Raw genomic sequence first — 121,896 nt, 5'->3', positions numbered from 1 at the left:
CCTTAAAAAATAATGAGTAGCATATACAAGTGTTATCTAATAGGCCAATATTAACATATGTATGATGGAGACATGAAAATGTATATAGCAGGAATGACTTATTTCTAAAAGCAGATCTAACAACTAGGCCTACTATCAATTTTGTTTTCCCCTCGACAAGCCACGCCCCTGTAGAAGACGCACGGCCACCGTGACCAATGACGCTTGAGAGGGGCGTGGTTATGGGCGTGGTTCGGCTAATCACCGCCTATCACGGAACACGCAAGTCAGCTGATTATGTTGCAGGAACGCACGAGATAGAATGAACGTAGAAAATCAATGTTTTGTGTTTTTTAGTATTCTTCTCTGTATCAGTGTTTGTTTAGGCGAGGACTACGATTTAGATGATAAAACTGGTTTAGGACGATCGTTTGATGGCATTGGTGGTTTAAGCGGTGGTGGGGTGAGTGTTTTACTTTAGTGCGCTTCCTTTCTTAGAGCTTCTAAAGTGCCTAGTTAGTGAAACTTAACAAAAAACGCTAACTGTGTTTAACTTACAGGCAACCTCGCGTTTACTTGTCAATTATGCTGAACCATATCGGAGTCAGATACTAGACTACCTATTCAAGGTGTGTTTGCTTAGAAAGGAATCTAATCAGGCTACATTTGATGTAAAATTAAGTCTATATTTACGTTATAGACATGCCAATGTGTATTTAACAGCCTAAATTTGGAGCCTCATTACAAATACTGAAGGTTGAAATTGGAGGCGATGCTCAGACTACAGGTACATACAGAGCAGTTTCAGTTTTAAAACCTCTAATAGTGAAGGTGTGCTTGCAATATCCAAATGATCTATTTAATTTAATGATTTACAGATGGAACCGAGCCCTCACACATGCACTATGAAGACGATGAGAATTATTTTAGAGGATATGAATGGTGGCTTATGAGGGAAGCTAAGAAGAGGAATCCAAACATCACCCTCGTAGGTAAAATATTGTTCAAATAGGGAAACCATGCACAAATACTTCTAGTGCTTATGCACATGCAATCCCAAATTGTATTTTGTTTTGTATTTACCTTTAATATATTTTTTTAATCAATAGGTCTGCCATGGGCCTTTCCAGGATGGGTTGGAAATGGTGAAAACTGGCCTTATGGTTTCCCTGATATCACTGCCTTTTATGTGGTGTCATGGATTATTGGGGCCAAGCAGTACCATGACTTGGATATTGATTATGTCGGGGTAAATGCATCTCATATATTCCATTACATTTTTTAAAAATTCTGTGGCCATATTCCTAATCTAATTTTTTTGTTTGTACAGATATGGAATGAAAGGCATTTTAACAGCAAGTACATAAAGGTAAGTACTGTCAACAATGTCAGAGTCATAATAAACTATTTTCATCCATGCATTTTTTTCTTCTTCTTCTTCTTCTTTTTTTTTTTACATTTAATATTTTTAGCTGCCTGCATTGTGGCTTCCTAAGTTCCGATTCTGTTGCTCCCCTCAGAATAACATGGTTAAGCAATAGGTCGTTTATGCTAATATAATCTTTTCTGCAGATTTGAACAAGGTTTGCTGTTCAAGTTCTGTGGGAAAATGTATATGTAGTTCATCTGAATATAACAGTTGTAGACTCAAACCTACATTGTAATATTACAATATTACAACAATTTGTATTTCAAATAAATGCTATAGTTTTGGATGTTCTATTCATCAAAGAATCACAAAATTATATTAAGCACCACAACTGTTTTCAACATTGATAATAATAAGAGATGTTTCTTAATCCCCAAATCAGCATATTAGAATGATTTCTAAAGGATTATGTGAAAGTGAAGACTGAAATACTAACTGCTGAAAATTCAGTTTTGCCATGACTTTTACATTTTTGCCATAAATTACACTTTTAAATATATTAAAATAAAAGTAATTTTAAATAGTTGTAATGACATCCCACAATATTACTGTTTTGCTGATATTTATCAAATAAAAGCAGCCTTGGTGAGCAGAAGAGACTCAAATTAAATAACCTGACAGACCCTAAACTTTTGAAAGGTGGAATAATGGTGCCTGTTTTATTATTATCTGTTTACATTGGTACACATACTGCATATGACATTTAAATGACATTTCTCTGCCTTGTTTCCTAGCTTTTACGATATACACTGGATAAAAGTGGTTTGGAGAGAGTTAAAATCATTGCCAGTGATAACCTCTGGGAGCCGATTACCTCTGTTATAATTGCTGACACTGAGCTACAAGATGCTGTTGAAGTCTTAGGGTATGATACATTTTTTTAAATGAATGATTACTTATTAAAATATACACATCCTATTTTTAAAGATGAATGAATGAAAATAAAATGCACTAGCAGGACATGTGAATAATGATGATGCAAGATCTTGCTGTTGGAATTGTTTGACTGACAGGGTTCATTACCCTGGAACCAACACTGTTCCCAATGCCCTGAAGACTGGGAAAAAACTGTGGTCCTCTGAAGATTACAGTACCTTTAATGACAACGCTGGCGGAGGCTGCTGGGCCCGAATTCTCAACCAGAACTACGTCAATGGCAAAATGACAGCGTATGACATCTCTCATAAAGACATTTAGCATTTCCCTTTTTATCATACATTCATTTCACAGAGTGCATTTGACAATTGGAAAAGCTATAGTTTGTGTTCTCTTATAGGACCATATCTTGGAACCTCCTTGCTAGTTATTATGAGGACCTTCCCTTTGGAAGGGATGGACTAATGACTGCAACGGCGCCATGGAGTGGAAATTATGTTGTTGAGTCCCCTATCTGGATAACAGGTATTATCCAAACACCTGTGTATTTTTATGCACTCTATATATGCATTAATTTTATATGTGTCATGTAAGATCATATAGAACATGTGTGATGCAACTAACAAAGTATCTGATTCATAAAATCATGATTCAAAAGCCCACACTACCCAGTTTTCTGAGCCTGGCTGGACATACCTGCAGACAGTGGGACACTTCACACATGGTGGGAGTTATGTTGCACTGACTGATAAGAGAGGAAATCTAACAATAATCACTGAAACTATGGTGAGACTTTTAAAAATCGACCTTCTAATCAATTAGCATAACATACCCTACTGTTCAAAAAAAATAAATATATTTTTGAAAAAAAGTCTATATGCTCTCCAAGGCTGCATCTATTTGATTCGAAATACAATAAAATAGTAATATTGTGATATATTACACATTTAAGTAAACCTTTTTCAATTGTAATATATTTTAAAATGTAATTTATTCCTGTGATGGCAAAGCTGAATTTTCAGCATCATTTCTCCAGTCGTCACATGATCCTTCAGAAATCATTCTAATATGCTGATTTGTCGCTCAAGAAACATTTCTTGTTATTATCAATATTTCATATTTTTTGGATGAATAGAAAGTCAAATATAAATCTTTTTAACGATATAAATGTTTTATTGTCACTTTTGATCAATTTAATGCATCCTTTCTGAATATAAGTATTAATAATAATAAAAATCTTACTGACCCCAAACCTGTACATTTGGTCTCTTAATCTTTCTTATGTTTGTATGTAAACATATTACTCTATTTTTTCTGGGGGTTTTTTTAGACACATGACCACTCTGTGTGTATAAGACCTCCTCTGCTTCCCTATAATGTCACGGTCCAGAATGCAACATTCCATCTGAAAGGGACTTTTGTAAGTGCTGTTTGATGTGGTTTAAATGAGTATATAATGGACTAAATTAATTTATGGTAATATATGGAATAACTTTTTTTTTGACAGGCTTCGATCAGTGAGTTGCAGGTGTGGCATTCAAAGTTTGATTTCAAGACAAATAAGACAGTCCTCTTCCAAAATCTCAAGCCTATTAAAGTAAGTACATACACAAAATCAAGAAAATTAAAGAATCGTCTCATGATATAACCTCTTTAAAAACAGTAGGGTATAAGGGTATATTTTTGAGTTTGCCTGGGTTCTTAAAAAATACTTGGTTCAGTTGATTGATTTTTCTAATAATTATTTACTGAAGTGTGTTTCACAAAATGACATCTAATGTAATATTTCTGTGTTAATTGTGAATGATGGAGGTAATTGAGGGGTCTTTCAGCATTGAGTTTGATGTTGACGAGATATACACATTTACTACTGTAACAAATGGTCAGAGAGGGAGTTACCCAGATCCTCCACCCACTGCTCCCTTTCCTAAAAAGTACAAAGATGATTTTGATGTCCGTAAGTAGCTTTTTTTATTTTTATTTATTTTTCGCATACTTTTCACACAACAGTCTGTGTAACTCTAACAACTCGACTTTGGCTTCCTATCTCTCAGGTGGAACTACATATTTCTCAGAGGCTCCAAACCTTGCAGATCAGACAGGGGTCTTCGAATACTTCACGAACCTGACGGATCCTGGACCTCATGTTTTCACTCTGCGACAGGTGGTCACTCAGCGTCCAGTGACCTGGGTTGCAGATGCTGATCAGACAATAAGTGTTATTGGTGATTATAAATGGTAAGAGCAGCAGTGTTAAATATGGTTTGCATTACATTTGTCCGGATTTAATGACTATTATGTACAGGGCCGTCCCAAGCATGGGGAGGGGCCATCGCGAGTTCGAGAAAGCGGGCCAGCTAATGAATCACATTAGGCCCAGTGCGATCACACGGCCCTGATTATGTACACTACCGTTCAGAAAGTATGGGGTCAGTTAGATTTACTTCTATTTAGCAAGGATTCATTAAATTGTGCAAAGAGACCATAAACACATTAAATGGTAATGCCTGCTGAAAATTACATAATAAAATAGAAAACGGTTATTTTAAATGGTAATATTTCAAAATATTACTGTTTTACTGTATTTTTTTATCATATAAATGCAGCCTTGGTGAGCATAAGAGACTTCTTTAAAAAAAAGTTACTGACTCAGCTTTTGAATGCTACTGTACTTGTGTGAATTAAGAAAATAATAAATAGAAAATTGTATTTATATTAGAAATAAATAATAATTTACAGTGCCTAACATAAGTGAACACACCCATGCTAAAGTTGACTAAAAAGAGGAATAAAAATCATTATGCCTTAATTTAAAAAATGAGGAAAAATCCAACCTTTAAGGACACCAATTTTCTTTGTGAATGAATAATTTATCATAAATAAGATAACCTGTATTTTAAGGAAAAACATTTATTTCATGGATCAAGGATACGATGCAACCTGATAAAGTTCCCTTGGCCTTTGGAATTAAAATAGCCCCACATCATCACATTCCCTTCACCATACCTAGAGATTGGCATGGGGCACTTTCCATAAGATCATCTCTCTAGCCTAACTGAAATCACAACATGTGAATCTCTATGTATGGTAAAGGTATGTGATGATGTGGTGCTATTTTAATTCCAAAGGCCAAGGGAACTTTATCAGGATGCATAGTATCCTGGATCCATGTACTGTATAAAGCTATTTAAATTGAGGTGACTTGAACTATTAACAGCTCTATGTATTTTACAATTATCAGGCGTGACCTAATGGTGTCATGCGACGTGTACATGGAGGCTGTGCACACTGGTGGAGTCTTCATTGCTGTCAGAGTGGATAAAGGTGGAGGCGTCATCCGAAGTACAAAGGGAATCTTTTTCTGGGTCTATGCAGATGGCACCTACAAAGTCACCAATGACCTCAGTAAGCATCTGAAAAATAAATTTTTTTTTCTTCCCCTACTGCTGTAAGTTTGACTAGCCCAGGTCATGTATCCAAAACCTTTGATTGACAGGTGGAATGACCGTTCTTGCTGAGGGACTGTCTGGAACTAGAGCGCGTGCATGGTACACACTGACCCTTACAGTCAAGGTTTGTAGAATTATATAGAAATATTCCTACACAGATTTATTGTGAGTTTTTCCTCCATTTTAAGTCTTATCTGTTGTGACTTGATTCTCATTTTACCGCACTTTTGGATTTGCACTTTTTCATAAATAAACGCAGCTGATCGGTTATCTCTTCTTTGTTTTTAGGGAAACTATGCATCAGCAGATATCAATGGCTATGCCCTGTGGAAAAATGCAGTGCTCTGGGAGCCACGACATGGATGGGCGGCCATAGGCACTAGTTCTTTTGAACGGGCACAGTTTGATAATTTTGCTATAGATGCTTTAGTCTGATTTTTTTCGGTTTGCCATTGTCATGACGCTGTAAGCAAGCAGACTGGAAACACATTTTTTTGTATCTGACTAATGTGATTAATTTTTAAGGTTTCAGATATGCTGCCATACCCAATGTGTGTTATAATAATAATAATAATAATAATAATATAATATATAATTTAAACCACTTGTGTGATTCAGAATTTCCGAAAATTAACAATATTGTGTCTACCAAGGATCTTCTCCATCTGCAGGTATATCAGATAATTCGTAATTTAGCTTTGACCAGATAATGACCACAAATGACCAGCATGATCAATCATGCACAATATCAGTGCTTCATTGTGAATATACCATAAATAAAATACAACTTAAGAGCATTTCAGCATACCAACAATACGGTCTGCTTGTATTCTTCAGTGTTCTGCTCTGCTCAATGTTTTCAACCTTGCCATCTTCTGATTCCCACTGGATGTTAAAATTCTTTAATACAAAGTTTGACAAGGAAATAATCAATATTTTTGCTGAATAAAGGGGGGAAAAAAATCTTAGTTGATACAAAACCACAACTGTAAAATATTGATAATCTTCACTCTGTAGAATGTCAGAACAATTGACTTTGACTTACTGTCAGCTCCCTTATGAGATAAATCTCCTCTTCTGAAAGTTTTTCCTGGTCTAAGCAGGATGTTATGCCTTGAGGAAGACGATTTCCTTGCATGCAGTCACATAACCATTCACTTTCAAAACAGATATAAACAAACAAAATAAATAATTATAATATGGACAGTATGACAATCAATTCAGGATCTTTTTTACATCTTAGTCAAAAAATATATAAATGTAAATTAAATTAACGTTAAATGTATACACACAATATGTGTGTGTGTGTGTTTTGTTATATTATGTGTAGAGGCTTTTAAGCGCATACACAATGCGTTTAGTTTTATATTTTAGCTATGAAGACATTGCGAATGCATCCGTTTCCTAGCAACAGGACAACAAAAACACAGAATGGCGGACAAGACTGAGGAGAAACCGCAGAAATCCACACGGGTTTTTATTAACAATGTTGATAATTACACAACGAAAAATTTTGCAAAGGTAAGTTATTTTATTACTTTTTATAATATTGCATAATTGCACCGTAGTTGCAGCGGTACAAATGCATTCTTAAACCTCTAAAAAATCCACATAACGTTAGTCGAAACCGGTAAAGTAAAGTTTTAAGTTAACCTTAGTTACTTACAGTGGAATTAGAAAGATTGGGTAAGTGTTAGCTAGCTTCAGATGAATTACAGCATGTCACTTCAAGACACTGCTTGAAATTAGGGCTATTGTGCCCATACTTTATTATCCTGTATTTAGATTTTAGACTCGTGTGTAGTTGGTGCATCTCTTGTGGACTTTGGTGAGGCTGATGTGGAGGAGGAAGAAGAAGACAGGCTGCAAGATGAGCAACCAAAAATCAAAGATGCAACCTTCCAAATTGTGGGAACAGTTTCCAGCCAAACAGAGGAGAAGTGCAGTTTTATCTCTGAAGAGTACAGCGTAAATAAATCAACTATGTACTACAGCATTATGCAGAAGATATGTCTTTCATAAGTTGTAACTTAACTACTGTCAGTGACAGTCTGTCACTTTACTATTTTTTATAACATCCCTTTTCATCTCTACCCAGCACCTGAAGCGTGAAGAGCTTCTCCATCATCTGATGAAATGTGATGTGATAATTTTTGATATTACTCAACATGCTGATCAGATAGCTGAAGCACAGTGGGCCGTCTCAGGTATCACATTTTTATTAAATCCATGTGCTACTTCCTGCTATGAACCTTTTTCTTGAGCAGATGCTAGTTAAATTATCATCCAATCACAGCTCTTCATAGAGAAATGGACACTTTTTCTGGGCACAAGATGTTTATCCTGGTGTCAACCATCATGACGTGGGCTATGTCTAAACCAGCCGATAAAGTAGGAATACGAACACTGTTATCAATTATCAAGTAGGCTACTTTATTGATCTGCATCTAAACATGATTAAAAGGTTGTATTGATGAATATTTTAATTCCACAATAGGATGACCCAGAGATTCCTTTTACAGACGAGCACTACAGGAAAAGAAAAGCACACCCCAACTTTCATGATCATATCGAATTGGAGAAACTTGTAGTCAAATTAGGCAAAACTGTAAGCAAGAAACCTTGTGGGATAATAATTTTTCCATTGAAAAATTCAATGTTTCATAGTTGAAAATTCATGCAATATCAAACAATTGTACACACTAGTTATGGTAAAATATTTTAACACTTCACGTGAGCATGACTTTAAAAATGTGAAGTTCATATTTATTTATGAATGATTTTCAGAAAAGCTCCCTGTTCTCTACATATGTTGTTGCATCAGGGCTACAATATGGAATGGGAGAACACATATTTCACTTGTTTTTTAAGGTAAATCATAGTGGACAGACATTTAAAAAATATTACTTTTGTAACTTTTTACTAATTGAAATATTGAAGTGAAATAGTTTGTTGTGTTGTGTTGCTCTATGTAGATGTCATGGGTGGGTGAAGTCTCTGAGGTGCCCATCTTTGGTGATGGCTCCAATATTATCCCCACTATTCACATCAATGATCTGGCAGGGTTAGTATAATTGTGGAGCTTTTTATGACATAATCCATGCAAAAGCTAATTTACCGGGTATTTACATCCGTTTGATTCATATTCACAAAGAATCATCCAAAATGTCATTGACCACAAGCCAAAGTCACAATACATTGTCGCTGTTGATGACTCCAAATACACAATGGAGGATATCATAAAGGTGAGATTTTACACATTCAGTATATATATATATATATATATATATATATATATATATATATATATATAAATAATTTTATTTTTTTTAAGTTAATGGTTCTCATGCAAGGAAATCTTGTTCCTCAAGGCAATAACACTTGTGCTTGGGCCAGGAAAAACTCAGAATGTTTCAAAAGAGGAGATTTATCTCATACGGGAGCTGACAGTAAGAATCAATGTCAATATTGTTCTGACATTCTACAGAGAAGATTATCAATATTGTACATTTTTGGTTTTGTATCAACTATGATATCTTTTTACTTTCTTCAGCAAACAGATATTGATTCTTTGCTTGTCAACCTTCGTATTGAAGCACTGTATCTGAAAGAGAATTTTAACATCAAGTGGGTGTCAGAATATGGCATGGTTGAAAACATTGAGCAGATCACTGAAGAATACAAGCAGACCAGGGGATTGTTGGTACGTTGCAATTCTCTAGTTATACGTTTATTTTTGGTACTTCTTTTATGTTGGGCTTTTTGGCTCAATCTTAAGTTTCACAGTACAAGCACCGACCTGTGTATGTGTGTGTCCCAGCCCCTTCGTATCTGCATCCTGGGACCACCTGCTGTTGGGAAGAGCACTATAGCAGAGAGGATATGCAAGCATTACAGACTTCATCACGTTAAACTTAAGGAGACAATCACTGAAACATTAAACAACCTGGTGAGTGATTTACTGTACAACACCCAGAATTTATTATGAACCAGCAAAGCATGTTCAAATAATTCAGATTTGATTTAAAAAAATAAAAAAATAATGTTGATATAAACAGCTCCCTGCAGTGAACTTTTCTGTTTTTCTACATTGAAAAAATAAATGTAAATTTTATAGATTTTATACTGATGCTTAGTATAATTAATCAGGAGTTGTGTATTCAAACGGAGGACATGGAAAATGACGAGGGTGAAGCTCAGGAGTTTCTGGACACTCTGAAGGAAAACATGAATGAGAATGAAGGTTGTATATTTGTAATTCTTTTTGGTGCTTTATATTGAAATTATATATATAAATTCATATATTGTTGTTGTTGTTGTTTAGGACGACTGGATGATCAATATGTGATTCGTATAATGAGGGACAAACTCAGGACTAAACGCTGTATGAACCAGGGTTTTGTTTTGGACGGTTTCCCTAAGACATATGAGCTGGCGAAGCAGTTATTTACTGGTGAGAAATTTTTTCGGTGATATATGAACAAATTAAATCATGATTCTGATTAATAATACATGAGTTTTGATTTGCTTCATGGTTATTTAAATATTCAACAGGTGATGAAGAGCCTGAAGACTTGCAATCTAAACACGAGAAAAAGATCATCCCAGGTGTGTAATTTATTAATATAATGTATAATGCAGATTAGAAATACCTTTTTTTCCCCAGACTTCTCCATCATAATTATTAGCCTTAAGATTTGAGTCTTGCATGACTGATTTGAACTCATTTAACTACAGTACTGTTCAAAAGTTTAATGTTTTTGAAAGAAATCTCATGCCCGCCAAGGCTAAATACAGTGAAACAGTAAAAATACAGTAAAATCAGTAATATTGTGAAATATTATATATTTTTAAATAACTATTTCTATTTTAATATATTTTCAAATGTAATTTATTCCTGTGAGCGCAAAAATGAATTTTCCACATCTGTTACTCTTCAGTGTCACATGATTCTTCAGAAATCATTCTAATATAGTTATTTGAAACTTTTCTTATTATTATCAATGTTGAAAACGGTTTTGCTGCTTATTATTTTTGTGAAAACTGTGATGCATATGTTTATCAGGGGTCTTTAGAAAGTTTAAAAGGATAGCATTTATTTGAAACAAAATATTTTGCAGCATGATAAATGTCTTTAACACATAAATTGAATGTATCCTTGGTTAATAAAAACCTTACTTTTTTAGCTCAGCTTTATATTATAGTGGTAACTTTTGTGAACACGTTCAATAATAGGTGTTGTATTTGTAGACGGAATACCCACAACTCATTTAAAAGAAATATTGTAACAAGTGGCTTTGAAATTCACTATGATCCTAGAGAAACAATCATTTGTCTGTTCTCCAGAGTTTGTGTTCTCTGTTGACGCCACTGATGATTTCCTGAAAACCCGCGTTCTGAATCTGCCCGAGACTGTTGTAGAGGGAACTTCCTACACCCCTGAAAAGTTCCCATGCCACTTGGCCCGTTTCAGAGAGAGAAACGTAGAGGATCAGACAGTGCTGAACTTCTTTGAGGACCTAGAGATTTACCCTGAGCACTTAGGTAACATTAAAGGAGTGAACCAAATCCTGTTTTAATGAAGTGCAGTAGTACTGCATCTGTTGAGCTAGCTAATACACACCAAGCATAAAGGTACGGCCACATTTACAGCTGTTCTGCGTAAATCCAGTCATTTCAATAAGAATCCACGCGAATTTTGCATGAGTGCGAAAGATTTCCAGAAACAGATTTCGCAATGGGTTCAAGAGAAAGCTGCTTGGTTTGGAAGTGACTTCGGTGTGAGAAGCACTCATAGGAAGTGTTCACACTTTGGTTTGATTAAAATGAACTCAGGTGCAATTGCTCTGTAAGTGCGGTTCATTTGAATAAGTGTGAATGTTCCCATCCAAACCTTGGTGTGCACCAAACAAGCGGGCCGAGGTCCGAGACCCACCTTTTCAGGCAGATATTTTGTCTCGTTTATAAGCTGTCATTGAGTTCTCAGCTGGTAAAATTCCCACCATGTGTGCACACAAACAAAACAAAAATACACACTCACTGGCCAATTTATTAGGTACACCGGTCCAACTGCATGTTAACACAAATATCTAATCAGCCAATCACATGCCAGCAACTCAATGCATTTAGGGATGTAGACATAGTCAAAACGATCTGCTGAAGAGTGGGAAAGAAAGGTGATTTAAGTGACTGAACGTGGCATGCTTGCTGGTGCCAGATTAACTAGTTTCTGTATTTTAGAAACTGCTGATCTACTGGAAATTTCAAGCAGAATCATCTCTAGGGTTTACAGAGAATGGTCAGAAAAAGAGAAAATATCCAGTGAGATAACGCAGATGGGCTACAGCAGCAGAAGTCAATTAAAGGAATGGTTAACTTAAAAAAGAAAATTGTCACCATTTGCTCACCCTCAAGTTGTTTCCAACCTGTAGGAACTTCTATCTTCTGCTGAACACAAAAGAAGTTATTTTGAAGAATGTCGGTAAACAGACAGTTGATGGACCCCATTGATTTCCATAGTAGAAAAAAAAAAATATGGAAGTCAATGGTTTACTGTTACCGACATTCTTCAAATTATCTTCCTTTGTGTTCAGCAAAAGAAAGAAAATTCATACAGGTTTGAAACAACTTGAGGGTGAGTAAATGATGACACAAATCTTTTCATTTTTAAGTGAACTATTCCTTTAAGTTGCCACTCCTGTAAGCTAAGAAAAGGAAATTGAGGTTACAATTTGCACAGGCTAACTAAAATTGGACAATAGAAGATTGGAAAAAAACATTACCTGGTACCTGACGAGTACTTCCAGCAGGATAACGCGCCATATCACAAAACTCAAATCATCTCAAACTTTTTTTTTTTTTAACATGACAAAAGTTCACCTACTCAAATGGCCTCCACACTGGGAATGCTAAACGAACCAGGACTTGATGTATCCTTTTCTTTTTTTGGTCCGTACCATAAAAACCTAGACAACCGAACTAAAAGTGTGAACACACCCTTACATCGCTACACTATTGACAATAAAATACCTTTTTGCCTACAAAATTTCACAAATGTGGCCTTACCTTTAGGAGTGGTATTGTGATGTTTTGACTGGCATCTCGCATACCTTGCTTGAAAATTGTGCTTGTGTTATATTTCTTTACAATAAATATGACTTGATTTAACTAATGTGATTAAATTAACAGTCTAGACACCTAACAGTCTAAATTTATTTACTTTTATTGCAGAGATTACAAGCAATGATGACAATGAGTACTTGCTGGTCACTGAGATGATTTGCAAAAAAGTGGGCAAACCGAAGAACTACATGCCAATCTCAGAGGAGGTGGAGGAAGAAGAGCGACGGCAAGCTGAACAGCAGCTAAAGAAACAGGCGGCACAGAGGGCAGAGGCAGAGCAGCGGGAGGAAGAAGAGGAGCAACAGAGAGATCATCGTTGGGGGGAGTGGGTAAGCACATGACGTTATATTTTTTTAAAGGAATTTAAGACCAAGGGCAACATTTATTAACAGCTTGCGCCAGCGCAGACCGCTAAATTTATGAGTGAAGAGTATTCAAAAGGTAAATGCAACGTAATTTACTAAGTCAACTTAGTGGTATTTGTGGCATTATTTACCGCCCACAAAAGGAACATCTTAACCGTTTTTGTGCCTGACATTACATTGAATTTGCACATCGTCAGTAAATTACATGCAGAACTTTAATCTCCCATCTTTGTTTTTATTATATTTGTCCACTTTAAAGATCTGGTCCTTCATTTTTAAAATCTTTGACTTGCACTAATTTTTGCCATTTCAAATTATTTTGTTATCATTTAATGTTTTGCTATTGCAGAAAAATATGTTAGACTTGCAGCTCATCAATGAGATTTTGGTGTGTGTTTTAAGAATCAGAATCTTGAGGAGGTGAGGAGACAAGAACATGACTTGTTGGAATCTCAGTCAGGACCTTTAAGGAACTACCTGATGAGGGATGTGATGCCCACTCTCACCCAAGGCCTCATCGAATGCTGTACAATACGTCCTGATGACCCCATAGACTTCCTGGTAGGTTGGTCCTCCTAATAACAACTACACCTTATAGTTCAATTGAAGGTGTGTTTTGGAAAAATGTTTGTAAAATTCTCTCATTTTTTTCATTTGTATCTTTCAGGCTGAGTACCTTCTCAAAAATAATCCTGAAGTGTAATAAACATGGACATTTGTGTGCCCTGGGTTTCATCAGCAAGTATAACTTCTGTTGGTTTGGTTTGTAAAATTCTCTCATTTTTTTCATTTGTATCTTTCAGGCTGAGTACCTTCTCAAAAATAATCCTGAAGTGTAATAAACATGGACATTTGTGTGCCCTGGGTTTCATCAGCAAGTATAACTTCTGTTGGTTTGATTTGTTCTAGAGAGTTTTATTTCAGTCTTAATGTTAATTTAAAATCTGAATCTTTAATATACAGTCCATGATTATGAATAATAATTATGCAGTAATGCTGCAATTAATAAATACAATGCAAAATCAAATGGAAAAACTAATTTCTTCCACTGTTTATCTACTTGTGCATTTAAAATGCGAAAAACATCATAATAAAATAAAAGCTTGGTAGAATTAAGCTGCTAATTGGAAGTTCATTTGTGCAAAGTATGTCCATCATGTCATGATTGCTCTGATTGGTCCTCTGCTTTCAAAGGATAATGTTACAAATGGTAGGTAATTAACAGACCCTTTTACATAGCACATAATTCATTTCATTAGTAAAATAAACAAAATACCTGCACTTTAGTTGCCTTAATATGATCATAAATTAACATACTCCTTAGCTCTAGTTTCTCCTTTCTCGATCAGAATAATATAATACTAAATAATATAATGATACTTGAGATGCAAGAGTCCAGTTTACTACAATAGGCAATTTTATTTTCCAAGCCATGAAGAATAATATGATAATCGGCAGCAGAAGTTGCAGATAAACAATAAACCAGGTTGGAATTTACAACAAGTCAAGCGGAACGACAATAGATGTGCAGCTGCTAAGGACAAGATCGTGTATGACAAAGCACAGGTGCATGAGGTTAGGCAGAAATATTGGCTGTCTGTAATATGGATGGGCCCCGGAGTGAAAACTGTTTATGACAAAACAAACTTTTAAGACATCAGCCCTTTGGTTCTGTAAGAGTGTCAGTATCAAATTCAGCTATTCAAATAGGCGAACATCAGTGATCAGAGATATGAAAATTTAGCATAACCTTCTCTGACCCTAAATTTAAATATTGCGTTATAAAAAGATTATTATATGTAATATGCAGTAGATTACATTGTTCATGGCATGTTTCAAGGCCAAAATGAATTGTAGATAATATTTATGACAACATTTTATTGTACAGTTCATTGGCTTAGTTTACCTGAAATGGTTTCTCAATAAAAAATAATCTATATACTTTGCAGTTAAAAAGTTTAGTGTCTGTAATTTTTTTTTTAAATATGAAATGTTTTTGAAATAAGTCACCAAAGCTGCATTTATTTTATTAAAAAAATACAATAAAATCAACAGTATTGTGAAATTATTACAATTTAAAGTAACTGTTTTGTATTTTAATATATTTTATAAAATGTAATGTATTCCTGTAATGGCAAAGCTGTCTTCAGTGTCACATGATCCTTCAGAAATCATTCTAATATGCTAATTTCTAATAATTATCAACATTTAAATCTGTTGTGCTTTTATTTTTGTGAAAACCATGATGCTTTTTTTCAGGATTATTTGAGAAGTTTCAAAATAATAATTATTTTGTAATAATGTGAGTCTTTACTGTTACTTTTGATTAATTTAATGCATCCTTGCTGAATAAAAGTATTAATTTCTATGACAAATTAAGCAAATAAAATCTTGCTGACCCCCAAATTTTGACCAGTAGCACATACTTTTTAAAGCCACAATGTTTTCAAGACTGGCAGGTTACTGAATGCATCACTAGATGGCACTCCTACCCAAGCAATAGAAGACATTTACAGTCTTTTCCTTTAAGAACCCCTCCACAACCACTGAAATTGAGCAAATTCTGTACAAACATTTATGCACAGTATGTTGAACAGTTAGACCTAAATAATATACTACTATTGCAAACTTGGTACAAATATCAACATGGATTTTCTTCGTTTTTTTGTTTTGTTTTTTTTTGTGCAGTGTTCAACTATATTTGCATCTTTGGATCAATACGCATTTCTATTAATAATATAATAAAATAACCAATACAGCAGCATGTATGAGTTGCTCTTTTTTCTAGACATGTTTATTTCAGTCTTAATATATAATTAAAATATAAACCTTTATTCAGTCTAATATTGTCTATGATTAGAATTATGCAGCAATGCTACAATGAATAAAACAATGCAAATTAAATGCTTTTTCTTACCTTACATATTAAAATTATGTTGAAAAATGAATAGTTTTTTTGTATTTATTATATGTATATAATTACTTGTAAACAGTGTTGTTTTAAAAGTAATGCATTACAATATTACCTAAAAAGTAACATTACATTACTTTTCATGGAAAGTAGTGCTACGTTACTTTTTCTCACATAGGCTGGGTTTGCTTGTGTGTTTTTAATAACAAATAATACAGTATATATCCCTGAACTGATCCTTCGATTATCCTGACAACAACTTGTGTTACTTATTTTTAAAAAGTAAAACTCAAACATTTTGTTGTAAATTTAAAAGTAATTCGTTTCTTTACTAGTTCGTTGAAAAAAGTAATCTGATTACGTAACTTGTGTTACTTGTAACGAGTTACCCCCAACATTGCTTATATATACTTATAGTATAACTAACATGAGCTAAATGTGTTAAATTTAAGTACAGAAGTCTGTACAATTGTGTTTACCCTCATCACTACATTGGAGGTCTGAATATTTGTGGCTGCAAACAGTCAACCAAAACCCTGTCTGCATTTGGAGGGGGGAAAAGTGTTTTGTTGCTTAGGAACAGTTGTGTCTGTATCGCAGTGGGGGTCTCCTTGTGAATATCATTATGTTCCCTTCAATCGACGAAAATGACACATTTTTCTTGTCTGCCAATATTTATCATTGGCTGCACTCACTTGCGGGCCTGAAAAATGAATTTTTATTGATTACAGAGCAGAGTCTGGGATTATAACTAACTTTGTATCAAAATAATATTCTAGATATCTACAATGAAAGTTCTTGTCATGCTGATAAACTGAAACCATAAGCAAAAGTAAGCATTTTCCCTGCAACAATACAGGAGTGATAGGAATTAAAGATCATTTTGAATTTATGAGATGTAATTGTATATGTTCTGTTGCTCGCAAATAAAGCAGACGGAGCAGGTGAGGCCAGAGGACGTGGCGAGGAGCGGAAAGGTACCCGGCGAGTGTGCGCTCTGCGACTGATTGTGCGCAGGATCATGTTGACAGGAGGAAGGAGGAGATGCAGCCACACATGCAGCAGGGATGCTGGGTGCCTAGGCCGGAAATTCATCAAAATGGGGGAACACCTCCAAGAAATGTGCGTCAGACGGTGTGTGCTCCTCTCGCATCGTCCCTTTGGAAAGTCAGTGAAATTTTCCAGTGATTGATGATGGCTTGGAAGGGGGTCAGTAAGAACAATGTGCATTATTAATGAAGTTGGACTGGAAGTCAAGATACGATAATTATGAATGTACCTCTCCATGTCTTTTCAGCTTTCGATTGTGTTGTATAACTAATCATGAGCAAGTATATCACAAGTAATATATACATTATATATATATATATATATATATATATATATATATATATATATATGTATTATGTATATGTATATATATATATATATATATACATATTCAGCCAAGTTGAAACAAACCAAATTGAAACAAAACAATACTCTTTTTTTTATTTTACATTTTTGCATTTTTTATGAATTTTTTAATTAAAAAAAAAAGATTTTACTGAAAAAGCTGTTACAAAGATTTAATATATTATAAAATATATTACAGCTTTTTCAGCTAAATTAATGTATATAAAAATATAATATATAATATATTTGGGGTAGGTTCTAATTGTGACAACTTATCCCACATAGTGACAACATGCCCTGATTTTGGCCAACATGTGTTAAAAGAATTGCGATTTCAGTGTTTGTTTGATAAAGAATTTAGTGTTTGTTCCTGTACAGAAATTGACATTTAAAACTAAACATACACTGAGAAATATTCACTAAAGTCAAAAAGTGTGACAACTAGCCCCGGTCTCCCTCTAAATAAAACTATATATATACAGCATTGCTGGCTTCTCTCCTATTACATTATATTATCATAGAAGCCACCAATATCCTCCTTTGAATTACAAGCAGTTGCTCACTAACAACTGCCCAATTTCTTGGGCTTGAACTGAAAAATGTTTGACATTTTATCTTTGAGTACAGCCGTACACGCTGCATCATTCCCAGCGTCTGTGCATCTGTTCCCAACATCCTTGCGATCAGGTTTCAAAGTCTGTTTGTTCCAGAGCCGGGGTGGGTTGAAGCTGGCTGGGCGATGTTCGACAGCGGAGTTGGTGAGATGGAAGCCTTTGTTAAAAACATCAGGTAGAGCGTGGGGGGGCTGTTGGCACAGCGGTGCTTGCCCCCATGCTGTTCTGTCAATCTGCCCCTGCCCCGTGCCGAGAGGAGGAGGGGGGCAGACACCAGGGGGGGGCAATCCTCCATGAGACCCAAATCACACCAGACGAGGAAAGATGGTCCCTGGCTAAATACAGTTATCATCTGTCAATCAAGAAATCTTTGAGTAATTTGGGATTTGCCAAGAAAAGCATTCAAATGAGAATGAGTGAGAATACTGTAGCTTTTGATATGCAATGCGTCATATCTCTGACTTTCTTATTTTAGAAAGGCCTTTATTTTATTATTTTTTTATGAAAAATATCTTGAGTTTATAATTTTTTTTTTACTTCGAAGTTTTTCTTTTGAAGAATTAATAGGTAAACAGCATAATTGGTAATAAACGAAGGGCATGTGTTGGAGAAATTAAATCTAATTGATTACACGCAAAAAAAAAAACAAGCCTATTTTTAAACACTGTAATTACATACTGTGGAAATGTTAACGGAAATTGAAATCAAATTTACAAACTCAATCTCACCGTTCAAACTCTCATTTATTGCATTTCACAAAGGTTGTTTTTCATTTACCAAACATATTCTTAATTACTTTGAATTTCAAGACACGGCAGATGGTATTTAGTGCGACTTCCACAAAAGCCGCCTATATTTTCAGATATAACACCTTACATGTGCATCCACAACGTAAACCGTACAAAACGGCGATTCGTCCCTTGTTGTCGAGTAGTGCATGTAAACTAAGACCCACGCAGAGGTAAATCCCAGCTTCTTAAATTTAACATATGTTCTCCTTCCCACACATTGTGAGGAGCTCGTCGATGTCGTCTTGTCATCCAGACGACGATACGCTACATTAGCAGATGCGGGCAGGGAAAGGGCCTCATACGCGAGTGTGAATATTAGGAGAGATGGAACCCGAGCAAACAGGATTTAGAGCACACCTCTGTATCAACACAGATTTAGTCAGCGTCACCCTCCGGGGACACGAGGAGAGATGGAGGGAGAGGCTTCTCTTCGTTTCGAGATGATTCACGTTGGGAGTGGGCTTGCAAAATTGCTTTATGGAAAGTGGAGGAAGCCTCGGCGGGAACATTAGGCAGGAAACAGCAGGAGGGCCACTGTTTCATTAGGGAGAGAGGCTTCGGCTTTATTACAGGGATTTGGAGTTTTATGGTTATCGTTATTTGCCATAGAATTATTGTGCTTATATGTCTTCTACTCAGCTGTTTGGGTGGGGAGTGAATAAGTGGTCTCGGCGCACTCGGCCGGGTGTGGAGGAGCAAGCAGCTTGGCGGCCGTCGCGTTCCCCACGCACAGATCGGAGATCCTGCTCAGCAGAGTCTTCTGCGTTTCCACCAGGAAAACCTCCTATGAGCAACAGAAAGGGAGAGAGCTGTAGCTTATTCATATTTAATTCGATACGGCCCTGTTTCTTCATCAATGCTACATCTGACATGACTTTGCCATTAGCTTGTGTGGAATTGACATGCGAGTCGAAAAACAATCCCTACTCTCGCTGACATGTTCAATTTGGTGGTGACGAGCTACAAAAAAAAATGGGAAGTTGGCTTGTGAGGCTTCAGGTGCGGTCACATTCACCGGCGAAAATTTGCGGGCAAAATCTAGTCATTGCAATAGGAATTTGAGCAATCGGGAGTTTTGTGTATGTGCAAAACAGTTTGCCACTCAGAATTTGTTAATATAATCATGTGACACTTTAGACTGGAGTAATGGCTGCTGAAAATTCAGCTTTGCATTCACAGGAATAAGTTACATTTTTAAATACATAGAAAATATATACACACCCACCCATCCAACACGTTCAGTTTGGTGGCGACAGCAAATCACAGTTGGCTTAAGAGGTACGGCTTCAAGCGCTGCCACATTTAACGCTGCTCGTCAAAATTCCACAGAAGCAATCCAGTCATTGCAATAGGAATCTGGAGTTTCGTGCGAGAGTGTAAACGATGTTCAAGTTAGTCATGCAAATTTAACAAAAATTTGCTTGGTTTGAAAAAGCCAGGGCTTTATACATGTCTACACTATTGACAATGGACCTTTTTTGCACATGAAAATTCGTTAATATGGCCGCACTTTTCCTCTTCATAAATGATCACTGGGGGACGATAGGGCCACACCGGTGTGATTCCTAAAGGCAACGAAGATGGGCCCTGCCTGGAAGCGACGGTGTCTTGTGGTGCCAACCTTTCCGACCCCAGCGGAGTGCGGTGCTGTGGTGTACCGTGCAGGATGCCCACCCTCCCTACCGGGCAGGCCGTCTGCAGCAGAGCAGTTAATAAAGAGATTGATTATCAGCCTGTCAGGAAGTGACAGTTGGACAGAGCCACTCCCCATGAATGACAGAGGGCACGCACCGCTCGCAGCAGCCAAGAGCGCCAGAACCAGCACCGCGCCACCAGCACCTCCGCACCGTGCCAACCTTGCTACGGGGAGGAAGAGCCCCGCCGCGAACACAGCCATCGCCTTCTGGAGCAGCAGCTCCACGGCTGCTGACTTCACTTCCTGTGCCAGAGTCAGAGTTCACCGCCGCTGCCTGCAGCATAATGACTGCCGGGCTACAAAAACCACACGTGAACACTTTTTTTTTTTAATGAGATGCAACATTCATACTAGAGTAAAAGAAAAAAAAGGTTACACTTTATTTTAAGGTGACAGTTACATTGTACTTACTTAAATAAGAACCGAGTAATATTAATTGACTACATGTGCTTTCTATAGAGCTACGGTTAGGGGTTGGTTTAGGGTTAGTTACTTGGAATTGGGCATCATTTACTGTTATTACTATAGCAATGTTACCAAACGTTTAAATTTTAATTTAAATTTAAGTAACATTAAAGCTGCTTAGGAAACCTTTCTATGCCTTCCTTGTTTATTCATTTATAACTTTTCACATTACTTCTATGTACTGATTAAATTGATTCCAGTTTCAGATTTTCAAATCCATCATTAAATTATTATTTTTTTCCAAGTTGATGTACTTAAAGATTTTCTGATATATTATTAAGATTATAATGCTTTTCACTGACACTGTTGTCACCTAGGTTTATTTTCATAATAATAATCATAATAATCTCTTTTTATTTTCTAGAAATCCACAATAGCTATGTTTCCATCCAAAGTAAACTTTTGCGCAAAATGGGAATATCACATAAAACGTTTGCGAATAAAGCACAGTTTCCATCCAGTGAGTCGAAGAGAACAAAATTGTCACTTCCTGATAAACTGCCGCTAAATATCACTGAGAAAAGTAGGAGAAGCCACTGTATATAATAATTTTCGAATATAATAAATTTGTGACACTGAATACTAGATTAATGATGCTGAAAATTCAGCTTTGTCATCACAAGAATAAGTTCTATTTTTAAATATATAAAAATACAATTTTAAATTATTATTCCACCATATTTACAGTTTTTACTTTATTTTGGATCAAATAAATGCAACCTTGGTGAGACTTTTTTCAAAAACATTAAAAAAAATCTTACCAACCTGAAATTTTTTAACCATAGTGTACATAATAGTTTAAAAAGAGCAGCTAAAATCTGTAGTGGGGGGGAAACTTTTGCATGCATAATGAATTATTCAGTCCGAATAAATGTATCCATGCCAAGAGTTGTCAGTCCAAAAAGATTGTCATGTCACTTTTTTCAAGTGGAATTTTAATTGAAATTTTGTATAGTGGCAGTGCTAATAAAGTCACTTTGGAAAAAAAAACACATTCAATAAGAATAAATAAAGGTTCTTGGATGGGTGATCTTAAACATATTCTCATTTAATTATCTCTATAGTTCTGTTTGTTCTTTTTTTAGATAATTATGCATCAATGTATGGTGACCTCCACGGGTAAACATAACTGTTGACCCACTCAGCCTGTTGGACTAGCTTGAACACGGGACCATATGTTTCAATGTTCATGGATTAGCAACAGTGCATTAGAGAGGCAGAAGTGGCTTCCTTCTAATTAATGATTTAGCACCTCACAGGTACACACACACACACATTCACACATTTCTACGCCTCATCCGGCCCTGCTTTGTCAGTCCCCCCGAATGAAGGGCTGTCTGAGCGCTGTGGCAATCTCTCGCCTGACTTTGTTTGAAGTCACTCTTGTCTGTCTCTTCACCGGTGCGCCTGTCTGTTGGCCGCGTCCCCCTTTTTTAATGAAACAGAAGCGTTAATAGAATCACTGGGAAAAGCAGGTGATAAAAGTCGATCCGTCGAGCGCGCCTGTATCCTGAGTTGCGAGCACACTGTTCAAACAGAGCATTGTTCAAAGACAATGCATGCAAAAGACACACGCGCTGCCGAAGGAATAAAAAAAAAAGAGAGAGGGAGAGAAAGGGAAATGGGAAAAAGCTGCTCCCTGTCTTCAGCGAGATCAAAACAACTCCAAGGTAAAATATACAATGAAGGGCCCCCTGATCTGACCAGCATCTCAGATGAGAGGAGGATGCAGTCTTTCTGACATGTTACAGAGGGAGAGAGAGACGGGAAGCAAAATAAAGAGGCCTCACAAAAAGTTTGAGATGTTCAGGCCTTATGAATGCATTCATAGAACACTGTACATGCATTACAAATGTCAAATTAACGCCCGCTTGAGCCGAAATGATATTCCGAGCATATGAAATGACCCTCAAAGAGATGAAAAACATCCGGAATGCGAGGTAAACGCGCTCACCTCGGTTCATTTCAGCCCTAATAAAGATATCGCATCCCTGCCTGACAATACGAATGACTTTTGGTCACATTCTGAGACGCGTTTTTTGAAACGTCACCCCGGGATATTTGCGATCGAGTGCTTTTTTCATACGTCGACGGAGCGAGCTGGATTTTCTCATTGCAGGAAAAACAGAAGTCTCTTTCACACTTCATTGGCCATCGCAGAGATCAATACAGGCGCCGGTAAGAGGAATATCAGCCAGGGATGATGCAGAAGTATCTGTAGAAACGGCACCGGGGAGAACAAAACGAAAAAGAGGAGGCGTAGAGCTGCGTTAGAAGGCGACACAGATGGACAAGAGCCTTTATGGTGGCGGCTCTTGCTGGCATGGTGCCACCAGCCCCAGACTCCCTTTGTTTGCCAGGCTACTAAACTAATAGAGATAAAAGCAGGTTCCCGCTGGCCAGGAATTATAAAGTCATTAACGAATACAAATAAGGCTGAGAATGAAGGGGCAAGGAGAGGAGGCTTTCTCTGACCAGCTGAGACTGAGAGGAGGGACGCAGTTTGGGGAATCTGTCCGAGGTTGTACGTCTCTGAGTGTGTAAACAACCCTGACTTCCTCTTCTACTATTCGCTTGTCTCTAAAAACATGGGTTGTCCTGTGGAGTGACATGATACACCTAAGTTCAAACAGCATTTTTGCTGATTATCGTACATATGTTTTTACAGTGAACCATATGAATTGAGAGAATGTATGGAATATTTCTGCTAACTTTATGTAAATGTTTTAAAAAATATATTTTACAATTTGTTGATTAAAAAGTAAAAAATACATAAAATAATCTTGACAGATTCACATACACTTATGCGAAATGTAAACAAAAATGATCTAAAATGTAATTATTGTACATATACTGTGTGTGTGTGTGTGTGTGTGTGTGTGTGTGTGTGTGTGTGTGTGTGTGTGTGTGTGTGTGTGTGTGTGTGTGTGTGTGTGTGTGTGTCTGTGTGTGTGTGTGTGTGTGTGTGTGTGTGTGTGTGTGTGTGTGTGTGTGTGTGTGTGTGTGTGTGTGTGTGTGTGTGTGTGTGTGTGTGTGTGTGTGTGTTTATAATGAATCATATGAACAGAGATTGTATGGAATATTTTTTATAATATAATTTTATATATTTTTTTATAATATAATGTGTGTATGTATGTATGTATATATATATATATATATATATATATATATATATATATATATATATATATATATATATATATATATACACCTATTTACAAGAATACACTGAAAAATAAAAGTAATTAAAATTGCTTAGATATTTTTTTTATAATACATACAAAAATCTCATGGACATTCCTATATACATTTAAGCAAAATGTAAACAAAAAAATATCTAGTAGCAATCATAGCAATTTCTGGTTTATATCAGACAAATTAGTATATATCAGCATATCATTCAAAGCCAGTATGTTGTTTCATTGTCTGGTCACACAGGCATTCATTTCTATTTTTTTTCTCCTAAAATCTTTTAATTTCCTTTTTCCTTTTATCTGCACAATAGATCCTCAGCATGTCTTCCCTTCCCTCGTGTAATCTCAATATTATTTAAGGTAGCCGTTGCACAATGGTTGTGAAAATGGGAGTCATTTAAGCCCTTCTCCCCAAGCAGTGGTCTTGGCAACTAAACTAGCTCATTTGTTCACTCTGCATTCCCTTGGACAGCCTTATAAATGGAGGCACTATCCAATTATTACAGGGGATAAAACTAGAGCTCCAGCAAACCATAGCAGAATCTATTACCAGCGAGAGTTTGTGTGTGTGTGTGTGTGTGTGTGTGTGTGTGTGTGTGTGTGTGTGTGTGTGTGTGTGTGTGTATATGTGTGTGTGTGTGTGTGTGTGTGAAAGAGAAAGGCTGTGCCCATATGCCTCAAAAACTACTACACACAGGACAGGTGACACATCACCGATGGCAACATGTTCGCTTATGATGTATTGCAATAAATCATTATGACGCTTAATCTTTAGTTTACCTTAAATGTTGTGGTTTATTTGGGCTTATATTAAGTTCATGCAAAATTGGCTTAAAATTATACAGTATTTGACATCTACACGGCCTAAAAGTTGCCTTAGTGTATGCAGTATGCACACATACGAAGGGACTTTTTGTGATTGGATATGGAATCAGTGCATATTTGTATGAAGCTGGCTTTAAGTTGATATTCAATGATGAAAAAAGGGTTACTTTGAAAACTCTCTGATAATTGGCTTCTTAAAAGCATCTCATTTTTAACAATGTCACTGTGTCTGGTGGATGACAATTAATCTGTTTTCCAGTGTTTTCTTGGCATCTGTGCCAATTACTTTATATGCTAATATATGTAAATTACTCAGCATTTGAGATGGCAGTAAAAACTATGCTTGTATTGTATATATTTTTTAATTCATGCAATACAATTGAAGTCTATTTTCAAAGGTACCATTTTAAATCTTAAATAAATCGTTTTATTTAAATATATATATTGAGGATGGGAAAGTAACACTTACATGCATTAGTAAAACTAATATAGCAGCAACTAAGCTCTTAAAAATAATAGTTTAATAATTCTCAAATAATCATTTCAGACAACACAATCGGCTAATGCTTTGCAACAGAAATAAGCTTTGACACAATCGGACTTGCTTGCATCATTTCTTTGTTTACCACTATGACAATGAGAATTAGTCACTCCACGTATGAACGCCAAACACATTTATTTCTCACTCGAACAGTCAAACTGCATTTTCACACTCACCATACATCCTATTTAAGTGCGTCCTGGATTCTGTATTTGTCATTGTGTCGGGACGTTAATATTTCTTTTCTGTTTCTTTTCTTCTTTTTTTTTTCATTTCTGTTAAGGGGAAAGAGGATAATGACTTCACCGCTAAGTAAATGTTAATGAATGCACTTCGCCATCTGACTAGGTCTTTTCTCTTAACATAAATAGCTATAATTACCAACATATTCTCTCTCTCTCTCTCTCTCTCTCTCTCTCTCTCACCCTCACACACACACACACACAATGACCTGCATCAAAAGTGCGCTCTCCGCTGTCCTGCGTTAAGTTAATCTACTTCTCATCTCTGAAGGTAGATGTCACTCTTGCACACTAAATGGATCTGTAAACTTCAGCCTGAGAGATGATGGATGTTTAATGTTGGGTAAATTAGTAGGAGATAAAACAAAAACAACAAAAAACGATTGTGATCTCAGAAATATATTAGAAAGATGGACAGGGCCACATGTTTACTAATGTGAGCAATATTTTAAAATAAACTGTTTTAATTCACAATTTATACAAGTTAATTTTTATATTTTAAAAGAATAAAAAAATAGACACCGGGCTTTTATGTAATATTTTCCTTGCAAATTAAGGTTCAAATTTCACTATTAATTTTTTTAAATCTGTGTTCTCTTTCCTAGTAAATTACCTGCAAATAATTATTAATTAAATACATCTTAAAATAATTTTATAAAAGCTCCAAAAAAATGCAATAATTTTGCTTATTAATATCTTCCACAAATATATCAATTCCTTTTAGACAAAAAGAAATCAAGAAATCACTCACTGTCAGTCATAAGGACCTAGTTGGTTTTCTCACACACTTTTAAAATAACACTTTTCATAAATCCCGATGTGCTGTTCCAAAACCTACTGCTGCAATAATAAAAACAAAAATCATAAATATTTTGTTCTGTGCAAGACTGATTGAATTTATCGTTCTTGTTTTACATTTGTGTGAAACTGCAAAAATAATTATTCTATTTAGCTTAACAACGCATTTTCATAATTACCACATATTACTCACGAGGAGTACAATGAATGCGCAATCTGATGATTTTAATAAGTACACTCATACAGGAAGTGTATCAGACAAAAGTGACATTGTGTCAAATTAAAGTTACAGCACTAAAGACGAGTGGCTCAGTCCTGAACATCATCATAAACATATTCAAACACACACACACCAACAGTGAATCAAATGAATATATATCTCCTTGTGTCAGTTCCGTGAAGGATGGCAGCCAGGTTTGCGATCCGCAGCTCTCCCGGCTGATTCAAAAATGTATCTTTCAGGCGTTTATTATCAATTTGACTTTATCTTCTCTTTACCAGAGGTGTGAAATCTCAACCTCATACGTGTAATTAAGGTGGGCCGCGGTGCTTAAGAGAGGCTTGATTTGAAGCGATTACCAGAGGCGAGAGCTGAAAAGTACACCGCTGTGACCTCAGGGGCAGTCTGGAGAACTGCTGGCTGAAGCCACAGCTAATTTAATTGATCTCCTCAGCTTTACATTTAAATATCATCACAGTGGCGATGAGCTCCAGATAGGCTGTGTTCTCGCGTGTGGCTGAAGAGAGATTATTCGCCGAGCAGATCTGACCCGATGGCTTCCCTCCCCGCTAAACTCTTCTGTTTGTTCAGCCTAAGAGCGCGCGAGACATCGATCCGCCCGTTTTGAAAAGATGCAGCTTGGGTGATGATGGTATTTTCAACTGTTGTTGCTACACAAATATGATTGTTTCTCTAAAAGAGGGATTGCGGATAGAGAACAAGTCAAGTCATGTTTATTTATATAGAGCTTTACATTAATAAACAAGACAATATCAGTATCAATGATGCAAACTTCATCAAATATGAGACTAATTCACATTCTTCTGTAAAGCAGCTCTAAAAAGACAATAGTGGCATTATTCAGCTCAAGTCAGTTTCAGTGTTGATTTAGTTCAGTTCAATTATGAAACGAGTTCAGTTCAGCTATAACACCAAAAACTATTTCTGAGAACGTCTTGCTAACACTCCAATTAAGTTACGTTCATGTCCAGTTTTTGATATGTGACCCTGGATCACAAAACCAGTCACAATTAGCATTGGTATTTAGCCAACAATACATTGAATGGGTCGAAATTATCGATTTTTCTTTTATGGCAAAAAACATTAGCATATTAAGTAAAGATCATGTTCTATGAAGATATTTTGTAAATTCCCTACCGTAAATATATAAAACATTTATTTTTGTGAGTGAATGCAGCACAATCGCGAACATAAATGGACAACTTTAAAGGCGATTTTCTCAATGTTTTCAATTTTTCTGCACTCTCTAATTCCAGATTATCAATAGTTGTATATCGGCCAAATATTGTCCTATCCTAACAAACCATACATCAATGGAAAGCTTATGTATTAAGCTTTCAGATGATGTATACATCTCAATTTAAAAAAAAAAACAAATTGATCCATGTGACTGGTTTTGTGGTCCAGGGTCACATATGGTTTCCAAAGCATTTTTTCCTTTGTTATGCAAACGTTAAGGAAACATTCCGTTGTATCAATCTGCAAACATTAAGGGAATGTTCTTTTGAATGTTCTCTGAACATTCTGAAACAAGTAAAATGTTACTGAATGTTACAGCTCTACAAGGCAATAGTGTCTTTATTCGGCTCGAGTCAACGTGGATTCAATTCAGTTCAATAACAGTTTCCATGTTGCAAAATTCGTCAATTATGAAACATTCAATTCAGCTTCAGTATAAAGCAGCTTCACGGCTCTAAAGAAAGGGGATTGTAAGCAGCAAACTTCCGTATTCTGTAAAACAGGTTTGCATCGGTTTTTCGCCTTTAAATATAAATCTGTTTTACTTAAGATGCCTTCGAAGGAGTTACCCTAAGCATAACTGATGTCCATCGCATATGCTGATTGAATGCTTGATTGAAGTTTCAGTGGCTACAGTGGATCGGCAAGGTGAATTAGATTTATACCTGGAAGTCCTGCCACTGTCTGACTGACCTCCAGTCAGCAATCCATGCATGCTGTTTTCCATTTTCCTGTTGAACCAGTGCAAGCCTATACATATCCATTCAGTAAGCACACAGTTAGCTGTCATTTAAACACTGGCTGATGGAGATGGCACAACAGTTCCCTTAGAAGTCCTCACAGTGTATCTAATTCTTCTTCTCATTAATATTTGGATATTAAAATTGAATGAGACGCCAGTAAAAAAAATAACTAGCTAGGTTAGCTAATTGCTTTAAAAGTAAATCGCCGTCAGCTCATACTGCTGTTAACCCTTTCTCCGACAAGTGGATGCGGCGAGACTTGTTTTCCTGTTTGTTCATGTGACGTTCGACATAAAGCCTATAGTGTCATTCTCCAGCTCAATTCAGTTCAAGCTTTGTTCTCATCTGTCAGTGTAGTCAAAACTATGATTTTTAGTGTCTTTTAAACCCCAAGTAAGTCGAAGGCGACAGTGACAAAGAACCCACACTTCATCAGGTGAACTGCATAAAGTGAAGCCGTGCTGTTGCATTTAAATATAAAAACAGAAATGAAACTCTGCCTCTAATTCAAAACACATTTCCCTTTGCTCAACTATGACAATAACATCCAATCATTCAACAGGGGAAGCATTGAAATTCAAATTAGAAGAAAGAGAGAGAATTTCACAAAAGTACCAAGACATAGAAGAGGAGGAAGGTGTGAGGAAAACAGACACTGCACTAGTGCTGGGCGTCCTCTTTGCCGGTCTTGCCTGTGCTGATTTTAATGAGTCATTTCGATGCACGCTATGAAGATTAGGTGCCGGTGACGGTACTGCGCCATCTGTAAGGTAGCCGAGCGGTCACAGTAATCCATCTCACACTCGCTGTCGAGAGCAGAGAGACGGCGGGACAAGGTCACAACAGGTGGAACCGTTAACGCAGTGACAGAACGTGGACCCGAAACCTTTTCCGAGAAGCCGCTTCTCAAAACCTCCTGGAGATTTGTTTTTATTTACCGCGAAGTGACTTTGTTTGATATCAAAGACGAACTTTTCAGGATCATTGTGTATCAATTTAGAGTCTGGGTGACCGGTTAAGATGAGATGTTATGAAAAGCTACAGCTCAAATTCCTTTCAAATCGCTAAACTAAGCCTCAAATGTATATATGGAGTGTTTCAGTCGCTAAGTGGTGTCAAGGATCTTTGAGCAAGCTGTAAATCAAGGGTGCACCTTGGCTATTTACAGCAAATTATACAGCATGAATGATTCAGTGATTAGAAACATTCTGGCATTCATTACTTTCGCAAGGTCTGAAGGACTTAAACACTGCTAGCTCTTCACACTGTACAAATGCCCAAAACCTTGAGAGAGAGAGAGACGGAGTGAATCACAGAAACAAATGTATTTAAAATATGTGCCTGAAGGGGTATTAATAACACTTGATAATTCAGATCATCCTTATTAGAAAGCGCTCAAGTTTTTGTTATTAAGACGGTGCTAGGCTTGCTTTTAGACTGGCTGTTGCTTAATGTGGATGCGTCAAAGAAAAAGTCACTTTTACCCGCCTGTGTCTGTGCACTCCAAATGGAAGGTTATTATTAGTTTATTTTTTTGTACAGATGTGATTAAAAACATGAGGAAGAAGATAAGACAACAGCGGTAAGAGACGCAACCCTGACTGTCTACGTAAATGCATACAAATTGCTGCTGATGAGGTCTTTACTGGGACAGTGTTTATCTCGTAATACCTCTAGTTTTAAAACAGCACACTGTCCCCGCTCTTCAGGTGTTCATTTGAATAGACCGAGCTGAATGAGTCTTTCTGTAATTGATCCCTGGGGGACGGGAATGTCTAGGCCCACCGAATCCGCATTTCCCCCAATTAAGGATGCCATCGCGCTCCAAAAACAGAATCGGAGCGCACATCACAGACAGAACCCCTGTGCTACTGACACGACCTCACAAACACTAGCTGCCTTTGCAGGGTCCCTACACAGTGTTCACTTTATATTTCGTTTAATATATATATCAAATATTAAAGTATTATATATTTTATTGCATTATTAGTATTATATATAAATATGAGTTATGCTTATATATATTTCTTACATATAAAAGTACATGACAATAGCACATACATACCAATGCAGCATTTATTTAATGAAAAATACAGTAATATTGCGAAATATTATTACAATTTAAAATAACTATATTTTAATATGCAATTTACTCCTGTGAGGGGAATGCTGAATTTTCAGCATCATTCAGTCAGTGTCACATGATCCTTCAGAAATCATTCTAATACAATATGTTGATTTGCTGGTCAAGAAACATTTTTAACTATCATCATTAATATTTTTTTTGTGGAAGTTGTGATTCAGGATTATTTGATGAAAAGAAAGTTCAAAAGAACATATTTAAAAAAATAATAATAATTTATAAGTTGTTACTGTCACTTTTGATCAATTTAATGATTCCTTGCTGAATAAATTTATACATTTCTTTAAAAAAAATTACTGACCCCAAACTTTTGAACAAATATAAGGCCTATATATTACTTGAAAATTATTATATGTTATTAGTATTATACAGTATATATTACAGTTTTTGTGTAATGTGCACAGTTGGTGCATTTCTCAAATCATCCTTAATATTTGCAAAGAAGTATGTGCATTATCAAAACAATTCGTACACACATAACCTATGGCAACAGTTTGGATGACAGTTACTGTATTGAAATGTACAAAGCTGTGCTTCTTCTGTATGCCATATATCCATTTCAAAAGTACAAATTTACACACTACTGTACGTGAGTTATTGATTGAAAGAGACTGGAAAGGATTCACAGTTACACTTTTACTAGTGGTCTGACAACAAAAACAACATTACAATATTATTGTGATATAGAAAAGAAAAAGAAATAGGGGCACAAAGGTGAAAATACAACATTAGAAACGCAAACACAGGAAAGACCCCTCAGGCAGAACTTTGCTTTTGCATGCAGCACTGTATATATCTTTCCAATTGAAGGTTCATGATATGCAGCTTTGAGCTATTTCAGAGAACTGGTTTCTCATTGTTTGATCTACATTCTCTTCATTAGTGAAAGTCAAGATTCACCTGCACAATTCATCAATTCATGGCACATTTACAAAAAGTCTAATAGAAATGTGTAGAAAATATGCTTGACAGTTTATGGCAACTAGATCAACTATTTTGCATTTAATGAATAGATGTTTTGAGGGGTAAAACTATTGCACAGGGAACTATTTAATGCATTTTGAGAAACATGGCATTAGCAGCTGATAATGTAGGAAACCACAGACATTGTACATAATCAATTGCATGAATGTACCAATGCAATCACAAGTTGTTCAAAAGAATGTGCACAAGTGACTAGATGATGTGAAGGTTGAACAAATAGTTTTGAGAATTTCATTTCTGATCTGAGAAATGCACCAAAGCGACTGAGAAAAACTGTAATAATATTAAATTAGCATTATAAATTATAATAATATATACATTAAGTCTTCAGTCATAATTTAAATTTACAACTTTGTGTGCAGTGATATGTCGATATTGTCTGCAGTGCCATATGGACTAAACACGTACACTCCCTATATTTTGAATTGACTTAATATGGCCAAATACACTGTGAGGACTTCTAAGGGCACTATTGTGCCATCTCCATCTGCCAGAGTTTAAATGACAGCTAACTGTGTGCTTACTGAATGGATATGTATAGGCTTGCACTGGTTCAACAGGAAAATGGAAAACAGCATGCATGGATTGCTGACTGGAGGTCAGTCAGACAGTGGCAGGACTTCCAGGTATAAATCTAATTCACCTTGCCATTCCACTGTAGCCATTGAACAGCTCTTCAATGAAGTCAGAACAGAGACGATCTTTCAAAAGTCCCTTCAAAAAAGTTCTTACACAGGTGGAAAAGGTTTTTTTTCCCTCCAAGACTGAAGCTTTAAAAATAAGACCAGAAGCCCTTGCTGACACTCTTTCCTTTCTGGATAGAGTCTTGCAAATAGACTCCCAATAAAACAAAAACAAAAAAAAAAGCTAAACATATTCAAACAACTGATAGTATATACAAAAAATAAACAACCTGATGTTGTCGGAGCATGTGCAAGGAGTGTTTGGAGGGCATTAATGTCTGTAGGACATGGCAGGGGTACTCGGTTCAGACCCAAAGCTGTGGTGATGGAGTAGTTGTGAGTTAATTACTGATTACCTCTGGGGCCGTTCACCTGTGAGCCGATCATTACCTCAAACTCACGCCAAGCAGGTGCCATCCCTGGTTGTCCGCCACGCTTGTCTGCTGTGGCATGATTCCCTGGCCTGGGCCTAAAACCCTTACGCAGGAACCACAGGGGAACATGGCACAACTCAAACCTTAACATCTAGTGCTATCCGGCCAGAGGTCAACTTCTCCTTTCTCTCCCCTCCCTCTCCATTGGATCTGGATGTCTTTTTTTTTTGGCCTGGCCTGAAGTCACGGGCAGGGAAACAGCTGGCCAACGCCTGCCCGCTTGGACATGGCAGTTCTAGAGCATCGATAGTGGTGCCCACCACACCAGCTGATCCTCTCCCAGGGTCCCTGTCACGATGATGTCTTCATCGCTAACCGGAGCAGACGCCCGCTCCTGGCAGCAACTGGAGGTGACAACAAATCCAATTATCTCCCCTCCATGGAGCCCAGGCAGCCCATGCCGGTGTGACAGAGATGAGGACGGGGACAGGCAGTGCCCTGCCCACCTCATCCCACCCCTCCCCCTGATTTTAGTGGCCAAACACACAGACTACTGCCCCGTCACTCCAGTCACAGGGACAAGAGGACAAAAAGAGGGCCCCTGTGGTCTACACATACAACACACAAATAAACGATATATATATATATATATATATAGATAGATAGATAGATAGATAGATAGATAGATAGATAGATAGATAGATAGATAGATAGATAGATAGATAGATAGATAGATAGATAGATAGATAGATAGATAGATAGATTTTCCTTCGTTTTTGACTCATTGTTTTTTCGTTGTAACTGTATGAAAAAAACAAGTACATTATTTAGACTTCTTGTCTTCTTTTAAACAGAAGTAAGTCCTACTGGTTGAGAACAACATGTAAATGAAGACAGAATTTTAGTTTTGCGTGACCTACCATAAATAATAATTTAATTTAATAATATTTAAATAATTTCATTTCATTTTATTATATTATATTATTTTGAGCACAGCATGATAAATTGGTCGACAATAATCCTGTTGTAATCCTGCTGTCAGTCATGGTGGCTTGTCATTGACACAAATGTCCCACCACATTGAGATATATAATATATATAAAGACATTAGCCAGAAAACTTGATTTGTGATGAGTGTTTTTTGTGACACGCCCTGAGTTCACCTGTATAAACCAATTAAATATCCATATACAAAATGAGCTTTACTGGAAGCATTAGAGGTGTGTTAACTGCATATTAAAGAAAAAAATATTGATTGTTTATCAGTGTTTATAGGTCATCTTCACCTCTGATGATTAGCCAGAGAGGGTAAGATAGAGTGAGAAGGAGGGCACTACAAGACTTTTACACTAGTATGCAGAGCTAGGGCTGCAAAGTACAGTTATAACAAGACTGATTATTTTTCTATATACTAATCATTATTATTAATTTTGATTATCACAATTACCATTAAAATGCTTTTTTGTTAGGCTGTACATTGGGTTTCATTCAGTGATGCAAGTTACATCGTTACACCTGTAAGTGGCAACAAGCGTCCACATAATGAGGCTGTTAACACGGCACCATTTTCAAATACTACAACTACATAAAACGTTTTATGCGTTTTGGCCCTTCATTAACATGACAACGGCGTTTTGGGTGCCTGAAAATGCAAACTTTTGAAAATGGGCTTCAAAGTGCAAGTTTTTGAAAACGATCTCCATGTAAACAACAAAAAAGTGAATCTCTGAAGACGATGACGTCATGAACATGCGTATTATGTGTTCAGTCTAGTGTTTCATCGCCATCTAATGGCCTGGCAGCAGAATACAGCGTTATTAGTCATTTTCGTGGATCCGTGTGAATGGCCATCGTTTTGACAATGGTGTCGTCTGTACGCGGAAAACTGAAAGGAAAAACTTCTTTTTAAGCATATCGTTGTCGTGTAAATGTACCCTATGAGTGAATCATAAACCAATTAGTTCAAAACATTGATCGGTTTAGGAACAAAAAAAAAAACTGATACGAGAAACAATTGATCATCCTTAGATGAGTAATTGAATCAATTACTCAACTGATTTACAACACAGATTCATTCCGGAATTAAACACTTCAGACGCATCTGAGATTGTTCTGGCTTAGGCGAGTCATGATTCATTGAAAAAGACTGATTTCTTTTATGAATTAAACACCATTAATATGTCTGGTCGTGCTGGTCGTGCTTTGGAGAGTTATTAAACCATTCATTCAAATGATTTGTTCTTAAATACTGATTCATTCATGAACTAAACACCACAAATATGTTTTGCTTGTAGACTTAAAAAGGTTGGTCGGTGAGTCATGAACTGTTCATTCAAATGATTTGTTAAAAAACACTGATCCATTCACTAAATGCCAGTGCTGTGTGTTGCTGTGTTTCGCCGGGGCTCGATTAATACTATTTTAATTTGCGGAGCAAAAATTGCATAAGTTACTCAATATTGTAAAAAGTAATAATATTAAATTAATGTTTATTATTATACTGTTTTTAAATGGCAATATCAGCAAGACAACTTGACTTTATACAATACATCACTACAAGACAATAAGACACATTGGCCATGAGGGCAGCGTGAAAAAAAAACTGTTAACCTTGTTAACCTTTAATCTCTCATTATTTAGGACTGGTTGTCAATTGTCTAGACCTAACATTAATTTAAAAGGATTCATGTGTAAAACAAAAAAGTCTGTGATTGGTTACAACATTCAACCGTTGAAGCTGTAAACAGAAAATAGAAAGAGCTGAGTGCTGCACACCAACAAAGACCTAATAGATAATCCATATTCATATGCAGGCCATGGCACTGCTGTCCTGTTTATTTGAAAGGGAAAAGTAGATTCTCCTGGCCAAAGCCCTTCTGATAAAGGCAGTGACTCACAGGTTTCATGATATGCAGATGAGCCTTCAATGTGGATGACTGGTGACACGGGGCGCTTGAGCATGGAGTTGGTGGACATGCCCAGAGGGAGATTCTGAAATTCTGATGGACCAACTCATCCAATGGGCCATTTCTAGTGGAGTAGAGGGAAATGATAGCATCCAGTCCCATCAAAATATGAGCCAATGTGTTCCAGGCAAAGGCTTCTGAGACAGCTAAACAAAGAACCACTGAAGCAAGGGCTTCTCAAACTTTACTGTACGTTTACCCAACCTGTCTATATGGACACATAAAGTGGTGATCTTATACATTAGTATAGGGATTCAAACGGATAGTTCACCCTAAAATTAACGTTTTCCTCTCCGACAGAGCTCTAAAAATTTGTATTCGGTTCTGATATGGCGATATGAAGTTATCTCATTGAGGAAAGACATATGGGTTTGAAACAACATAAAGGTGAATAATTGATGACAGATTTTTATAGCCATAATTTTCACTGGAACACCACAAAAGAATGACCAATTTTTATTTTTAATTTTTTTTTTTTTTGCTAAAAAAAAGTTATACTTTTTATATTTTTATGAACACAACAGAGTACATTAATATTTAGAAAGTAGCCTTTAACAGTAAAGATATTCATAATGTTACAAACGTTTTATACATGAAATAAACATATTTTTTCTTACTTGACTTTCTAGTCAAAAAATAGTTTGCAAAAAAAAAAAATTAAGCAGCACAAATTGGTTTAAACATTGATAATAATAAATGAGCACAAAATCATTCATTACAAATAATTTCTTTAGCACAAAATCAGCATATTAGAATGATTTCTGAAGGATCATGTGACACTGAAGACCGGAGTAATGATGCTGAAAATTTGCCATTACAGATATAAATAATATATAGACATTAATAAATTTAAACAATTATTTTAAGTTACATAATAATGTTTTATAATATTACAGTTTTATTGTATTTTTGATTAATATTTTATTAATAAAAAATAATTACCAACCTCAATGTTAGTGTATATTTATTATACAGACCAAAAGTCCAAAAGTTAGAATATTCACTAATATATAATACATATAATATAATTAGTAATATAAATATATATAAATATTACTAATAAGATTAAGTGTCATGTTCCAAGTCACTTCGTATGCATTTGATATCGTTACATGATTTGTGTCCATTTTGTACTGCCGCCACAAACTCTGCCACCGCAACCTAAAAAAGGCCTTTGCATCTTGTCAGTTTGTTTTTCATATGCTCTAACCACAATCCTCACCCCCCCCCCCCCCCCCCCCCTTTTCACCCTCAAATGGAAAAGAGGATGAAAAAAATCAACAACAACAACAACCTCTACTTCCTGTGAAACCGTTGGTCGCACCTCTGAATGCACTGACGGGGGAGAGTAAAGCCATTAAAATGACACGGAGACAGATCATGTGTGACACTTCAAAGGGTCTGGAAAAAGCTGGAAAACTGAGCAGCGCAACCTCCTCATCCACCCTCCGGCGGGGAAGAGAGGGAAAAAAAACACAAAGCCGACAAGCACGCGCCGCATGGTCAACACAAGCACCCAGAGACTCCCGCGCTCTCCTCTCGGCCTCCCCCCAGACCCAAACACAGACTCGTCCCCCGCTACTACACGTCCAATGATTACACTATTCCCTCTCTCTCGCTCAGAGGAGCTAATTAATGCTTTAATATGCAAATGAGTGCCACAGTAAATTACACAGCTGGCAAATATGCCTGTTTTGCCCCCAAAACTACATCAGGAAATGAGCAAGACTGCGTGTGGATTGTGAATGCAAAGAGACAGAAGGTTTATTTCGAAACAGCGAAGATGAGTTCACCTCAAAGTTTGGGTGGCGAAGGGTAAAAGTTTATCTGCAAGATCTGAACTAGTTCTAACAGCGGACGTGATCTTGGACAGCAGTAATTAAGGACAGTAGAAAGGTCACTTTGAATGCTACATCAATTAGATTCCGTATTTAATTTAACAAAAATGAAAACAAGTCTGTGAGGGAAGCAGATATAGTCTGTTTAGTATGTCATACATCTTACAAAATACTCAAAAAACATTATTAAAACCGCTAAAGATTAGATGTGACCGACAGTACGACAAAGTTTTCACACAATAGTGCAACATACTGTATGCTTCATAACCTCATTTTTGTTCACATCAAGTTATATATAGTGAGTACACAGAGTCTAGTTTCAAAGCAGACTGATTCCTACAACAAGATATTGGTGACAACAAGTGCTATTTTTTCCATGGCATTTAGAGCAGATGCAAAGAAAGAGATGCGAGAGTGTGATTTGGTTTAGCTTTGATAAACACATGACACTTGACTGCTTTGCTATATACGGCTGTTATTTTCATGCCCTACAACCATGTGAAGTTGATGGGAGGAGATACTGTGAAAGTATCACTAAAATATGGAACATGTTACAATCCTCACAAACTCCAATTCTCTAATTAAATTTCAGGCCATAAAGAACTTTAAATGTATCTTTTTTGTTGTTGCAGGCACTGAATCTGGAAGGCAATAGAGAGGTAAAAGCAGAAATAAATATGAAGCTGTGGAGCAGAGTTAGCACTTGCAACGCATAGAAGCTTTGAGTGTTATTCAAAAAAAGACATAGGAGCAGAAGAAAACAATGATGAGACAAGCATTTGTTTGTTGTCCCGTGACTCTTCGGCCCTGCTGTTAATAAGATGCGTTTTTGTCAATTGGATCACAATTAGACGAGGGAGACACATTCCCATTTACAACTGGTGTTTTAATCCGTCTCCTTTTGTCAACTTTCAACCACTTCTGTCCAGATTTCTTCGAGGGGAGTGTCTATGGGCAGGTAAACGCATGTTTTTTTCCAGGTCTTTTGATCTATTGGACAAAATCAGCTTTTACACTACGACCGCGGCCGGAGACAACGAAAAAACATACGGAGAGCAGCAGCTTTCGTTTCTGCTCTGACAGCCGCAAGACCCCACCGAACGCTGTGAGGCGGTTAGAAATCAGGAATGGTGAGAGTACACTGTGCTTGGTAAGCTTCTTCAAACCAAACTTGGGTTTCTAGCTGACAAAGTTTAAAGGGTAACTTTTTTTAGTTAATGATCTGTAAGACTGGGGATTTATTAATTCTGTTCATTGATTCGAGTAAAGTGTTTTAATTCTACAATATATGGTGTAAAAACGTCTGAGTGCTGCCCTCTGCAGTTGAATTTTCCTATTGGATGTTGTGGTACTGCGTGATGCCTACAGAGAGACGCGGGTCTCAGGTGCACGCTTACCCTACGCTGGGCTCTGCCCACTTTTCCAGCATTTTTCAAATATTGGCAGTGGGTGGAGTCAGGCTCTGACCAGGAGTTGAGTTACCCTTTAAATCCCGTCTGGCTAGCACGCTTCCCAAAATGTTAACACATTAGGTCCATAGATGTAGAGTAGGCGGTCTTTTGTGGCTGTTTGAACACATTCGACCACATGAGCGTTTACACTATGAATGCAATCAGGTCACGTCTGTTTCTCCCCCTACAATGACGATTTTGCTTAATTGGATTCAACAATTAAAATCACAGAACATCATAATTTTGACAAACTGTTGAACAGATACTAAATTAACTGCAGTAACTATTTTAATTATGAATCTTTTTCATTAATAACCTTAATTAGAAAAAATGACACATCTTGCATACAACCATATTTCCACATGAACAGAATTAAAAGGAATTAACATTGCAGTTATAGTAGTATATTGTAGCAATGTTCAGGGAAGAAGCAGGCGGGAACCGGCGAACATTCAAATAAACTTTATTAAAATAAAACAAACTAAACTAAAATACCGCCAGCAGCCCCTCGCGGACGACTGCTGGCTTACCTAAAATAAACATAACGGCCAGCAGCCCCTCGCGGACGACTCCTAGCTAAAATAAAACACAAATACAAAAAAAAAAAAACTCAACTAAAATACAGGCCTGTTCCTCTCTCGATCATCAACGTCGTCGCTCCTCCTTTATGCTCCGCTCCTCCGTGAGAGATGCGAGACCGGTGTGCTTCACAGGTGTTGCTCATTAGTAATCGCCCCACCGGCCTCGCGCCGTTCTCTCACGTCCCTCGGCCGTCCTGTTCGCCACATACCCCCATCGCCCCTCACAGGCCGGGAGGTACCCACGAGCCTGTGCCTACTCCCCCCCGGCGGCGGAAGCATGAGGAGCGACAGATCGAGAGAGGGGAGAGAGAAAAAAAAAATTTCCGGTTCCCACAACGCGCTGCCATCTGGTCCTCCACCAGCTGGGCGATCTTCTCCACGGTGCCTGGCCCTGACGCTGGGTAGCCCTCGGTGGACGGCTCGACGGTCCTCCGCCGCCCGGTGGACTCGCGCACCATGCTCAATGGCACCGCGGATTCCCCACAGCGGCGAGGACTCTCTGACAGCGCGTTCCTCCCTCTTCCCGGGTTTCGGCACCAGTGTAGCAATGTTCAGGGAAGAAGGAGGCGGGAACCGGCGAACATTCAAACATACTTTATTAAAATAAAACCAAACAAACTAAAATACCGCCAGCAGCCCCTCGCGGACGACTGCTGGCTTACCCAAAATAAACATAAGGGCCAGCAGCCCCTCGCGGACGACTGCTGGCTAAAATAAAACACAAATACAAAAAAGCAAAACTCAACTAGAATACAGGCCTGTTCCTCTCTCTATCATCAACGTCGTCGCTCCTCCTTTATGCTGCCGCTCCTCCGTGAGAGATGCGAGACCGGTGTGCTTCACAGGTGTTGCTCATTAGCAATCGCACCACCGGCCTCGCGCCGTTCTCTCACGTCCCTCGGCCGTCCTGTTCGCCACATATATATTCAGGCTATTTCTGCAGCATATAATTATTGTAAAATTAAATGTTTTTATTTCATTTATAGAAATAACTACATTAAAAAAATGTTTGTCCCAAACGAGCATTTTTAATACATTTTGTTTTTAATTATGAAATTATTTGGTGCACTTTGGCCCTCTAGTGGTTAAAAACAAAACTGTATGCATTTTACAGAAGAACATTGTTTTGGTAGTGCTTTGCCTCTGCGTGACTGCAAATGAATATGATTTTTTTTTTAAAAGGTTAAAAAAATTATAACCAGTTTACATGGAAATGATCTTAAGCTGACTAGCTAAAGACGTTACTGCAGCTATACCCATTACACAGTACTTCTGTAAGCAATAAGGTACGAGAGGCTGTGCTGTACCGTGAATAAGTCATGGCTGAAGGGGTTGGGGTTGGCCCTATTCACACTAGAGCACATCCTTTTGTTCCTTATTGTTTTTATAAAACGGTTATCACACAATGCAAATTTTAAAGTCAAGAAATATGAATGCAACTTTTACAAAGTAAAATCACTAAAAACTTTCCTTCCCCTGGAAAAAATAGTCCCTGACGGTGAACAGCAGCAGAAGTTACATTATTAGACCATTAGATGGTCTAATAATCTAATGGTCGAGCGAGTCACTCAGTAGCGAAGACTTTTATATTGAAAGGACTGAAACTTTTGAATACGGAAACAAGATGAACTGAACTAACAAATGCTTTGACCAGCGCTGTCAGGCACGGGAAACCCCCTTAACTCTTATAAAAACAAGATATCGCAGCAGACAATCAAACAGATTTTTTTATTATGAACACAGGACTGACATGAAGGAAAATGCTAAATCTGAATGCAAGTAATACACTCGGTCACTCGAGCTCTCTCTCTCACAATACTTTTCTACATAATACAGAAAGCTTCAATGAACAATATTAATTAAGAACAAACATATGTTTTCATTGCTAAGAGTGGTTGCTAAGTGTGTTGTGCAGTGATGCATAGAACCGTTGGGTGAAGCGGTCATAGCCGTGTTTTATAGTGAATAAAACACAGCTATTGACCAATTAGAATCAAGTACTGGAACTAACCGTTTAATAATTGAAATAGAAAATAACTATAATTTGAAGTGTTTCAGGCTTTACTTTGTGGGAAACTAAAAAAAAAAAAAAAAAAACGCAATTTAGCACCAAAGGTTGTAGCCATGCTGTATTCACAAATGTTCAAAAACTGAGCTACAATGCCACGTATGTGTGTGTGTGTGTTTGTGTGTGTGTGTGTGTAAAGCTCATCATAAGCAGCTCATCAGAGGTCCCATGAGCAGGACCTGCTCTCTGTCTGCTCACTCACTCAACTCCAGCCATCATAGAGTCAGACACCATGACCGACCACAAACACTAACCAACTCTTAGTTCCACTTGGAGTCTGTCCCACAAGACCACCTGCCCCTCTACAGCCCTACCTGCATCTCTAATGATCCTTAATGAGAGACATCGCAGCAACCTGAGTCTGCCATGCACAACAACAGTGACTTTAAGCAAACAGAAAAGAAAATGACGTCACTGTTGTACATTATTGTCTTAAAGAGACAGTTTACCCCAAAATAAATGAAAGTCAGTGGGGTCCGATGTTGTTTTGGACCATATTGACTTTCATTACAAAATTTCATTGTACGAAAACAGTTCTTCTAGATAGTTTTGTGTGTGTTCCATAAGGTTTAGTAAATGATGAAAGAATTTTCATTTTTGAGTAAACTGTAGCTTTAAAGGGGTCATAGCATGGCCATTTTCCACAAGTTGGTATGATTCTTTACCGTCTTCATGTAAAGTTTGTAACATACTTTGGCTAAAATTCCTCAATGTTGGTGTAAAACAACACCCTTTTACGATCTTCATGTAAAGATTGTAACATACTTTGGTTAAAATTCCTCAATGGTTGTGTAAAACAACACCCTTTTACGATCTTCATGTAAAGTTTGTAAAATACTTTGGTTAAAATTCCTCAATGGTTGTGTAAAACAACACCCTTTTAAGCCCTCCTCAAAAACAGCTCTGTTGACAGTGACTCTTTTAAATGATAATGAGCAACTGCTCACCCCATCCCTCTCTTCCATTGGGGGTGTCGACACAAGTCACATAAAGTGCTGCATTTGCAACCTGCCTTGGTGGACACTATACAAATGGCTGAGGGCGGAAATATGCTAATACGGGACAGTCCGTCAGTGGTCGTGGGCGGAGCCTGAGCAATATTTCATCATATTGCTCAGAAAATCCAAACGGCTTGATTATTGAGAGTTTTAAGGCTTTTTGAGGATAAAAAAAATATGAGAATAGATTTTTTTAATTATATGGTGGTTGTGTCCACACACTGGAAAGACACATTTATATGCAAACACCATAAAAAAGTGAATTTTGCATTTGATGACACCTTTAAGACAACAACGTATTTAAAAAAAAAAAAAATTCTTCTTAAAATTCCTCATGGATATAAATAGATAATTGTTGGCATATAATAGGAGTATACAGCTCAGGTCTTGTAATAATTTGATGAGAAATCTTGTTACTTCTTACAAAGTTCATGAATGTGTAAAGTATGACCTTAACCAAGATGAATAACTAGAAGCACCTTGATAAAGAGATGGATAACATGGTCTCAACTTTCTGAATTCCTAAGACTCCCACAAAAAATATTATAGATCAGCAAATAATCAAAAATGAACACCAAATAGGCCAATGATCTGAGCGATTTGAGCTTCAACAGACACGCCAAATCAGATATTGTAAACAAAGACCCAAGGACCTACATCCCTCCCTACCACCTTTCTCTCGTTTAAATATGCGCATGTAAAATTGTGCCACACACACACACACTTTTCTTTTGAAGAATGAAATTGTCGCTTTTCTCAGTCCCAGGGAATTTTACGAAACTGAATCAGAACACTTGATCTGACCACCCACTGATTTCTGATGGAAAGATTTGCTTTTTAATACAATCGTCAGTCGTTCTGCCACGTTGTGCCTGGCCCAGACAAATCCCAGCAGTGTGTCTTCTTGTACTGCCACAGTGAAATGTCTCATTCTCCATCGGTTAAATACCACCCTGCTGTAATCTATCATGGTGGAAATGTTAATAACATTGTCCTCTGTTTCAGCTGAGCTTAAATATGACACATTTATACACATTTAAGACAGATGGCATGTTTTCGGGCCGTTTATCGATGAAAATAAATTTCGAGGTGTAACTGATTGACAAGGTAAAAACATCAGAATCCAAACTAATGATTGATATAAAAACAAATCAAGTTATGTTTCTAGCTTTAGAATCTGTTTTAAAGAGAGCAGTCTGTCCTTTCATGATTTTAATTAACGCTTTAATATGCAAATAAGATAGAGGAGATAAAATCATGACAAACAGATGGCAAGTTAACTTTTTCTTTTCCGGCATGTTCTTAAGTTGCAATATCATTTTTTCAGGGCTTTTGCAACGATGTGTGAAGCAGCTCTAAGTGATCAGCAACAACTTGTATCTTTGCCTAACTTGGACAGTAACTTCTGTATTTTCAGTTGAACTTCACTGATACAGAAACAAGCAATGGCAAAAATTTGAAAATTGAGTTTGCTTAAACATCTTTACAGTATTAATTGTGAATGTAAAATCCACAATATGCCCCAAAGTCAATGGATTTTCATCGTTAGAATTGGGCTGGGACTGGGTAGCCACAAATTGTTTTGGATAATTAAAGAAAGTAAAGAAAATTAAGTTTGACTTTAGTTTTTTGGTCATCAATAGATCATACAAAAGTATACAAAATGAATTGCCAATACTGAATGTTCCTATACTTTGTGACCAGTGAACCAATGAATGATTTCATCATTTTATAGGATTTACTGTCAGGTACAAATCTTTTGAATTCATTTAACATCTATAGTTATTAGTGTAAATTAGTATTAGTTAATAGTTAGATGTCTCCAATAAAACCCTAAAATATATACACACTATAAAATTGTTCATGATTGTTACACAAGTTTTTTTTTTCATGATACTCCAGTCCTAAAATCTACATACAATTTAAAAAAATGATCTGTTATTTTCAGTTCAGACCCAAGAACCATCTGTATTGAACATTACTTTTCTACACACTGAAATAGTCAGAATTATTAGACTCACCTTTTCCTCTTTCACGTGTTGGTCCACATCCAGTCTGATGAGTGAACGGTTGATCTTTAAGGCCAATGAGAGAGCCATGAGGCCCCCAGCAAGCACCTGGTTCTGTCGTACGTCCAACCGCTGGATCTGTCGACTTTCTGCAAGGATCTCAGCCAAAGTCACAGCACCTGGCACCATGGGTAGAAAATGCAGGCTTAGTTATAAGGTGAAACAGAAATAAACTCCAGAAAAAAGGAAATCTATAAAGAGAGGATGTGCCAAAGAGGTAGAAATTTAGAAAAGCAATATTACAAACCCTACCCTCACATGTTATTCCTGTGGCAGCTAGGCCAAGTTGCAATAAAGAGCGATTGATCATGAGGGACTCCTTTAGCGTGTGAATGCCTCTGTTCTCAAGGTTGTTTTTGCCAAGGTTTAATATTTCGAGGGTTTTTAAGTGGGGCTGAAAAAAAAAAACAGGATGTATAAGAAAACTGATGAGCTTGTTTTTAAATCACTTTTTCGAATTCAAAAGTGTGCTTTTTTTCTGTGCATTTGAATCCAATTATAGATGGTGAATTTGTGTCACTTTGAGAGGTTTAAGTGTCACACACCGTGCCGTGGCAATATATTGACTCTCAACAGCATATTAGCCGCGTCATTTATGAAGCACGATTAGCAGCCATATAAAGCAGGAGAAAGCGGAGCACATAAGGGAAAAGCCATGTTGCATAACAGAACGTACACCATGCCAGCTCGCTTCGCTCATTATGCTCACTTAGTCTCCTGCTTTAAATGAAAAACCACAGACAGCTAAAAAAAACAAGCACAGAGATCAACTGACAGTTCATTTGCGTCACTGTTACAACACTCAAGCATGTAAACACCCACACATCGACATATACAGTATATGTATACAGACACAACCAACAAGCCCAATCAAATATCAAGAGAAAGAAAAAAAAAAACTAAAGACAATGACATTTCAAATGCAAAACACTTAAGAATTCAAAATAATTTGTGTCAAGTATTGGTTTTATGTTATCGGGTATATTTTTTAACCCATACATACAATACAACTAAACGGGATAGTTCACCCAGAAACAAAAATTCTGCCATCATTTGCCCACCTTCATGTCATTCCAAATCTGACTCTTTTTATTCTTCTGTGAAAGGTAAAAGAAGGTATTTTGAGAAATGTTGCAGTGGTTTATTTTCATTGCAATGGAAGTCAATGGGCTTCAAAACTGTTTGGTTACCAACATTCTTTAAAATATCTTATTTTGTGTTGCGCAAAAAAAAAGAGTCATTCAGGTCTAGAAAGACATGAAAACTATTTTTTGGGAGAACAATATAATAAATTTACATGTATATATGTGTATATATATATATATATATATATATATATATATATATATATACATACATATTTACTGTATATAAAATACACTATTATTAAAATCAAAGGAACAAAAGCAATAATAGAAATAATAATAATTAATAAAAAACAATCAAGTGAGGCTGAAAAATAACAGGATGTTTAAAAAAGCAAACTATATAAAAATGTATTAATTAATAAATACATTAGTAAACATTCAGTTATTTAAAGTCCAATTAACTTTACTACAAATATCGCAAATTATTGTTAACATAATAAACGTTTCAAGTTAACTGAAGTAGCCACATTCTAACAGCCTATGTTTGACAACTTCAGTTATCCGATTTCCAATTGGTCAGACAAGGATCCGCTGTAAAATGTGGATAACATTGTGATTTAATTATGTTCCGCTGACATGAGAGAGTTCTGTGTCTGCCCAAATAACCCATTTATTCGCTCTCTCTCTCTCTTCTTCTGCCTTTAAAGAAACCCCAGGGGAAAAAAAGAAAGAAAGGTTAATAACAACCCTTCCTGTGTCATATTCGACACGACCAGCCATCGGACTAATTATATTCATTATGGCCGCATGGATGTCTACTTATCCTTCTTAATGACAGACCACATGAAAAAGCCCTCTAAACACATATCTATTATTTAATCAAACTGTTCCCATTTGGTACAGGCAAAATGGAATGAGCAGGCTTTATTTTTGGCCTGAATGAATTCTCTGTGAACACGCCAAAGGCCGAGAGAAGAGAAAGCAGGCCTTTAATTTGTAGCTTTTGATTTAAATCGCCATTCAGATGACAAAAAGGTACAGTTTATTCTGACAATCAGAGCTGCTGAAGAGGAATAGATATTATTAAGGATTAGAGATGAGCTTTCCAGTGAGGATGAGACAAGCCATTTCCCTTTGTTCTCTTCTCTTTTCTCTCTGTATGTCAAACTCCGCCGTAGTAGACCACACAAAAAAAGAAGATATATCCAGTAGCTGTCGTGTTGACGGTTTGGGTACTTCCTCTCCAAAGCCCAGCAGAGGCCACATGCAGTGTCACTGTTTGCCTTTAATCAAAGCCACGCTCGGATAAAACAGAAATTAATAAATAGCTGAAAAACCTACTGAGTGAAAATCATTGTATTTAGTATTATGTGCAACCCGCAGTTTATTCTATATAGACCCACTCAAAAAAGAAACTTCCATGTAACAGGAAAGGTGAATTTTTAGGTGAACATCCCACTCTTTTCCATGTAATGAAAGTAAATCAGGAATAGGGCTGTCGAGATTTCCAAAGCCACATGATAGCTTGTTGTAAGGAACAGATTGAAATTTAATCATCAAACAGTGAAAATCTTGACATTCGTTCATGAATGAATCATTCTTTTAAGTCAGGTCTTTTCAATGATTCGACTGATCCAGTTCACATACCCTTTGCTAATGAATCACTGATTTGGTTCACTGGCTCAGTTATCCGCAACACAAAATTGTCAGTGAATACAAATTTCAGTTTGTAAGTCACAAATAGCAACAAAAAGTAACTACAAAACACAAGTCAAAAAACATATATTTTGATGCTATTATGATGCTTTTGAATCTTTTTTTTTTAATCTTGAAACTTCCAGTCACCCTTCATACTACTTTAATATAAAAGAGTGGATTTTAGATTTCTTCCAAATTTCTCTTTTTCTGTTCCATACAGGTTTGGAATGACAAGGGAGTGTGTAATGATGACAGAACTTTCATTCTTGGAGAACCTTTTTTCTTTAAATAAAACTGTGAAAAGCATTTTACTGCTGCACAATCTACCAGATGTGTTACTTATTTTTTTACTTCCTCTGCTTTTTTTAATCACACTTCGTACGTCTAGAAGTGCTGTTTTAATGATTAAAATTGCACATATCTCTATTATCTTGCCCGAGAGAAAATCTCACCAGAAGATTCTGTAGATGGCTCATGCCACGATGAGTGATGTGATTGTTACTCAGTATCAGCGTTCTCAAACCAGTCTTCTGAAAGCTCAAAGCATCACAAATCTCCTCCAAACCTGTGGAACAAAGAGAAATGACTACACAAGAGCTGAAACCAATTGTATAGTTTAACCACAAAAATTGTTTTCAACCGTGCTATTGGAAGTGCACAATACAGCCTCAAACAAAATGTGTGTACCTGAGTCAGACGTGGTATTGTTGCTGAGGTCCAAGGCTCTAAGAGTGTTGTTGTATTTAAGGAGGTCTGCAAGTTGCATGGAGTCCTGGTAGCCGTTGAGCTTGTTTTCAGAGAGGTAAAGCTCCTGCAAAGCGATGTTCCTTTTCAGAGCACCGACTAGGGCAAGAATTAAGAAAAATCTTCAGTACGCATTGGGCTTTGTCCTTCTCCAAGATATGTGTGCCAAAGAACTCTGCCACAGTGCAACAACAAAAAGATGTCATGTAAGACAATCTGGAAGAAAAAAGAGGAACACATTTCTAAGAATGCCCACAGTGGTTCACCCAAATAACAACAAAGGCCTATTGAAAACTTTGAGGTTGTATAGGACTAACTCCATTATCATTTTTATTTACATCGCTGTGATTATCACGGTCATCATTTTAATCGTCAACATCATTACATGTCCCTTTTAGGGTGAAGCTTTCATGGGCTTTTTGTCTGCGGCCTCACAGAGCTGTCTGTCCAAATCAATGCGGCAGATTTGATCAGACCCTTTCGGTTGCATGCGGAATGCCAACATCGTCATCATACACAGTAGGGACCAAACAGGGGGATCGTTGAATTGATCGGAGGGACTCCACTGTGCGAGTCAGCGAGTCCCGCAATCAGGGCCCCACCGATCGATAGCAATGATCAGAAGCTGGGCGTCCCGCTGGGAAGAATGAGGGGGGCGGCCGAGCGGCCCCAAAATATCAAATGGATCCACTTGCCGCTTAAAGAGACAGAGCCATGAAGACATAGGATGTGCCACTCAACTCCTCAGTCTCATTTAAGGACATTTCACTTGGGTTCTGTTAATGGCCTATGTCTACAACATCACTTTCTTTATCTTTCTTTTACCCAGTAATTTTCGGTGGCTGCTGTTTCCTTTCAGACATTAGCGTGACGATTGAGCAACGTTTTTTCTCTTTTTATTTCTAGAATTGGATTAAAACGCTAAATAAATAGCTGTTGAATTTACTTTGAAGAAAAATTGTATAATTTAATTTAAAAATTATTTGCAGTAACTTAAAAACATGAAATAAATGAAAATATTCAAAAAAGTATTTGCAAGTTTTAATGTTTTATTTAAATATTGTATTTATTTTTAAAAAACTACATGTAAATGTATCTTTAACAAGACGTAATTTGAAAAACTAATGTACTCTGGAACAAGACTGAAGACTGATTCAAATTGGTCTTTTGAATTATTCATTAAAAAGATACAATTCTTAAGAGTAATTTGTTCATGAATCAGACTACACTGAACAACACAGTATGTTTCTACATGCCATTCATGTGGAAAACTCAAGAAAGATGTGTTTTGTTGCAATATTTTGCTGTGTAGTCTTTTTTATCTTTTCAAATTAAATTCAGATTGTAAACTCTCACTCAGTACTTCCATAGGTTTTGCATGTTTTAATAATACATGTCCTATTGACAGTGTCCTTCACAGGCTTGAAGGGCCGCCACATGTCTGTGAAAGCTGTGTCTGTAGTCCTGTGTCCTTTTTAGGAGACAAGCTCTATAGTGCCGTGGGAAAGACTCCATCTCACAGTGAGCTGGCCGAAGTGTCCTGAACGGATCGGTGCAGCAATGTGTAAAGTGACAGGAAGAAGATTACGACATCTAATCTAAGCCCAGTCTAGCTGTTAGGGTCACTGGGCCAAAATCTGCCACTCCTCCCCTTGTCCTGCTTCATCTGTTCCTGCTGGCCAGGGGCACTCATGGAGAACGCTCATTTAATTCAAACACATGCTATCTGTACTTTAGTACTGACATATTGCAGTATTCACATTAGAGCAGGTAAAGCAACTCATAGACTGATATTAGCACTTTCTGCATTGTAAAAAAAACTTTAGGAACATTAGATGTTATTTTTAAAGATAACGCGCCCTTTGGGACTGTATGTTGTGCTGTCATATATATATATTTTTTTATATTTTAATATTCTCATAATTTGGCAGCAGGTAAATTAGGCAGCTGTCACTTTAAGACCTGACGCACGGATCCATTACACTGTTACACATGCGCTTTCCTTCTCAACCGGTTACATTCATTTAAATAATAACTGACTGTGTTTACATTAATACTCTCCAAGACCGGCATTTTGACATTATTGTGTGTGTATTTGACTGTTTAAGTGTAATAAGCAGTAAAAAAAAACTAAAATTAGTACCGAGATGCAGCTTTATGTGCACGCACTTTGGGTGTAAGCACAAAATCTGCCGGAATGAGTCCAATTAAGCGTAATTGGCAGGTGTTAATTTCAAGCCCTGGTCACAATAGAACATACTATTGAAACTTTCATTCCATGCCAACTTTAATTGAAAGAAAACACATAAAGAGTCCAATTATGTAGTTAACCCCATAACCCACAATGCACCTGTTAGCATAATTTCCATTTCACAGCACAGGGTCATATTCTCTGGCAGCAAGCACCCAAACTTTCTTCCATTGTTAGCTCACATACACTTCAATTGGATGGTGTGTGCTGGGCATACCAAGTGTGAAGAGAGGTTTGCCGCTCAGGCAGGTGTTTTCAAGGTGTAGCACTGTCAGCCTGCTGGTGAGAAGGGCTTTTGACAAGGCCTGTGCGGCGTAGTCCACCATAGGCATGTTGCAAGCATCAAGCCTCCACAGGCATCCACTCTGAAGAGACCAGACAGCAAACCATCAGAGAGAGAGACAAAAAAACTCAGAGGCCTGGTTTCACCCTCGCTGCGGACTGGCCTCTCTGTCTCACCCTCTCTCATCAAAAACCACCCTGTCTAGAGAAGCAGAAACGTCAAAACCGGAAAACAATTCTGACGGGAGGTTCCCAAAGATCTGCAGGCCATTCCGGAGTTTCATCCTATAGTCCACCACTTCAAAAGTGTCCAGATTTTTTTCTTCTTTCCCTTTCTTGGGAGATTTTGATTGATCTCATATAATACTGCCTGAGAGCGTGTCTTTGGTTTTTACCATTGAAGTCCTCATCACCGTAAGGTGATGCTGTCTTTCATCTAGAGCTGTTGCTAAATGAACACATTTGTCAGGAGTTTTATGAGGACTGTAATGATGTCCATTAAAATCAAAGTGTGAATCAGCAGTGCGAACATTTCCATCTTTGATGCATGCAATTCATTCCATCCAATTCAATCTGAAAACCACTGTGAGGTATTGGTTCACACTTAAAGACACTTAAAACACAAGGTGTGTTTCTGAACTTTAAAAAAATGAAGGCAACGTTTACATAGCGTTTTTATTTATTTAATTAATAAATCTACTTTTAAGATAAAATGTCAATTTTAAAATGTCAAGTTGCCATAACTTATTATCCTCCATAATTTTAAGATTAAATAAATGTACCCTAATGTTTAAAAAATATATATTTTTAAAGGAGTTAGAAATGCAAATGGTTTAAATTGTTCAGTTTATTTTGTTTAAGAACAAATAAGACTCTTTTAAGTGTAAGAATCGTTCACTTGCACGGAATTATTTAATTAATTACAGAATAATTTTTAGATTGTAGTGTAGCCTACTAATGAAATTTTAAAACGTTTTAGCATAACATATTATACCTGAATTACATATTTCACGACCCATTGGTCAGTAGGATTAGAAGTGCAGTAAATCTTACCCGTCGGAGGAGGTGTGACAGTGAAAGCCAACCTGAGAATCCCATGCCTGAGTTTGAGGACACGTTGAGGTGCGTAGCTGATTCGTAGTACAGAAACATATCTAGCAAAGATGACGCTCCCTTATATGAGAGAAAATACATTAATATCAACAAGTGAAAAGATTCCTGATATAAAAAAAATGATATTTTGGACGAAGTTTTTGGGGCGGACAGGTTGTTGGCGGCACGAATTCAGCAGGGCACATCATCGCTTGATCGCGACCATGCACTGATAAACAGCGCCACGTCAAAAGTCATATCTTACCAGCGTGTGACATCCTAATGTAATGTAAGGAGATAAAATGATCATGATCGTCTAGTCATGAATAATAGTCGCGAAATAATGGTACGAAAACACGTCTTCCTGTTGTGCGCAATAACAGCGCTCGACTAGGTCTAACACAAATGACTCACTCGAGCCGCTGGCCTGGCTCTTTCAATGAATCCAAAAAAGACTCATGGGAGTCTGGACTCAATAAGAGATATTGGAATAATTATCAAATCAAATTATTTCTTTCAACGATAAATTGTATGTTAAACAAAATACATTAAAATAATTTATTAATATTAGCCTATTCTATCTATTTATTTATTTAAAGGTGTTGTACGCTGGTGATGCTACCAAACTGCGGTTCGGAAAACGTTTTCAAAATTGAAATTGACAAGTTACCCAACAACTGAACCAAGTATGAAAAAAGCCTTAACTCTTTCCCCAGTGTTTTTGAAAAAAGTTGCCACACGTCAGGATTTTTTCACTAGTTTCATGACCCCCAGAATACTTTGTTGTAGCCTATAAATATCTGAACATGCAACATGTCAAAAGAAAGACCCTGTGCTTAAAAAAAAGTTTTTATCATAGCTCCTGCATTCCTTTTTATTAAACTTACCCATATGGTTTCCTAAAAAAGCAACATTTTGAGCAAAAAGCTGAGAAATTCACGTTTTTATCAAAGTCTATCCGGATCGTATTCAGAACGATGAACAAAACATAGATGGAGTAGGCTAGATCGAGTCCGTTAACATACCCAAAGCATAACAGTGAAAACACGGAAAGCCGGAAATTTCCGTCAATGGCGGGGAAGCGTTGTCTCAAAAATGACGGAAATTTCCGTCAATGGCGGACAAAAGAGTTAAAAGCAAATATGCATACTTACATTTTCCTCCAGCTCGGCCCCCTGCAGACTGATAAAATCAAATTGCACTGATTTCAGGATCTCTTCAAGAGATTCGCAGGAGCAATAATCTAACCGTTCACCTGGAAAAGCAATCAGAATGGAGATACCACTTTTTACACTTAGGTAAAAAGTGGTATCACCCTGGCCTGGACAAAGTGTCAAGCGCATTTGCTGTGACAAATTTCGTACAGCACTGGATACACTAACATACACCTAGAGTACAAAATATCTGCCACTCCAAATAGTGAGATATATTAAACACTAACACACATAACACGATCACGTCTGTTCCCCTCCCTTCAGTGGAGGAGACAATCAAAGAGCTTCTGATTATGCAGGAACAGATGACTTTTAAACAAAGCCCTGAGAAATACTTTGATGGCCACAGCAGTCCGTCTATATTAGACACGCGTTGCAAAGGCCCCCTTCCCCTCATAAACTCTTATCTTCCTGGTTGGGGAGAAGCCAGATCGCTCAGAGCTGCATGTTGGGGAGATAATAATTTATTCATCATTAGCATAATCATTTGTAATTTTTTTTAACAATAATCACTTAACTGTACCATAGGAAGGGGGGATCAGAAATCCCATTTTTCCAATCCCTTCTGCCATGTGCAGATAATGACACTGAGACTTAGAGTTAGATGCCATCAGTGTGCAAATAGGGTGCAGGAAGCCAGAACATGCTGACCCGCACATCAAGCTCACGTCTACTGGTATCAATAACCGCTGTTTCAGTCATCAAAGGGACAGCGCATTTTAATCCCAAACTAATGCCCTTCAGCGTCGTCATGTACATTTCAATTAACAGGCTTGTCAAAGTTCTGATCTTATCAAAGTATAGTAACTAAAAAGTATAGTTGCTGTTCACTTAAACCACACTTCAGGGATAGTGGGAATAGGCTAGCTAAGCAACTTAAAACACACATACAAAGTAGTTTAAAATACACATACTGTAAATACAAAAATCGGAGACGGAACATACATTTTGTTTAGGTTGTCAATATGACAATATTACAGAGCTTTCTGAAATACTATTTCTGTTTAGTCAAACGTGGCATTCAGTGGAAAAATATTTCCTAATAATCACCGCCGTCCATGACAACTCTATATTTCAGACCGCTGAAACTCTAATGGACATTCGTAACTATTTTACATTTTGCTGAATTGTAGGATAAATCGTATGAATTTGTAGGCCACAATTTCATTTGTACGTTTTCATGCAATCTGCGTACGCCCCACTGACGGTTATTGTTTTTAGGGGTGGACCTTAATGTGTATTTTTTTACTTTTTTTTTTTAATCGTATGCTTCCGTACAAATCACATTGTACGAATTCTTACGAAATCTCTACCTAATTAATATAGATACGTTTTCTCATCAGATAGGGTTGAACTATTTTTTTAAATTATTTATTTACTTTTTATTAGAGGAAGCTTTCTGAAATACTTTTACATATTATTTAGGGTCAACCAATGGCATGGGTTTAGGGTGCACTATTATTCGGACTTTGCGATAGTCCCGCCTCAACTTACGTCATTGGTTTGAGACAATGTCACTTTGTCAGGATGCTCATTTATGCTATATATCTTGTTTTGTATCAGTTCCAAAAGTGAAGGTTTTTTGGGTCAGTGTTTTACTGATTCATTGTGTTTACAATTCTGAAAGAACACAAGGAGTTATGGCTACATATTCTAATGGCCCCATAATTTCCATAGATTCCCAGAACAAATAGACTTATAGGCTACGTGATTCTACATTTTAGTGCAGCACAAAAGGGCAAATTACCTGAGTTTTACAACTTAAGAAAAGATAAACAAAACATCTGATTGCTAAAATGCATGTTTGAACCTTCCATTATGTTGTCACGGTTGGTGTGCGTCTCCTCCCAGAGTTGTGTCTATGATTTTGAAAGATTCTCTGTTTGTTTTAGGATTGCGCGGTAGAGCGTTTACAGCGGGTCAGACTGATTCCAAATACGTGCTGATGGAAAGAAGAATAAAGCTGGAATACCTGGACGGATGAACGGATGAAAATCTCAGGTGAAATGATAGCACTGGGGGGATTTTTCTGGTGGTGTTTATAGCTTTAAAAAAACAATAATGCTGTTCAAGAGGGATAGCAAAATAATAAATAGTGAATTATTGAACTTACCTGACAGGTCAAAACACCTGGCTCTGTCGGTAACACAAGTAATTTGCTGCATGAAAAAGAAACAACAGATCAAAATCAAGAGATTTCTGTACTCAGAAAAGATTTTCAGGGTTTCAATATTTGCCATTATTGAATATTTCAAAATTGAAAGCAAGAATTATGAATGTCATGTCACTAAGGCTTATGACAGCGTGTATGCTGTAAAATGTTTGGGTTTAACTTGGAAAATATGTTTCGTGTAGTATCATCTAAATAAAATGGATTAATTAAAATACAAATATTTATTATAACAAAACGGTATCAACCTGACTACATTGACCAAAAGTCAAATTTAGAAAGAACATTAAAAAAAAACATAAAAGTATCAAAATATTTATTGCAATGGTCTCTATGGATACAAAAATTACATGCAGGACTTTTCCTGTAGGCCTATGTGGGGAGGAAACAGGTCCCAGTTGTTATTGTGTATTTGTGTGATAGGCTACCAATGAGCTAATGCTAAAGTATTTTGTGAAGCTTAGCTATACAGACACCATAATACCTCAAACAAAATGTAATCATCAACATTTGAAAGTGACAGCGTACAGTTTATGTAAATTTCAATTTCATTACGTCACAGCACAGATCATTTTAGCTCAATCTGGCAATCTAGCCGCTAGACTGTAGCTAGCAGATGGCAGTTAGCATCTATCAGGCAATGGACTGATGAAGTCCCTCAGTCAACCTGCTGTAAACACAAACAGGACATCATATGGGATTTTGCGTTTAGAGCAAAACAAATTAAGCATCGCCACGTGCGAACGAACACTCTCCCGGTTTAATGTTATTCTGAAAGAAAAGTCTCAACAAGGATGACTTAAGGCCATGGATTTGTACCTCTCTTTCTTTGTTTGATGTTTTCCATCTTAATAAATGTGGAAACTTCTAAAGCCCATAGCTGCTAAGCAAGGTTCTGTGCTGTGTATTGAGGAAAATGAAATGACAAAGTACAAAATGCATTGATGTGTCAGGAGGGAGAGGACAAAATGAAGTGATAAAAAGAGCTCTGCTTCCTCCAGGCAGAACGGGACACAGCTTATAAACTTGACTTCTACAGACGGCATCTCAAGTGCATTTCCAATTCTTCACTCAGACTCCGGGAGACCCACTCCAGCGCTCGGCAGTCTGGGTGGCTTTGTATTAGCAACTGTTTGAGAGCATATATTTCTCCTGTTTTGCTTCATTTAATTAGTTGAAAAAATTAGTTCGAAACATTTTATACTGTAAAAGCTCTCAGGGATTAAAATCAGGCGCACATTTTCCTTTCAGCATCTTTTCTGCAATAAAGGATAAATTATTTAAAATAACACGACCTTTTATCTCACACCCTTTGAAGGCAGCAAATTAAAAATGTAAATTGGGATCTAATTAATATGCAAATATATTCATTCCCAGTTAACAATTAGCAATTAAACCTGCAGTGTCTAGAAAGAGCATAGACCAAATTAATAACTTAATTTATCATTAACAAAATTAAAATGTACACAATTTTTTTATTTTTTAAATTGTTACGCTGTCTCCCTGGCTCTTCATCAGCAGCAGTGCCGGGGAAAAAAACACATTTAATAGAACAATTCGGTGCTTGTCATAGAAAATGATAAATAACTAGCCTAAAAAACAACATGATAGGCTACATGGATGGTGCATCTTCACACAACTGGGAAGGAACTAAACATGCCCATTTTATGCGGTAAAGAAAGAAATCGTTGCGAATCCTCAGTCTAGAGAGTGCAATGGACATTAAAGATTAAAAGTGTGAAAGTTATTTATACTCTACAGTGTTTAGATGTGTGAGATGTGAAATTCTACTCCGTATTGAGGGGGAGGGAGGACAGTTATTTCACTTCAGACACTCTGTGGCTTTCTGATGAATGTTCAACGCTCAGAGCTAAGCAGCTCGACAGAGTTAGGCTGGGAGCAAGGATGTTTTTGGGGAGCTCTGCAGCACTGCATTCGCTCTAATGGGAGGACGGTTCAGTCTGAAATACAAACTTCTCACAAAATCTACGCCTTATCCTGCAGGGAGATGTGAAATGCTGAATCGTTTGATGATGCTTCCTCGGCTTCTGAGGCGAGCACTCATACTGTATGGGGCGCTTCTATAAGTCTTTTCTCTTTGTTATTTTCTGTTACTACAATTGCCACCACCTCCGACAGGATTTGCACTTCAGTGGCGGTGACACTTCAACAAACGTTACTCATTTACAAGCCCTTGGGATAATAACTCATATCAAGAAGTTTCTGTGTTTTCTGAGACGGAGTGGACACGGAAAACTTCGAATGAGAAACTTCAAGACGTGACGCTAAACAAAGAAAACGGGGTATATATGAGGGTGAGGGTGAAAAAAGTATTAAGCATTTAAGGTTGTGTTGAACTAACACAAGGGGGCCTGGGGTCCTTCACACCGGCCTTTTGTTTGTTTACCCCTTCTATGAAGACGTAACCAAAAGCAATACTGTTTTACCCACTTTATAAAAATAAAAAAAATCAAAGAATAGAGAAAGCCCACGGGTACAATAACGGCTTTAAATAGATTTCAGCAGCCATCCTCTTGGGATGATCCTGCCTGGGAAAAAAAAAACACCTAATTTGATAAATATGCTCTTTAAGCAGCACATTTCATTTAGCATTATCTTATTAGAAATTCACACGCAGTTCTCAACTAAATATCCTTCCTTTTAGCTTCTGCTTAAGCATACATATTTCACCCTTTTAGGGGGACCACCTACATTCCTTTCAAATGCAGTGGGGTTCATTAGCGGCGTGGAGATAATGCCGAGAGTGTGTTTAATGTAAGCACTGCTAAGTCCCTCATTTTCCACAAATAATTCTCCTTGATCTAATCGTAAATTTATGCAGAAGAGAAAACTGATGCTCTTAACGTTGCTGGTCAATGTAAAATAAGTGCGGAGCTTAAATTATGCATGCATGCTTGTGTTTGTCTGTGCGTGTGTGTGTGTGCGTGTGTGTGTGTGTGTGTGTGTGTGTGTGTGTGTGTGTGTGTGTGTGTGTGTGTGTGTGTGTGTGTGTGTGTGTGTGTGTGTGTGTGTGTGTGTTTGTCTGTGCGTGTGTGTGTGTGCGTATGTGTGTGTGTGTGTGTGTGTGTGTGTGTGTGTGTGTGTGTGTGTGTGTGTGTGTGTTTGTGCGTGCACTTCTCATTTCCTTTACCTATTTGTTATTGTCTTGTTTTTTTAGTTCAATAAAACGTGGTTGGCTAATTAACCTGCTCCCTAACAGGGATTAAAATGTGTTTATTTTTTTCTTTTCATCCTCTTTCTTTCTTTCATTTCAAAGTTATTTTCACCAAATAATGTTCATTACACATAGCTATTTCAAACCAAATCTTTTGCACAAATAACCTAATATTAGCAGGGAATTAGAGCGTGAGAAGTGCCGTGTGTTTTAATGCACATTATTCCACTGTACCTTTAATTGATCAAGAGCCTTTGTGTTTGGTTTCACCTGGTGCTTTTCACAGCTCTGCTTGTAGGCCAGAATTATATCTGTCAGACTGAGACTGTCAGCTAAAACAGAACAAACGTATTAGAGCCACAACAAGAATAGTCCATTTTTTAATCCTAAATGAAATGAATTAGCTCCATGAAATATAGGAATTAGAAAAGTCATGCATTAAAACATTTTTCTTGTACATTCATTTATTTTCTTTTTCTTTACCTTATGGCTCAGGATAAGAAGCTTACACAAGTAGGATTTAAAAAAAAAATGTATACTTTTATTTATCAATAATTGATCAATTGTGACAGTAAATTGATCAAAAGTGACCGTATAAAGACTTTTTTGAACATTCTATTCATCAAAGAATCCATCCTGAAAAAAAATCCAGTAACTGTTTTCAACACTGATAATAATAATAAGTCTTGAACACCAAATCAGAATATTAGAATGAATACTGAAGGATCATGTGACACTGAAGACTGGAGTAGTGATGCTGAAAATTCAGCTTTGCATCACAGGATTAAATTATATTTTACCTATAATATATTGAACATTTTAGTATATATTTAGCCTTGGTGAGCATAAGAGATTTATTTCAAAAACATACAAAATTATAACCTACAATATTATAACTATATATGTTGCTTTTGTGTCAAATGTATGATGTTACTGTACATGAACAAAGACAAGCACAACTGATCTGAAGAGGCCGTCAGCATAACATCAATGCCATCTCACCCTCTTGAAGTTGAACCCTTTCCACAAAGTCAGACACCATCTCCTCATCTGGGGGAAATGATACACGTTTTTCTCTGCCCTCCTTCACAGACAGAGATGTTGTCTCGTCCTCTGAGTGCCCTGTCATTCTTCTGGATTGAGCGATGTCTCACGAAGTTGTCTAACCAAAATTTCCATCAATATAGCCCTGATGTCATGTACTTCTATGTCACACATCCCATTAGCTCAGACGTCTGTCGTTTGAACTATAAACTCCATCATATAAGATAACATCTCTGGATACATCATGTTTCCCTTTTTGCTGCAGAAACCAAACCATTAAATGTCCTCCAAAATCTGCTTCTGTCAATTCTTGTGTCGTTATTCTGTGGCCTAATAGTCACTTCGCAAAAGAAAACCTAAACTCGCAGCATAGCACTTGTACAAAACAGTTACAGGATACCACATTACACACTCAATTATTCATGAATTATGTGCCTCTCAAAGCTAGTAGAACTATATAAGTCAACATCAAATATGCACAGGGGGAAACAGAGCCTAATATATTTTTTGAGGGTTACTTACTGTTGTACTGTAAATAGGCTACTTTAGATTAAATGTTTAACAGTATGAGATAATACTATGACAAACTGAAAGTTTACTCTACACAAATTGGACTAAAATATATAAAAAGTGCTCTATAAAATGTTTGAATAAAATAATACTAATATACTAAAATAAATATAAATATTGTAAATGTCTTAAAATGTCAATTTAAAATTGTATTAAGTTGACCTTTTTTTTCTCTACCCACCAATAATGTTAGTTTTTGAAATTTTATGAGAAATAATTGCGGTTAAATTCATATTTATTTATGTTCATAAAACAGATTTTGGAGTTCCACCCCTTCCAAAAACATAAACAATGACAATATCATGCAGTAATTTGGTAAAGAAACTAATCTTAAAATGTTCTGCAAGATAGAAAAATATTTTGCAGCATTTTTTTCAAATTGGTCTATTTATTATGATAACAAAACATCGTAATTTGACTAAGTGTTTGTGGAAAAACAAATGAAAAATACATATCCCATAAGGCATTGCAAAACCAGGAACTACGCAGCCTTCTTTCTAACCAATCGCGTTCGCTAGGCTTCACTCTGAAGAATCGTTTTGCGGGAACTTTGGAGAGGAAGAGCTGTTACAACCTGACACTTACGCGCGGAAAGGTTAGTAGAATATTCTCGATCTGCTTCGGTAAAGTGTGATGTCAATATATGTTTACTAGCGGACGATGAGTTCAAATGATCTGCTCTGTTGTGATACAAAGCCGGTATAAGGCAGCTAACTCTGCTAGCATAGCGAGTTGAAATTGTTGAGTCGCAGTTTCCCCCCAAATACAATATAAATAACTTAGCGTCACTTACATTGATAATATTATGTGACATTAACCGCATGTTTATCACTCTTAAATACTTGTATCATTCCTAAACAAAGTAAAGCCATTAAAAGCTATTAATGTCTGTTATTCTTTTAAATATAAAAGTGAAACAAACAGCATCAATGGCAGGACTGCAAATTGAAACAATATTACAAACAATGTCATCGTCTCAGACCTTGCAATAAATGGTAGTGCTTATACAAATACATCTCGCATGTTGAAAGTCTGGCTATTCAATATATCAAAGCTTATAAGTCAATAATTATGAGATAAACACTCATCGTCATGTCAGTCACACCCTAGTCTTGTTTTTACAGGTAACAGTTAGTGTAACTATTAGTAGACATGTATCTCTGAAAGCACATGTGTTCAGTGTAGCTAAAGTTATGTCCATAATCATATGAAGAGACTACATCTGATGGCCAGGCCCATTTTTGATCTTGATGTCCAAATGTCTAAGACCACATTAACAATTTTCGAAGTTATTTTCATTCTACCCTGTTTTTTTTTATTTTTATAAAAAATAGTATTATTATTATTTTGATACTAAAAAAAGTTATATATATATATATATAGATAGATAGATAGATAGATAGATAGATAGATGGATATAGTTTGTAGGACATTAACCAAATGTAAGCAAATATTTGACACTAACAGGGATGCCATAGTCATAGAAAATCTAGACATATCAGTGCATCTTCAAAAGTGTGATTTTCAGGTCTGTAAATAAAATAAAAAATAATTTCACAAAATATTTTATAATAAAAATTTATTTAGACATTCTGAATTAAATTAAAGTAAAGTTTTCAGTTAAACTCTCGTTTTTGTTGGCTTGAGTGCCGATATACAGTATCACTGAATTTTCTACTTTTTTCTATTTGAATAACAACATTCTGTTTTTTATTTCACATCCTGACCAATGTTGTCCTCTTATTAAAGGCTATGAAAATGAATATAGTGATTGTAACCATGTAGGCTGAAGTCTGTGAAATCTAGCAGAGACTCGCTTGCATAAGGATCGTCCACTCCTGACAGCAAAATGTTAATATTTACAGATAGAAAATATAAATGTGAAAAGTAAGTTATGCACTAAGAAAGACACCTAATATCAAATGCATTGAAAAGCACAAGTATCTGTAAGAGCAAGCCACTTTAAACTATACGTGTTAACTATATATTACGAGTTATTTTGAAGCCCTTAATATAAAGCATGTCTCATGTTTAGGACAAATTGGATTATGCACTTTCCCCACAGCAGCTCACTCGGTGTCCTCCACTCTTTTTCAGATGTGCTCATAATATCAGACTACTGTATATATAAACTGTATTGCCTCATCTCATCCTATATCATTTCTAAAAATATATTGATGTATCATACAAACTCCATATACCGCCTAGTCCTAAACCCTATTGGTCCCAAATTCAGTTGTAATGATGCTTGGGTTTCTCGTGTTTGATACATTTAAGAAAATGCCACCTAAGTCCAAGGCAGGTGTGGTGAAGAAAGCGAGAGCTCCACCCAAGAGGAAACTGGCTGAAGAATTCCCACCTGGAGAAGTCCTGACAGATAACGCAAAGAAAAAATGGAAGCTTGGATCTGCTGTTGGGCAGGGAGGTTTTGGCCTGCTGTATCTCGGTAAGATTTTTTTTTTAAAAAGTAGAAAGTTCTAATGCTTTATTTTGATTTATTTATCAGTTGTTCAAATGTAAATTTGTAATATATCCTTTTAGCTAATGAAGACTCTTCAGGATCTGTTGGCACTGATGCACCTTATGTCATTAAAGTGGTAAGGGACAGTGTGTATCTTTTTATTGTTGCTGACGGCAGGTATATGTCCAGAGTTTGAATTTCTTCGAATGCCCGTGATGTTTGGGTGGTCAGAATTTATTTTAATGTTATTTATCAATAGAATAATTTCTGTGGCCTTAACTAGAATACAAAATAGAATACACATAGAAAATAGAATACAATAGAAAATAAACAATTAAATAAAAATTCAATTTTCAACAGTCATTACATTTATTATTAAATAAACACAAAAAGTGCCAGAGACCGTAATATTATAGATAAGCAACCTCCTAGCAACTTTTGAATGAGCATGTGCCAATCACATTTTCTTGAGGAAAATGTACCAATGTTTACATTTTACAAGCATTCCAAATAAGATTTTAATTTTATGATTAAATGATATATAAATGATAAATACATTTTATAAAATGATAATTTTGTGCTTTGTTAAAATGACACGACATGGATATGTGATAATGGAAGTACACTTTCCCTCTACAGGGTTTTTTAAAATGTTTGAGGGTTCTTCTTTTTTTCTTTTCTAAATGTCATTTATTTTTGGTGCTTATTTTTACTGTCTTGCAGGAGCCAAGTGACAATGGCCCTCTCTTCTCTGAACTGAAGTTCTACATGCGAGCTGCCAAACCTGATCTAAGTATGCCCTTGTGACTGCAAACACACTCATATGAATGATGAGCCAGGCTTAAAAAAAAGTCGAAGAGCAACTCTTTTAATTAAAGAAAGTTCTGAGCTCACCATTGAGGGCCTTATGGAGAAAGACAAACCACAACTCTCTGCTTTTGGTGGCTCTTATGGCTGCCCCAAGGCCACAGTATTGCGCTTTATTTAATAACAATCCAAATGTCAGTCTCCCTTGACAATTAACTGCTATATTACTAAGAGATGCTCATGTTTTATTCATTGGAATATTGTAATGTTGGTAAATATTTGTCCCACCAGCAGATTACCTTGCGGCACACTCACAGTTTGGTCCCAGGGGAATACTCTTATATTACTTTGAGCACCAACAAGTTTAAATAATAAGTTTAGAATAATTTGCCTTTATAAATTGATCATGTGATTGCATTTAATTGTTAGTATGATTGTCTTAGTTCAGTTTTAGGACTGATGCCTCACTGTAGTGTTTCTTCTTTTCACTAGGAAGTGGAATAGTTTATGTGTTGTGAATCATGTTTGTGACAGAATGTTTTATATTTTGATTCAGTTGGAGCTTGGATGAAGTCAAGGAAAATTGAGTATTTGGGAGTTCCAAAATATTGGGGCTCTGGTTTTCATGAGAAAGGTGGTAAGAGGTAGGGGGAAAAAATCACAATTTTCAAAAGTATTACATAATGAGTAACTTTTTTTTTCTTTTTTCTTTTTCTTGTTAATAAAATTTTTAGGAAGTTATGACACTTAAATAAAATGATTTCACATTACTCTTCATGACAGGTACAGATTTATGGTCATGGATCGATTTGGAACAGATCTACAGAAGAAATTTGAGGGAAATGATAAGAAATTTCCAAGGAAACTGGTTCTTCAACTGGGTCTCAGACTTGTAGGTTTCTTCTAAGTGTACCTCTATCAGAATAAGTAAACTGCTGAAAGTTTAGTGGTGCATCAAGTTATGTTTTGTTTGTTTTGCTGACAGGTATGACATTGTACTTCATGTTGACATTTTGACAAAGCAAATATTTCATATCATTGAAATACCCTTCACATATGTCACTCATGATTCATTTATTTTACAACCAAAATTTCCAATAATATTTGGGGTTACTAAAATAAAATGAGCAATGAGGGAGGCCACTCTTCTATAGAATAATATACAAATAAATATTCAACATACATATCAATAAGCACAAACTTTGTTAAAAACCTTTTAAAGATGCACAGAAATCTTCAACATGACTGTTTGTGGCATTGCATGCAGTGAGAGAAAATCTTATATTCCAGTATTATTATAAAATTTCATATTCTAACAAATCTTTCATCTCTAGCTTGACATTCTGGAGTACATCCATGACCATGAATATGTGCATGCAGATATCAAAGCCTCCAACCTTCTTCTGTCCTACACCAACCCCAATCAGGTTTGTTTCAAGCCTTCCACATGTTTAACAGATCTCTGTTGCCATGGCTGTGCAGCTCTAACTCTAGAGACATAGACAGGGTGTGTAAACTGCGGGACTATACAGAGCTCCTACTACTTTTAATTGGAGTACCAGTGATTTGCAATGTAAGAAACTACTTGTCTTATTTTTTTTCCATCTGTTAATGAGATTTGGGTGGGAAAAAAGCAAAACAATTTAAGCCTTTAATGCGGCTCATAAACTGGACAGATTAGAGACAGTATTGAAGCTGTCTCTAGCAAATAAGGTTGGGGGGCCTGGGCAGGGGCAAATATTTAATTTGAAGATTAATAATGTATCAGTGGTGTATTATTAAGATGCTATTTTTAAAGTCACAATTTAAAACTCGGCCTCTTGGGATTAGTCGCTGCTTACTTGGTGAGTCTGAGCATCCTTTTTTTTAAATTACTTGGGTCTTTTCTTTGCTTCCTAATACATGTATTTTCTGTTTTATGTGTTAAGTACACAGAGACTGAAATGCACCAGTTGTAAACTAAATAATACGAATGCCTAGTTATATTTTCATTTCAATCAGATAGGAATGATTTGAAGTGTTATTGTATGATGGGAACATAAGAATGCTTTTTAAAACTAATGGTAAAAACTGAATTCTGAACTGAATGTATATTACTCTTATGAACTGGTTCTTATAACAAATTATTCCAAAAGTCTCTAACTCATGAGTTAGAGTTAAAATTAAACGCAGTTAAAATTAGTCTGACAAATCTTTTACAGAGTAAAATCACAAGTTATCCTAGTGATTACTAAATTAACATCTGAAAGTAACGTTAACATACATTTTAGTCAGGTGATCAATTAGTAACCACTTGAATGGATTTGAGTTTCTTTTACAAGGTAAACATGTAGTTACAGACACAATTGTTAGCTTTTATTTTAAATAAATGTTATTTCGTAAATTTATTATGCATAGGCTGAAGTCAGGTAAAGTGGGACACTTTTTGGTAAATTGCATTTTAAACAACCTAAATCAGTTAGAATGTATTAAAATTGTATGTGTTTTGTTTAAATAGATTGTAAAGAATAAGACTATTGTGAAATTTTCCCTATTTATGTATTTATTAACAAACTGTTAATCTTTAAACACCATCTGTCACCCTCTTCAGCAAACTGGAAGCAATCAGGTTGAGTGGGACACTTTGTTAGGGAAAGTGGGACACTATTTTATGGTTAAAATGAACATGAGAAATACAACCCCAATTCCAATGAAGTTGGGACGTTGTGTAAAACGTAAATGCAACCAGAATACATACATTGAAAATGTGTGGCGCCTTATGTAGCGCAAAATACAACAACCTTCAATTAATTTATACTTGGAAGGATTTTTTAAAAATGGATTTCTGGAACTAATGCAAAAATTGTAACATTGTAAACTTCACTAAGTGAACATTCATTAAGGCAGCTTTTAGGGGGCGGACACCAGCAGGCTTTTCCGCAGAAAAACCAGGGATGCCATTCATTTTGGCGTACTGGAACGCAATAAGCTGTATACCACTGCGTTCCCCCTTTCATCTAACATTTTAACAAGGCTAGTCAATTCACTCTCAGTCTGAGCTGAGAGCAGGGGGCTCTTACCTGAGGCATGACGGTAGTCACTCACCAGCCCTTTCACTCGCCTTTAAAGTGTTGATTTTGGGATGTTCCATGCCCTGGCTAAAAACCTTAATTTCGGTTTGTGTCCTTCAGTCAAATCCTGCTCAGATTCTTCAATAGCCCCTGCCATTCTCTCTTCACTCCACGTTTAGTTTTCTTTCCTTCCTACTTTGCTGTCTTTTCCTTTTCTGTATTGCCCTGTTCTGTCCTGTATTGCTTTCTTCTCTCTCTCTCTCTCTCTCTCTCTCTCTCTCTCTCTCTCTCTCTCTCTCTCTCTCTCCTCTCTGTATGGGTGCCATCTTGTGTATATTGAAGTTACCAAGCTAAAATTTTATATTCAGACACAATATTATTACTTATAACTTTTGTTCATGAAATGGTAGCACTCTGTTTGCTAGCATTAGCCCTAAAACTGTCCCACTCAACCTGAAATGCACTGTCCCACTCAACCTAACACTGTCAGGTTGAGTGGCACAGTGCTGTGAATCTAATTTTCACAAATATTTTATATAGTTAGATGCTCATTGTTATTAATCTCTAATACATAGACAGTATAAATGTATGTAAAAGCAAAAGTTTTATTGTTACATCATAAGTGGCAGAATTATAAACCTTATTATTCTAAAATAGATTAACACTTGCCGGGTGGCTTAAGCCTGGTTCACACTGCAGGATAATTAGGCCGATTTTAGCCCCGATTTACCCCTTCCGACAATCTTAAGTATGCTCCGATTATCGTAAAATAATCTGATCAGATATTCCTGCCGTGTGTGGTGTGTTAAGAGTGCTCTCGTCTGCTCGGAAGGACGTCGGGACCGCTCCGATCTCAAATCGGGGATATCCAACATGTAGGATTTTTTTGGCCCGATTTCTCCTTGTGTGTGTGGTGCAGCCTGGGGACAAACGAGCACGCAGCCTGTGGACTGTGGCGTGTAGCCAATCAGAAAGCAAGGTGACGAGGCGCAGAGGAAGCACCGGGAAACAAATTCAAAAATGCCGTCCATGCTTGCGTTGTCTCCACTTCTTTGACCATCGCCTTTTCTTTTGATAAAATTTTTTTTTTCGGTTAAAAACAAACTACAAACTATCGCCACTGCATCCTCTTCGTCCGCCATGATTGTTTACTCTGAAGTCATGTTTTGATCTTGAGGGATTTTGCGAGAATTTCCGTCTGACCTGGGAATGCTTGACCCGTGATTTTTTTTTATCGCCGTGTGTGGGGTCTCTCAGGTTTGGAAAATCGGGCGAAAATTTTACAATCGTCCCGTGTGAACCAGGCTTTACCGTGAGGTCCCAGGAGTCAAGCAAATTTGAAAAATAACAACTGGACCACATCTGTGATGTCACACCAATCACAACCTTTATTTCATATCCAATAGACATTCAGCTATAACACAGTAAAAATTGGTGTGATTGGCTTACAAAATTAACCCTTTACAGTACCCAAAAGCTTAAGTGTCCCACTCAACCTGATGTCCCACTCTATGTGAATTCACCCACCACTATAAGTGAAGGATGGACGAGAGTGCATTAACGGGATAGTTCACCCTCATGTTGTTACAACCCCGTTAGACCTTCGTTCATCTTCGGAACATGAATTAAGATATTTTTGATGAAATCTGAGAGCTGGATGACTCCTCCATACTAGTCCATAGGCTTCTTCAGTGATTGAAACTTGCCAGCCCCGAAAAGTCATTAAAGATCTCGTTAAAATAGTCCAAGTGACTACAGTGGCTCAATCTTAAGTTTATCAAGCGATGAGAACACTTTTTGTGCACAAAAACAAACATAAATAACGGCTTTATTTCAACTATTCATTTCCTTCTCTTTGGGCCTCTAGTCAGTTAAACTAGTGTAATTGCGTAGAGCTACATCACACGTAGATTGGCCGACGCTGGTCATGTGGGTGATGCGTGCGACGTACAACAACAGAAGCGTACGCTGTTACACTAGTAACCTGACTCGAGGCCCAGAGAGAAGGAAATGAGTAGTTGAAATAAAGTCGTTATTTTTGGGTTTTTTTGCGCACAAAAGTGTTCTTGTCGTTTGATAAATTTAAGATTGAGCCACTGTAGTCACTTGGACTATTTTAACGATGTCTTTAACTTCTCGAGGCCGGCAAGTTCAATCCCTGAAGAAGCCTATGGAGGAGTATGGAGGAATGATCCAGCTCTCAGATTTAATCAGAAATATCTTAATTCGTGTTCCGAAGATGAACGAAGGTCTTACGGGGTTGGAACAACATGAGGGTGAGTAAATACTGACAGAATTTTCATTTTTGGGTGAACTATCCCTTTAACAGAACTCTGTCCAGAACATCCTGAAAAGTTAGATCAAAAGCAGATCTTAAATTAGACTGGAAATAAAAAGATTTGACTCATCCTAGTAAAGAGCTTCATGAATCTGGTTAAATTGAGAATATATTTAGTTTTTTTTCAATGTTACCACGATTTGGTACAGGCAACTAAAAATAATTTGCTAGAGATTCTGATAAAATGTTAATTGCTTGACTTGTTTCATTACTGGATGAATCATCGTTTTTGAACAAATCTCTTGAATGAATGATTCAATGACAAATACATTTTTTAACAGGCGCCATGTGCCAATTGTAACAATGTAGCGATGTAATCAATACAATCGTAATTTGAAGCGCCAAGTTACTTTCATAAGGTAATTTGCTCTGTTTTAATCACTATCGTAGACATCAGTGACTGTTTACATGTGCACCAATAATGCGATTATTTCTAATAATCAAGGTCAATCGCAGTAAGACACGAGCAGAACTCTTTACTCCAGTTTACATGCAATTTACATTATTCTGATTATCCGCTAATAAGTATGGTTATACATAGGGATGGGTAACGAAACTTGGTAAACGGGCCCCGGGGCTTAATTTTGAAAGACCGCTGTATCGATAAGCTCGGACGTTATCGGTTCTGCTGTCGGTACTGGAGAAATTAAGAAAATATACCTCCTATTTATTATTGCTATAAAGACTTTTTTTTTTTTAAATCTCGCTAGCCATTTCTATGTATAATAATATTAAACCATTTGTCTGAGATGCATTTTTGCTAAATCTCTCTCACGCGGTGCCACAGCACGCACAACACGACAGCCCTGCTTAATGAGTGAGGACAGAACTAAACATTAAAACGTTGCCTGGTTACACTTTAGATCTGATATATTAGTCTGATTTTATTTTAGATTTAAGCTCCCAAAGATTATAAAAATAATATATTGAGGTAAAACAATTAAAAACTATAGCCGCATTCTGTCTTGCGCAACATTCTTCCCTTCGCAGCAGTACGCTGTCATTTCTCCCTAAAACTCAATCTTAACGACAGAATCAGCACAATCTGTGATTTTTGTTTAAAAAAATCGTCTAGTAGGTCTAGCTACTGTTGCTAAATTGTGGTACGCTTTAATAATAAAAAGAGCTATTAAAAGCACAAAAATCTGCGCAAGAGATGTTATACTTTGAGTTTCATGTGCGCGTCTAAACGAGCAAATTTACACATAAATATGTCAAAATGACCGGTTTCCCTTAACCACAGTTTATGTCTTAAATGGACGTAGTTATGGAAATAGTTGGGAGAAAATATGGTGCGTCAGTAGCCTATTAGATCTGCTATATAGGTGCACCTGCAATTTGTGCACTGGCTGTTTTAGTATCTTTGGAACCCTGCTAGTTGCTTCCTGTTGCTTTGAAAACTCTGCTATCAAAGTGCTAATTGTCAGACCTCTTTTATGACACTTCTAATTGGCAATCAGTCTATTTGCAGCTGCATATGTGATTTATTTGTAGTAACCTTATTTCATTTACAAGTCTTTTTTAAAATTTTCGGTAATTATTTAAGCAGTGATTTACATTTGTTGCACAGGAGGAATTTGATTCTGAATTTTATTTTTTTTTTCTCCATTTGTTTAACCCAGGTATATTTAGTGGATTATGGGTTGGCCTATAGATACTCTCCTGAAGGAGTGCCAAAGGAATACAAAGAAGACCCAAAGAGGTGTCATGACGGGACCATTGAGTTCACTAGTATTGATGCGCACAAAGGAGTCGGTAAGAAATAGGAACAATCGGGTCTATCGTCACTTTTAAGTTTAGACTAGGCTAATCCCTATGGCCTGAAAACTAAAAATGTTTTACCCCTGCAGGACATCATCACTGAAGTTTTTTGTAAAGCTTGTGATGAAAAAATTATGAAGAGAAATCAGGGTTTTTCCTGGGTCAAAATTGGACTTCGGTGGTGGCCAACAGACACTGTCATCCTTTCTTGCACTCCTTTTAAAAAAAGCTGTGATTTTTACCACTGGATTTCATAGCTTTTTGAAATAAAATCCGTCTTTGCTATAACTGAAAATTATTTTGGTACATAATCATATCAATATCAAAAAGTAGAATAAAAAAGTAGCATTAAAAAGATTATTTTAACTAATAGTCTAATTTTCTACCTTATACAATTGAATAAAGTTAGCAGCTAGCTAACAACTTGCTTTTTTCTGGTTTCACCTCACTCCAGTCTAAACTAAATTATTTTTTTGTTATTTTTCTACACATTGTCATATAAATAACCTGATAAAACTGTAGTTTATTAAGGTTTAATCTTGCTAACCACTCTCACAAAAAAAATGGGGTAATCACACTTAAATTCTCATTTTATGAGGTGTTCTGAGTAAATTTGTTTGTAACACTTTACAATTTGGTTTGATTTGTTAACATTAGTTAATTTATTAGGCTAACTAACATGAACTAACCATGAGCAATACATTTTTTACTGTATTTATTAATCTTTGTTGATTTTAGTTAATAAAAAAATACAGCTGTTCATTGTTTGATTTCAAACGCGTGGCCGGGGCTCTCTTGATCTTTCAGTTAAACATGCGCCCTGTCACAAGCGCAGTTGTCATCTACGTCACTCACCGATCAAATAAGGCTTTGGCGGGACAAAAATTTGCTTTGGCTGCCACCAAAAAAATTCCAATACAGGAAAAACCCTGGAATTAATGTTCTTAAATGTTGATGTATTGATACTTTGCATCAAATACTACAAAAGTGGGCAACCCCTTAAAAATGGCCTCTAAAGGGTTATGTTTTATTAAGAGCTCCTCTCTGTGGGGGAAAATATTACATTTCAGCCCCTTCAAGAAGAGCAGACCTGGAAATCATGGGCTACTGCATGATCCAGTGGCTTTGTGGCCGTCTGCCATGGGAGGACAAACTTCAGGACCCATTGTATGTCAGAGACTCCAAACTCAGGTGAGTATCTTAAACCTCACTTGTAGCATTTTGGATTTTACTTTTTCTGAAGATGTAATCTACCTTATTTTTTGCATTGGCCAATGAATATTAACTTGCATGAAAATGCTATATGACTAATTCATTTTATTCCTTAATTGCCTTTAAACACATTTCTGGATACAAGTAATAATGCGTTAGATTTAATTAATTATAATAGATAAATTTTCAAGATGTTGTATCATCCATTTTTAAATATTATTTTCCTCAGGTGTAGAGACAATATTGATGAGTTCTTGAAAAGCTGTTTCACTTCAGAAAATAAACCAGGTGAGAAAACAAAACCGAGCATTATTTAAGTTCATAGGAGAAATCTTTCATATATTTAAAAAGATGAATGCACTTTGGTGTATAAAATATCTATTATATAGTTTGTATTACAGTAGGTTAATAGTATTGGACCTTAAATGGCACATAACACACACAGTTTCTGCCAATCCCATGTTAATCTTGAGTACCTATAGATTAGTATTGCATCCTTCATATCTCCGAAGAGTATTCAGATTTATAAAAGAGAGATGCGCTGTACTGGTTTCTTTCCGAAAACAATCGAGCTCTTGGAGGCGTTTCGTGGGCGGAGCTAAAGAGCCATGCACAATACATAATCGCATTATCCCTTGATAACCTTTGATTCTCTATACATTCGTGGTCTGAAATAAAATGACAGCGCTGCCGACGGCTTCCGTAACCCGAACGAAGCACGTTGATGGGCGTTCTCTTGCTCTCGCTTTGGTTGATGTGTGCACGCGCTCTTCTGAGAGAAGTGTCCATACAAGGAATTCCACCCTTTATGGCGTCATACACGGCCATACCTCGAAAAAAACTTTACAAATCTTGTACGAACCCTTAAGGAGTGTATTGGGCACAGAAATCCTGCAACTCGTTTTTTAAACTATAGCCATGTTAAGCATGAGAATTCAACTCTTTAACAGTGTAAATAAGTCAGAATGCATGAAATAGCTTTAGACATCCCCTTTAAGCAGTTTCTCGCAACTAAATGCATTTAAACATTTATTTTTGAACTGGGTCGCGACCTCAGAAGCACCTGTGAATTCTGCAGTAGTACTTTTTGTTTGTCTGCCAAGCGGAAATTGGATAGACGCACTTTCGAGCTCTGATGCACAAGCAAGAGCATGAGGGCCTCTTCTCGTGATAATGAGTGTCGACCTGCTGATTTAGCCTTAATTAGAGCTAATCTATCATATATAGTGCTAATTCTCGCAACTTCTCACACTAACTTTAAACTGGAGTGTGATCAGTTTCCACTTTTTATACATAAGCACATTTTTTACAAAATATTTTAGTGAAATGTTTAGTAAATCTAACAAAAAAAGTGCACATAACCATTGTATCAGCTACCCCACTCGACCACAAAGCAGTGACATAAATAAAATATGAAGTATTTAAACAAACTTGTTTTTCACCCTTCTCCATTCTCGACCTCTGCATTGCCTAGTTTTGCAGTCAGTGTGTGGCAGTCTACTTTTGCAGAACTTTAGGGCGTTCTTTCTTTGTGTCATTTAAAAATCAAAGATGTCATTGACTCCCTTTGCTCAGTCGCTGATGTGATGGCAGTTCTTAAGCCGTGTGACAGCCACGCGGCAGACGGCGAGATCCCTCCTCAGGCTGTTGTCTTGTGCGTACACGGCGCATCACAACACCGAGGTGATGGGAGGCGGCACTGTTAGCACGGCCATCACGACTAATTCTGTTTGGTGTGACTATTTTAGCAGCCGACAGTAAACAACAGTTTGTGAGCGGAGAAGTATAAGGAACAAAGTGACAAATGTCAGCCCCTCTCCTCTAAACTTAGCCTGAAGGTTAAAGTGTGAGCGTCTGCTGTGAAGACACTACCCTACAGGGACTGTTCTGTCTATGCTAAACGCACAAACATACGTGCACTTGCAACTTATTAACGTTGGACTTCTGCGTGTTCCTTTGAGACAGAGGTCCAAGTAACTTGCGCTTAATCACACACATAATTGCTCTTTGTTTGTTTATTGACCCAGAAGTGTCTTTAACATTGTGCAGCTGTATCGCTATGTCTGAATAAATAAATCCATCTGCATTAAGATTTAAATGCTGTGCTTAATGTCTTTTTCAATTTCCAGAGGAAATGGGGAAGTACATGCAAGAGGTCAAGGCTCTCGGATACACAGACAAGCCAGATTATGCAAAATTGCGAGGTATTTTGCAGCAAGGCCTGAAGACCATCGGGGTGACAGATGACAAAAAGCTGGACTTCACCGTGTCGACTAACGGCATGGGCCCGCCCTCTGTCAAGGTGAGAGCCACCTTCAGTAGAACATCAAAAAACCGACCTCTGTGGCACTCCCTCATTCCCAGCACATTGAAAATGCTCTGACAGTTCCTTTTTGAAGTCTGGCATTTAAAAACAAGCCAATTCAACATCCTATAATTTGTTTACCTTTTGAAAGCAGATTCAAATTTGAAAATGCCCACACACGATCCAATACTAATTGCTCAGGTTAGTAGGAAACACGGTCGAGCGCATTGATTTTCAAATACGATTAACGTGCAATGCTTTTAACAAACGTTTCTTGAGCTCATTTGGATTTTGCAGCCGACACACAAACATGCTCTTTGCTCACTTCATTTGAACTCGGTGTCATGATGTTAATATTTTTATGAATGGTTAGTTTAATATCTTAAGTTTTTGTATTTAGCTCTGCATTTCAAATGGAAGAATGTAATTTGACCTTAGTTTCTTATCCTGTATTGCAGTCAACACCCTCAAGGTGTCAGCCGGTATGAGAGCTCACTCTGAAAACCTCATCTCTGAATACTTGCAAAAGATCTTGTTAATCACTGAATCGTTTTATCTGGATTTCAAGCGATATGATCTTTAGAAGTGAATTCTGCAGCCGTCATGTGTATTTTGTGTAAAACAAACTGTCCGAGCCCGCAAAGATGCCCTTGATGGCATATACTTTGTGAAAATGATAAGACTGTGGCTTCATTCATGGGGTCCGGCACAAAGAGCTCTTGGCAACAAAGCCGTCTGCATCTCAGGTTCTCTCCAGCGCCCGGGAGTTTATCCCAGTGGCCCCTCCTCTTCCTCCCACAGACAGGTCCTGAGTGCCTGTGTTTATTCCCTGCTAATGTATCACAAATTTGCTGACACGGTAACCTTGGAGTCGGCGCGGGCCGGCAATCAGCGAGCCGCACTTACAACGGGAGGGGACGGACTCTCCTCACTTCCCACAATGCAGTTTGCATATGGAAGGTGCCACCAGGGAGCTGGCCCATGCCAGCTGAGGGTTACCTGCCCACTGCCGTTATTGTATGTAATTATCGAGCCAATCTGTTCAGCTCAGCAGGGTCTGGATGGTAATCATGAGGCAGCAATTGGCAAAATGGAAGGGAAATGTGAGGGGATGTGGGGGGGGCTAGTAAGGATGATAGTTCAAGTCCGAGAGATGGGCGAGCATTCATTATGCAGTCTGAGTGAAGAAAAGGGAGAATTTGATTGCTGTCGTTAAGTGCATCTTCTTCATAACCCCTGGTTCAGTTAGCACGATTTCCTTGAATTGAGGACTTGAGCTTCAATGCTAGAGTTTTCATTTGAGGAGAAAAAACAACAAGGATTTTTGATTGATGAAATTGTTAAAATAGATTAGCTGATAGTAAGTTTATTGTTTGGAGTTCTGATGAAAATTCTCAATATTGAATTCAAAAGTTTGGGTTCGGTAAGTTTTTGAAAGAAGTCTCTTATTCTCACTTAGGCTGCATTTATTTGAAAAAAATACAGTAAAATTGGGAAATATTATTACAATTTAAAAAACATTTTCTGTTTTAGTATATTTGAATGTTTAATGTATTCCTGTGATGGGACAGTTGAATTTTCAGCACTATTACTCTAGCCTTCAGTGTTACATAATCTTTCAGAAATCATTGTGATATGCTAGTTTTGTGCTCAAGAAACATTTATTATTAACTGACCATCCATTTTTGAATGGTAGTATACATGTATTGCGTTTGACATTTACATTATTTTTTTTTGTCCTTCCGGATTTACTGGATAGCTGAATCATAATCACATTTCCTCAAGCGTTCACAACGCTGAAGGCACATGCAACAGTTTCCATTTGTATATAGAGCAAAGGGTCCCTTCTTAATATTTGATTTGAACTTCATCCAAGGTTGCTGTAGGCAAATGAATTGACCACTGCTCTTCAATCCTTTCCATCCCCATGTTCGTGTCTTTATTTTTGACGGGAAGACTCCCAAGCGAAAGAAAGCGGAGGAAAAAGGCCAGTCTGCTGATGAAACCGAAGGCGCCCCTGCAAAGAAGAGGCGAGCTCCACAGAAAAAGGGTAAGCTATGTTAATGGACATTAGAGTAATCTCTAGCTTTGCCCTTTTGCAATCTTCATCAAATTTAGTAACAATGGGTGTGGTAAACATTTTAAAATGAACATGTAACTTGTTTAGACGTGAATGGAGCTAAAAAGGCAGCGACTCCTGCAAAGCGGCCGGCGAGGAAAGAAGCTCAGGCCTCCTCTGAGCCAGCGGTGAAGAAAAGCCGAGGAAGGCCCAAGAAGAACTCTTAATCCTCTTTGAACTCTAGTTCAAGTTGTTTCCTTTTTGTATCTTTTAAATTGTCTGGTCTGTATTTGTTCTCTGTGGTTGCATTTTCTTAAACTTTAGCAGGGTGTTGGGCACACTCTCTTGCAGTGAAATGATAATAAATAAGAGGTAAAAAAAAAAAACGACAGTGGCTTTGAGTTGTGAGTTATTTTCATTCCTTTGTAATGCCTTGAATAATCAAGCCTATGCGGATGAGGTCCAGAGGGGATTGCTTTGCCCCCGATAAGGAAATCCCTGAAGGAGCTCAGAGTCCCGACTCTTCCCCCGCCACATTTTCCCCTTGTTGTTGTGCTATGAAAGCCGCCGTGCGGCTGGCACTCTGACATCTGTGGGAGAGGCGAGCTGCTCTTTGATACCTGCATCGAGGCAGGCGAACGTGTGGCAGACGCCACTGAGCCAGGTACGTGCGTTTGGAGAAGGGGGCTCTGCGCCTTTCCGCTCGGCTGCCATTTGATCAGGTGGAGACAAAAGACTAGCACTTGGGTCCTACTTTCCATGTCACTCTCACTTGAGTCTTTCTTAACTTCCTGTTCTCCGCTAGGAAATGGCTTCAAAGAGCTATCATTAAAAGTTAGTTGTGGCTGCACCACTTGTTATGCATTGTAACTTTATCGCTGGTTTTGATAACGCACGGCAGCATTCACAGACGTATTTTTAGGTCCAAATGTCATCTTGAATTGTTTGCTTTGTAATCGCAGTAAATTTGATATGACATTGAGGGGACAGGAATAATTTGATGAGGACAGGTTAGAATACATGAATAATAGACATGGCATGTATACAGGGTCGTGACTGGAAGAGCAGAGTTATGTTTTTTCAGGAGTTTGGGGAAATGCTCTTGTAATAAAACAAAATTTTTATTGGGCACAAGAATGTTGCTGCCACAATCTAAGAAAGAATCAATGGACTGTATCAAAAAAGATGTGCTGATTCAATTCTGATTCACAGGGTCTGGTTTATATTTGATACTGAGTTGATTTCCAAATTCTGATTTATTTGGTTACCTTTCAGTTAGAATGTCCATTTTGCATAAACATAGAAATTATCATTCTGTTAATGCTGTAAACGATACAGCATCAGCAGAGGGCCCTACATTTGCCATTTCAGACTGATTCAAACAGGTAAGTTTTGTTTTGAACTACTGCTTTAAATAACAGGCTCACAAGATTCATTTGTTGTGAGTTGGACTACACTAGTCACGTTGCATTTTTGTTTTTTGTGTGCTACTGAAAATAGGCATTAAGCAAAAGATATACCGTTTTAAATGAGGCGATGTTATTTTTGAATGAAGATCACAATTAATTAGAAATTGAGTGGAAAACGTATTGTTAATTGGAAAAATGTATAGTTTTAGACAGCCCTAGATGAATCTGAAATTGAATTTGATTTCTCTATGAATCAGCGTGTTCTGTGAAATTAAATGTGTGAAGTCAAAACTCAAAGTATACAAAACCTGAGTAAGGCATGGTAAATTGATGCACTTACTGTAAGTTTCCAAACCATTGCAACTTGTGTAGTTCCCAAAAACCATGAGTTGCGTTTCCTTCAACACTAAACTGATTGCAGTTGTCCATCATCATCTGCCCTAGGGCAGATTTAGCGATTCTCTCTCATGTATACAAAAAACATTGTTGATGCTGTTATACCCAATTTGCCCATTTCATAGCTCCTCTGAGGCCAATCTCCCACCTTTCACCCTCTCTGGTTTCATTTCTGAGGGGGGACCACGGCCTTGGTTGCCTTGTTAACTCTAGTTAGACTCAGTTGGCCCAGCAAGAACAGTGAAGGGGGAAGATGTTTCTCCTAATGTTTGTTTTCAGAGTGGAGCCGCGTGAGCCCTGAGCTGATGCCGGCATCGATTGTTCCAACAGTGAGGACTAAAGTGCACCCCTGTGCGCTTTCTTCCCCTTCCTCACCACTGACCTTCAGGGCGCACAGCCATTGCTCCGCAGTAGGGGGCAGTAGTACATAATGATTGCACAGCTGGGGGGAGGAGGGTGGGTGAGGCAAATCTTAAACACAACATTACCACCTGTACCTCACCGGAGGACATGCTGCTTTGATGGGCCTGACTGTGGCCATTGATTGACCTGCATTTTTTATATCCAGTCTCTTAGTTTCTAAGAGTTTGTCTTGAGCTGTTGGGGTTTGCTGGAGGGCTGCATGCTGGAAAATAATTTATCCTCAGAGGTTTCACTGGCTCTCTGCTTTCCTCAATGTTTCGGAAGGGGGTTCGTTGTTATTAACGGTAATTAGTGTTCTTGTTTCTAAACTTTAGCTTTTATTGGCTTGCTGCACTCATGAAACTTTTTGAATTTATAGGGAATGGCAAGATGGTTCTCCATTTATTACTCTAAAACAGGGACGGGAGAAGGGGGACATTATTTTAAGTCATTATAAGGGCTACACTACTGTTCAAAAGTTTGTGGTCATTTAAGAATTTTTTTTTTTTTTTTTTTTTCAGCAAGGTGGCTTTAACTTTATTAAAATTCGTTTATAATGTTATAAAATATATAATGTCATCAAAGACCACTAAAAAAAGTATCAGTTTCCACAAAAATATTAAGCAGCACAATTGATTATAGTATGCACAACATTAATACTAATAAGAAATGTTTCTTGAACACCCAATTAGCATTTTAAAATAAGGATCATGTGACACTGAGGAGAGTTAATTACTGCTGATAATTCATCTTTTCCATTACAGAAAAAAAATATATATATATATATACACACACAGGTGAAACTCAAAAAATTAGAATATTGTGCAAAAGTTTTGATGATTGTGGCTCACAGCTTATGAAAACCCCAAATTCAAAATCTCAAAATAAGAATATTACATGAAATCCATAAAAAATTATTCTAAATACAGAATTATAAATGTTGGCCCTCTGAAAAGTATAATTATGTATATTTATATAAACTAAATATATTAGTTTCACCTTTTAATTTCAATTACTGAAATACATGAACTGTTGCACAATATTCGATTTTTTCGAGTTCCACCCGTGAGTGTGTGTGTGTGTGTGTGTATGTATATATATATATATATATATATATATATATATATATATATATATATATAATATGTTCAAACTGTAATAAGATTTCACAATATTACTGTTCTAACTGGACTAAAAAAATCTAAAAACAAAAACAATAGCCTTGGTGAGCATAAGATACTTTAAAAATTGACCCCAAAAGACCCCAAACTTTTGAATGGGAGTGTTGTAGTGTTTTTACGGAAGTATGTAAATGATTATGTTGCCAACAGATTTTGGGAGCTTTTGACTGCATGTTGGAATACAAACTACTTTCATGCTTATGTTATATTTGTAGGTACAGTGGCATTTTTTGTCCTACAATTCCAACATTCAGGTTAGTATCAGAATAAGGGGAGGGGGTAGTTGGCAGTGATAGAATGTAAAAATTAAAGGTCTTCAATGATGGTTCCATGTTAATTATAATCACAGACTTCATTCTTTTTACTTTGTTGTGGTCATTTCTTATTTGTTAGGGCATATGAAAAATTTATTCATCTTGTATCTTCATTTGTGTTTTGGGGGCATAAAATAATAGATTCTTCTGTGATTTATCAACACCACCTCTTTTTTTCTATCTTTCTCTCCTTAAGATGAAATAAATTCCATTGTTATTGTGTTTTGTATTTATTCCCGTCCCCATGTGCCCCCATTCCAAAATACCCACAGATGAAAAAAAGAAATATACTGATTTTACATGGCAGAGAGAGATAGAGCTCTTTCAATGCAGTTATGGTACATTTGCGATTCTAGTTGTGTGTAAATATTAGAAAACAGCAGGTTCTCACATTCACAGAGGAAAGGCATAGCAATGTGGCTAAGACGCGCGTTCTTATCGGTATTGTATTCACACTACACCGTCCTCCTGCTGTTTCTAATCTGCCGCCGCCGCTGTGAGCAAAACTGGACAGGCATTTATTGTCCCAGCAGGGGTATGCTTGACAAGAGAATGTTAAACACTCCACTACCTGCAATTTTCAAAGGTGATACTACACACGCTAAAATGTAGATACATGCTTAATTTCTGTTTTTGAGGAAACAGGAGAGAAACTAAAAAAGTGAACTGATTTTTCTCTTTCTTTTCCATATATGAGCTGGATATAGCCAGTGTAGTCTGTGCTTTTACTCTTTGTAAGTTGAAAAAGCTGTGCCTCTTAAGCCGTTGATCCTCCAGGCGAAAGACTTGTCCAAAACGAAAGTGCCAAGTCCAAGTCTGCGGGCCAAATTGCAATCTTTAATTCGATTTACCCTTGGCAGCGGCATTGAGTGGGTTTAGTGGTCATCAAAAAGACATGTTCATCAGCGTGAGGCGAGCTCTCTAACTTCAAACTGTCCGTTCTGTTCATCAGGGCTCTCGCAGACGACTCCCTCAACCTCTCCATGTCTCAGACAAGTGACGAGTGCCAAACACAGGCCCAATAACTGCTGGTGACATCAGCGAGAAAATGGAAGAGGCAGGAGAGTTAATTAATGTGACATGGACACCTATCTCATGCCCACTGAAAGATTTCTAATGAAGTGCTGGTAGATGTTCTAATGAACTCTGAAGGGGTCTTAAAGAGGGTGTTCAAACTTGCGTTCCACCCTGTTAGCCCGTGATCGCTGTCTCTCAGCGATATCAAAATCACAGTGCTTAAAAAAATATGCCTGGATGCTTGCTTGTGAGCTACGGGTCTTCGATTAGGTCTCACTGTCTAATGCTGTTCACGCTGGGTGTGTCGTTTAAAGAAACAAAACGTATTTATCCAAGCAATTTATGGGACACTGAACATAATGTTATTAACAGTGAGTCAATTATCGTTCTTGATAGATGGCTGCACTGATGGAAATGTTAGCTATGATACTATCAATGCTTTGAAGATCATTGATGGGGCTTGGTTGCCCAAGTGCAATTAATGCGTTCAGTCCACCTTAGTAGTTTTGTCCTGGACCATCAGTGATGCTATAACTGTAGGCAACGTTCAGCAGGGAGCTGAGATCTTTCCTTGAACACAAGGCCCATGGGATGCCCGGGGCAAGGTCTTGCATGTGGCTTATGGAACATGGCGTGCCTATTTGGGGGCAATCGAACACCACTATTGTGGTCATTTTGTGGCTGGATTTGTCATGGAATTTAGGAACTCCCTTGAATGACTTTTGCAGCCCCTTATCAAGAGTGTCATTTTCAACTGTTAAAATAAGAATAATGGCCGCCTTAGTATCATGGCAAAGGAACGAAGCAGCAATAATTATTTTAATTATGTTTTGCAAGGATATGCTATCTATCCATCTATCTATCATCTTCATATTAGGGCTGTCAATAGATACAATTTTTTCATCACCGTTAATCGCGCCTTTTTAATCTTTGTCGTGAAATTAAACCTACACCATTTATCTTGTTTAACATGCTCATCTTGTCATTATTTGCTATTGTAACGCAGTTCATTGTTGTGGGAAGGTGGAGGCAGGAACCGGAGAACGTTCACAGACTTAAATACAAAACGAAAGTTAAAACAGCTGCCCCTCGCGGACGACTGCTGTCACATATAACAAAATAAAACGCAACATAAATCCAGGCCTGACCTCTCGTTCTTCACTGTCATCGCTCTTCTGGCCTCTCTCGTTCTTCACTGTCGTCGCTCCTCCTTTTATGCTTCCGCTCTTCTGTTAGAAATACGAGCCCGGTGCGTCGCGCTGGTGTTGCTCATTAGTAATCAAGTTCTTGTCTTGATCGCCACATACCCCCAACGCCCCTCGCAGGCCGGTGAGTACAACCGAGACAGCACTCTATACTCTACGGGGGGACCGGACACGGCGCCTGCGGCACCTGGTGGTAAGGATAGACGAGGCGAGAGTAAAGGAGACGGAAGCATGAGGAGCGACAGAGACGAGAGAGAAGGGAGAAAGGGAAAAAAATGTTTGGTCCGGTTGCCGGACACACTGCTGCTCAGTCCTCAGCCAGCTGAGAGACTCACTCGCAGTGCCATGCGATGGTACTGGACATCCGTTGTGGGACGGCTCGACGCTCCTTTGCATCCTGGCGGACGGCGATGGCTCCTCCGGTTGAGGGCAGCCATCAGCAAGTCCTCCGTTCCTTGCTCCGCCCCCATCCTGGTGTACGGCAGCAGGCTTCGGGCGAACGGGAGCGACGCCTCCGCTCCCTCTAGAATGGCAGCCACCCCTCCTCGACCCAGGAGCACGCCACCGAGCTCTCCGTCCCACCTGGCTGTTCAATTGCTCCAGCACCACCGTCTCGGGCAGCCATCGGCGTTCACCGATCCGACAGCTTGTCCCTCCTTCCTCCTGGGTTTCGGCACCAATGTAACGCAGTTCGTTGTTGTGGGGAGTAGGAGTCGGGAACCGGCAAATGTTCACAGTCCTCCTGCTCGCCACAGCTATATCTAGTAAAGTAAACCATCAGATTTATAAGGTGATTCTCACAAAAATTGAGCTTTTTTCAAAGTAAATTTAGGTTTCTTTCCAAAAAAGGACACTTGGAGACTCCAAAAGGACACCAAATTTATAAATGTATGCATACCAAAGCACACACGAAAAAAACTAACATTACAGAAAATACTAATTCACAGTCTGCCGTGAGTCAACCGCCACCCTTGACCTGAATGCACCTAATACAGTATCCTATACGAAGCCATTCAGAATAACTAAACGCAGAAACAACATACACATGACAAATCAAAACATTATCCTGAGTGTTGAAACATGAATATAATTTGCGAATAGTGTGTTGAGAGCGCACATAACCAGTTTGTTTGCGCATTATAACTCCAAACTTCTAAGATCATCAAACGTTAATGACGCAATTCTACGTGCTCCAGTCATTTATTTGCATTAAATTATTTGAACGCATTAAGGATTTTGAATTAATCGCACACATTAACGCTGACAGCCCTAATATATAGAGCAAATATTTTATAATCTTTTGCAGATTATAAAATGTATCTTTAAAGCAGCATGAGGATGATGATGATGATGATGAACCATGAGGTTGCGAGACCCTTCTGAGAGAGTGGTTCCCATAAGATAACGTCATCAGCTTCTCCAGCTCCCAGCAGCAGAGCTAATGCTTGAGGGCTTCAAACAGCCTTGCGGGTTCTATTGTGGTGTCCGGCTTGTGGGGAGGAGAAGAAACGAGCAGCTCAGGTTTCATGAAGCACCACTCCTCCTTGACACAAAAAAGGGCCAACCTTTCTGACCCTCTGCCCTCTCCCACCATTGTGTTCTTTCTCTGTTGCTGTGGCTCCAGCCACCAGATTGGTTTGCTCTGGAATGGGAGAGGATGTGTCTGCCGCTCCATCTGTCAGACCGAGGATCAAATAATAGGATTTTCTGTCCTGGAATTGAAGATAATTGCAGTCTCTATTCCGCTCCCTAACCGTATGATATTAACCTTGCGCTCCTGAGCCCACACTGGGGGCAGAACTTGGGCCAGATGGCACTGTGTTTTGATATCCGATCCAGGCGAGAAGGTCAAGTTGAAGTTCAAGTCCAAAGGACCGCTGTCCCTGCCTCCGCTGATACAATAGAGGTGTCATTCAAATAGGACGTCCTTAACATTACTGGTTCTTTGCTGGGAGGACAAAAAGTGGAAGCAAAAGAGCAGTTATACATGCTGCTGAGGGCAAAGACATAAACCATTTATACATACCGGGGGTACGGTGGGAGAGGCATGAGCATTGGGAACATGAGCAGTGTCAGCGAATAGATTCGGTGTCAAAGGTTTTTCCTGTCGTATGTGGGTCGAGAGTGAGTAAGATAAGCTACAAAGCCATTCATATGTTTCGCCTCATTGCTGTCCATTTGCTATCTGGAGTTTGTAAAGGTATTGTGCAACAAAAAAAACATAAAGGAAAAATTGCTTCGTGTGATCGACTAACCCCATCACCAAATGTAATGAATGAGCCATTTCGAACACTTTTGATGATAAGACTGCCCACATGTGGTACGGTGGCCTCCTGTGGTGGCTTTGAGCCGAATACACAGTAATAGTGTTCCCCTTCTCCCATGGTGCTCCTGAGTGTGCCCTGTTTACTGTCCCCTTGGTAACATGCACACATTTAGAAAAATCTTACATACACACTTGCACTCGTTTTTGGTAAGAAGCAACTATTTAAATAATATCAAAAGTTTTGTTCATAAGATAAATGTATACAGAATATTGTGTCATGATATACACATGGGTGACTCTCCAGTTCTTGTTTCACACCAATATCAATAAATAAATAAATTAAGCTTATTGGACCATAAAAATTAGGGACTATTTTTTTTCATGGCAGCATTTACTCCCCACTTCTCATTATCACAATGAAAAATCAATCTGATTATTGTAATGTGGAAGATATAATTTTTATTTAGTGTACAATAAGATATCGCTTCTAAGAAAAAGGAGATTTTGACATTTTACTCTTAAGACATAAACTTGGCTTCCTTAGAAAATTACCCTAGAATTTTTTTTTTGTTGATTTACCCAAATACTGACCTTCACAATTTTAGTTCACAATTTATTTTATAATACCAAAAGTTTTTTCCCCTCTTTAAAATAGCTGTGTTCCCATTCTTTAATATGTTTTCTTTACATAAGTACCTCCTCCTTATATGCTCCTTTTGTAGATGATTGTCATGATTTATGTATTCATGTTCTCTCTTTCCTCCTCTTCCTCCCTCTCTCTGCACCTTGCATGGGATGGTGTGAAGTTATTGTAATTTAGTGATGATTTGTCACTGTCATCCTCCAGGTTCCCGCTGTATCCTGAGACCAGCGCTGGTCCCCTCTCTGGCTGGGCTGTACCAGCGGAGACTGCCACATCATCTATATGGGAGACCCATTAATAAGGGTTAAATCTGGCTAATTGTAATCCAATTAATAATAGGCACAATGATCTAGCATCCGTTTGTTATTTGTGGATCCAGCTGAAACGCTTTTGAGGGTTCATGCCCCGTGAGGGTTTGCCCACCATTGTTGGCTTACTCAGAATGCAAGGCTAGTTTTTATTAAATCCGTTGACTAGCGGCCAATGCTAGGCTGCAATGCCAGTGGCCTTCAGTGTGTCTCACTTCTTCAAAGGGGACAACTTAATGGCAACCCTGGTGTTATTATCCTTACCATATTTCTTCCAATTACCCCTGTTATCTCTCTCTTTCTTTACATTCCAATTTAGTACAGTAAATCCCGAGAAGCAGACTTTTATTGTCAATGATATATGCCGTAGAACTGAGTGAGAGAAAAATAGGAGAGTGAACCTATTTGTGTTTATGGCTTTAGAGGCAAAGAGATAAATGACCTGGCTTTTTTATTTAGTTTTAATGAAGAAGGGATTGAGGGACTCCCTGTCCCGGTGGCATTAATGTGATTCAAGCCCCCCCCCCCCCCCCCCCCCCCCCCCCCTCCAAAGAAGTGATTGCCTGTCCTCGCATTTGTTTGTGACCTAGTTGTGCTGGTCTCCGGAAAGGACATCCGGCTTTGTTTGCGTGAACATCCAGTGTCCTCCTTGCTCATAAACACACTAATGGGTTTTTCACAGCGGCAGCTGGACAGGGGTGGAGAAGGAGCGAGCACTTACAGTAAACGATCAGTGTCCCTCGATATTAAACGTCCCTCCGGCCACTAGGCTAAACGATGGTTCCATTTAGACCCTCCCCAAAGCTCCCTCCTACCCACTTAAAGCCCCCACCTCCACCGTCTCCTGCTCCGGTACAAGGCAGCACCAAACAATATTAGCCGAGCCACCTTATGCTCTCCACATAAGTCTCCTCAATCGTTCAGCGTTAATTGGATACTCAGTCCCCAATTAAGTTCTTGGCCCAAAAGGAGAGCATGAAAAAACAAGACAGGTTTAGCTCCCTTCTGTGGGACTTCATTAGACGGCTACTGCTGCAACATCCTTAGGGAGAGAGAGAGAGGACAGTGTCGTACGCACACACACACTCTCGCATGGTAAATACAATAGCCCGGTGACACAGCTCGAGTGAAGAGGCTGGAGCGTTGGGAGAGTGAGGCTGGAGAGAAGTTAATTACACACACTGTGTGTTTCTCACTCGCCTGAAATATTTGGAATTCATTAGAAAAATCAATATGCATTCGATATCCACGCAGAAACATAGAGTATGTGTTGTTCGACTAAATACACAAATTGTAATCGTTTACTCATGCACCCTCATGACCTTCTAAGACTTTATATCCTTTGTATGAGAATGGGTTGCATGTTCTAAGTATTCAGAAGTCACATGATTTGCTTTGTATTAGGAACAAAACTAAAATTTAAATGGCAGGTTTGAGAGATTAATGAACAGATATTTTTAGGGATTCCCTTGATCCAGTTTCGTTTGTGGATACGGTTCTCACAGATTCACTGATCTGGTCGCAATTACTGAATGGAAAGAGGACCATTGCAAACATATTTCTAACATAAAACTATCATATGGCTTTATAAGATTTGGAATATAGTGTTTAAGTAACGTGTGGTATTTTCTGGTGCTTTACATAATTTCTGAAGCAGATTCATTGTTACATGGAAAAGAGCAAACAGAGCGTTAATCAAAATGTGTTTGTGTTCCAAAGAAGAAAGAAAGTGCTACAAGTTTGAAACAGCATGAGGTTGAGTAAACGATGACAGGATTTTCATTTTTAGGTTCACTATCCCTTTAAATGCATGTTGAATTTGCCCTCTGTGGATGGCCTCAAACTAGTCCGCCTGTGTTTATCGCTCGCATCCCCCTCTGTCTCTTTCCACGAGAACGGGGTTGTAGTTTACTCATAAATTCATCAGGCGCAAGGTTTGCACGTAACAATTTGTGACTCGTGTGTCTTTTCATTTTAGGGATAGTAGGACACGGACACCGCCGCAAAACAGCATGCTGTATACTGTAATGAAGTTGATTTTTTTAATGTTCCTGCCACACAGGATAAAAGACAGGCTAATCACAAAGACCAGCCCACCCCCTCAATCAGTTGCTATTTATTTTGACTGGAAGCTCCAGCTAAAAGTGATGGCAGTGTGCGTGAAGCGATTCAGTCAAATCAGAGCTTGCTAGATTTTAATTTTGTGTTTGTGTGTGTAGCCATGTTAAATTCCTCCCTGAATGATGGAAAGCCATTTGTGCTATGTTCAGAGAGGTAACCTCTTATTTAGTCTCTTTTATACGGGCACTGAAATGTCTATTAACAGAATGGCTGTTGTTCCCTGTGGTTGGCATGAAAATGGTTATCAGGGTAACGTTAACTTTTAATGCACCTATAAATTTACAATTAAATGGGTTCTTTGCTGTGGATAGTGCCGTCTTTTCCAGAGGGTGGTGATAGCATGTTGGTGTTGTCCTGAAGCTTGCCTGAAGACTGCCTTAAGGGGAACTCCTCAGAGGAGGCCATGAGCCTACTGAACTTCCCTACCTTCACCCCACATCAGCCAATCGGCTTCCAGTAACTACGCAAGCCTGGCTAACCACTTTGGAAGATGTTTCTCTAAAATGTAGGTAGAAATAAGAGTGGGCGTATTGGCTCAGTTTTAATTTTAATGAAGTGAAAATGCCGGAAAGCACATTTTCACAAAGGAAGGGGAATAGTTAACCGCATTATCCTTTTAGATTTTAAAGGATTGTTCAAGTTCAAAACAAGTTAAGCTGTCAGCAACATCGGTGGCATGCTGTTGATCACCACGGACAATCATTTTGACTTGTCCTGCAGTTTGTAAAAACAGACTATTGCATTTATAGTTATGCATTTAGAGAACATTGGAAGTCTATTGGCATGGCGTTCTGGGTGGTTAAAACAGGTTTGTAATTGTTAACTATTGAAAAAAATGTTTATATATATATATAAATATATATATATTTTTTTTTTTTTATAAAGCTGAAATAAAATATAATATTAGATGAAAATTTTAACTTAAATGAAAGTACTAAATGTTGAAGAACTAAAATGACTCTGAAGTATATATAAACTAAAGCCAAATATAAATAAATAAAAACTATGAAAACTTAAACTGAAATAAAAACTGAAAATCTAAAAATAAAAGCTTATTTACACTGGACATATTTAAAATGTATAAAAAAGTAAAATATATAAATAAAATGACACTTTGCCGCTTGTATTTTTGTAAAGCCTTTTACTGAACACAAAAAATTCTCATCAACTACTTCAACAGTATAAGATAATTTAGGCATCACATTATTATCATATATTTGAAAAATAGATATTAATTTTGGTATTTGCTTAAGATCACATTTAAAAGTGTTATTAAATTATCTTTTTGGAGATTAACTGTAAGTGAGCATTAGATGACAGGAAAAGGTCATCTAAATGTAAAAAATGGATGTTAGTACATGGTTTTTGTGTTTTTACAAGTTAAGGGATGAGTCAGTTATTCTCCGTGGACGTGGTAATAGAGTAGTGCAGAGATGACATCAGAACACGGAAGTCTAATATATCGAAAAAACCCAGAGGAAAACCTCGAAGGAATCAGCGGTGAATTAGGCTTCCAGGTACTGACATCATTCCTGCACCACTCATTTGGCGTGATGACATGCACAAGCTAAATTGTTTTTAATTCTTTGAATTATGAGGCGTAAATCAGAATATGTGGCCAGCTTCAAAATGATAACCGAAAGGCTGGCTAAGCATTTTGCACTCTTGCTATTTACTTAGCCTGCTGGGAACAATCAAACACACCCTTTCTCTCTCTCTCTCTCTCTGGTATACATATAGTACATGAGTTTAGAAACCTCTGCCTCTGGTCCCCAGGCTAGAATCAACAGCTCCTCTTGATGACACATATACGTGCGATCTCCCACCTATGTTAATCACCTCTTCACACAAACCGCTCGCTTCACAGCGCAATCACATCCGTTAACAGCCACCCTCACGCTCTCGGTGCAAATGGAGCACGACTCCAACCCGCAAGAACCCACCCCTGCCTCCTGTGTGTGCCAAAAACATGCCCCAGTGCCCTGCAGTAACTGGCATCGTATCAGACAGTGTCCACTGCACCATGGATATAAATCTTTGCTTTTTAAAAATCAAGAGGGGCACATTTCTGGCAAGACGAGGTCTATAAATTTGCATTTATAACTCCCAACCATGTGTTAGAAATCCTGGTGCTTTGGTTTGGACTGGGGTTCAATTAAAACAAGATACTTCTTGCTTGTGGGACTCAGATCTTTGGTCAAACACATTAACTGCCATCTCTCTGCCAGGACATCCAGAGGCATGTCTTTAGGGCTCCTGAGCTGTTAGAAGGCAGTTCTTTCTATAAGACGCTGAGGGACAAATGGACATTATTGGCAAGCCCTGGGCAAAAGAAGTGCATTCTGACGACAGTTATTCATTCAGCCTCAGAAACGCTTTTAAAGACTCCTAACTTATGCAATGGGTATGTACTATTTTACACATACCATTTTGTTGTTTTTAAAGAATTTGTTCACCCCAAAAATCTCATAATTTACTTCCCCTCTTTGTTTTAAACTTGTATGTATGAATTAATTTTCTCCTTGGAACAAAAAGTTCTAAATTATTATTATTATTTTTTTTCCTATGCTGTTACAATAAATTGGGACTAGATTTCAAGACTGAAACACTGAATTGTACCAATTTTGCAAACATCCAACAAAAAAGAGTGAATCTGTAAATATGAATCACTTATGTTATCTGAATCCCCTCCTGCCAAGATTTTCTGTGACAAACAATGTAAATTTAGTTTCGTTTTGTTTCTCAAACAGAACCATCATATGGTTGAAGAAAACATGAAATGTTGCACACAATTTGTGTTTTGCCCAGTCCTCCTTAATAGAAGAAAGAAAGCCATACGGGTTTGGAACAACATAAGGGTGAGTAATTGCTCTCAAGTATTGTGCCTTTTTGATTATAGACCAGGATAAAACATGTTGTTCAGTAATCTGTTCCCCGCTAGCTGGTCTTGTACCCTGTCATATATCACGACAGTTATCACCTCATTTTCAGCTCTAATGCAGTTGTTGTTTTTGGGTGCTGGTGTAATCACCAGCTTGCCATGTCCTTGCTTGACCAGATCATGGCATGTTCAACACTTCACCATCTGTTGTCTTTTCTTTTTCCCACTGCGCCTAATTGCATGCATGCTCAACTCATCGTGGACATAAAGCCTGCTTGTTGTTGTTGTTTTTGGTGTTTTATTAATGGTGTGTTTGTGTGCATGTGTTTAGAGGAAGATGAGCCCTGTTGGTTTGTCCAGAATGTCCTTCGAGATCAGATCCATGCATCTTTCCTGTAATGAAACTCCACAGAGGGCGGTTGAAAGGAAAAGGTCGTGTTCCTCTGGGTCGCCATTCTTCTAATTGGGTCTTAGTGGTCTCTTAATGTTTGAGGTTCCAGGACCTCCTGTGGCCACTTTGTAGTCAATAAACTCGCATTGTTCAGGAGGCTCTGCAAAACGAGAGGGATCTCACTGGCTAACTTGTGGTCCTCTGTTGCATTAAAGGTTTTGTTCATTTTAAGGAAGTAGGACTTGACAATTGTGTTGTCAAATTGTCCACAGTGCTGATTTCAGATGGATTCAACAGCACCTATGGAGTGCTTGTAGAACAGCCTTTGAAGATTAAAACCACATCTACTATTTTCCGTCTGCATCCTGCTCTCCATCACCGGTGAGGAACTGTTGCCTATTAATTTTCATACTCCCTTTTTCCTGAAATGATACTTTTGACAAGTGTCAAAAGGCTTGTTTTCATATTTTTCAGAGGTAATTTATTGGGCATGGCAGGGCTTCCTTAAAGGATATATTTAGCTTTTCATGTCGATCAGGCCAGCTCCAGACAGCGCTGGCTATGTGGTGAGAGGTGAGTGTTGGGTGGAAGTGTTCCATTGGAGAGCTGCATTGCAGCATCAAAGCCCCCTGTCAGCTTAAAGCTAGACATCACTGGGATAGATGGTTTTGTTTTGAAACAACAGACAGGAGCTGTCAGTGTGACAGCAGTGTTGGCTAATTGATACAAAAAGTATCTGATGTTGACCTACAAAATTTCTGGGATTTTTTTTTTCTCATAAATATACTGTATAGACCGTATGGCATGTAAAGAGTGAGTGTATATGTTTTATTTTTCATTATTTTTTTTAATGTTCTTTTCTTTTTATTATATGTATTTTATTTAAATGTATTTATTCCTTTCTTTCCTTTCCCTTCACTGAATTTTTTTTTTTCTTTGGCAAGTTTTTGCATGAATATTGTTTAAGTAACTTTCACATGGAATTAAGTAAACTCTTCTTAACTAAGTTAAGTGAAAGAACAAAGAAATTAAGTAATTTTAACTTGGCTAATACAAGTTTGAGTAATATCAATTTAGTTGAAGTTTCCTTTAATACATTTCACTCAAACAATAGAACATTGAATTAAACCACTTTTAAAGTATATGCTTTACTTAGAAACATCTTAGTAATTCATACAATAGATGTTGTGTGAGACATTTCTACAAATCAGAAATTATGCATTATGAGACTCAGAGACGTCAATATTTGGTAGACAATACACAATGACGGTAACATTTGATGGATAGTTTTTGTGCTTGAATGTGTCATTTTGAGTAGAAAATGAACTCCAAATGTCACAAAATGGCAAGTTACATACCATCACAACAAAAGCAATGATAACACAGTGTAAATACGGCTGGAAAACAGTGAGAAATCAACCTCATTAATTATTCAAAGCCCAGTGCATGATGTGAACACCAGAATCAGAAAGTTGAGTAATTTTATAAAGTTGATATTTATGCTTTCATTTATACTAGCTTGAATTGAGTACTAATATAGAATTTAATTCTTTTTTTTTATTCTTGCCTGAACCAGCTTTTTCATGTAAATTACATAGTTTTTTTCTGTGTGATCCCCACCACTGCCAATTTACCCAATAGTATTTCGACACCATTTCGACATGGCGGAAAACACAGGGTATTGTAGCCACGAAAGCCCATTGTGCTCATTCCTATTGTGTGTCTTTAATCTGGTAACCAGCATAAGTGTGTAGTCTGAAGAGGAGGGGGCAGGGGAAACAAGCCTCTCCAATATTTAGAATTCGTATGGCAGTACCCATTTCAGCTGTCAATATTACATACTGCACCTTTAAGTGCATACGTATGTTTAACGTAGAATGGGCATGTTGATGTAGCTACATTAAGTAAGAAATAATACAGTCACAACTAAAGGGCCCGTTCAGCCTATAGACTGTAAAAAAGAAAACTGTCGTTCCATTGTAGAAGAAGAAATTGAGATCTTGTGACAATTGCATCATTTGCAGCCCGATTATGCACAATAGCGACCCTGATGTGGAGCTGCGTTATCAAGGTCCTGCCCATACTCCCGCTTTTTTGTTTTGTTTTTTTATTTAGTTTGGATCATGTCCCATTCAATTACACTGAGAGGGCGGAGTTTATGACCTATACTGCAGCCAACCACTAGTGGGGGCAATCGAAATGGTTTGGCTTCACTTTTCAGGACGTGTGCGGCACACTTGATTCAGCCATTACTATTTTGACAATAACTTCTTGCTTGCTTTTTTCAACAAATTTAAATATTAGGGACTTTTTTATTTTATTTTAGAATTTAGTTTTTTCATTTTACTTTTAAAAGCAAATTTGTTGTTAATATTAATAATACTAATACTAATAATAATAATTCATTACATTTATATAGCGCTTTTTCACCTGGATGTTGAGACAGTAGCCATATTGCGCCAGAACGCCCACCACACACCAGCTCCTCTGGTGGAGAACGAGTGATCAAGCCAACTCTTTCGAAAGACATCCTGGGATTTTTAATGACCACAGAAAGTGACCAGAGTCAGGACCTCGGTTTAACGTCCCATCCGAAGGACGGGATAATTAATTAATCGCCGTGCAAACACCAAATTATAGCTGTTACTGTATTGTTTAAGCAAGCGTGACTGGTGGACCACTGTGTTGACCAATTATGATCAAAGACCAGAACTATTTGTTTTATAATATATCAACATTTCACGATGGAAGCAGATGCACAGAGCAAGAATATTTTCACAATCTCCCTGTGTCATCTATTGTCCTTTATTAACTGTTTAGGCTGTTCTGGGTTTGTTTTTATGTCTTGGAGATGGACGACCATCCCACCTGACGCTGCACATGAAGTGCCTCATATATGCCTTCAGAAACATAAAGTAGGTATATATTTCAGAGCGAGCAGTCAAATAAATAAATAAATGAAATGTTGTTGCCAGACTTGGGCCCTTGATTCATCCTCATTTTGGGTTCAGATTTCACTTTTGGGACCAGTGCAGCAGATCAGATGACACCAAGTGAGCCAAGAAGGAGTGTGCCCTTGACTTGTGTTCATGCCTTTTTTTAGTGTGTGTGTTTCTCTCCATCTCTCTTATCCTCTGTTTATCAAGTGGAGGTTCCGCCTTGTGTGTACGTCCTGTCTGTCTCAGACTGGTTGGAAAGGTTGGAAAATTGCTGATTTCCCTGAAGAACAAACGGTACCTGCAGGCCCCATTAAAGCCATCTGTAGCATGCGTCCATGTTTATCTGCTCACCCATCCTTGGGGAAGACATACCTCCCCCCGCCGCTCCACTGGACTCCAGCTTCTTACCAAAGACCTATGGCACGTGTCCCCAAAGTGCCTGGCCCCGATGGCCCCCCATAGGTTGGCGCCACGGTGTGCCAACTCCCTTCCTCTGCCAGCAACCTTCAGGTCCATTACCGTTCGCTATCAGTAGGGACCAAGCTGGGGGAGCCGACAAAAGTGGCATTTCCAGAGCGCATCAACATACTATCCCTCAAGCGCTTCAGGCCTCGTAAAATTGGACTTATGGCTCGGTTGCCAGCATAAATAAGTCCCTTTGATAGTTAGGGGAAGAAGTTATGACACTCTTGGGTACGCGTGAGGGACAGTGGCACTGTCATCTCATTCCTGCTACCCTGGCACCCTGGTGCCTCTGATCTTTCTGCCGATTCAGGGCACGCTCTCTTCATTACCGCCGGCCACCAGGGACTTGTTTTTTCTGCAAGATTAATGAGTGCCGCAGAAATTCTCCAGCGCATCTCGATAATTAAGTCTTTGTTTATCAAAAAACAAGTTATATTAGGAGCAGGAAATTCGCAGTAATTATTCATAATCCTAACAATTCAAGTGTAGCTACCTCATTTGCCTGTGTAATTCTGCTTTTTAATTTCTTGCATACATTTGCATATTAATTTTGCCCGTTGGCTGCTGCAGGCCTCTGACAGTATTTTTTTTCCCCCTTTCCGCGTGATGTTTTTCACAGGGTGAGGCTCAGTCGGGTGGCATTTCGGCTGGGTGTAATGATAAATTATGAATTTTTCTAATTTACTGCATAATGAAGTAACCCCTTCCGATCCATTTCCTCTTCCTGCGATGCAGCTTTAGGCCCATCAGATGGTTGTCGGAGCGTGTTTCTTTATCTCTTTGAAATGGCCATGTGGTCATTAGAGATGGCGGTGGCACGCGGGTGTCAAAGGCTGTTTCTCCAGTCGGGGTGAGAGATCGTCAGTTCCCTGGCATCCGCTCCAGCTATGCGCAATGCCTATCCTCATTTCCACTTTGCAAATGGTGTCAACTCCCATTTCCATCGAGCCACTCCAGAAGAGACTCAGGACCTGTGTCCAGCACGAGTTGTGTACACTGCGTACGAGCGTTCGTTGATGAGCACATCTCAAAGACGTACTGACGTCCTCAAATGTTTTCCGTGCGGTCTTTAAAGCATTTACTGTTACACAAAGTCGACTGGGGCTGTCAGAACAGAATGAATATTGATGATCTTAAGCATCATGAAAGCAGGATGTTATGCTTGAAATTCATCGGCCCACTTAAACCACATCAAAGCCACATCGCACGCTGAGGCACTTTGCAACTTTTATGCTAAAGTTTTAGGGTTCTGTTGTTTGACAGATAATCTTTTAAAATACAGTCAGGGACGAGTGGACATGTTAAATGCTTGAGCCACTTAAAGCAATAGATTACCCAAAAATGTTCATGTTTGTTCCAAGTCTCTTCTCAGAAGGAAAACTTGATTATAATGAACAAACTTCAAAAAAGTTTCCGTTATTCACTGGAAATCAGCATGTGTGAATGAATCATCATTTTGAGTCGGTTCATGTCAATAAAAAGTTGATTTGGTTCACAAAACTGGTATGAATGATTTGTTCACAACATAAAAATAATAACGTTCCATTTTTGGGTTGCTTCTCACACAAAACTATTGTATGGCTTCAGAAGACTTAGAATATAGTGCACAAGTATTATGGGCCACTTTAATGATAACTTTATGATGCTTTTGTGTCTGTTTTTAAGCTTTTTTCCACATTGAATTTAATTGCATGGGATAGAGCGATGGGAACTGTCTTAAATCTCTTAAATCATTCTTTAAATATCTTGTTTTACTCTTTTATTTATTTATTTATTTTTTTAGAGAAAACATTTAGGCTGTTTATAGTAGGCTACCTAAGCCACCAACTTCAGAAACAAAGCTCATAGGGAGCTTGGCCATTAGCCTTCCACACAAGAAGAAATCTCAGTGCACTTTCCATCTTGCCAAACCACAAAAAACACAATTTGTATTCTACAGTGCTGTTTATGTTTTCTGTTTTCAATGCAACAGATGTGAGTCGCCCAACTATGATACGACTATAACTAGAAAACAAGTCCGCTGTTTTGGACTCAGTTTTTCCTCAATATTTCCATTTTGCCGCCTCTGAATCTCACTTTTTCAGTGCGTTTACTGCAGTCAAACAGATATGGGGTCTATTTCCTCTAATCTAGTCTCCTTGTGACTTTGATGGTGGGTCCGCAGGGGTATGTTTCGCTGTATTCATGTCCATATTTTAACCATGCTTAGATTACGAAATATGCATTTCCTTGTGTTCAATTGATTGTGATGCTTAAAGGGATATTTTACCCAAAAATAATTACACACCTTTGTGTCGTTCTAAACCTGTATGACTTTTTCCATTCTGTTGAACATCAGAGAAATTTTGAAGATTTCTACAGGTCACTGTTTGTCATGCAATAAATTGTGACTTAAGGCTATCAATCTTAAAAAAAAAAATGATGCAGAAGCACTTTAAAAGTATAGCAAAAGTGACTCAAGCACTATATTTCAATGTGATGGCTTTATGTGAGGAACAGACATTATCCACTAAGTCATTATTCACAAAAAATGTAATGTCCATACTAGTTCCCCTTGGCATCTTCATGAGGGTTAATAAAGTAGCAATATCTGATTTGTGAAAACGAATTATTCACTGTAAAAAGTGTTCAGTTAACTAACTTAATTTTTTTTACTAAACCCTTTGCCTTAAAATTAAGTAAATAAACGTCATGCTTAATCGAAAAAAATAAATAAGACAAGTGGTTTCCTCGTTTTTTTTTTAAGTCAACTGATCACTTTTTACAGTGTTTTTGAGCTTGATCTTTTCAATAAATCGGATGATCTAGTTCATAAAACTGATCTTAATGAATCATTTACAAATTAAACTGATCCAGTTCTAGTTCAACTTACTGACTCAATGATTCAGTCACAGCAGATTAAAAAACAAAATCAGTAAATAACTATTTAACTCACTAAATTTAACACTTAAACGCATACCTCGGATCTTTAGTGACCCGGGACATCATTCACTTACGTCTCCCTCATTCATTTTTTTTTTAAAGTTAGACATCAAACTTCTTAGTATTCCTCAATCTAGACATTATAAACAATATAACAAGAAAACATTATAAAAAAAATGTCTGTTTTCTAATTATTTTTTGTAAAGTTTATAGGGTCCCTAGAGACCCGAGATAAGTAATAGTGTAAGTATATTTTTGTCGGCGCAATAATAATTCAATCTCTGATGACTCAGCAGAATTCACCTTTATACCTGAAGGTGCCCATGTCTGATACACAATGATAATGTGATGTTTTGTGAATGTGGTGAAGATCGCGAACATTAACATTATGTTCATAGCAGAACATTAGGGTTGCTAAAGACCCAAATATGTAATAACAATTGGCAAAATATTCATGCACTTAAAGGTTAATGAAAAAACTGTATGGACCACTTTTCTGATACTTGGTATGTGAATTTTTGTGTTCTTTTTGAAGCTTTAAAAAATATTCGTTAAATGGAAAGAACAACCATTGCAAATCTTCTCCTTGTGTTCCACTGAAGAAAGTAAGATACAGATTTGGAACAACATGAGAGTGAGTAAATAACATATTTTTAGTTCTGATTACAAAAAGTGAATTGTAATGGTGAACTGCTAAATAAATTTGCATGAATTATACTCTTATAGACAAAACAACCCTTACGTTTATTAGATTACATTTTTGTTGCCAATATGTTAGCAGTATGACAATGATCCTTGGAGCAGAATTCTGTGCCATTTAGGCATTATCATGTAGTTTGTGCATTTATTCATCTGGACCTATGCTTGCTTTGTACACAGGTTGTGCACGACTGACCTGCTTTTGATTTCCATCCTACTTCCTGATGTCCGCACATGTAGCTCCTGTTAATGGGGCCATGCCGGTCATTATTGAAATCTAATCTGTTTGGTTGAGGGGACATATGCATAAATAGTGATAAAGAAAGAGGGCAGCTGTCTGTAAAGGTTAGATGGAGATGACTGTAGAGAAAGGCCAATATTGTCTGATAATATGGCGGTAGCACGGCTCTGTAATTATGAGGTGTCGCCCCATGCAGCTGCTTCCGCCCTGGCTGGCATTGGGTGATGACACCAGAGCGAAATATAGCACGGAGGTCTCTCCAAACAGCCTTAGTGTCAAAGGGGTTGACATTTGAATTCTGATGTGCCCAGAGACATTTACATACTACTCTCATTACCAGACATTTATCCTTGGCTGTACTTTCAGACAACACACAGAGTTCACATTGACTATTTTTTTATTTTTACTGTTGAAATGCAAAATAAATTCAATGAGTGAATATTTCTTAATTGCTTTTTATTGATATGATAGTAGGGAACAAGAAAGAACTGGGGGAATGGGAACAGGGCATGACTCATCTCTTTACTTCCATATCATGTGACAATTAACAGACATCGTCGTAAAATGATTGAAATATTCACTTAAAATCTCAAGGGGGTACTTCAAGTAAATACTTTACACCTATGGGGTTCAGCTGACAATAAGTTTTGGAACCCCTGATTTTTGGTGTCAACATGGTAAGTCAATTAACCTACTTTAAAATGTCTGTTTTTCTATCAACGTTTCCAGAACAGACTGAACTAGAGCTTTGGTTTACATAACTGGCTATGCGGGGGCAAGATCACTGGGGTGAAAAGGTCCCTGAGAGAGAAAAGAGAGAAGGGGAGAGTTGGGGGGGGGGGGGGGGGGGGTTTGACGTTGAAGCCTGTTCTTTTGTGCAGCCGTTCTTGATCATTTACATCAAGTTGACATTCGGAGAGTTTACTCTGGGGTCTGTAATTGTATTCTTTCTCCAGTTCTGCATTGCCAACCGTGAAAATGGAATCTTATCAACCCTGACCAATTTTTAATGTACAAAATGAATTGGCAGAGGTTCAAAAAAGGGAGCTACAATTCAAATCAGGTGAATGATACATGTATTTTTTCCTCTCTGAAATCCTCCTAGCTGTTAGCCTAACCCCCCCAATCAGCCCCCGCTCACTGCTATCATATTACAATGGATTTATTTTTCTTTCAGGGGAAGGGCAGGAGCCACAAGGGCTGAGGGAGGGTAATAGGAGGTGTTCTAACTGGAGGAAGAGGTTGAATTGTTCAGATTTATTGTAGTCTTAGCGGTGGATGAACTAATTGAATTGATGACCTAAAACAAGGACGAACAATTTCTATGTTGCTGAGATCACTCTATCAGAAAGATTGAGAGCCATATTTCATTCATCGTACTATAGGTTAGCACTGGGGTTGAGGTAAAACATTGAGTTACTGATCCAAGGATCCCTTCTCTTTTTGATGCCTTACTCAGTGCACCTAATTGCAATAAAATATAGATGGCAAAAATTGATATGACCTTAATGTGGTTTTCAACACGATGATTCAAGTTTCCTGGAGAAAAGGTCTCTGCGGTGTTAACGGTCACACCTCAGCTGGTTGTACCTCCATTTTAGGTCCCTAACTAGACAAAGTTTTGATCAGGATCTTGATAGAATCTTGGGATGACCACTCTATATTAGTGATTTGAACTTATAGTGATGTCTCATTCTTTGCATTTTTTTCTGAAAATAGATCTTTGTTCTGCCTTTTTTCAACTCCCAGTTAAAATTTCATAGGTGGAAAAAAACGAAAACAAAGAGCGAAACGAAAGTTATACATATGTTAAAATCACATCGATGACAAAGATCATAGAAGTGAACAGCATCCTCAGTCACGCTTGTGGTGCTAATCTCTTCTTTTTTTAAATCAAAATTAGATTTGGAGCAACGGAACAAACAGGGGGTGAGACTTTGGCGTAATATTTTAATCAAATTGTCATGAATGACTGGATACAATTAGAGAAGCTGTCAATCAGAAACGCAGGGACCCTTTTGTTGCTCAGCTGTCAGAGACTCGGATGCAGACAGGGCGTGATGGGCCGGCATCGGAGATGACCTTTTCTGGCATCCTCATATATGAGCTACTTTCTCCTTTTCTGGTCAGTTCCTTTCCTCTCCTTAACTACTTTTTATGCGGAATGGGTGAACAAGTGCTCCACACCCTGTCGGGCTTATCTTTTCAAGGCTGCGATTGGCTGATGCATCATCAGACGGCAGTGAGGGACAAATCTGCTAATCTTTTTAAATGACATTAGAGCTCATGCAGAGCTGCATAGGCACGTTTGAGAAGGAACACCATCAGAAAAATGACTGCCATGGATGACATGTTCACCCTTATTAAAAGGAACAGCAGCATGCTCTCCATAACCAACCCCCAATTCCCTTTTTTTCCCTTTTATTGTATTTTGCATGAGCACTTTAAAAACTAAACAAGTGTGAAAACGATCACTTATTAGAGCAATTTAGGCTAGAGAGTCCTTGACAGTGTGAATAAACGGCCTGATTTGGCTTAACAGCAGTAATCTTTGAACATTGGGGTGTCTGCGCATGGTGAGATAATCAATTTCTGACACACCTAAAGAAAACAAGCATTTTCTTTCCTTAATTGGGCTATTATAAGTGCATGAGGCATAGACAAACAAGAAAAGCATTTTTTCATCGCTGACTTTTGAGAGGAATGTGTTTGTTTCCCTTCAGTTCCTTTGCTTTTTCTACTTCAATAGAAGAACATTTTTTTTTTGTTGTTTCCTTTTTCTTTTTGGGGGGAATTGTATGGAGAGAAACAACAGACCACAACACAATGGCTCCAAAACAAAAGACTTTGCACATACATATATATATATATATATATATTTTTTTTTTTTTTTTTTTTTTATCTCAGTGCACTAATTTATGGTTCATTCCCCTGAGTCTAGCACTAATAATGTGTGTCATTATCCATGAAGTCAGTATATGGTCATGACTGATATGTTAACAGCCTTGACTGTTATCTCCAATAATTATGTAACAGTGAAGTGGATTAATTTGTTCAAACATTAATGATCGATTTGATATACTGCCTTGGAGACTAAAAGTGCATGCAATCATGCATATGTATTTAACAAACGGGTACATGCTCCTACACCTGGTACAATTATAATGTTATTCCATACATGATGTGCTGCTGCTGGAACCATCCACTGGTGTGATTGACTGATCATGTGACAGACAGAATATTCCTCTCTCGATATGTCATTCAAGGTGTCTGTTTATGGCAATAATGCCAAATCAAATCATCAGCAGTGTTTTACTTTTATTTGATATTCCTGTTTAGGTAAAACTCTTTAAATAATAATTACAATAATAATGATACTTTTCAAATATTTAATTGTACTATAAAACTATGTATACGTGTTTATTCACATCTATCTGTTTGTCTGTCTTTAACCCTATTCGGATTTCGGACGGGATTAGTTTTACAAGTGTTGATGGAGTAATGTACTTTTACCACAGGACGTCTGTAATAATAATGGCCAATTCGCGTGGGATAAGATATCCAAGTAAAACTGGCAGAAGTGGGAGGGGTAACTCTGTTTACGCACCGCCGTCACGTCACCTTCCTGTCGTCGTGTGCGTATTACGTTGCTTCCTGATATCTTGTGCGCAAACACATAACCTATATTTTTATATATTAAACAGTTAGGTCCGTTCGAACAATGTATTAATTAAATTCAGATTGGATTATGTTGGTAATAGGCACTTACCTAAAGGTAAAAGAAGTGTAGTGTAGGATATTTAAGCTGACTACGCCACCTCTTTATTTAAGGCAGGAGTTGCTCTCCACAGATCACAATACTTGATTCTAGGCATCAAATGTAGTGCAAATTTTATTGTTCCAACACGGACCATCAAATGTTAAATCATGTCAATAATAAAATCCACAGAAGTAGGAAATAGCTCTCCTCAAGACTGCAAGAAGGTCGGGCCTGCTCTTATGGACCTCCTGCCACCTGTAAGATACAGAAGAAGAAAACAGAAGAAAACCCACAGCATACACCGCAAATAAGAAGTGACCTTTAAATCACCATTTCAGTGCCAATCTTCTAGTACACACCACACAGCAGTGCCACACCACCCAAATCACCTACACCGAAGGAGGTTTAATGTCGATGCAGGCCCGGCCCTGTACAAAGTCACTGAGCACTGTAACGCACAAAAAGAAGAGAGCAGTACCACAGAAACAAAAAGTAAACGACAAACAATATTTAATATAGGCTAATCACATTAATCCTCAATATCAAATGAAAGAAAAATAAACCACAATATAAAACTTAAATATACAAGAAACAGTGGCTGGTCTGTAGAAACCATGCATGTTAGTACACATCAATATAGCCCGCAATATCAAACAAACAAACAAAACATACTTTAGCAAAAGTTCTACGACTGCAACATAGTTACCCAATCCCCAAACATGATAAACAAGAGCACATATATGAACCACATCAAATCAGTGGCGGAGGCAGAAAGTAGATGATGGGTGGGCCGGAATTATTTGCATCATCCAATGTTTTTCAACTGGCTTTGGTAGAAAATTTGGGAGAAAAAAAAATGATGGACCGTCCCCGGCACTAATTCACCAGAAGTCAAGGTATGTCAAATTCAAATGACGTTATTTAATCTAACAATATTATGTGACAATATCAATTCAAGTAAGTCAAAAAAGACTGATAAGAACAAGATAAAACTGCATTTACAAAATTAACCAACAGCACCAACCGATTTAAAAACTTTTAAAAAAATTATCACATATTTGGAAATAACCTGGTAACAGGCAGCTATATGAATGAATAAAAATTCCCTTACGATTCTACAAAAAAAAGGTGAAATAGAGATCTCATAAAACAGTATATTTGGTTGGTTTAAAAGCCACTATATAGGCCTACGTCGCTTAGCAAACACGATGTATTTTATCTGTTTAAAGTTTATTTACCCCCTCACTATTTTCTGTGACTGTCTTCGACAGTTCACACAAAAAATGGAAATTCTGTAATTAATTACTCACCTTGATGTTGTTTTAAAACCTTATTACCTTATTTTTTTCTCAGAACACAAAAATACATTTAAAAAACAATCCCTGCTGCGTTTTCATGCAGTTTTTTATTTTTATAAAGAGGATTCAAATGTCATAAAATAATCCCATGCAAATTGTGCTATATTTGTTCTGAATGTATACTGGGTTTGACGAGAAACAAACCGAAAATGTTATTTATTATTTAGTGAAAATCTTGGCCTTGCCATTGCTGCATACACTTGAGCACGCAGTAGTTTGCGCCAGTGTGCCCAGGAAAAGTTAGCCTATGTTTTATTTTTATTTTTTTAGGATTTCAGCTTTAATGGATTTTAATTACACAAGGCTACATGATAAACCTCAGAAGTGTATGTGTATTTATCTCTGTTGTGTTCAGGTCGTCAGACAGTCAGAATGACAGTTTTTGCGTGAACGTTAGAACAAATAATAGGTCCTTTATACCCAAGTCAATGTATTATTCTTTTCTTTTTGTATTAGTATTTAAAGATATTTAATTTACAAGTTATTTAATAATTTATATCTTGATGCATTTATTTATAATTAATTTTTTAGCAGTTGGGTATAAGGTGTCATATAGTAAAAGCACTGCAGGGTCAGTAACCAGGAGGACCCAGAAGCGAAGAATTCAAATCAACAATGCATTTATTGAAAATCAACTTTTAAACAGTCGGGCAGCCGAGTCCCGATCCACCAACAGGGCTGAGGCTAAAGGGGTATCCTTTAACCAGGCAAAAGTGTTTGCAATGTTGCTTTATTTTTGTAATTCCGCTGGGTGACACTAGTCGAGTAGCAGAAACGAAATACTTCACCTTTTATCACTCATTTTAAGCTTTAAGCCCCATTGCTCAGTGCGATCACATGAAAAAGGAAAACAAAAACATAGCAGGAGAGAGAGACCCGAGTTCTGTCAAACAACTAAGTTAGGCCTATATCACGAAGAGAAATTACAATGTCTGAGTCCTGTATCGGCAAACTGCCATAAACGTGGCTTATATGTATACATTTCAGAAAACTCCTTGCTCACAAATATAACATGCAAACAATATTGCATAACCATGCCACGGCGCGCCAGACTAAAAACCCATAGCTTACCTTGTATGGCTGATGTTTGTTCTAAACAAGTCAGAGTCGGCTGCGTTTTGAATTGAAGATGTTGATTTCGTCATAAACTATTTAGCCTATCTGTTAGTTCTCTTTTCAAATGACAAAAGTGTCAAGTTGTTACGCCGTCCTGTCATCTTTGTCAAGATGTTTTTCTTTATTAAATGAAGGTGAGATGGAGAGGAGTTCTGTTGAAGAGCCCCAGATGGATCAGGACGATTTGTGACTTGAGAAAAGTGAAGCGCAGTCACAGTCCTGAAAAATGTTACAATTGTAAGGCCATATGCCTGTACATCGGAAGCCCGCCTGTATGTTTTTCTGTGTTACGGCTGTAGGCAGGGCGATCCTCACAATGCCTGGAATGTCGTAAATACTCATAGTTTTACCTGGATTCCCCCTCATCCAGTCATCGCTCGCCAAATTCACCATCCTTTTAAACGGAACAAACACACTACGAGTGGTTGGAGTTTATGTGGTGGGAATGTAAGTAGTACAATTCCATGGCCTTTGCAAAAATGCACAGGTCTCACAGAGATGTGGGAAGAGCAGATCAAGCAGGAGCAACACCTTTCTTTCTGGACTGACCTTTGAATGCTTCACAAAGTGAATGAGGAATGATAGGAAATCCCCTTCCTGCATCCAGCCTGATGAATTAGCACTTCATGCACTCCCCAATGGCCCACTCTGAACAAAGTGATCTTTAAAATTCTTATGAGGGAACACAAATAATGGAGGAATGGTATTCCCCAGAGCTGGCACAGCATATGCAACTGAAACAAGTGTGCCCCTCTCCACCGATGTCATGGCACCGACCTGCTTCACAACCCTTCACAACAGTTTCGTTGACATTCCATATTCCCATCATACTCACCTCACGTGGAATTAGCCCATAGTATATATTGGATGCCTGGCTTATATACTGTGACAAAGTCTCCTCCTGTTCCATGGTGAAGACCTGGAGAGGACTGTAGTATCCAACATGAGGAAGGTCCCTCGATCCCTGGTCTTTCAGTTCTTTATATTTCCGCCAATATCTGTTCAAGGTGACATGGCAGATTCTGTGTGATTTTGCCACTGCCCTGACAGACTTTCCACAATCTGTTTTTCTCACCCAAGTTCTAGGCATTCTGTATAATTAATAAAATCATAAAACTTTTCTTATTTGTTTGTAAGGGGATGGTTGTAACACTTTCAAAACACGTTACAACCTACCCCGCCACTGTCACCCATTGTTTAGCTAGCTCTATTAGCATGGTGCTATGAAGGTCGATACACCATTCTTTACTAGAGAAACTACAGTTTGTGCTGATAAAACTCATACAACATTATCTACAACGGTAGAAGTACTAAACAAAATATCTTTTTTTTTTCTTACCTCAGAATTAGATTTTCTGCTGTAGCTTCAGGAGAGATGGCAACACAGACTGGAAAACCTCCATGTGGGATCGTAAAGGAAGCCTGAGGAAACTGAAACTGTCACATGACTCCTATCTTATCCCTAATTCGTGGAATTGGTAGTTACAACTCTCCTCGTGTTACAACTATACCCAGTCTCCCCTACCTTTAATTTCCCCAAGCTGATTGCTCACTAAAAAAAACCCACAGTCAACATGTTTTCAGGCCATTTCAAGTTTGATTTTGAGATGACATAAAGTGTTGATATCTAAATGGGTGAGTTGTTTATTTTCTTTTTAATTAGTCTTCCCATTAACGTCATCATTGTCTTCATTCAAGCCAATTCGAGAATGCGCACAAAAACTAGAGGATGGATTTATCTCCAGAACCGGTCATATCCAATCATAGAGGCAATGCCTCCTCTCACGTGACTTTCCCCTATTCATTCTCAATTCCCCCCGCTGTATCTTCACCTGCGGGCGGGTAGTGTTACTTTATAAAAACGAGTGACTCATACACTTTTCTTTTTAATGTCACATTTTGTTATATTTGCGTTGTTATTTTTTTTTAAATCGATTATTTTCTTATCCGTTTTTTTTTTTTTTTTTTAGGAGACACTGTTTCCCTTGCAAAAGGCCTTGATATATGCATACTGTACGTCTGTCTTTCTGTCCATCTATGTACCTTGGTCTTTCTCCCTGTCTGTTTTCAGTTACCGATTTGCCTCGCATTTGGTTTCTTTTTTATTTTTCTTCACTTTCAGTCTCATTTATCTACATCAAGGCCTTCTTTCATTTTGAGATTGAACTGCATCCAACCTTTACCACTTAATCAGGGGGTTAATACCACACTCAGTGATGGTGGTGTGTTGGACATATTGAGATGTCAACCCATTTACAAAGTGTGCATAGGAAATTACAGAGGTCCTGTGTCATTTACACTCCATCTGCCCCCTGACGCTATAAAACCAAGAAGGGTGGAATCTAGGAGAGAGAAAAGGGTGTTCATCAAACCAACAGCCCTCCATTCTTGGAATGGCCAGCACCCTCTCGTTTTCCCCCCACTTTCTATCCCCTCTTCTCCGCTCCCTTTCTTCCCCGCTTTATCAGAACACGGAGGCAGCCGATCCTGTGAAATATAACTTGTGGTGTCGGCGGCCTGCGCACGCGCTCCAGCAATATGCTCTCACTCAATCAGATTTGCATAAGTAAGCTCTCAGCAGGCCTGCTCCACTGCCCAGGTGCAGGCCTATTTGCATATAGAACTGTGAGAGGGCTCCCTAGAGTCACTTTAGACTCCAGTGGCTGCTGAGTGAGCTTACGGGCCGCGGCACTGGAGATGAAATTTGAATTAAAAACCTTGGCCGTGCTGTTTTTTTCCTTTTGCAAAGGGGGGAAATGGGGCCAGCGAAGAGGCACGTAGGCATTGAGCTCAGAGACAGATAGATGGTGGGGGTAGATGGATGACTGGACAGAGGAAGCTGGATGGGCTGCTCGGAAAGGCACGGTGAATCTTAACGTGGTGTGATTTTGACTTATGTGTTTGCCATGAGCTCGCTTGTCGGTCATACACCCCCCACTTTTATGAAGTCATAATGAGCGCATGTTTTGTAATGTAATTTAAAGTTATCTTCTGTGGCATTACAATATGATATGGGCTGTTTGAATTTTGTTTTCAATGAATATCTTCACGTAAACTCAAGCGCACATTACAAGACCAAATCTTTCACTATTTTAAGTCTCAAAAACCTGATCTTGCAATTGACAGATCTACAGTAGTATACAAACAGTTGTGAAATGTACGTACCAAAATGTACAGTAAGTCTTGTAGTGTGAATTGTTTAATTTTTTATATATGGTAACACTTTATTTTACAGTACGTGTACTTTCAATGTACTTACAGTGTTCTCACCACAAAAGTAATGAGTAGTGTAAGGTAACTACATGGGTAAAGTTAAGGGGTAGGTTCAGGTTTAGTACCTAGTTATAGGTACTACTACAATACTACATTACTACAATAAGTACATAGTAAGTTCGTGCGAAACAGGGCTGTAAAACAAAGTGCTACCCTTTATACCTCTGAAAATAGCGGTGTTCTAGCAAGAACAACATGTGAACCTTTTTATTTTTTTTAGGCTGGTCCGCTAAATGGGATATTTTAAAAACTCTATTGCATTTCCAAATTGTGTATAATGAGTGCATAAAAGGAAGCTGCTTGACAATTCTTGTTTGAAGGAATTTGTATGTCTTACATTTATTGTAATGTACTGTAAGGTAACACTCCTTGTTTTAAAGACACTGGAAGTGCATAATCAGGAGGTAAACACGTATGACCTTCATACAACTATAGATTGCTGGAACTATATCTGTTTAATGCTAAATCATTCAGAATTTATTCAAAAAGAGGAAGAAATTGTAGATAAAAATTGATCAATTTCAAAATACAGAACTTATTTAATTTGTGAACAAGAAAAAAAGCCTGACCCTTAAATGGATTCTTCAATTTGATTGTGACATGGTGTCTGTAATCATTTATCAAATTTCATATTTATTTGGCCACTTCATGGGTTTTACACATGTATATTATTTGTATTATAATACAGTTAATTTATTTATAACATAATTAATATACATATTTACACACACACACACATATACTGTACTAAAATGTACTGTACTGTATATGCTTTATTCCTAATACCAATACATATTGCATCTTGGATTGACAACCTCTATTCAAGCCTATGCATTTCATGAACAGTATTGACTGGATTCAAACTGAACATGAAATGAGTGATGGAAAAAAAGTGCATCAACACAACAAGCTCTTTATTTCGCATGATTGTCATGTACAGTATGAACTATATTCAAACTGAACATGGAAAAAGGTGCATCCACACCACAAGCTCTTTATTTTGCATGTATCAAAATGGCAAACGTCTGACCAGTTGGTCCTTATCTGTACGACCAGATACCATCACAAAACAGGCCTGTAATGGGCACATGCTCCATTTGATAATCCAAAAGCCTTGTCCAGAGATAGGATTTATATATTTTATTTTTTCCAGGACCCAGGCTGGGGGCTTATGGTCTGGAGAGAGCAAGTGAATTACCTATACAAAGGAAATGCATTTTGGTCCCTCTGCTCCTCAGACTGGGTTAACATTATGGCTTCCATTCTGCCCCTTGCCTTGTTTTTGATTGATACTTTTCAATTACAGTCTCTTCAACCTTCCCCCTTTCCAGCCAACATTCAAAATGCTTTTTCTCCCTCACGTCTGTGATAACTTCAAACATTTAGGGGGTTACAGGAGCACCAGTAACCCTGTTTAGCTGGTGCAGTAAATTGGTTCCATGTTCAACATAATAGCAGTGACAGGGTTTTGCTAGGGAAATCAGTCCAGCAAAGGGACATGCCAACGATAAGACATCCAGCTTTGAAATTCTATTTCTTGGTATCAGAATTAAATCTGGACGTTATATTTCTTTGCCAGCAAGGCACTCTGTAGTTGCCTCTCGTTGATGCTATTTGATCATTGGTTGACAACTAATACTAACCCGGCCTGTCCTGCCCCTTCCTTTTGGGTCGGGTTGCTTTTTTTGTGCAATATTTAATCAAGAATATCTTTATTTTAAAGTTATAAATAGTTTCTCGTCTCAAATTTTGTGGAGGTGGAATAACTTTTGGTAATGTTTTGGAGAAACTTTGGAGAAGCCTCTTCACTGCATAAACTGAAATTTTCGAGTATTATATTATATTATATTATATTATATTATATTATATTATATTATATTATATTGCAATGTAATATATCCTTAAACAAGATACTTTTACTAAAAAACATTTTGAATAAAAATGAAGATAATCCAGTGCAATAAGACAAAATAAATTTGTATTCTTCTATAGTTAAAGAAATGTAATGTCTTATGAAGTGCTGCTTCTTAAATTAATTAAATTAAAGATTTTTACTGATAAACAAAAACTTATTATGAAGTTATTTTTTATGTGTCCTTGTTAAATTATATTGTCTTGTATTATAAACTCTTTCATAGTCACATTGCTTAGTATTGCTTCCAAATACATTTTTTTGGAAACAATTAAATCTTCTTTTACCTGTTACCATGTGAAATCGTGACAGTAGTTGCTTTAGAGTACCTTGACAGTTCTTATATGAAAAAAAAATCACAACAAAAGTTATGACACATCACGAAACTTACAGTTTAAAGTGTTCTAATCCTTAGCGGCACCAAACCGTTCTGTGCCCTAATGCCATTAATTATCATTTCCAATTGGATAGTTTCAACTGTATCATCCCCAGCTGTTCCATTAGGCCAACATTTTCTGGGAAAGATTCTCTCTCACTTGGTCTTTGACTATCGGTGCATCCCTCACCAATTCACTCCTTCTAACAAATGTGCCCCATCCTCATCAACTCATCAACTTTGCAAAGTTGAGGGCTGGGATTAATATGTTTCAAGTATTTGAAACGTGTCTTCGTTGGGCTTCAAATATATTGTTATGTATATGTATCTCCTTGGTCTCACCATATTATATAGTCACTCATTTATAGTGCTTGTTATTTAATCTTAACAGTAAAATTTAGCGAGGAAAGGTTAACAAATACTTCACATACAACATCTTAACATTGGTAAACAAGCAACTGGGTTGGTGCCTGTGTATTGCTGGATATACGCGAGGTGCCCGTGTGCATACTGTACGCAGGGACAGACTGACGGATGTATTTTGAGGGGATTAGGGATTCCAGGCATGTTCAGGGAGGTGGAGAGAGAGCTCCTCCTCAGTTCACCCTGACATTGTGAGTGTCAGCATCAGATCACTTTAATCAGGCAAGGGATATGCATGATAAAACGGATAAGGGACTTTAATCAAAAAAATTCGCTGGTCTGGAAACGTGACACACTCCGACAAGCACGCCTCATCCCTGCCGCACCCCCGTGTCACTGCCAGGCGTGGGCTCGTCATGAATATGCATGGCAGGAAGGCAAAGTACCACATTAAAATGTGCTATTGTTTGTTCAGCTGCACGGCCACCAGAAGAAATAACCAACAGACTCGTAAGATAAGTTTTCTAAAATCCATCATAAAAGTGTGTACCAACAAACTCAGATGTACAAACACGAGGGGGTGCACATGGTCTGCTTTGCTCTGACCCGTTATGGCTGTGCCATTGATATATTCGGTTGTTCTTGAAAATTAGCATAATTCAAATAATGTATGTACAATGCAGAAGACATTCGAGAATTAATGTCAGAACTTGTGTTGCTTATTACAAGCAACGGTGAATGTGTGTGTTTTATGAAGACACACACATTGTGTTTTATATATATATATATATATGTATATGTATGTATGTATGTATGCATGCATGCATGCATGCATGTATGTATGTATGTGTGTGTGTGTGTGTGTGTGTGTGTGTGTGTGTGTGTGTGTGTGTGTGTGTGTGTGTGTGTGTGTGGTAGCGGTTTTGGCTTATTTGGTGCCTTAGCCTAGGCGAAATAAGACATGCTGACTCGTGAAATGTGTACATGTCATTACTCGACATACAAAGATGGATGGATCCTTAATTTCTTTACAGTTTAAAGGTAGGCCTACACTGTTCTTTCATCGGCCAATGGTGGAAGTCTGATGGTTGATAGCTTCTGGTGGTCACCATGATTTTGTCAAGTAATACATATTCCTGGATCAACATATTTTGTTGAATCTGGAACAACATTCCTGTCTGAAAATGCCCCTAACCCTACCCATGAGTTATCACTAAAATCAGAGGGAAATGTTAGGAGAATAACACTGATGTAGAAGCACCTAACCCTAAACTTGTCATAAACTGTAAACTTGTCCCATCTGATTGGTTGATTGGAATGTTGTTCCAGGATCGACAAAGATGTTGATCAAGGAACAGGTTGTGCTTGGTGAAATCACATTCACCAGCTTCTGGCAACATCAAATCCAGGAGATAAGATAAATCTACAGCAAGAGCATATGGAGATTCGCAAATACACAGGACAAGTTTGAGCGCACACACGCAATATCTGAGTGAGAATAGAGCCACAAGAAAACTGAGTATTTGAGAGTGCTCGTCCAATTTTGTGTGAAAATGAAGGAAATCCGCATGCAAGAGAAAAGATTTGCCCATTACATGGATGTGCTCTCGACATTTGTCATTAAAATAACGTCAGAACTATAGAAGAGAAGAAAGTCATGTCTCTGCTCTGCCTCCCCTCAGCTATACAAAGATCTGCCACTGTGTGTGTGTGTGTGTGTGTGTGTGTGTGTGTGTGTGTGTGTGTGTGTGTGTGTGTGTGTGTGTGTGTGTGTGTGTGTGTGTGTGTGTGTGTGTGTGTGTGTGTGTTCAGGTATTCTAACTGTCCCCACAAAGATAGTAATGGTAGAAATTTTTTATATTGTTGGGACAATTTCTGGGTCCCAAGAGGAAAATTCTACATTTTACACATAATAAATAAACTAAATTAGTCTTTTTTTTTTAAGTGTAAAAGTGCATAAACATCATGCAAAGTTTTCTTGGAGGGTTGTGTTTAGGGGTAACCCACAGTATTTATAACTCGCTGTATAACTGTATAAAGAAGTCTATGTCCCCGTCACAGCTTCAGTAGTGTGTGTGTGTGTGTGTGTGTGTGTGTGTGCGCGTGATTGCGTGCGTGCGTGCGTGCGTGTGTGTAATATAGTAACGTGTGTTAAAAAATATTTGTGTAATATTATTATATACATCTGTGTTTTTATATATATATATATATATATGTATAATATATCATATATATAAATTACTCACATATTTTACAATTACAATAATTGAAATTGCAATTGTTGTTAATGTATTTTTTGAAATACATGGGACATTTATAAAAATAAATTAGAAATGAAAATAGCCTCATTAATTATTAGAATGTTTCACCTATGATATATTTGATATATGATATATTTCGATATAAAAAGAATACAAATTATATTTTACATGTCATACCACATCAATTACCTTTAAGGCTTTTTCAAATGACATAGGTTGTAAGTTATACAGTATACACTATTCACATTATAGCCATTTTTTTAATGATGACCTACATGTATATAGATGCTAGAAAGATAAACACACTTGTCTTTGATGAAAATCAGTCTAAACAGCCATAAGAGCAGATGTAAACTGACAGCTCAGTGGAATCCATGCACAAACTCACACATCAATGTCAAGCTAATGAAGTATGTTTAAGTGCCATTGATGTGCTAAAACAGTGACATGTGACTGCCTCTTGAGCAGTTGTAATTAATTAGCTTACATGAGTTCTAAGATGCCAGCCATACACATAACGCAGATGGTCTTTTAAAAACAGTGTCTATCTCTTGATATTGTTAAGTAAAATGAGTAAAAAATAAACAAGTAAACCTTCATTACAACAGATTTGCATTGTGCTCGCATATCTTACTTATTTAAAGTAGAGCGGTAAAGAAACAAATGTCTCTTTGATTCTGGACTTTATGTGCATATTTTGCTATGATTTGTCTGTCAGGGTTGACTGAGATTTCACAACAGTGTTAGATTGTTTACTTGAGAAAATGTTAGTTAATTTAAAGGCTTTTTTGCGGCCGAGGTTTGTGTTTGTTTACTTTGGCAGTCTTCTAAATGATTGAATATGCAAAGCAATTTTTGGTGATTATTTTGTACTAATTCGAAGGCCTCTGCCTTTTGTGCCTAGCCAGTTATTGGTTCACCCTCCTGAACAAATCCCTAGAATTCAAAGGATCATCATTTGGAGGGAAGGGAGCTTGTTAACCTAATGATTAAGTTTAACCAGGCCTTGAAGAATATATGGATGTGGTTCAGCTGAGCAGAACTGAGTAATGGGTTGTAAATGAGGGGTGTTGGCAAGGGAGGGTTCTTTGAATATGGAGGTGCTGCTCTGTGCAGGTCAAGGAGCTTCCAAAAATGACTCCCAAAATAACTTGAGCGAGAGGGAAAAGGATGAGAAAACCAGAGCGACGAGGAACTGATTACAATCTCAGCAAGAGATGTGCGCTAGTTTCTCTCCATGTTCTGCATTTATCTCACTAAATTAAAAGTGCTATTCAGAAGAGTCATTTGATTGTTCAAGGTTTGTAAAAGTACAACAATGCATAATAACAATCATAGCAATGGGATTTATGCCTTCAAATTGATTTATTACTATAGTAGCTTAATAAAACATCACTATGTTTTTATTTACATTTATTTATTATAAATAGGTCATTCCTGCCATGCAGAACATTTTAATCTCTCTATTATTTGATTAAAATAAGATGGAAATCATAGTAGTTAGTTTTATCCACAGTTAAGGGAACTTTTGGGTGCATTTAAATATTCATTTATTTATTTTTATTTTTCTATTATTATTGTTAACAATGTTTATTGTTGTTGTTTGTAATATTGTTACATTATTTACTACATTAATATTTTTATTTTATTTTACACCCTTCATACTGTGCCTTGTAATATCTCTCTCACGATATTAATACTGTTTTTTTTTTATGTATTGTTCCTTGGAAAAGTTCATGTTAGTAGAATATTGTAGAGATGCACAATAAATTGGCCACCATATCGGTATCGCCCAATATATGATATTTTTTTATGTTATCGTTATCGGCCCGATAAGAAAATTCTATATAATAAAGTCGATAAATAATGTATCATTTCCTTCAACTGAGACACTGCAAATGTGCATTGTTCAACATGATGGTTTTGATTGCTTGAAATATGATTGGATTTACTTCAATTACTTAAAAAATGGAAAATACAGTACGTGAATTATAGGCTACATAAAATTATAATGAGAACATTATTGTGTGCTTGGACATGAATTTTAATGGTGAAACTTTTGGTTTTGCAATCAGTCTTTCAAAAATTATTTAAAAATTTGGATTTAAATTTATTATAATAGAATATAAAGAATATATATCTTTATATAGAATATAAAGAATTATCGGTATCGACCAAAATGTTCATATCGGTGCATCACTGGAATATTGTATATGAACTCATTGTTGAATCAGGGTTACTTTAGGAAACTTCTGTTCCAGTTACTATACCTGGTCAAATCAGAGGGGGCATGACCTGGAAAAATCTGCTAAATTCATAAAGCCCATGTTAAAATCTTGGATTAAACGCTCTATTATCACCTGCAACTTAAGAGAGATTTGTGGTTTATGTTTTGAGCCTGTGCAGGTATAAAGCCAAATGAATGTGGGATGATCTCAGGTGATACACCTCACCGCAACCCTTTCAGCTAGACACTTTACCCACAATTAACCAAAATAAAAAGAGAAAACCGGGAACAAAGCAGACACGCGTTCCTAAACAACTGGCGCCTGTGTTGAGCTCGGGTGAGCGTGTGGATACAGTCGAGTGCTGCTGTACATTGGGTTCGGAGGGCAAGCGCTCTGAGTGAAATTACAGCCGCTGGTCAGACCTGTTGCAGGGAGTTTGTTACAAAAATGGGTCCTACAGTGGAGGGGGAATATTGAACGCTGAAGAAAGGGATACAGTGGCAGAGGATGTTTGCTGAAATACCCAGGACGGGTTCCTCCACTCTGAAGTGGACAGATCAGATGCAGACGAGATTAGATTTCCTTTAAAAGCCTTTCCCTTGCGCTAATGGCATGAGGCCTCTCGCTCAGAGGCCAGAGTAAGGTCAGTGGGATGGAATTAAATGCCCCCAGGAAAATCTTGCTTCTCACATCCCAAAGCTTGAAAGTGACACGGGATTTAAATTGGCAGAAGTGTGCATACATATTGAAATCTCATAGTGGTGGCAGGTTAAACATGCATATTTGGAGGGGGGGGTGCACTTTGTAAAATGCATTCGGTTTGTTTAGCATCTGTGAATCTTTGCTTTTTGTCTTAATGGGGCAGTGTGTTGTTAAAGAGCGACACACTTAGTTGGTCTTTTAAAGTAGCCAGCACTGATCAGTTTTCAAATACCTGTGCTTGAGGCGGTGTTTGAGGTTTTTCTTGATCTTTTGGTTTTCATCCAGGTGAGTGTGGTTGGATATTGTGGCATAGTGGTTAATGCTCAATGACGATTTGGACTTTTCACTGCTAAATCTGAGATAGAAACGGAGAGAGATTGTTTTTTTTTTTTTGTCTTGCAACAGTGTTTTGTAATGCTATATCACTGTTTGTTTGAAACAGTAGCTTGATACTCATGAGCCACTATGTCATACTATTGAAGAGGGTCATATTTTCAATAGCACAGCAGTTTGTAGTTTGCAATGTTGCTACTTTTAAAGTTAATTACTCCTCCACTCTGGTTATGGCCACTATAACTTTGAGCAAGGCACCAAACCTCATTTTGCTCAGGGTGGTTTGTCACCGTAATAAGCATTATTGGAGAAAGTTACTTTTAAAAGTAATGCATCACAATAATTGTGCTACTCTAAAAAAAAAGTAACTAAAGTAGTTTTTCGTAGTTACTTTTTTTTTTGGAAAGTATGTGTTGCTGTTACATTTATGAACTCATACAGTTACATTTTCATTAGTTCCTGTTTCCCTGCTCTGTTTAGATTCTGTTTCCTTGGATTCTGATTATGTCCCTGTTTCTGATTATCATCAGTTGTATCCTAGTTAGTTCCTGATTATCCCCTGCATATATACTCCCTGTTCAGTTTAGTTCTTTATTGGTTAACATTAACGTTTACATTTATGTTCCTGTGTACTCAGTGTTTATTATTAAAGACTGTTAGCATTCCTAGTTTGTTCATGTTGTTGAAACTCTACAACACGTGACAGTTACATTTCTTTGATTTGTTTTTCTCATTTGGGCTGGGCTTGCTTGTTTGTTTTTAAACGAATGTAAAATGTTTAAAACGTCAAATTCGGCCTTTCACACCAAAAATGAAATGATTAAGCCTTAGGCTGAAGGAAATGCAAATGTACAGTAGAGGACGGAGTTCAAACAAACCTTTCAGCTGTGCTGCCATTCTGGATTGCAGAAGAATAGGATGCAGGAGAAGAAAGATAATCGCTCTTACTTCAGCAATATAAAAAATAAATAAACACAAATGTGAAGTCATTTTTTATTTGTATGGTTGAATTGGATAATTGAAGGTCAGCAGCAAAGAAATTGGCTATTAAATTGAGATTAAATACATAAAGCATATTGTGCAATTTAACATTTAATTATTGCAGGTTTGGGTAATATTCTGAGTTTACATTTCACAGTTTTTAGTCATTTTGAAGAATATTAAATCTGTTTGTTTGCAAGTGAGATGAGTATGCATGCTCACATTTAGCATATAGAACTGCAATAACCTTAATGTTTACACACAACGCCTCTGCACTTTACTGATTTCTCTCAACATCGGGACAAGAGATGTCTGTAAATGGGAAAACAAAGTAACTTGCATTACCTATTTGAAAAAGTAACTTTGTTGTAAAATTAAAAGTAATGTGTTAGTTGTCTAGTTACTTTAAAAAGTAATCTGATTACGTAACTTGCGTTACCTGTAATGCGTTACCCCCAACACTGGTAATAAGTGTACTGTAAGTTTCTTACATCTCTTCTGAATATTTTTGACCTTACCTCTAAATAAATGAAGACTTTGTAAGCCTTGATGTGAAATTCCTTTCACTCGCATTATGCATATTAGGTTAAGCTAGCTACTGTGTGCCCTCAGAATCCAGTATGCCAAGGTGTCATGCATACAAGCTGTTTGTTTTTATCTGTGCCAAAAATCCTTCTGAAATCATTATGCATAAGCAACGATTTATAACAAATTATCAATGTTTTTTGTGCTGTCCGTGACCTAGAGCAAACATTAAGATATGCGCCATCAAATATGCTGATGAAAATCAAACAGGCAACAGTTGGTGGAGAGCAACTTCAAAGTGCCCTTGTGCATATGCTTGAGAAGGCCTCTGAGAACTATATAAGTTAATTTCTGATTTGGAGCTTCTTCTGTGGTTGAGTAAAATGGCTGGTCTGATTGACTATTGTTGAAGTTAAGAGACAGGGGGCATTGAGTATTTTATCATCTTTTTACTGACAACAGCACTTGCAAAACGAATGTTTGGGAAATTACAATTACTTTTAATCCTCCAAGTTCAGCCAGCCAATTTTTTTCTTTTTGAGGAATTATTCCTATTTCTTGCAGTATTCTCAGGTGTCTCCTCAACTTTTTAAACGGCAGATACCCATGGTTTATTGGCAGGAGTTATTAATTTAATAAGGGTGAGTTTCAGAAGCACTTGTATAAATCATTTAGTTGGACTTTAGTCCTTTCATCCACTCTTGAGATTAGCAAGCCATTAATGAATTATTTGAAAGAAAATATGAAAAACTTCAATGCAAACACGAATAACATAACCAAAGAGAAAAGTTGAAAGCCCATAAGAATTTTGACCAAATTTGACATTATCTTGACATGCAGACTTCAATTTCTCTCATTTGTTTTCTTTTTCCTTTGGAGATAGTTTTTATTATTAGTTTTTATTATTATTCTGTTATTGTCTTGTAATGGCATTGAACACAGTCTGAGATGGTTAGAATCACATTCACACGTACAACTCAAAAAACATAATTTAAACATTCTGGACTAAATAAGCAACATCTAGAAGACATTTAATCCCCATTTTAGATGTCATAGCTGATTGTAAATCATTTTAAAATGGAAGAGTACATTTAGTTGTTACATTTATATATAAGGGTGGTGATGGCGCAGTGGATAAGACACATGGATAAGACCCGGGTTCGAATCCACTGTGAAACACCAATGTGTCCCTGAGCAAGACACTTAACCCCTAGTTGCTACAGAGGCGTGCGACCTCTGAAATATAGCAATTGTAAGTCGCTTTGGATAAAAGTGTCAGCTAAATGAATAAATGTAAATATATATATTATAACACTTTACAACAAGGTTTCATTTGTTAACGCAAAAGTGTAGTTTTAATTAGAGAACTGACAATGAACAATACTTCTACCGCATTTTTAACTGACAATGAACAATGCTTCTACTGCATTTATTAATTGATCACACTTTAGATTAGGGTCCAATTCTCACTATTAACTAACAATTAACTACACGTTTTCCTCATAGTCCTATCAATAGTTAGTAAGGTAGTTGTTAAGTTAGGGTATTGTGTAGGATTAAGGGGTGTAGAATATGGTCATGTAGAATAAGGTATTAATATGTGCTTTATAAGTACTAATAATAAGCTAATATCCTAATAATATGTATGCTAATAAGCAACTAGTTAATACAGAGAATTAACCCTTTACTAATACATTATTAAAATCAAATTTTATGTGGTAAAACTTGTAAATGCACTGTGAACTAACATGACATGTTTATTTACTAATGTTAACAAAGGTTAATAATTACTGCAAAAATATATTGCTCATTGTTAGTTTATGTAAGGTAATGCATTAATTAATGTTAAAATGAGACCTACTTGTAAAGTGTAACCATAAATTGAATATAATTTTCATCCTGCCTGTGTACCTTTGTGACAACCAACTCTCTCCATTGTTTTTTTACTTAAGTATCAAACTGGAAATCATTTCCCCTTTTTTTAATTAGAGAATTATTAATGCATAATGTCATAAAGAAAGAAAAATCTGATATATGAAGAACTTATATGGCATGAGGAAATTGCAGTGACTGATGCCCTGAATTGCACATGCCATTGCACATTCATTCTGCTGCCCACCGGGATCTCTTTCAGAGAGCCCGATTCCCCTGCAGTCGAGCTCATACCATTGGCGTGATATGTGTGGAACCAGAAGGCACCTGAAGTATCTCCAGCCAGGCCCTGGATCAAAGTCAGCTGACCCGTCCCAAATGCACCCCTGAACCATGCATCAAAATAGCGCCGCAGCCAGTGGCTCAGTGGGCATGGGGCTTGGGCCGCGGGTTGGCCTGTGCCAGTGCAGGCCTGGGTGCACACGTCAGATTGATTTATGTGACGTGTGGCCCAACCTGACCCCTGTTAGTGGGCAAGCCGGCTGAACCGTCTCCCCTGGCTGGTGTCCACCTGTTCTCTGAACTGATATATCCCTCATTGCACTGGGCAGGGGCGATGCCGTCAGCTCCAGGGTCACTGATCACTATTCAGATTAGCAGTGTAATTTGAAGTTAGAAAATGTGCATGAAGTATTGTTTTTTCTTGACTCCATCAGGACAACATTAATGAAGGAGAATGACATCATGACAACACTAATTGGATGATGGGACCACAAGAAAGTGCTTTTCTAGCCCTTCACTAGCAACTATCCTGAGCTACTTCAAAGGATCTCTCCAAAACAATAAAGGCACTGGTAAAATATCTTCTGTATACTAAAATAATAGCAATATATGTTGCTTTTACTTTACTTTATCAGAATGTTCATCCTTTTTTCTGGCATAGTGTGTAGTTACGACATCTACCAGAAGGCAGTGTTATTTTGGAATTAAGGTGCGTTCACGGCATTTTGAAATTACCGTAATTCAGAGATTCTGACTTGTAAAAACTCTGAATTTTGTACCACGTGACCAATCCAGATTAACTTTGCCTGAGTCTGAGGATGTGAACAGGTCCAAGTAGAACGTCACGGGTTGTCAACAGTCAAAATTTGGAAGTAAACATGGAGGACATTAAAGTAAGCAATTACACTTTTATTTATTGTGTGAACTGCCACGGAAGCCAGCTAATTTATGCAGGCAATATTAAAAACAAAGACGAAGATGTGAAAAAAGAGTGCAGTTTTTAAAGATTTATTATACGAGCCCTTGTGTTTTGCTTGTATATAGAGCTGTCACTGTAATACTTTACTTATGAGCTCTGACACATCACTGTCCTCCACTCAATACCTTTCTCAACTGTCTTGGACTTTGGGTGTGTAAAATCTTTGAAGTGACTCCCATGAGTGCAGAATTGTGACAAATGTTGCTCTAGAGTGTTGTTTGTTGCTTCTAACGGCAGCTCCAGTGATGCAATGACTTTATCATTCGCCGATTGGCTCTTTTATTTTGAAGGCATGACTTATTCCACCATGTAGAGTGCAACAGTGCCTTTTTCAGTGGCGCTGGTTCTGGAAGGGTTTTTTTCCATTAATTTTTTTTCCATAGGGATTTGAAAATAGTCTTTGATAAAGAGTTATAAGCCATGAACCAATCCAATCAGAGGTGAATCACAACACTACAAACTTTGATTTGAAGCAAAATATTTTTTGAAAATTGGACAAAAAGACAGTTTCAGCAGTTATTATGTAGGCCTACCGTATTTCTGTCAACTGAACCAGTGATTCCAATCATTCATGAATTAATTATTCTTTTGAGTCGATTCTTTGTTTCAGCGAATTGGCAAAACCGATTTGCATGCCTTCTGACTGCTATCCCATTGCATCATCTGAAGCAATTTCTCAGTCAGTAAAACAAACAGACAGAGAGAACAAACAGCACTGTTTTTCAGTTGTTTTCATGAATATGTGCTAAATGGATGTCTTTGACAATTTGATGCTTTTTGGAGTTTTCAGGTTTAAAAAACATTTAAAACATGTCTAGAGATACAGTAGGCTTTGCACTGATGGTCCGAAAATCCTGCATAAAGGAAGTGCGAAGTGCTCATAGTTATTTAGTGTATATTAATCAAAATGCTCCTCATTTGTCTAGCAAACTATCGAGGTTTATGGTCATTGAATGGCTTCTCTGAGGTAAATGTGATGTTACATGATATATTGCTCTGTTTAAATGACGTCTTTCCGTGAATGCCCTTTAAAAAAAAAAAATCCCCCTCTGTGCGTATCATCAGATGAAATCCTGCAGGCGCTCATGGCAAAATATGCATATATATATATATATATATACAAACATTTCAGTATTTTGAGGGCATAGGGAAATAGCCCGATTTCGCAGTGCTTCATGGGAGTGGGTGGAGCTAAAGAGCTATTCTGATGCATGTTGCTTTTTCAACTCTCAGATTGGTGTAATTTTTTTCCAACAAGGATCAGTTTTGCTTGACAAACATGACACATTTCACAACACATTGTTTGCGCATTACAGCAAAGCAAGGCAACTGCACTTTCTCTCACATATGTAGCATTTGAAATTCAAATTCACTCGAGTGAAAC

General features: G+C 37.5%; 4 protein-coding genes across 6 annotated transcripts; 3 read left to right on the top strand and 1 right to left on the bottom strand.

Annotated features, from left to right (window-relative positions):
* The first annotated feature begins 249 nt into the window (after positions 1–249).
* Positions 250–6,539, top strand: galcb (galactosylceramidase b). Its single transcript, XM_077239255.1, has 17 exons — positions 250–442; positions 540–608; positions 703–766; positions 858–971; positions 1,089–1,228; positions 1,310–1,348; positions 2,143–2,273; positions 2,422–2,577; positions 2,685–2,809; positions 2,943–3,070; positions 3,615–3,704; positions 3,792–3,881; positions 4,097–4,241; positions 4,339–4,522; positions 5,526–5,689; positions 5,781–5,857; positions 6,022–6,539. Exons 1-17 carry the CDS (start codon positions 302–304, stop codon positions 6,166–6,168), a joined length of 2,004 nt encoding a protein of 667 aa, XP_077095370.1. The 5' UTR covers positions 250–301; the 3' UTR covers positions 6,169–6,539.
* Positions 6,540–7,035: 496 nt separating this feature from the next.
* ak7b (adenylate kinase 7b) lies at positions 7,036–15,982 on the top strand. 3 transcript variants are annotated; one of them, XR_013206633.1, is made up of 19 exons: positions 7,036–7,254; positions 7,519–7,701; positions 7,832–7,940; positions 8,030–8,124; positions 8,231–8,341; positions 8,521–8,604; positions 8,709–8,797; positions 8,888–8,978; positions 9,105–9,182; positions 9,287–9,436; positions 9,554–9,682; positions 9,883–9,976; positions 10,058–10,186; positions 10,288–10,341; positions 11,080–11,277; positions 12,964–13,184; positions 13,623–13,781; positions 13,888–13,982; positions 14,134–14,336. XR_013206633.1 is itself a non-coding variant. In XM_077239248.1 (18 exons), exons 1-18 carry the CDS (start codon positions 7,165–7,167, stop codon positions 13,921–13,923), a joined length of 2,100 nt encoding a protein of 699 aa, XP_077095363.1. In that variant the 5' UTR covers positions 7,036–7,164; the 3' UTR covers positions 13,924–15,982. The 3 variants fall into 3 exon arrangements, 2 of the variants coding, with proteins under 2 accessions (XP_077095363.1, XP_077095364.1); XM_077239248.1 differs by having other exon boundaries at positions 13,888–15,982; XM_077239249.1 differs by lacking the exon at positions 7,036–7,254 and having other exon boundaries at positions 7,398–7,718; positions 13,888–15,982.
* A 2,640-nt stretch (positions 15,983–18,622) lies between these two features.
* On the bottom strand, positions 18,623–60,288 carry LOC143746651 (protein phosphatase 1 regulatory subunit 37). The gene is made up of 11 exons (XM_077238608.1): positions 59,787–60,288; positions 59,019–59,116; positions 55,553–55,598; positions 53,380–53,480; positions 52,187–52,306; positions 51,069–51,216; positions 48,544–48,699; positions 48,309–48,421; positions 45,323–45,464; positions 45,023–45,189; positions 18,623–19,715 (listed from the first exon to the last, which is right to left on the bottom strand). The coding sequence occupies exons 1-11, from the start codon at positions 59,911–59,913 to the stop codon at positions 19,563–19,565; spliced, it is 1,371 nt and encodes a 456-aa protein (XP_077094723.1). The 5' UTR covers positions 59,914–60,288; the 3' UTR covers positions 18,623–19,562.
* Positions 60,289–60,911: 623 nt separating this feature from the next.
* On the top strand, positions 60,912–76,777 carry vrk1 (VRK serine/threonine kinase 1). The gene is made up of 13 exons (XM_077239225.1): positions 60,912–60,993; positions 62,676–62,844; positions 62,940–62,995; positions 63,583–63,652; positions 64,223–64,310; positions 64,450–64,558; positions 65,001–65,093; positions 70,677–70,809; positions 71,886–72,006; positions 72,257–72,315; positions 74,157–74,329; positions 76,289–76,382; positions 76,500–76,777. The coding sequence occupies exons 2-13, from the start codon at positions 62,679–62,681 to the stop codon at positions 76,616–76,618; spliced, it is 1,281 nt and encodes a 426-aa protein (XP_077095340.1). The 5' UTR covers positions 60,912–60,993; positions 62,676–62,678; the 3' UTR covers positions 76,619–76,777.
* Positions 76,778–121,896: the final 45,119 nt, after the last annotated feature.

Source organism: Siphateles boraxobius, unplaced genomic scaffold (genome assembly GCF_051911475.1).
Source record: "Siphateles boraxobius isolate OS27281-9 unplaced genomic scaffold, OSU_SipBor_1 22, whole genome shotgun sequence".
In the NCBI taxonomy this organism is placed as follows: domain Eukaryota; kingdom Metazoa; phylum Chordata; class Actinopteri; order Cypriniformes; family Leuciscidae; genus Siphateles; species Siphateles boraxobius.
The sequence above is the reverse complement of the archived record's forward strand: the minus strand, read 5'-3'. Positions and strand labels throughout refer to the sequence as shown.

What these genes read in the sequence shown, in the direction of transcription:
- galcb (XM_077239255.1), top strand. Translation starts at nt 302, where the DNA reads ATGAACGTAGAAAATCAATGTTTTGTGTTTTTTAGTATTCTTCTCTGT. An exon ending in AGGCGATGCTCAGACTACAG is followed by an intron (nt 767 to 857) that starts GTACATACAGAG and finishes AATGATTTACAG; the next exon opens with ATGGAACCGAGCCCTCACAC. An exon ending in GTCCCCTATCTGGATAACAG is followed by an intron (nt 2,810 to 2,942) that starts GTATTATCCAAA and finishes ATGATTCAAAAG; the next exon opens with CCCACACTACCCAGTTTTCT.
- ak7b (XM_077239248.1), top strand. Translation starts at nt 7,165, where the DNA reads ATGGCGGACAAGACTGAGGAGAAACCGCAGAAATCCACACGGGTTTTT. An exon ending in CTGAAACATTAAACAACCTG is followed by an intron (nt 9,683 to 9,882) that starts GTGAGTGATTTA and finishes ATAATTAATCAG; the next exon opens with GAGTTGTGTATTCAAACGGA. An exon ending in AAACATGAATGAGAATGAAG is followed by an intron (nt 9,977 to 10,057) that starts GTTGTATATTTG and finishes GTTGTTGTTTAG; the next exon opens with GACGACTGGATGATCAATAT.
- LOC143746651 (XM_077238608.1), bottom strand. Translation starts at nt 59,913, where the DNA reads ATGACAGGGCACTCAGAGGACGAGACAACATCTCTGTCTGTGAAGGAG. An exon ending in TGTCACACCTCCTCCGACGG is followed by an intron (nt 51,217 to 52,186) that starts GTAAGATTTACT and finishes TGGTCTCTTCAG; the next exon opens with AGTGGATGCCTGTGGAGGCT. An exon ending in GCCATCTACAGAATCTTCTG is followed by an intron (nt 45,465 to 48,308) that starts GTGAGATTTTCT and finishes TTTTTTTTTCAG; the next exon opens with CCCCACTTAAAAACCCTCGA.
- vrk1 (XM_077239225.1), top strand. Translation starts at nt 62,679, where the DNA reads ATGCCACCTAAGTCCAAGGCAGGTGTGGTGAAGAAAGCGAGAGCTCCA. An exon ending in CACCTTATGTCATTAAAGTG is followed by an intron (nt 62,996 to 63,582) that starts GTAAGGGACAGT and finishes ACTGTCTTGCAG; the next exon opens with GAGCCAAGTGACAATGGCCC. An exon ending in TTCAACTGGGTCTCAGACTT is followed by an intron (nt 64,559 to 65,000) that starts GTAGGTTTCTTC and finishes TTTCATCTCTAG; the next exon opens with CTTGACATTCTGGAGTACAT.